At 40.2% G+C, this 102419-nt stretch overlaps 3 protein-coding genes across 4 annotated transcripts; 2 read left to right on the forward strand and 1 right to left on the reverse strand.

The window, feature by feature from the left end:
- Nucleotides 1-3841: 3841 nt before the first annotated feature.
- On the forward strand, nucleotides 3842-36910 carry ptpn3 (protein tyrosine phosphatase non-receptor type 3). The gene is made up of 26 exons (XM_066673709.1): nucleotides 3842-4314; nucleotides 13754-13919; nucleotides 16179-16286; nucleotides 16397-16439; nucleotides 19069-19147; nucleotides 19246-19290; nucleotides 21885-21937; nucleotides 22084-22201; nucleotides 23448-23535; nucleotides 23744-23832; nucleotides 26051-26114; nucleotides 26204-26334; nucleotides 26426-26551; nucleotides 26728-26841; nucleotides 26926-27022; nucleotides 27695-27772; nucleotides 27890-27946; nucleotides 28020-28176; nucleotides 29225-29388; nucleotides 29543-29633; nucleotides 30059-30123; nucleotides 31220-31360; nucleotides 31773-31901; nucleotides 36212-36357; nucleotides 36442-36577; nucleotides 36722-36910. The coding sequence occupies exons 2-26, from the start codon at nucleotides 13776-13778 to the stop codon at nucleotides 36800-36802; spliced, it is 2544 nt and encodes an 847-aa protein (XP_066529806.1). The 5' UTR covers nucleotides 3842-4314; nucleotides 13754-13775; the 3' UTR covers nucleotides 36803-36910.
- Nucleotides 36911-38665: 1755 nt separating this feature from the next.
- epb41l4b (erythrocyte membrane protein band 4.1 like 4B) lies at nucleotides 38666-75237 on the forward strand. Its single transcript, XM_066674094.1, has 23 exons — nucleotides 38666-39324; nucleotides 46616-46720; nucleotides 47236-47278; nucleotides 48391-48469; nucleotides 49285-49329; nucleotides 54392-54444; nucleotides 54617-54737; nucleotides 56206-56293; nucleotides 57224-57312; nucleotides 57406-57475; nucleotides 57693-57862; nucleotides 59525-59634; nucleotides 60624-60654; nucleotides 60746-60779; nucleotides 60892-61007; nucleotides 64959-65098; nucleotides 67006-67121; nucleotides 70086-70169; nucleotides 71922-71983; nucleotides 72077-72172; nucleotides 73288-73411; nucleotides 73599-73696; nucleotides 73917-75237. Exons 1-23 carry the CDS (start codon nucleotides 39088-39090, stop codon nucleotides 73978-73980), a joined length of 2175 nt encoding a protein of 724 aa, XP_066530191.1. The 5' UTR covers nucleotides 38666-39087; the 3' UTR covers nucleotides 73981-75237.
- A 1892-nt stretch (nucleotides 75238-77129) lies between these two features.
- Nucleotides 77130-100629, reverse strand: esrp1 (epithelial splicing regulatory protein 1). Of its 2 annotated transcripts, none has more exons than XM_066674809.1 (15): nucleotides 100306-100629; nucleotides 99294-99422; nucleotides 98612-98725; nucleotides 97393-97507; nucleotides 95930-96028; nucleotides 94131-94185; nucleotides 93922-94032; nucleotides 93645-93777; nucleotides 92743-92785; nucleotides 92342-92643; nucleotides 88630-88866; nucleotides 86653-86839; nucleotides 84790-84994; nucleotides 81669-81840; nucleotides 77130-80029 (listed from the first exon to the last, which is right to left on the reverse strand). In XM_066674809.1, the coding sequence occupies exons 1-15, from the start codon at nucleotides 100435-100437 to the stop codon at nucleotides 79919-79921; spliced, it is 2145 nt and encodes a 714-aa protein (XP_066530906.1). In that variant the 5' UTR covers nucleotides 100438-100629; the 3' UTR covers nucleotides 77130-79918. The 2 variants fall into 2 exon arrangements, with proteins under 2 accessions (XP_066530906.1, XP_066530822.1); XM_066674725.1 differs by having other exon boundaries at nucleotides 86641-86839.
- Between the last annotated feature and the right edge of the window lie 1790 nt (nucleotides 100630-102419).

Consider the following 102419-nt stretch of genomic DNA (forward strand, 5'->3'; position numbering starts at 1 on the left):
CTGTTTATATGACTTCAACTGGTTTATTACAGAAAATAATGTGCAAAACTGGTCCAATGCCTTCTACACCCCAAGTCCAAACCTCCCTGCCACATTAGGGTAACTCTCCTACAAAGTAACTTTATAGGTTACGTAACAAGCATGCTTACCTTTCAACACGCTCAAACACACACACACACACACACACACATACACACACACACACACAGTTTCTGTAGAGAACAGATAAGCTCTGTCTGTAAACATATTACACACAGTTTTACATACCCACACCAAATGCAGAAGAAGTGTAACACTGGTAGAAAAAAATTAACTGGATAAACCAACTGCAAGCTGTAAACAATTTAATATAACTTTAGACATTTAAGGCAAGATGCTACTGCTGCAGGCAAACCTCCTCTAATCAACAAGCAAGAAATGAGCCATTAAAATACCTCAACAATGACAACATTAACAATCCCAGGTTATACATCAAACAACATTTCTCTAATTTGTCTGGATTTATTAAACAGACTTACAGTGTACACCTGGCTGCACAGGGGATATTTGTGTATTTATATACATTTGGATATTTCTGTGAACTTTATTCTTGGGTAATATTTTATATATATATATATAATACTTTATATTTGGGTATACTTGGGGAAAAAGCATAAAGCCAAGCATAAAGTGTCCTATTTTAATTACGTTTGAGACGTCTTACACCATGGCATCAACCACTGGTTGTTTTTAAACCTCACTTAAATGGTAGCATTCATTCCTAGACTTTCAACGCCATGAATTGGACGTGTTTCTTTTGCCTTGGACTTTCATCTTTGGAGAGGAGCATGACCAGGGTACAGTGTTTTATAATAAGAGAAATCAAATAAATAGTATTTAAAAAATTGTGTACTCTGAGATATAAAAGAGACAGCAACAATAGCACACTGTCAGAAACACTCTCACTGTGGCGGTACCCTCAAGGGTATGTTCATTCATTTTGGGAACATTATCATATCATTTTCCATGTTAATTGTAGATTTTTTGTGTGTTGATTTCATACGCCCCATTCCATCTCCATCTCTATTTTGTTCTTTTATTTTACACAGTTCTCTCACAAAAGAGATATGGAATAGAGAATATAATGTAACTTTATCACCGTGACCCTGAATTGGATAAGCGGTTACAGATAATGAATGAATGAATGAATGAATGAAATTTTATGCAACAAAACTGGACTCTAAATGCACTGCTGTACCTTTAAAGGTACATTTACACTGTTTGCACATTTAGTGACAATAATGTACCTGTATGGATTCCCAGAGTTCAAGTTTCTTTATCTACAGTTTCTATACCCAATGTGATGTGTATCAGTTTTCTCTTTTAATAAATGTGCCTTTGCATGCATTCTCCTACAAATGAAAATCAAAGTTCTTTTTGTTATTTGATTTTCTTCCATCATTTAAACAAGCACAGAAATTCAAAAAGATGACCTTCTTTTGTTTGTAAACAGTATTAATCGTGACAGTCTTAGTTTCTCCTCAGCAGCTCATTTCGATATGACATTAAGGAAAGATGAAGAAGAACTGTCAGTCCTCCTCATGGAGATCAGTCGATGTGAAAAATGTAAACATTCAATAATTAAAGTGAGTCAACTTGAACATTTTAGGGGTTAATGCACCCCCTGCCCCATCAAATGTTGCCTATTCCTGTCTATAAAGCACTTATGACACTATTTACACCTTCTTCCAGGAAAACCAAGTCACTGATATCTTGATCAGACCCCATCCCAGAGTGAGATACAAGGTGACAGGGCAGTCTATATTTGACTGGAGGTTAAAGTACAGTCAATCCTGATTTGTGTCTAAATCAGAAAGATGACACCCGGTTACACTCACTCACACATACTCATCCGCTCGCATAAACTCTATTGGATTACACTATGGCTTATCATTGGATAGCTCAGCAACCAATCAAAATGACCTCTATCCTTTAGCCCTACCCTTGTTTACTCACCATATGCTGTAACTTTACCTAACACGGATGTACACCTATGGTATCTTGTTTTATTTTCCATTCTTTATTTAGCTAAATTCAAATTAAGTGAGATCCCTGGTTACAAAAATATAATTTAAAGACAAAAACCTCAAAAAAAACTGCCCATGTTATGGTTAAACTGAATTTTAGTCACTTTCCTAAAGTAAAAGATTTGTATTTGTTTGACAGAATTGGAGCCTGACCTGGTCGTCTGATGTTGTAGCCCATCCACCTCAAAGTTGTGCACACCAGTCTTTATCTGAGCTACTGTAGCCTTTCAGTCAGATTGAAATTCTCTGGATATTGTCTGTTGCGGTCTCTCATAAACAAGGCCATCCCATCCACAGAACTGTCACTCACTTGAGGATTTTTTTTTATACCATCATTCTGAGGAAATGCTAGAGAACATGAATGCATGAATGAGCAGGTATACAACGGTCGCCAATAAAGTGCTTATGAGCAGATAGTTGCCTGTTCGACCTACAACAGTTTAACATGCCCATTCATGCCGGACCTGTTCTTGTACATGATATCCAATCAGAACAGTGGTCATTTACATACAGTATAGTAGTTTTGATATATAAAACAGCCTATTCAGTACAGAGAAAGTGTGGCTGAAAGTGTGTTTTGGTGCATAATACAACAGTATTGTAAGTTGACCTGATTGATATCAATCAATTCCTCCCTTGGATCATTGTCAATGAGGAGTTGTGAAAGGTGTGTTCTCCCCTTGTCTACACAGGTTCCCTCTGGGTGCTCCTGACACTCCCCCTTCCCCCCCACACACACACATCCAGACAACACATGATATGTGAATTACCTGTGCAAATGTGTCCATAGGTGTGAATGTGTGTGATGCCCTGTGATGAACTTGTGTACCTTACAGGGTGAAACCCCCCCCCACACACACACACACACCTTGCGCCCAGTGATAGACTTCAGAGCCACCACAGCCCTGAACAGAATGAAACACTGAAGAGAAAATGCACTAATTCATAAAATATGAACTTCCCAGTTTGGTTTCTTTTTCAGAGGGACTACAGTACCACCTCTGACCTATAGGGGCGCTATCGGCTATATATATGCACACCTAGACAAATTACAAACTGTAAATCCAGCTCACAGCAAGGAAATAGTATTTCAGATATGGACATCTTAGCCCTGTCACTTTAAAGAAAACCCTTACTGTTAAGACTTGTGTGTCTTAAAATAGTGTTTATGTCAAATACCCATGAAATGGGTTGTTTCTATAACAAACTAGCAAAATCACTACTAGTTGCTTAGTTTGCCATTTTGGAGAGATATCATATTTTTGCACTGGATGCAGGACTGTGAGATATTATTCTCTTGAGTAATGCCAGCTTCTATCTAAAGTGTGATAATCCTGGAAAATGCAGGCTATTTGAGATGTATTCAGTGTTTATGTTGGTGTTTCTCACTGAATGTACAATCATGTCAACTTAGTGGTAGATGAGGTCAGAGAATTTGAATGTTGCTTGGAACATGTACCATATTTTAACACTTACTGGATATGTACTCCATACTGCAGCTACGTGTTTTAACAGGCAGGTTCTCTTTAATTTTAATGCTAGCTTCTGTCACGGTAGCTACACCCTCCCAGGTAAAGCCATGGAAATTTGGACGTATTGTTGAAAAACACATTTGGTATTTCAGCATGAGGAAATCTCTCTAGGTTAACTGCACGATGTCGCAAACAGATGTCATGTTGTTATGCTGCCTGCGTTATCTTCAGGAACATAGGGCTGTTTTTTATTGACTCAAGGGAGTGAAGGGAGCCAGCGCCCTCACTGACTAACAGAGTGCTCGTACCTGTGCGCGTCCCCGCGGACTGACACTCCTTCGTAATACCCTACAGCAACAGTGATTTTTTTCAAAGACCGTATTAAAGTCAACAGACCGAAGTTGAAGCGAAAACCTGAGGTAATTCGCGGTCATGTGCAGCATTAGCGGGCTAGGACATTGAGAGTAACGTTACACGGACCTCACACACAGACGTCATTAAAAAAAAGTAGTTTTAGAAGGACACTACAAGTAAGCGATGCAGGTCAGATGTGAATGAAGCGAGCTGCGGCGGTTAGTAACGAAGCTCCATTCCCGAACTCCCGAAGGAACCCGAAGGAGCAGGAACAAAAATAAATAATAAAAAACGCATTTTTCCGGAAGTTTACCGACACCTGCGACTGTGGTTGCTGTAACATGGAAACTTTTCACCACTCGACGGATATATCAACCTTAACACGGCAACAACAAGCGTGAAGAAGTGGACTTCAACCTCAGGTAGCTAACGATAACTGCTTTTAAACTTCTTTCACATCAAACCAAAAGAGCCCCTCTGTACGCCCACTGGAGTCTCAGCTTTACTGTAAATCCTCTCGCGAAAACTTCAGGAACTGCACGATGCCAAATGGCGTCTGAGTTGAGGAGTTTTTAATCTGGGTGAATGTATTTTTTTATGAACGTTTTTTATAACTTTACCACAGTCAGGGAGGGTAGTGACGAGATACACACACTTTTACTATTCCTGACTAGCTAGGTTTCTTGTTGGATTACTGGCGAAGAAGTGTCCTAAACACCCCTGTACAACTTTTTCCAGAAATGTTCTCGAACGAACAGCTGTTTTTAAACGCTTTAAACCACTTAACATACACTGAAAGGGTCTGAAGAACGTTAAAATAGGTTAATACATAAATGAGACCTCTCTAAAGGGGTTAACATGTTCTCTATGGCCAAAAGAATGCATATTTAGTCTCAAAACAATGCAAGTTTTTTATGTAATGGTTTCCTCCCTCTCCCTATTTCAACCTATTATACTTAGCTTCTCTCCTGCCTTTGATTAAACCTCTAAAAGTTCAGCTCAAAATGCTATATTTAATAGTTATTTCCAAGAAACAAAATCCCTTAATGCCTTTAAAGTTGCTTGAATTTGTCTCTACACTTTTGCCTTCTTTCAGGGAGTCTCCATGGATATGCAATTAATCCCACTCTCTATCTCAGCCCAACCCCTTTGCAGCTTGAAAGCACCACCCCACAAGTTGAGGGGACTGGTTCCTTAGGTTTATGATGTAAGAAACCCTGGCTGTCTGAATCCGCCCCTTTCAGACTGACTTTGGCACACTTCAGTTTCAAAGCAAAAATGCTTAGCCTTAGTGTGGACTGCTTATTTTGCTCATTCTATATCTTTAGATATCGATATTTGAATAAGCCTAGTCTTCTCTATAGTGTTTGAATTAAATTTGAATTCACAAGGTACTATTTGAGACTGAGCCACAATCATAGTATTACAACTGTCTAGTTGGAAGTTTCTATAGCTTAGTAGTTTTGACAATTGCTTTCGGTGTTAACTATTTCTTATCATTTTCAAATGTACATCATAATTTGGTCATTGACATGAGGTGTTGCCCTACAAAATGTTACTGATTTACATCTCTATTATTCATTATATTTTAGTTAGTTTCTTAGTGTTTAAATAAGTGAGCAAGGCAACAGAGTATATTACACAACCTCAGCGCCCTTAGCCCTATATCTGAATAGCTGTTAGATACGTAGGCCTGTTATTTTTAGTGACAGCTTAAATGATTTCATAATTTCATACAGATACTTCAAGTTCGGTTTTGAGACCAGTCATAGCCACAAAAGAATGGAGTTGACCAACCCCTACACTTTCTGCCTTTTACTTTCACTGTGAGTGTTTAACTACCTCTTTATTACAATGCCTACAATACTAAGGAATTGATGCCTGCATACAGTTATTTGAGCCTTGTGCTTATATAGGAGAGAAATGGCAAGGGAGGAAGGGAGAGGGGAAAGCTGCGGTTCATAGGAACGTATTTGTAGTAAAGCATCCCATAAGCACAGGAAATACAGAACTTCCTCAGCTTTGTAGGGGTGGATATAAAATGGACCTGAAAAAGAATATCACTGTTAGAATTGGGTGGCATGGCAGTAAGTAATGCAGTATGCAGTGGTATTGAATGAAATGTTTGATATCGGAAACGATGATGTTGTACAAAAGATAAAACGACTAATTTGTGTTTCACATCTATCTACTAAACTCCAAAGTGGGGTGTTTCCTTTAGACAAGAACATCTCTATGGAAATGCCCCCTATTTCTTATTGATTCATGGCAAGACTGGAACGCTCCCTCTCTATTTAGAGAAGCCCATAGCACAAAGGTTCTGTCTGCAGTGACTGGTGATGTTACGCACTGGGAGTGTGGGGGAAAAAAACAAATGGCGAACAAGGATTTGCAAGCAAATGTCATGTAATGAAAACTTGAAATGCCCACTCGGCAAGCTATTAAAGGGTGATTAAATCTCTCTTGGCCCACTGATTAAAACTTGCTCGGCCTACCCCGTGAGCTACCCAAGTGTACTAAAACTTGCTTGGCCTACCCCGTGAGCTACCCCAGTGTAATAAAACTTGCTGTGCCTACCCCGTGAGCTACCCCAGTGTAATAAAACTTGCTGTGCCTACCCCGTGAGCTACCCCAGTGTAATAAAACTTGCTCTGCCTACCCCGTGAGCTACCCCAGTGTAATAAAACTTGCTCTGCCTACTCGTAAGCTACCCCAGTGTAATAAAACTTGCTCTGCCTACCCCGTGAGCTACCCCAGTGTACTAAAACTTGCTCTGCCTACCCCGTGAGCTACCCCAGTGTAATAAAAATCGCTGTGCCTACCCCGTGAGCTACCCCAGTGTAATAAAACTTGCTCGGCCTACCCCGTGAGCTACCCCAGTGTGATTAAAACTTGCTCTGCCTACCCCATGAGCTACCCCAATGTAATAAAACTTGCTCTGCCTACTTCGTGAGCTACCCTAGTGTAATAAAATTTGCACTGTCTACTTCGTGAGCTACCCCAGTGTAATAAAACTTGCTCTGCCTACACTGTGAGCTACCTCAGTGTAATAAAACTTGCCCGGCCTATTTCGTGAGCTACCCCGGTGTAATAAAACTTGCTGTGCCTACTCCGTGAGCTACCCCAGTTTAATAAAACTTGCTCGGCCTACGCCGTGAGCTACCCCAGTGTCATAAAGCTTGCTCTGCCTACCCCGTGAGCTACCCCAGTGTACTAAAACTTGCTCTGCCTATACCGTGAGCTACCCCAGTGTAATAAAACGTGCTCGACCTACCCCGTGAGCTACCCCAGTGTAATAAAACTTGCTCTGCCTACTCCGTAAGCTACCCCAGTGTAATAAAACTTGCTCTGCCTACCACGTGAGCTACCCCAGTGTACTAAAACTTGCTCTGCCTACCCATTGAGCTACCCCAGTGTAATACAAATTGCTGTGCCTACCCCGTGAGCTACCCCAGTGTAAAAAAAAAATTGCAGTGCCTACCCCGTGAGCTACTCCAGTGTAAAAAAAATTGCTGTGCCTATCCGGTGAGCTACCCCAGTTTAATAAAACTTGCTCGGCCTACCTCATGAGCTACCCCAGTGTGATTAAAACTTGCTCTACCTACCCCATGAGCTACCCCAATGTAATAAAATTTGCTATACCTACTTCGTGAGCTACCCCAGTGTAATAAAATTTGCACTGTCTACTTCGTGAGCTACCTCAGTGTAATAAAACTTGCCCGGCCTACTTCATGAGCTACCCCAGTGTAATAAAACTTGCTGTGCCTACCCCGTGAGCTACCCCAGTTTAATAAAACTTGCTCAGCCTACGCCGTGAGCTACCCCAGTGTCATAAAGCTTGCTCTGCCTACCCCGTGAGCTACCCCAGTGTACTAAAACCTGCTCTGCCTACCCCGTGAGCAACCCCAGTGTAATAAAACTTGCTCTGCCTACTCCGTAAGCTACCCCAGTGTAATAAAACTTGCTGTGCCTACCCTGTGAGCTACCCCAGTGTAAAAAAAATTGCAGTGCCTACCCCGTGAGCTACCCCAGTGTAAAATAAATTGCAGTGCCTACCCCGTGAGCTACCCCAGTGTAAAAAAAAATTGCTGTGCCTACCCCGTGAGCTACCCCAGTGTAATAAAACTTGCTCGGCCTACCCCATGAGCTACCCCAGTGTGATTAAAACTTGCTCTACCTACCCCATGAGCTACCCCAATGTAATAAAATTTGCTATGCCTACTTCGTGAGCTACCTCAGTGTAATAAAACTTGCCCGGCCTACTTCATGAGCTACCCCAGTGTACTAAAACTTGCTGTGCCTACCCCGTGAGCTACCCCAGTTTAATAAAACTTGCTCAGCCTACGCCGTGAGCTACCCCAGTGTCATAAAGCTTGCTCTGCCTACCCCGTGAGCTACCCCAGTGTACTAAAACTTGCTTTAACTACCCCGTGAGCAACCCCAGTGTAATAAAACTTGCTCTGCCTACTCCGTAAGCTACCCCAGTGTAATAAAACTTGCTCTGCCTACCCCGTGAGCTACCCCAGTGTACTAAAACTTGCTGTGCCTACCCCGTGAGCTACCCCAGTGTAATAAAAATTGCTGTGCCTACCCCGTGAGCTACCCCAGTGTAAAAAAAATTGCTGTGCCTACCCCGTGAGCTACCCCAGTGTAATAAAACTTGCTCGGCCTACCCCGTGAGCTACCCCAGTGTGATTAAAACTTGCTCTGCCTACCCCATGAGCTATCCCAGTGTAATAAAACTTGCTCTGCCTATACTGTGAGCTACCTCAGTGTAATAAAACTTGCTCGGCCTACTTCGTGAGCTACCCCAGTGTAATAAAATTTGCTGTGCCTACCCCGTGAGCTACCCTAGTTTAATAAAACTTGCTTGGCCTACGCCGTGAGCTACCCCAGTATAATAAAACTTGCTCGGCCTACCTTGTGAGCTCCAGCGGTATAACCATCTGTTATGTTTGAAACAGTGTGACAGTAATATAAAATGCGATACCACCAAACCTTAACCATCCTTTCATCATAATTAAGGGGTTATTAAAGCTGTTTAAAGCCCTGAAGTTACATGTTAAGCACATTTCATACTCCTATCAACACACCCATCACCAAAAAATGTTTGTAAATGTTCTGGCATACTGAGGTACTGTTAAATTACCATCAGGGAAAAAGCATGTGTCACATGATTCAGGCCATAATTTCAGGCAAATCTTAACTTGAAATCTTGAAAGTCTGACAGTAGCCAAATTTTATTTCATTATACAGGCTTTGCGTGAATACGTTTATTAACAAGCACAGGGTATGTTTATAGAATAAATTGTGTTTTAATTTTACATGCTTGTTTTAAGTAAATCTGTAGCAGGATGTTCAGCAGTTTTTCTAAGTGTACGGTTAAATCCTTATAAGCACTATTGTAACATAGGGTTTTAGTGATTTTGTTAAAGGTATCTCTAGCTCTTTCTGAAAGTTTTCTTTCTGTGTGAACTGTAGAAGGTTGGGGATTAGTTTAGTATATTAAAATAAAGGCATAGAATGAAAACTATTATTTTGGTGACTCTTAAGCTAAAATGGTTTTCTTATCCAATTTTCCTATTTCGTTTTAAATGGTGCATAAGCCCTCTTCATTCTTCTCCATTTACTGATTCTTCTGTTGCTTCAGAATTGGCACCAGAATATTGTTTTTATGCGATTGAAGGTTACACTGTGCTTCTGTGGAAAGATAAGTCAGACACACATCATATGCCACTAGGTCATTTTGAGCTTTCATAGCTGTTTTGTTCATTTTACCTTCTGTTTACATAGACACTTCACTGCTGAACTGACTATTAAAGGCAACTTTCACAATTTTAATAATAATATAAAAACAACAACAATTTATTAAATTCTGAGGATGTTTCCTCACCATTTGCTAAATCTCCAGTCTGTTTGCAGAGTCCAAACTGTTCCAATGTATTTATGAAACCCCAGTGTAAATGGATAAAAAATAAACAGTGTCTCGGTCCAAATAAACTAATTTTATACTAAATTAAAACACCACGAAAGACCAAAAAATAATTTTTTTCACAAAGTCTTTATTTGTATTTATAGTACATTAGGGTGGTCTTACTTGCTGCTCATATAAACAAAAAATGTTTGGTCTCCACTCTGGTATAAAACTCCCATTTTAACCTCCTCTATCTTAAAACTTCCCTGTGAACCAAGACACAGCAGTGCTGCTGGAGTTTTTAAACCCCTCAATATCACTGCTGGATTGAGAACAGTCTACCGACCAAAAAGATTCAGCCGACAGCGTCCTGTGTCACTGATGAAGGACTAGAGGACGAGGGACACACACTGTGCAGCGACTTTACATCTACAAGGTGGACCAACGAGGGAGGAGTGTCTCACAGAGTGGACAGTGAGTGGACACAGGGTTTAAAAACTCCAGCAGCACTGCTGTGTCTGATCCACTCACACCAGCACAACACACACTAACACACCACCACCACGTCAGTGTCACTGCAGGGCTGAGAATCATCACACCTGCTCTGTGGGAGGTCCTGTGGGGTCCTGACCACTGTTTAACAGGCTGAAAGGGGGCTAACAAAGTATGCAGAGCAACAGATGGGATATTCTCTGTAATAATGTTATGTCAACTTTTGATCAGGGAGATCTGTGTGGTTTCAGTTATGATTATGATTATGATTGTTAGACAGTACTAAGAATTCTGTGATGATAAATGTCTTTATTTAACCAATATTGCTGAACTACAAGTAATGTTTAGCAGAATCACACGGTACACATCACATGGAAATGTATGAGCACAACCGTATGTATCATCGTCATTATGATAAATTGTCCCATGACACCAGTATGCTGAGAATAACACACTAAAACACTAACACACTCATATATGTTATGTCGCCTCTGATATCTATAAGTTTGTCAACAGATTCTGAGGTTGCCTTTGTTTTCACTGTTAAATTAATTATTGCATGTAGCCCTCTGAACTGTTTATTAATGATCATATCTATTTCTGTCAAATGATCTCCCTCTGATAGCTTCTTTCTGTGTGTCCTCCTCCATCTGGCTTTGTTGTGTGCTTGAGGAGGTTTGTTTATATGTTGATTAGCTGCTCCACTGACCTTTTTTCCCATCTTTCTGGACAGTAAAATGTTTCACATTCCTTAGCTGTGCCAGGTAGGGAGGGGAGAAGAGTGGAAAAACAATGTGAAGACATGTTAAGACTCAAAGCAGAGATGTGGGTGTTTGTGTTAGGGCCACGTTATGGACAGAAACATACACAGTCTAAGACTCATCAGTTTGGAGAGTTACACTCTTTATTTTGGCCCTGTAATACAGATTTATCTCATGATTCATATACAAGCGAATTGTTAATGCACTTATATGAGCCAAATGGATCACGCAGCTGTTTTATCAAGTCTATAGAGACTACAGAACATTTTGTATGCAGCTAATTTATGTCAGGTTACAGAAACATTACTGTCTAATAAAGTAGTTTCATATAAATAGTCATCTAGAACTGTGTTCGTACATTTGTAAAACATTTTTACTTTCTTGTCACCAAAACACACAGCTCTGTGTACTAAATAACTAAACTTGCTAATGAGTGGAGATGGAAGATGTTGCATAGATTGTTAGATGTGGCAATCTAAACATGATAATCACGCTGTGTAATAAAAAAAAAAAAAATAGTCAGGTTATTTTGTACATATTTCTTGTTTTAGAGAATGCTTCTCTGCATGTCATAGCGTGCACTGCATCCATATCTACTTTATGTACATACAAAGTCAGTGAAAATTGTGTTATTGACTTTTGACCATGGATTTTAGAGCTAGGCTTTCAGTTAAAGGTGACATACAGGATCGTAATCATCACTTTTTATTTTTTTTTTTATAAAATTCATAAGATGTTTCCTCACCTTTTGCAAGCTCTCCAGTCTGTTCATGCACTGGAAACTGGTCTAATGTGTTCACAAAGCGTAGTGTGTCTGTAAATGAGTCAAAAACAAAGTGGCTCGGTCAGACATGCTAGGCTTCCTCACGCTCTGCTCATGGCAGAAAATGGAAGATCATGAAAAAGAGATGAGCATATTGCTTGATTCCTGCTCCATAGGTGGATAATATTGAGTAATTTTTGCTTTTTCAGATTATTTAGGTAGAAACCCACTGTAAATTCAGGACTTCTAATTGCATGAAAGTAAACACAGAACGAAAGCGATACAAAACTAAAATGAGTTTTTGTGGTAATTCAAACAGTGAATTAAAAACTTGAAGAGAAGTTCAATTTCAGCCACATCGTTTTTCTCCTCAAATACATCGTTCCACCTTAAAAGATGTGGCGCTTCTGAACATAAACAAACCAGAGAGAGCTGTAGTTCCCCACAAATGTGCATTAAAAAAGAAAAACACAGTTGCTCTGATATGATAATTTCTCTGAAATGATAATTTCTCTTAGCAGGTCTTAGGAATGTCTAATAGAATGTCATAAGAATTTGACAATTAACATGGTCCAAATATATATATTTATCTTTTTATATATTTTTTAATATATATATATATATATTTCTGAAAGCCTCTGAATTAAAGCTGAAGATAGTAGTTTACTGTAGTTTACTCCTGTTGTATTTATGTATTATTGCCAATTAAAGGAACCAAAAATGTGGGTGATAGCTTACTTCTGTTTTGCGTAGTTAAAGTTAGTCATGTATGATGTTGACACAACTTTGTCAGTTACCGTGAATGCCTGTGACCTGGCACAGAGCTCAGAAATATCAGCCCTGGTTTAATATGTTTCCACAACATACAGCATTTACTAGTATTTACTAGCTTGATCATTTTCAGAACAACCACATTGGCACCCATTCCTAATTTGAGTGCCCCAGATTTTCTGCCCTTTCTGTGTTGTTGGTGACTCGTCAAGCTGTTTTTTTTCCTTCCCCACAACCTGCTTGTTATATAATTGCACTTTTCATCGGACACTGTTTGTTTTAGATGCCTCATTTTCCAAGTTAAATGACCAAAAACATCATGAGCTAAAAAAAGGACAAAACACATTCATTTAATGTGTGACCCTAAGCACAGCTTGAAGGAATTTCTCCACCAGTCTGCAAGGCTCTCTGTAGCATGCCCGGCTGGAATTAGGGCTTGGTGCTCACATGGAAGCGTTTGTTTGAGTCAAGAGATTATCTGCTTTTTCAGGACACACGAGGCACCTTAAAATAACATTTGGATAAATCATAAACATACACATTACTCCTGAAACAGACCAGACATAATAAGACATAATAATAATAATAATAATAATAATAATAATAATAATTAGCAAAAAAGACACTTTAGATCAGATTAGATTAGATTCAACTTTATTGTGCAGAGCACAGGTATAAAGCCAAAGAAATGCAGTTAGCATCGAACCAGAAATGAAATATACAGTGTTATTTACATAAAGTGCAGTAAGTAACTATGGCAAATGGTACAGTAGATTGTAAAGAATTAAATATAGCTACTGAGTAATTCTGTAATAGTTAAGTAAAAAATGTCACACTTGCAGGACTGTTAAAAAAGCCCCATGTTTTCTAAGTAATAATTATAATAAATTAAAGGTTGGTTATAGAAACATTTTGGTAAAATACCATTAACACATTTCCTTTTCAAATGTGACCTTTTGTGGTTTCTCAGACCCCAAACCTCTCCACAGATATTTGTCATGTTCCCATTTATACTGGATCTGATTAAAAAGAGAACTGTATTCTTGAACAAGGGAGATTACTTCCTCCTTGCCTCTTTTTTTACTGCAGCCAGTGAGCATGTGTTTATGTTATCGTGTATTTTGTAAATGCTGAACCTGTTTTGTTCTCTGTCCTGGCAGGCCCGTGCGTTGAGTGTGGAAGATGACGTCCCCATGGTGTGCACTTGGAAACAAAATCAGCTCTCTGGGTCTGTCAGATATTTCCAAGCACACACACAATTCCCGCTCTAGCGTGCTGTGTATTGTGCTCTTCCCTGACAGCACGACACACACTTTCACTGTCAGCGTGAGTACAAATGTGTGCATGTGCCTTGGTGTGTGTGCTGTGTTTGAGAGAGGAGTGTGCTTATGTATGTGCTGATTAAAGAGAGAGAAATATTTTCAGAGAAAGAGAGAAACATGGAGAGATAACGAGAGGGCGAATTGCATTTGAGTGAATTTTTAATCTACCTTCTAAAATTCAAAACTGCGATTTTATAATCTTGCCTTGATTTATCTAAAGGGCAACTACATTTTAAAGTAAATTTTAAAATGAGTGCTGATGACATCGCCCTCTAATGACCGTCAGTCAGTGACAGACTATATAATAATGTGTGTTGAAATATTGAATACATTTTATATTGCAATATTTCTTGATTTTGAATTATGGTCCAGCCGTACCTAAACATATTTGTAGTCATTAAGAAAGTTAGGGAACACTTTTGAAGTCAAGACAATACCTCATAAAGTGAATCTAAAAACACCTGAAAAAACCTGCTCTTAGGACAGTCAGCTTTGCAAAGAAAAACCCCAAAGTCACTGTGAAGGACCTGCATGACGATCTGTGTGACACAGGGGCAGAAATGCACTGGCCCACTGTGCAAAGTTGTTATACAAACATTGTCTTCATGGTAAGGTCATCAGAATGTAATCTAAACTGTGATCACTTCACAAAAGCCAGCATCTGAATGCAGAACAATATTAGCGCCAGCTATAAACTATAGCAATAAACTAGAGGCATACTGGAATCAGGGAAGACATTTTTTTAAATGGGGTTGAATCTGTTATGGTTTGGAGTTATGAAGAAGCCTGTGGCAAAGGCAGATTAAAACAGAGGTTATAAGGGACTGAAGAAAATATTTTACTAAATATGAGCAAATATTGTAAGCCAGTAAAAAACTAAAAAAAAATGTATATTACAATAAATAAGTCAATGATCGTAAGGAAGCAGCCGTGGGCTGGTGGGTAGGGAACTGGGCGTGTAACCGGAAGGTTGTTGGTTTGATCTCACTTCATAACTGAAGTGCCTTTGAGCAAGGCACTTAACCCCAGCTGCTCCGGGCATGTGTGCTCACTGCCCCCAAGTGTTCACTAGTGTGTGTGAGTAAACGTGTGTTTCACTACACGGATTGGGTTAAATGCGGAGAACAGCTTCCTCTGTATGCAGCACTGATTCAAATTCTAATTCATACAAAACTGATTGAATAATGTCTAGATATGAAAGTTTTAGAAGATTGTAAAATGGTCTAAACTGCCCCCAGACTTGAAAACATGTGTTAAGATATCAAGAACAAAGCTCCCACCGTACCATGTCCCACACAGACTCATCCTAGTTAGTATAGTGGACAGTGGAAAATGCAGAATTTATGGGCGGCACAGTGGTGCAGCAGGTAATGTCTCTGTCACAGCTCCAGGGACCTGGAGGTTGTGGGTTTGAGTCATGCTCTGAGTGACTGTCTGTGAGGAGTGTGGTGTGTTCTCTCTGTGTCTGCGTGGGTTTCCTCTGAGTGACTGTCTGTGAGGAGTGTGGTGTGTTCTCCGTGTCTGCGAGTGTTTCCTCCGAGTGACGGTCTGTGAGGAGTGTGGTGTGTTCTCTCTGTGTCTGCGTGGGTTTCCTCCGAGTGACGGTCTGTGAGGAGTGTGGTGTGTTCTCCCTGTGTCTGTGTGGGTTTCCTCCGGGTGACTGTCTGTGAGGAGTGTGGTGTGTTCTCTCTGTGTCTGTCTGGGTTTCCTCCGGGTGACTGTCTGTGAGGAGTGTGGTGTGTTCTCCCTGTGTCTGCGTGGGTTTCCTCCGGGTGACTGTCTGTGAGGAGTGTGGTGTGTTCTCTCTGTGTCTGTGTGGGTTTCCTCCGGGTGACTGTCTGTGAGGAGTGTGGTGTGTTCTCCCTGTGTCTGTGTGGGTTTCCTCCGGGTGACTGTCTGTGAGGAGCGTGGTGTGTTCTACCTGTGTCTGCGTGTGTTTCTTCTGAGTGACTGTCTGTGAGGAGTGTGGTGCATTCTCTCTGTATCTGCGTGGGTTTCCTCCGGGTGCTCCAGTTTGCTCCCACCCTCCAAAAACACACGTTGGTAGGTAGATTGGAGACTCAAAAGTGTCCGTAGGTGAGAGTGTGTGTTGCCATGTGAAGAACTGGTGCCCCTCCAAGGTGTGTTCTTGATATGCTCAGTGATTCTGGGAAGGCTCCGGACCCTCCACCACCCTGAACTGGATAAGTGGTTACAGACAATAAATTTATGAATTTTCTATTAAAACTTCACTAAAACAAAGCCTGTGTTTTTTTGTGTCCAGAAACATGATGCTGGGCATCTACTGTTTGACCAGGCATGTGAACACCTGGGCATAGTAGAGAAACACTACTTCAGCCTTCAGATCAGTGAGGATACCTCTAGTTCACCTGTGAGTATATGTGGGAATGTTATCTTTTTGAACTGTTGATCTTTTCCTTAGAGGCTCAGATTTATGGCATAATTGTAATTTGCGGTAACATTTAATGTCTTTCATTGCAGAGGTGGCTGGACCCCAACAAACCCTTCAAAAAGCAGCTCAAAGGTAAGAAAAAGGCAAACAGAGAAAAGCACTATTCGTTGTTATGTAATGTTCAAATCTGGGTAAAGAATGAGGTTTTCAGAAGTAGTTTTTTATAATATCACTTCATATAAACAAATCCAACAAGTCTAAAATAAATATCAAATATTCTATTTGTGTTTTTATTCATTGATGTAGTCACAAAACATTTTCTTTCTAATAATTATATTGAGTAAAAACCATATAAATTGTTGATGTATAAATTGGATTGTAAAAAATGTATGTCTAGCTAAAAAAGTAAATTTGCCCGTGTTTAATGTACTTTTTTAATTGAGTGAGTGAATGTATATTTTTTTATGTGTGACAAATTATATCTTGCAAATTTGTGAAATATTTCTTTGTTTCTTACTGTTTAATTAGCATTTTATCCTAATCTAGTTCTTATTCTCAATGTACAGTATTTAAAAAAATATAAATTATAATACTGTGCAAAAATTGTAGGCACCAGAGAAAATGAGATTTTAAAAGCTATTCATCTGAGTAGTTTTTATTTGCTAAAACAAACAAACAACAAACAACACTCCTCATTAGAATAAACCCAATCACATTATTCCAGTGTGATCCTCTGTGTGTGAATGTGTTGTTTAACTTTGTCCAAATCTCTCCTCGTGGAGTCTGTATTATTTGAGGTGATCATCCAGTACCTAGTTTTAGTGGTGAATAAATAATGATTTTAAATAATGTGTGCTGTGGATTTAACAAATTCATCCGAATCAAGGAGAATCTGAACACAACATTGTTCTTCAAACTCACCTACTGCTTTATAGAAAAACATTATCTTATATTTCTCATGTGTTTTATATTATTATTTGTTTGTGTTTACTGTGATTATATATAACTTTATACCAGCCCCACACTCACTGAGAAGGCATTAGTTTAAATATAGTTCATTATCTTAGGGGTCTCAGACTTCTGCACAGTGCTGTATGTTTTTTAATTTGTTTAAATAAATAACCCTTAAACATATTGGTCTTTTTTTGATATCAGACACTTCTGTTAGAACTTAACCAGTAGAACAGTTTATAACACACAGCTACCATTAGCACTAATTAACAAAATCCGTTAAAACAGTTCCGGTTGTGTGTCATATATTTTTGAAAATCCCCCAAAAAAAGAAAAAAACAAAAAACAAAAAAAACCATGGTCTGTAAAAGGAAATGCTAAAGGGGCTTAAATAAACACATCCAAAAGGAATGTGAGCTTGCCTGTGCAGGAACATAAGAAATTCCTACTATCTGGTTCATCACGTTTTGTATAATATTGGATATGACTCACGGTGGCACAACAGTGTCGCTGTCACAGAGCTCCAGGGTCCTGGGGTTGTGGGTTCAAATCCTGCCTCATGTCACTGTCTGTGAGGAGTTTGTTGTGTTCTCCCTGTGTCTTTATGGGTTTCTTCTGGGTACTTTGGTTTCCTCCCACAGTTCAAACACATGTTGTTAGGTGGATTGCTATCAAAAAATAGCTGTGTGTGTGACTGTTGTGTGTGTACTGACGTTCTGTCCAGGGTGTGTTCCTGCTTAGTCCCCAGTGATTCTGGGTTGTCTCCCGACACACCACGACCTTGTACAGCAGGGGTAATTAATTAAAATTCATCAAGGTCCAGTTAGAGAACATTTTCTAAAGCCAAGGTCCAGAACACATTGTATAACCTGTATATGATCAGTGCCACCTCCTGTACATTAAAGTAGCTTTGTAGTTATAGCAGCATTTTATGTCGTTAACAACTGAATTTCAACTCAATTTACACTTTCAGTTACATTTCAACTAGATTTATAAATAATTATAAGTAACTAATATTCTAAATAAAACATCCTTTTCTCATTTCAAGTAAAATTTACAAATAAAACAATGATTTAAAAAAAATGCAGATTTAAAAAACGTCACTAATGGCTTATTTTGTAATTGCAGTTGACTTTACTGCTTTTTCATAACCAGCGATCTGATTGGCTCTTATTGCTGGAGGGTGGGACCTTATCCATAAAGAGAATCCATGTTCAGCATTTATGAGAATCATTCTCTTCTTATTCACACAACACTGTTGTCCCGAAAGTGTCCCAAATGAGCTGGTCTGGACCCGGACCTCTGTCCACTTTGTGTGAAAGTCTTTTCAAACACAGATGAAGCAAGACTGCTTTAATTATTTTAAAGGCAGCTGAACACATGATTGAGCCACACTTTAACTACATGTGTCAAGAAGGTCTGGGAATGTGTGTCTAAATGTTTGGAAACAGACAAGACCTTTTGAAATATGACGACAAGGAGAACAGTCAAAAGCACATAGAGAACAAGCCTGCTGTTTGTCCTCATGAAACCAATTTAATTACTGATTTGGCTTGAGTCATCGAACGTGAGCAGCGTACAGTGAGGCTGGTATTTGCCCGTGTTTTTCACAGCAGGGTTGTTTTTCTGCTCTTAATCAGTTTGATTTGCTGCTGTCATACTATGCTGCATTTTCTGCTTCATTGGTCTGATGAATCACTCTGATCATGATGGATTTAATGTGTTGTTTTGGTGGGTAAATTACAGTTTGTTACAAATGCTGTGACAATTGAATTGTTGTCTTTACACTCTCTCTCTCTCTCTCACTCAGGTACTGATCCGTTCTATTTAATATTCAGAGTGAGGTTCTTCATCTCCGACCCCAATTCCCTTCAGCATGAGCAGACCAGGTGCATAACTTTAGGTGTATCTCTGTGTGACTGCTGGTGGATGTTGTTGGGCTCTTGCATGGAAACACACTAACTTTCACCTTGCCTTTTCTCTGCAGGCACTTTTATTTTTTGCAAATTAAGAAAGACATTCGCGAGGGCAGGTAAGACCCATGTGTGTAATCTCACTGCCATATCCATTAATCTGATTCATCCTGTAAAACCCCAATAAGCTGACTCATTCTAGTTGATCTAATTAAGCTAGCTTCTTCTATGCGACTCATTATTTCTGAATCATCTGATTCATTATGTCCAATTCACATTTTAATATTATTTGGGTGCGCTTTGTAAAATTGAACAATATTTCAATCGGTTTCAGCGTTGCCCCCTTTCCGAGCCTGTTCCCAGCAAGGCTGTAAATGCATGTGTCTTCTGTTCATATTGGCCATCCATCATCCATAAAGAACTGCCACAGTGTTGTTGGTTTACAGCTTGTGTCTCTTACAGTGTCTGCAATGCTTTTTTAGATATGTGTTTTAAACACAGTGACACATAAGGCAGGTGCAGACTTTGCAATAATTACCAGTATTTTAAATACACTGTAAGAGGTAGGGGGCGGCACAGTGGTGCAGCAGGTAGTGTCACACAGCTCCAGGGGCCTGGAGATTGTGGGTTCGATTCCTGCTCCAGGTTACTGTCTGTGAGGAGTTGGTGTGTTCTCCCCGTGTCTGCGTGGGTTTCCTCGGGGTGCTCCGGTTTCCTCCCACAGTCCAAAGACACACATTGGTAGGGTAGGTGGATTGGCGATGTCCATAAAAAATGTCCATAGGTGTGAGTGTGTGAGTGAATGTGTGTGTGTGTCTGTGTTGCCCTGTGAAGGACTGGCGCCCCCTCCAGGGTGTATTCCCGCCTTGCGCCGAATGATTCCAGGTAGGCTCTGGACCCACCGCGACCCTGAACTGGATAAGCGGTTACAGATAATGAATGAATGAATGAATGTAAGAGGTAGGACTGCAACATTTATTGAAACATGGAGTCCCTGGTAACTTACTTTAAAAACATTAAGACCTTACCTACAAACTAGTTTATCTACATGTGTATCAGTAATTCTGGGCCATGATTACAGGATCCAATGGGCATCCAACTTATGACAGTGAATATCTATGTAGATTTGTTTATAAATGTATTTATTTATTTATTTTCCCCCCTCTCATCTTTTTGTTTATTTATATATTTATTTATCCGGTTAATCTGTATGTTACTATTTTTTATTTGTGTACAATTCTATTACAAACCGGATTCCAAAAAGTTGGGACACTAAACAAATTGTGAATAAAAACTGAATGCAATGATGTGGAGGTGCCATCATCTAATATTTTATTCAGAATAGAACACAAATCAGAGATTCAGAAGTTTCAACTGAGAGAATGTTTCATTTTAAGGGAAAAATACGTTGTTTCAAAATTTCATGGTGTCAACAAATCCCAAAAAAGTTGGGACAAGGCCATTTTTTTACCACTGTGTGGCATCCCCCCTTCTTCTTACAACACTCAACAGACGTCTGGGGACAAAGGAGACGAGACTTTTTTGGGATTTGTTGACACTGTGAAATTTTGAATCAACATATTTTTCCTTTAAAATGTTACATTTACTCAGATTAAACTTTTGATCTGTCATCTATGTTCGATTACGTTTTTGGAATCCTGTTTGTAATATTGTCATCTGTTTATTAAAAGAAATTATAAATGAATACAAATATAATTTAAGCCCTGTGTAGAACTGGTGCCCCCTCCAGGGCGTGTTCCTGCTTGTGCCCAGTGATTCCGGGTAGGCTCCGGACCCACCGCTGCCCTGAACTGGATAAGGATTACAGACAATGAATGAATTAATTAATTAAATATAATTTTTAAAAAATCACCAGAGTATTGCTGTCATTAGAAGAAATTGGAATATGTTACAAAAATGATCATTTATAAATTAAAATCAGTGGTATATAAATGACATGCTTCACAGTGGGAGATGTGGTGCCTTTGCTATAAATTATACAATGATTTTCTGGCTATGTCCAAAATCTTGCAATGCAGTGCTGCTCTGATGCAGGTCTAAATGCAACCAGTTGTCTGCAGCTTTTATGAAGCACAGAATCTGCACTCTGACACACAGTAATCATATAAGACCACTATTATAACCCAGTGCATGTCAGGCTTGACTAGCTCAAAGTGCCATTTGGACAGGAATAGCTTTCCCCGGGGAGTGACGTGATGCAGTTTTACCAGAGGACGTCTGTATTGTTAATTAAATCCTAGCGTAAATACAGAGGAATACAATTCAATTTACACACTATTCATTACAAAATAACAGAAGAACATATGTCAAAAATGTAACTTAACAAGTATTTTCTCAACCCTTTAAACAGTTGTGAGTAAAAGGTGTGTGTCTTTAGTGCTGTCATTATTTTAGTAATTTACATCATTGTAGGACAATACATGTCTGCTAACGAGAACAGGGTATGTTCTATGTAGTAAATACACAATATTAAGGAAAAACATAAATAAAACAACAGAATGAATATAATCTGGGGATTTTATAGTTTGGAAAAATCTGAGAATTTCTGTTGGTACTAGGACTAAGCATTTTACGTCACCCTATGTCCCCGATCGGAACTTATCTACTCCAAATTGTACTTCAGCCTCTTCATAGTCTGTTAGCAAAACAAAGAGTGTTCTTACTTTTAATTTGAAATGTCTTTCACATGCAGGTTAAAGTGTCCCCTAAGCTCTGCTGTGGTGTTGGCATCATATGCTGTTCAGTGTAAGTTTTTGTTCTCAGACATTATTTAACATGATTTGTTGAAATTTTGAATTCACTGGTACATACTTATTATATTTTAAATCTAATCTCAGTGGAGGAACTGGCAAACCGTTGCGTTACTATCACTCTTACTGTTTCACTCACAGCTGAGTTTGGAGACTTTGTCCCTGAGACTCCTGCTGGATATGTTGGCAGTATCAATTTTATTCCCGATCAAGACAAAGACTTCCTTTTCAAAGTGGAGTCACTACATCCTCAACACAAGTGAGTACACATATGTACGTCCCTATACGTACACAAAACAGCCCCCGACATAAACAGTTGTGTATTCTTTGGAGCCCTGTTATTGACTGATTTATACAAAGTTTATAAATCAGTTTTAGGCCTATTCACACAGAGTATGTTGTTTTTGGCACTAAAAAACTGATGTGATTATAATTCAGGGGAACGTTCAGACCAAGTCAGACACTTTTTTGTGTAAACACTCTAAAACCGCTGGAAGAGTAAGAAGAATAAATGGATTCCTTGAGTAGGAGCGAAGATTAATTTATTTTTTTATTTTAAGCTCGGCAACTAAACATCACAAACAGAATTCACTCGTTCAGTATTTCTGTAAGGATGGTGGGGAGTTTGAGGCTCTGCTTCTGTGTGCTTTCCTCAGGTTGTTGTAGGGCTGAACAATAATTCAATATCAATAAATATCGTGATATAAAAAGTTTAAATAACGTGGGTTTCGAGTCCCGCTCCGGGTGATTGTCTGTGAGGAGTGTGGTGTGTTCTTCCTGTGTCTGCGTGGGTTTCCTCCGGGTGACTGTCTGTGAGGAGTGTGGTGTGTTCTCTCTGTGTCTGCGTGGGTTTCCTCTGGGTGACTGTCTGTGAGGGGTGTGGTGTGTTCTCTCTGTGTCTGCGTGGGTTTCCTCCGGGTAACTGTCTGTGAGGAGTGTGGTGTGTTATCTCTCATTGTCTGCGTGGGTTTCCTCCGGGTGACTGTCTGTGAGGAGTGTGGTGTGTTCTCCCTGTGTCTGCATGGTAGGTGGATTGGAGACTCAAAAGTGTCTGTAGGTGTGAGTGTGTGAGTGAATATGTGAGTGTGTGTCGCCCTGTGAAGGATTGGCGCCCCCTCCCGGTTATGTTCCCGCCTTGCACCCAGTGATTCTGGGTAGGCTCTGGACCCACCTCTGCCCTGATCTGGATGAAACAGTTTAAGAAAATTAATGAACTGAAGTTGGCTTAACAGAATTAACCCCCAAAAAAAAAAACATAAGCAGGTTTTCTGTTCCTAAATGAAATACTAAAGACTTACTCCAAACATTAAATCACTGTTTCAGTACAGTTAGGTTGTACAGATAAGGGAAAGATGAGATTATTGAATGCCAAGCAGATTGTACGTGACTTTGACGAACCAAGGCCAGTGTGTGTGACGTGTGTATGTGCATGTGCAGTATATTTATTCAGGCGAGTGAATGTGTGTGTGAGAGAGAATCTAAGAGTGTGCATTTTTGTCTTTCAGAGGCCTCTCCCAGAGTGAAGCCGAATTGTGTTATCTGAACACAGCTAGAACGTTAGACCTGTATGGAGTGGAGCTCCACAGTTCTCGGGTAACATCTCTCTCACCGTATCACCGCTTTTTCTTTTCTACTTTATAGCTTTAGTCAGTGAGAGTAAAGGCTTGTGATCCTTTCTGTGTTTTTGTGTTTACTTTTACGTGCTTTGCTTATCTCTACATACCATATGTTCATAGAGCGGTTATTTGTATACATGACTAATCATTTTTATAATTTAATTTTAATGACTTCTTCTCCCCAGGATGCTAATAACCCTTCTCTCTGGGTTGGAATTGCATCAGGAGGTGTGGCCATGTTCTGCAATTTGGTTTGTTCCAGTTTCTTCCCCTGGTGAGTTGTTGTATAATCAGCCAGGCTCTCCTCTGACCAGCCAGACACTAGAGTCACGAAGACTACCTGAAGGTTTTAATGTTTTGCAACATTAGTAAGGCTGCAAAGAAGCACATTTTGTTATCACGGGAGCCTCCTCTGTGATTTCCTGCTATTGGTCATAAGTGGTAAAGCTAATATCATAAAGAAATTGAGCATCAAATGCATTGTTTTTCCAAAACTTTGTGGATGCCCCCTTGTCCAACATTTCTTCTGAAATAAAGGATATTAACTCATCTCCCTTTGCTGCAGTAACAGCTTCTACTTCTCTGGAAAACTTTACCCTAGATGTTTGTATTCAGTGCTCTTGAAGCTTTCAGCCACAAGAACATTAGAGAAGTCAGTTATGGACGTACATGATTAGTTCTGAGTCACAGAAGCCCCACCAGATCACCCCCTTCACTCCAGAGAACACAGTTCCTCTGCGCCACAGCCCAGTGCTGGTGAGATTAACGCCCCTTTAGCTGATGCATAGCTTTGAGCAGTCGTGTCTTTAATCTCATGCGTCACTTTTTGTTTAATACTGATCTGTGGATATTATACACACAATGTGCACAATTATATACACCATCTGGTAACACCCTTAAAATGAATCATTAAGTGTTGTAGGTCTTATTTTGAAGTGGGTGATATCTTGAAACCATAACACACTTAGGCCCCAACACACAGCCCTTCGCTCCCTCTACAGTGAACTACATCAGTCATAAACTACACTGTACACACACAGCTCTTCGCTCCCTCTACAGTGAACTACATCAGTCATAAACTACACTGTACACACAACTCCTCACTCCCTCTACAGTGAACTACATCAGTCATAAACTACACTGTACACACAGCTCCTCGCTCCGTCTACAGTGAACTACATCAGTCATAAACTACACTCTACACACAGCTCCTCGCTCCCTCTACAGTGAACTACATCAGTCATAAACTACACTGTACACACAGCTCCTCACTGCCTCTACAGTGAACTACGTCATAAACTACACTCTACACACACAGCTCCTCGCTCCTTCTACAGTGAACTACATCAGTCATAAACTACACTGTACACAAAGAGCTTCTCACTGCCTCTACAGTGAACTACATCAGTCATAAACTACACTGTACACACACAGCTCCTCGCTCCTTCTACAGTGAACTACATCAGTCATAAACTACACTGTACACAAACAGCTCCTCACTGCCTCTACAGTGAACTACATTAGTCATAAACTACACTGTACACACACAGCTCCTCACTCCCTCTACAGTGAACTACATCAGTCATAAACTACACTGTACACAAAGAGCTTCTCACTGCCTCTACAGTGAACTACATCAGTCATAAACTACACTGTACACACACAGCTCCTCGTTCCCTCTACTGTGAACTACATCAGTCATAAACTACACTCTACACACACAGCTCCTCGCTCCCTCTACAGTGAACTACATCAGTCATAAACTACACTGTACACACACAGCTCCTCGCTCCCTTACAGTGAACTACATGAGTCATAAACTACACTGTACACACACAGCTCTTCACTGCCTCTACAGTGAACTACATGAGTCATAAACTACACTGTACACACACAGCTCCTCACTGCCTCTACAGTGAACTACATCAGTCATAAACTACACTGTACACACACAGACAGCACTAGAGTTCAGATTCACACAGATGAATAAATAGAAATGATGTGTGTTAGAAATATATACTGCACTGTTAAGATCTAGAGTCAGTCGTTTCAGAACGTGTGTAGTGCACAACAGAGGGAGCATGGAGTGATTTGGGATTAAACCTGTGTTTCTATCATGCGTCATGGTGTTTTGATGTCTCTCTGTAAGAGGTACTGTGGCCCCCTACTGGATTGGTGTGAGAATGAAGCAGTTTTTGTATTCGTCTGGACAGGGATATTTTCAAAACAGAGAGAGGAGAATCTCAGCTTTTAAATAAAAACGGATCCATGCGGATAATGAAATATCAGAAGCTATTTTGGCATGACTTGTAGAAGGAGGCAGAGAGCCAATCAGAACACAACAACCAGAATCCTAACAGTGAGGCCAAGTTAACGCATTGAAAGTATCACACCCTCCCTCAACCTGTGGGCTGAGCGTCTGTGGCAGAGACCAGTGCTTGGTAAACTCTGCTTTAATAATCACAGAATATACTCCATTTTTATTTCCTCAGGATCAACATCATCAAGATCTCATTCAAAAGAAAAAGATTCTATGTACACCTACGACGAAAACATGTAAGATCCTGCAACAGAGATCAAGCACTAAAGATATTTCATAAACCATGAATGGGAAGAGTTGTTAATGTGCATTTTCCATCATGTAGGGGGAGGTTGGGCAGCAAGTGGTTTCTGTTTCTATGCCAAGCTCTCGTGCGTGTAAGAACCTCTGGAGATCCTGCGTTGACCACCACACTTTCTACAACAGAAAAACTCTACACCCGGTCTCAAAACCTAGGTACACAGACATGCCACACGGTCTGGTTTTATTTCCCCATTGCATTTCCCCCTTATGTTTCACCAAATGTGTGTCTGGTTTTGTTTTAAAGGTCGGTCCCTCTGTATCGAAAACTGATAGGTGACGTGATGTTAAACCCTGTGAAGAAATCTCTTTCCACTGAACATCTGGAAACCAAAAGTCTCCCCTCAAGATCCCCACCCAGCACACCAAACTGGTACTACAGTTAGACACATTCTCTCATGTATCTTGGGTGGTACATGTGGTTAATCAATGTTTAATCTATGGCATTAAACACTAATATGATATAATAATAAAGTCAAATTTGATCTAAAATGTTTTGCTGAGAATAGTCAAGCTTAAGAGGAAATGATAAAATCTGTCATGTTTTAGGCGCAGTCCTCGAATGCGACATGATTTCCGTGAGCCGCGTCCGTCTTCTGTGGATAATCTCACCAACGAGATGAGTTATGTGACTGAAAGCGAGGATGTTTTCTATACGTACAGGTAAGCAACAGTCCACGTCTGCGTTCTCAGTACTCAAGTATAAATACATGAAATCATACTTTCCTACATTTACATTTAATAAAGGAAAGCTCAGGAAGATGACAAGCCCTGCAGTGTTACATCTCATCCTGATGAGCTCATCACAGGGGACGAGGAAGATTGGCAGTGTCTGTGGGATAAGGTGAGAGGAAACAATAGAGAGCGGGTAAGATCTGCTGTATTCACACCACGTCTCTGAACATTTAGTGGCAAACTGGGAACATTCAAAAGTGAATAACAAAAACCTTGTGAGATTTCAGCCTTTTCTGATAATGATTGCAGCCACAATGGGTGGAGTCATGGTAGAACTGGGTGAAACCAAAGTAGGTGTGGCAAAGTAGGTCTTTGAAATTGGGTTTAATGTTACTAATATTTGTTCCTTCCTTTTATCAGCTTGTTGCATCGTTCATTTTAAGCAGATGTTTAAGGAATGTTATAGACATCTGTTTGTTACTCACTCCATACAACTAATGCCGGCCTGCACCAAACGTCGCAGACTATTTTCCCAAGTCTGAGTTGTGTCGCGCTCCTGTTGTCTCAATCATTTGTTGTGAGGGGGTCAGGAGAGCATTTTAAAAGTCAGCTAAGTTAAGTCATCTCAGTAGGCAGCGTATTTAATCTGACATCAAATGCTCTTTATGTAGACAGCTCACTTGGTTTTAGGTTTTGGGACAGACCCATTGTCTCTGGAGGCCTCTGGAGTTAGTCTCATACTAATGCTGGCAGCTTACCACACTTTTTTGCATCTGTTATTTGTATTAATATCTTTTCCCCATCATTGCAGTTGTACTCACTCCGTTTTCTGTTTTTCCAGAATATGGTCACTGATGGGGAGCTTCTGCTAGTGAGAATCAATCCAGACCAAGAAGGAAAATTTGGCTTTAATGTCAAAGTGAGTGTGTTTGTATTTGTGTGAATGTGTAGGGGGTTATCTTTATCTGTCAGAGTGGACTGAATGTGTTTTAATAACTCACCTACATTGTGTGCGATATTCATTGGTTGTTTCTAGGGAGGTGTGGATCAGAAAATGCCGTTGGCTATTTCTCATGTAAACCCTAACTCACCGGTAAGGAGTTCTTAACAGGTTTGTCTTTTGTGTTTTTTGTGCTTGCTTGTGTAACACTGCCTCTTTGTTGCAGGCTGGTCGCTGTGTGCCTGCGTTGTTGGAGGGAGATCAAGTGTTGTTGATAAATGGGCGAGACATTTCAGAGCACACACATCAGCAGGTGGTTATGTTCATCAAAGCCAGCAGAGAGTCCCACAGCAAGGAACTTTCTCTGCTTGTACGGCGAAAAGGTAAGAATGTATGTGCTTCCTCACACACGGTCAGTGAATATCGGACCTTTTGTTTGATCAGCTCTTATCTTGGCCTTGTAGCCTGGAGGCTTCGGTGTACAATGAATTGTCAGTTTTTTAGGTACTACCTAGGAGATATTCACAGTTTTATCAAAAAAGCGCTGTTTATAAAATTCAGAGGATGTTTCTTCACCCTTTGATAGCTCTGTGACTCTAAATACAGGAGAGCGCTAACTGCATGAAAGTAAACACAGACTGAAACAGATACAAAACTCAACTAAACTCAAGTAACAAATGAGGTTCTGTGGTAATTCAAAAAATGACTTAAAAGTTTACAGACAAGTTACACTTCAGTCACGTACATACAACTTTCTGTGTTTTTTCCCCTCAAACATACCATTCCACCTTAAAAGACATGGAGTTTCTGAACGTAAACAAACCAGAGAGAACATCACTCGCCCACAACCATAGACGTTAATGGATTTGCACTCACTGGATAGGCAAAAAATAAAATCTATTGCTACTTATAACTCCCAAACAGTAATGGAATTACCCATTACGCCCTGTAACAGCTCCTTCCTTTATGTCAATTTTTCCATCAAACAAAATACAACAAAATCTAACAGTTAAATTCGATAATTTCCACAGAAACAAATGGCCAAACTCACTTTCTTTAAGACATAGCCTCTTACATCTTTAAAGTTATTCATGTGACAGCGTGGAAACTAGAAACACTTCAAAAGCTTCTCTAAAAGGCTGAAACCTTTATTAATGAAATGCAACTTGAGTCTGGCCTTTTTGTGTTTCCCTTGGTGTTGGCATGCAAAGCATTTTCTATTAGTTACATATTAAAACGTGTAGATTTTACAGTTTACAGCACCAATTGTGCTCTTTCTGCAAGTATCATATTCACTATGATGCATGCACAAATTATGTAAGAGGAAAAGAAAACATGGGTACAGCCAACATGGGCATATATTAAATTTATTTCCATTGTTACTGGAATGGATTGATTCCCCTTTGGATTGATTATGGCGTCTGTTGCCAGGTGTCTCTTTACGAGCTGAGACCTCCCTGCAGCTGGGTGGTGGGCTCATCCTTCAGGAAGAAATGCCCCCATCTCCCAGTCATCCGTCTGGAGAGACATTGGAAGAGTCCATGGCCCGTCTCGATAGGGGACTGACCTCGGGCACCTTGCTGCTGCAGTTTGAGGTTAGGATGTTCAAGCATGTGTGTGTAGGTGTGTGGATGCATGGCTGTTTGAAGCATGAGTATGTTGCCTGATAATGATTATCTATGCATGTGTGTTGTCTGTGTTCGTGTGTGTGTTGTCTCTGTGTGTGGGTGTGTGTTTTAACACTCATAGAAACTGTACAGGAAGAAAACTGGATTGGTAATGTCTTGTGCAAAGCAGTCTGAGAACATGGAGAAGAATCGATACAAAGATGTACTGCCTTGTAAGTTGCTTTCCAATGAGGTCATTGATGACTAAAGCCTCCTCCTTGACAACAAACACTATGTGGGCCTTAAGCTAGTCTAAAATGTGTTGCAATATTTTTTATTATATTTCCCAGTCAGTGTTTGTGTCGTTGGTGTTGCAGTTTAACATTCCTCTTGTTTCAGTCTGAGTATTTTTTTTTTGTTTAAATCTGGTCTGGGGTGCCTTCACTGTTTCCTGATTTTGAAACAGCTGTGTTATAGATTTGCTTCAGTGATCATCATTTATGAGTGGATTAAGGTTATGGTCGAATCTTATCATGTTATTTGATATCCAGGGTCAAATATAATGCTCTCTATAAAGTATTCACAAAAAGCTTTTTCAAATAATCTCTAAATCCCCGCTTCCTCATTCCTTGCTGGTCTCTCCCTCTGCTCTCTTTAGATGACCTCACCAGGGTGGTGTTGCAGGCGGAGGAGGATAATTACATCAATGCCAGTCATGTGAAGGCTAGTAGTCAACTCATTTTCACACACACACACACACATCCTTGTTGGTGACTCATAAAAAAAATGTTACCTAAAAAAGATGAAGTTCATACACATTTTCAGTCTGTTTTGACAGATTTGGACAAATATGTATATTGTTGGAACTGCAGAATATGACAAAAGGACAGCACATTTAAATATTTGGATCTTCTGGTAGTCCATTCAGCAAAATCTTACTACCAATGGTCATTAGTTAAGATATTTTAAACACAATGATTGGTAATCTCATATAAATACATACTGATAATTATATGTTCCATGATTATGGACAATGGGCGGCACGGTGGCGCTGCAGGGAGTATTGCAATCACACAGCTCCAGGGTCCTGGAGGTTGTGGGTTCGAGGTGGATTGGTGACTCAAAAGTGTCCGCAGGTGTGAGTGTGTGTGTGAATGTGTAAGTGTTTGTGTTGCCCTGTGAAGGACTGCCGCCCCCTCCAGGGTGTGTTTCTGCCTTGTGCCCAATGATTCCAGGTAGGCTCCGGACCCACCGCTGCCCTGAACTGGATAAGGGTTACAGACAATGAATGAATGAATGAATATTGATATAGGATTTATATTGTATCATCCGAAATTAAGAAATATATTGTGATATAAATTTTGGCTGTATCGTCGAGCTCTATGTGTGAGGTATTTGTCTTCTTAATCTTAATTTGCTTTTCCTCCATTTTAAGCAGCACCAAGTCCAATCATTTTTAAATGATTAGAAACTAATTAAAATAAAAATGGATATGCAACATGTTGTTATTGTGATATAAAATAGCTTTGAATTTTTTTAGGAAAGGGCGAACAAATCCTCAGTTTTAAAATCAGTATAAAATCTAAATTTATCATAGGGCTTATATCCTACATTTGTCTTATAATAGAAAATTTACATGATGAATGTGACAAGATTCAGGAAATGTGATATTTATAATGGTATCTTCTTTAAACAAAACATAACGATCAAATCTTTAAAATACATAAATATATTTAAAAAACACATGAAAACAAACATTTCTGAACTAATTCTGAAAGTGTGGTGTGCGTGTGTGTGTTTTTGTGTTTGTGTGATTTAGACGGAGCCAGCAGGTTGTGTGTTACAGTACATAGCAGCACAGGGGCCATTGCCTCAGACCTGTACCCACTTCTGGAGAAGTGTATGGGAACAAGGAGTCACTGTCATCGTCATGCTGACCACACTGACTGAAAGGGGACGGGTGGGTTCCACACACACACACACACACACGTACACTTTTTTCTTGATTCATTACTGAACTCAGGACTCAAGAACAGGGCATGTTCTTGATGTAGAAAACTATTTGTACAAACTATTTGTACTATTTGTGTTCTCCTCACCACAGTGATGTTCAGCTTAATTCCGATTTGGAACATGGTGAACTGTACCTGCTTGGTCACTGAAAAACCTAAACGCACACTACCCACTCAGATACCCATCACGAACACACAGCTTATTGTGACTGCTGTATTCTTGAGCTCAGCTTGACTGTTGCTTGGTAACCGTGTGGTCTGAATTCTTTCCTAAGGGTGATTTAATAGTGTGTGTGTGTGTGTGTGTGTGTGTGTGTGTGTGTGTGTGCGCTTTGCTTAATAATCTCTGCACCATTTTAGACCAAATGCCACCAGTACTGGCCTCATCCCCCTGAAGTGAAAGACTACGAGTATCTTCAGGTCTGCTGCCATTCAGAAGAGTGTAACCTGGCGTATGTCACCAGAGAGATAACCCTTACACACACTCAGGTATCTCACATTCTTGCAGTTACATGTAGATATGTTTCATTTTAACCAAGAAGCTGCGAACTAATGAAACTAACAGCATTGTGGAATTTATTCGATTTCGTGCATTTAGTCACTCTTTGTTGATGAAAACTGTAGATTTTTTTTTCATGCTCATGTTCATTGAACTCTGCACTCACACGATGAAAAGAAGGTTACTGAGTTACTAAAAGTAGTAAATGCATAGTGATGAGATATTAAATGGATAATTAAATTGTTCTTTTACCTGTGGTGTTTTTAAGGTGGTTTATAACGAGGTGCTATGAAGCAGAATGTTGTGTTTTTAAGGTGGCATGTTGTATATGTTTTTTTATACTGAGTAGACATACAACCTGAGAAAGGACTTCATTTAACTCCTGAGCTGAATTATACCTAAATAATATTGCTTAGGGTTCATTTTAGCCATTGCACTCTCAGCCTTGCAGTCTGTATAGGCAACGGGGTCTTTTAGTAAAGGTCTGTGCTGAATCAGACCCATCATATATCCACATACGTTTGTGCATCAGGATGACACAGGTATGTAGCTCCAAAAGTGGAGTCCAGAGGAAGTGTGGTGCATAGCAGGTACTGGGAAAGGAGGGAACTGGTCTCAAAGCAGGTGACTGCCTGCACGGGGGACAGTGCAGTTATGAGTATTGGCATAGTGAGTAAAGCCCATATGGAAGCAATGGTACTGGGCATGCATTAACGGTGCCAGAGGGGCTGAGTGCCACCTTAGTCACCAGGGAGGTCAGTTTGGCTGGTAGGTTTACGCTTAAAGATGTGTGGCTTGGATTAAAAGTGAGCTTGGAGAGGGGTGAGAATGGAACGCCAGACCCCACTGTTGAACCGTCTGGAGGTGTCACTAGCTTAACTCACAGATGAAGGTATGTACCTTCCTAATGTCCTCTGGAAATGGGAATGTCCTCACTATGTTGTAGTTGCAGGTAGGAAGAGAGTGTTGTGCCTTATCTAAAGCTCAAATGGACTGGCATTGGATATTTTACATCTAATCCTGTGTAGAATTACAACTCTAGCCACATTAAAGGTGGAAATAAATCTGAAATTAATGATCTTGGTCAGATATTTTTTTAACAGAGGTGTATCGGTCATTGACAGGTGACGTCACATGGACGCAGTCAGGTCAGCACTCAAGTTAAAATTTAGTTTAAAAATATTAATATATGTTCATGTTTGATGGTGTTGTCATGTTTCATCTTTGTTTTTCAGTCGATTTTATACTGTTCACATCAATATCAGAATTATATTGTATCCCACGATGAAAAATTAAAGACTTTACCACTAGGGAATGTTTTATATCTTTTAAAAACCTTTGTTAATTTCTGCTTCATCCTTAGGGCTGTAAAGAGCCAATATACAAAATAATACCATACACAATCTGGAATATTTTCTGGTTTACTGAAGTACTCTGCCAAACATTGAGTTGTTACATTAAGACACAATATTGTTTAATTTAAATCTATCTATCTATCTATCATTACACTTATATAGCGCCTTTCTAGACACCCAAGGACGCTTTACAATCCACACTTCTCAGAACACTCAGAACACTCAATCCACACACACTGGCGAGAAGTGGCAGCCAAACGCTCTCAGCGTACTTTCGACCAGGAACGACCGTCCACCTGGAGGACTGCATTAGGCACTAGGATTTCACCCAGGACCAATCCATATGTGGGCACACACACATTCACTCACACAAACATACATTCATTCACATACACACTCATTCACTAGGACAGTTATTAGAGAAGCCAATTCACATACCCTCCATGTTTTTGGACTGTGGGAGGAAACCGGAGACACCTGAGGAAACCCACACTGACACGGGGAGAACATGGAAACTCCACCCAGATGGGTCTTGAACCCAAAATCCCAGCGCTGAGAAGCGAACATGCTCACCACTAAGCAACTGTGCCGCCAAATATATATTTAGGTTGAACAGTGGCTATGTCGAGCTCTAACAATAAACACTATAACTGGACTTCACCGTCGTCATCACCACAGCCTACATTTGTAACATATTTATAAGGTTCTAGTTTAGTGCAGAGGTGTTCGCACTTGTCCGTAAAAGGACAGTGTAAGCGCAGGTTTCACGCCAAACGAGAGCACACCTGACGTCACTCGTTTAATCAGTCAGTCTCTGTTCTTAAACAAATGATGTCTTGCTGCAATGAAAACCTGCAACTCACCGGCCCTTTGAGGATTAATTAGGGCACCCCTACTTTAACGAGAGAATAACTCTCGATTACAGCAGCTTACCTTGGCAGTCACACTCCTTCAGGTGAAATGTAAACAAACGCTGCACCCAGCAGGTCGCTAATATCCAAGTATGAGGTCAGAGGAAGCAGAGCAAGTTCAGCACTCCAGCTTCATGGTCTGGTCACACGGAGCAATGTTGTAATTTAATAAATAAAAATAGTGATAATGTGCCTTTATTTGTCATTGTACAACATACAAAGAAATGTGTCTTTCTCATGTAACCCATCTGTGGCAGTGAACACACACACACACACACTCTCTAGTGCACTAGGGGTTGTGAACACACACCCAGAGCGGAGGGCATCATCCCTGGGTGTTGGGGGTTATGTGCCTTGCTCAACGACACTTCAGCCGTGGATGTTCCCACCGGTCCTGGGGATCGAACCGGCAACCTCCCGCTACCTAGCCTGGTCTCTAATCATTAGACCAAAGTTACTTGGATGAAAACGTATCCAAGTAACAGTCCCTGGTTTCTTTGCTGAGTTTGTCCTGGTGTGGAATCCTCTTACTTTGCTCATACTTCTCCAGTTTCAGTGCTCTCACTGCTGCCTGAGTATAAATATAATGTATGTTCTTCACTGTTTTCACTGAGACATCACAGGTGAAAATCACACATCATTGAGAGATTGACCTTTTATTTCCACTGTACAAAATAATGTAAACATGGCTTTCTACCTGTAAATGTTGTGTTTTTATTGCCATCTCACAGATAAACCAGTTGTTAAATAAAACCCAGTAATTTAGATCTCAGTCCAGAAAAAAGGAATGTGCGCGTGTGTATACCTGTTTGTACACATTTACGCTAGCATTTCTGTGCTGTGTGGGCACACAGGTCACACAATTACATGGACAGCGCAGCCACAGGACCACACACACACACACACATACAGTATCATTGCTGGGGAACAGAGACCCATCTGTTGTCTCGGTTGGTGGGAGTTAATCTCAGCACGGACAGCAGACGGAGGTTATATCACATGTTCATTGGCCATACACAGTGCATGTTTAGAGTGTGTATGTACGCCCACCCGAATGTGTGTGTAGATGATAGGAAACAAAAGAAAAGTGGATTTGTGCACCAAGGAGCGATTGATGACATGCTGCCCTTTAAATTGATTTGTCAGAGCTGATGAATTGAGTCTTCCTTCTCTGACCTTGTTGTTGAATTTATTCAGCACCTCACACTAAAGCAAAGCAAACACTGAACTTTTTGTTTTTTCCACTCTACCTGCAGCTTGTGGCAGATTTTACTAGGAATAGTGAAATCCTTATATCTACCATCTGTCATTCAGCAGACTGCTCTTGTTCTGTGGATTTACTGTGTGAATGGATGAAAATGTTGTAAGCAGGACAGTTTTTGGAACCGTTAAAAGGTCACATTTTTTCACAACCAAAAGATTATGGCTGTTGGGCAGCCGTGGCCTAATGGTTAGAGCAAAGGGCATAGGGCTGAAAGGTCATTGGTTCAATTCCCACAAGTGGCAGGAAAACTGGGGACTGGGGGCGGTGGGGGTGAAGGAACAGCACTGTCCTCCTCCTCCTCAATCCATGGCCGAGGGGCCCTTGAGCAAGGCACCGAACACACAACTGCTCCCTGGGTGCTGGGGATGGCTGCCCCCCCCCCCCCTTTCTCTGGGTGTGTGTTCACAGCCCCTAGTGCACTAGTGTGTGTGTTCTTCACTGCCACAGACAGGTCAAGCGGGGAAGACACATTTTGTTGTACAATAACAAATAATTGCATATTTCATTATAAGTGTAGTCTTATTGTAAATTGGTACAGAAATGGGATTAGATCAGTAACTGACTAAATGCACCTTGGGTAATGAATGAAAGTGAACAACTGCAAATGTCAGTTAATTTTTTTCAACTTCAGTACCTAGCAAGGAATAGGGGAACATGTCCAGACATGTTTTCTTTTCCCTTTCAGTAAACACATGTTCACACACAGGCAGTCTAACTCTCTCTCTCTCTCTCTCTCTCTCTCTCTCTCTCTCTCTCTCTCTCTCTCACAGCTGGGACAGCAGCGCTCCATCACCCATCTACAGTATGTTGCCTGGCCAGATCACGGGGTACCAGATGAATCTTCAGACTTTCTGGACTTTGTCCAAGCAATGAGAACCAAGAGAAGAGACACAGAACCACTTATGGTCCACTGCAGGTAATGCATTTACACAGACGCACCAAATTACACACGCACACTGAGATACGCACTGAAGTAACTGTGTAAGGACATTTCCTGCAGTGCTGGGATTGGGCGGACAGGTGTGCTGATCACCATGGAGACGGCCCTGATCCTGATGGAGAACGCACAGCCGGTGTATCCTCTTGAGATAGTCCCTTCACTGAGGGAGCAAAGAGCAATGATGGTCCAAACCTCGGTAAACAAACATACAAGTACCACCCCCCCCCCCACACACACACACACACTGCTCTGATTCTCAGCACAATAAAGTAACACATTCACACTGCATTCAGCGCTGCAGGGCATTTTTCATTGTTGCTGTCTCTGTTTCATATTTCAGTGCCAGTTCAGCTTTGTGTGTGAGGCCATCCTGCGCGTGTACAGAGAGAGATTCAAGCCCAGCCAAATACCAAGCAGCTGATGAGAGGAGGACAGGAGGGATGGATATGAATGCAGAAATGAAGAGAGAAAAACAAAAATGGGTGGTAGGATAATAGAAGCTACACTGAGAGAGAGAGAGAGAGAGGGAGATAACTAGATTGATATTCTCTGCACTGATGAGTAAGATTTGTGTAAAAGAATTAAAAAAGGAAGGAAAATGACACGTTGAAAAGAGTATTTTACTTAAAAATGGAGTGGAAAGAGGAAAAATGTATCATGCTCTTCTCCCTTTAGCTGTATTGCCCTAGCTTTGAATTCCAGGGCATGGTATCACCTGGATCTGTCACCTTACTGAGCTAGCATCATTTCTCCCGTGTTGGAGTAAGGGAGGGCTGTTTCTGGTTGATTTCATTGGGTGTCAGAACACAGCTGACAAGCGTTAGACATAACTAAAGATATAGTATCCATTTTTGCCAGAACCATAAACCTTCTCACTGAGTCAAACCAGTTTACTAACAGCTCTAGTCAGAGATGAATACGCAGCGGTACTAAGCTGAGGACTCGGCGAAGCACTGTTCTTTTTTAGATCCCGATGCACAGCCATGCTTCTCCAAACCAGACACAACTGCAGCTGACCCAGGTGGCTTTGAGGATGTCATGATCACTGGAATCAAGACTAAGCAGCGCCTTCACGTCTACCCGGATCAGGGGAGGGGACATAAAGCACTTTTCATTCATTCATTCATTCATTATCTGTAACCGCTTATCCAGTTCAGGGTTCTACCTGAAATCATTGGGCGGGAATACACCCTGGAGGGGGCACCAGTCCTTAACAGACACACACACTCACACATTCACTTTTGAGTCGCCAATCCACCTACCAACGTGTGTTTTTGGACTGTGGGAGGAAACCAGAGCACCCAGAGGAAACCCACACAGACACAGGGAGAACACACCACCTCCTCACAGACAGTCACCTGGAGCGGGAATCGAACCCACAACCTCCAGGTCCCTGGAGCTGTGTGACACTACCTGCTGCGCCACCGTGCCGCCATAAAGCACTTTATCACTTTTAAATAAGATTGTTAGCTCACACACAAATGTACAGTAGTCCTTCTGCAGAACAGGGTTACTACTAGAACCATCAACAGATCAACGTCACCTCTGCTAATAAAGTAATGCAATTATTGACTTGTGGTGTGGACTCATTGCTGAGTGGGGAGCAGATATGTGTCTCCTCTAAACAAACCAAACTGTAAAAGGTATTAAAACATGATCTCGTAATCAGTAAAGTGTGCAATTGATGTATTGATGTATCACTTGGTAAGACATCCAGCGTAGGAACATTTTTTTGGATGTTTTAGGTCTAAAATAAAATGCTAAATCACAGCTTTCAAAAGATAAGACCACAAAAGAGCAGTATATATTGTTATCTGTTTTTATTTTCTATTGTGTTTTACTAATTGTAAGTGTCTTTGGGTTCCTGTAAAGCACAAATTATTATTATTATTATTATTATTATTATTATTATTATTTAAAGAAAGCAATGAATGTGAATGGCTAAAATGTGAGTAAGAAGTAAGTAGTTGCTGTCTACCTGAATGTCTCTGATGATGTGACACAGTCATAAATCCATGGATATTTATTGCTTATGTGTGTGTGTTACGCACTTTCGTAAATGCCCTTGACACAGCACAGGGTTAAATCGATCCTTTGAGAGCACATATAAAAGCAACCGTGACTGTCAAGTCACCAGCAGATGGCGCTGTTCTGCGCACTCTGACCCACAGACTCTCTCTCTGTGTGTGTGTGTGTGTGTGTGTGTGTGTGTGTGTGTAAAAAAAAGTTTGAGCGCTGCTGTGATTTAGCGCATGCGCCGAGCAGCCCGCCTGGCCAGTTCCTCTGGATTTACTTTACCTGAAAGGTGCATCAGTTTCGGTCAGGAGGAAAGGGAAAGCGCAGGGGGGGAATCGGCGAGCAACGGGGGGAAGGGGTCGACCACCACCACCACCACCACCTCCCCGACCGCGCGGAGAAACTCAAGCTTCGTCAAGTGAGAGTTGGAACGGTTTTTAATCCTCTTTAGTGAAACAAAGATTGCGATACAGTGAAAGGTGGCGGAGAGGAAGAGAGCGGCGAAGGGCTTGAGAAAGTGGCGGGTGGCTACAGCAGGTGTGCGGGTTATTGTTTTTAATCAGAAGCGGCTCCTCGGAGGAGGTCGGCGTCCTCGCGGACTGTAGCCGGAGCAACGCGCTCCGCTCTCGTCCCCGCGGGTGGTGCTGGTCGGTCGTGGCCGTTGTTGGCTCCTGCTGGGGGAAAGGGGACATGATGATGGGCTTTCTGCGCAGGACGTTTAGCCTCCGCTCTCGGAGACGCTTCCGAGGCTCGGACGAGCTGGACAGCGGCGATGGGACCCCGCAGCAGCTGCAGGTGGTCCACTCCCCCGCCGCTGTGGTGGCTGGAGGAACCGTGGTCCATATCCCTGCAGCGGGCAACAGCAAAGCGGCCATCACCTGCAAAGTGCTGCTTCTCGACGGATCCGACGTGAGCGTGGAGTTACCGGTGAGCAGCGGGGGGCTTGTGGTGGTGGGGCTGGGGTCAGTAAACAGATGTGTACATGGCAGGTTTCTCAGTCACTCGAGGACAAACGTTTCGTGGACGTTGGGCTACCTTAAGAAACACGGAACTTGTTAATGATTAAAACCAGGGAAGCCACCTTAAAGTCGACATAGTTGTCAGTAACTCTTATTTACAACCAATACATAGCGATATTAACTTTTATTTCTCACTCGTTTTTGGGTCCTTTTTTAATAAAATAAAAAATATTCAAACACATTGGGCGACATGTTTTTCTGAGAACAATATGGGAGCCAACTAGAATTGAAGCTAAATGTGTAAACAGTTGTTTACCTGTGTTCTCCCACAGAACAGAGTCAGATTTTGGCTTAAAAAAAACAAAAAATGTTCTGTAACCTGATCAGTTGTCTGGGTTTCATTATTATTCAGCCTTTATAGGCCTCCTTCCCCCTGTTTACACAAGTCAATTCATAGCTAGGCACCTCATGCAATCATTTTTCTAAACCATTTAATAGTGAATTGTGTTGTTTTTTTTTATCTAGGGAAGCTGCACTGGGAGTGGAGACTATTAAACAACTTAAACCTAAAATTTAAGTTAACCCCCCCCCTCAGTTCTGACAATACACATGTATCTGAGCGTATCTGTTTAATGTGCAGGTGGCCATTGGTGTGTGGAACAGAGGTGAGTACAGGTCAGAAAGCAGCAGGAAGATCAGAGAGTGAAAGTTACCACTCAGTCATGAGCTCGTTCTCCTGGTCCCAGTGATGTGGCTCAGTTTAGTTAGTGTTTCACTTTCTGTCTGCTGTGACTCTGAGACAAGCCACTTTTGTTGTCTTATCCATTAAAAAAAACACACACACAATCGTACAAGATGTCATTTTGATATGTATTGGTTTATAAAGTCATAGTTTGGATATCCCAAGTCCTAAGGGATAATCTCAAAGTAAAATATGGCAACAATCTATTAGGGCTGGACGATACGGCCAAAGTTTATATCACGATATATTTCTACATTTCAGATACAATGTAATTCCAATTTGATATCAACATTATTAAAGCCACAAAGATGGAACATGACATCACCCTCAAATATAAACCTCTCAGCTGTGTCAGTATTAATATTTTTAGACTAAATTTTAAATTGGGTGCTGAACTGATGACAGCGCCCTCTAATGACTGTCAGTCAGTGACAGACGCTGTAAATAATGTGTACTGAAATATTGAATGTGTTTAAAAATCATATCATTAATGAAACATTTTATATTGCGATATTTATTGATATTGAGTTATTGTCCGGCCGTACATCCTCTACAGAGCACCAAATTATATATAACAAATCTAATGCACAGTTTTTTATTTATTGTTATTAACATATTGTATAATAAAGCAAAGTTCTTCTAATTTTATAGGCCACAATTTAGTTTTTACTTTCTCTAATATGTTAAATTCAATAAATTAATAGTGGCGGCACGGTGGCGCAGCAGGTAGTGTCGCAGTCACATAGCTCCAGGGACCCGGAGGTTGTGTGTTGGATTCCCGCTCTGGGTGACTGTCTGTGAGGAGTTGGTGTGTTATCCCCGTGTCTGCGTGGGTTTCCTCCGGGTGCTCCGGTTTCCTCCCACGGTCCAAAAACACACGTTGGTAGGTGGATTGGTGACTCCAAAGTGTCCGTAGGTTTGAGTGTGTGAGTGAATGTCTGTGTTGCCCTGTGAAGGACTGGCGTCCCCTCCAGGGTGTATTTCCCCGCCTTGTGCCCAAAACAGCACCCATACCACTGCTGAATTAATAAATAAACCATGTACCTCACCTTTTGGGAGAGACTTAAGGCATAAGGATTGACTTAAACATTACTAACAAATATATTAACAATATATAACAAATTAACACAGATATTTGTGTATTGTGAATTTGACCTTGGCGCATATTAAATAAAATATAATGTATCAGTGCCCTCTCCAGGGTGTTTTCCCGCCTTGCGCCCAATGATTCTGGGTAGGCTCTGGACCCACCGCCACCCTGAACTGGATAAGGGTTACAGACAATGAATGAATGAATAAAGTTTCAGTCAGAAATGAAAATAAGTAGCTTCACTTTGTCAAACACACAAACAGTAATCGATATATTGTATAGTAACATAGTAATCAAGATATCTGATCCTAATATCAAATCGGAGCACCCCTATAGGGAACCAGTCCCATCAACCTGCTGGGCAGGGCTTTCCAGCTGCAGGCCAGTAGTGGAGGGGTAAGTGGAGATGGAGGTGGGGACTAATAGCATATTCATGATCTTTGACAGTGGTTTCTACAAAGCGACCCCCCAGGCCCCACATAAAAGCTTTACAGGGATGTAGTTAAAATACACTGTTTGGAGTTTTAAATTAGCATTTTTTTGGCCTATTTATTTTACATTCACTTCAAAACATAAGATTATATAAATTCATGTTCAGCTGAATATCAATGAGTGATCAGCCAAGCGTATAAAACTAGTGTATTGTCCAAATAAGTGTTGCGACGGATGAGTGGATTTCCCCTGAGCCTGGAGGTCTGGGCTGGGACCTGTCCCAGGTTGACAGATGGTGCTTGTGCTTCCTTCCAAACAAACGCCCAAACCCATCACCTTTAGGCCCCACAGGGGTTTAGGAAAGTCTGTTTATTAACTATCGCTGGAGTAATTTAGATCAAAGATGGGCCAGTTAGGATTTTATAGCTGGAGATATTTGTCCAGGGAGGACAGTGAACGTGTAACTTAACAGGAACTAGCTTTACCTTTGACCTATAGTCAGAGCGTGCAGTGTGGAGCTGTTTGGTTGTGGACTCAACAGGCTGCTGTAGGACCCTTTGGAATCCGCTTTATTTTTCGGCCAATTCGGTTTTGTGTTTTTCTTTTTTTTTTCTGTTTTTCTTTTTTTTTTTTTTTTGATTTAATTAATTCAGGGCATGTATTCTGTAAATAAAGAAATTTGGAATAATCGACTAAAGGACAAACACCATCAGCCTTCCTTGGTATCAGCGCTGTATCACGTTGTTGAAAGGCTTAACCTTTGCACTTTACCTGGACTTCTATTGTACACCACCCATTTCTTACAGAACAGGTTGCTCCTAAACTAGAAGATTCAACAGTTATAGATCTGAATAGGCACATGGTCCAGCAGAAGGACATGATTTCACAAAGTATTAGTAAGGGGATTAAAACCTGACTTCAGTTTCAGCCTTCAGTTTACAGAGCTCTAAAACTTCATGTCTCTCTCACTCAGAGCTTTTTAACAACTTGTAGGGCTGGACGATACGATATATCACGATATTGTATATTACATGCATGGTAATGGGGTTTTAAGGAAATGTCTTATTTTTATTTATTAATTTATTTTATTTATTTATTATTATTTACATTAATGTGTAATTTGAGTAGTTTTTTAAATTAGTCTCTTAATTTGCTGAGTAAAAATTTCAGGGAGAGAGTTGATATCAAACACAATGAAGCTTTAATTGAGATCATTGCAGGGTGCAGGTCACAGCTCAGACAATACATCATCTCCATATTCCAGCTTCAACCGTTTTTATATGAGAGAGAGAGAGAGAGAGCGCATTAGTCATTAGATTTAATCTATATTTCAGCTAAATAAAAGGTAAATTACCTTCTGAACTCAACAGTAGTGACACTGTGTTTACATCTCCTAATAATACCAGTAATACCTACATTACTAGGTTTCGTAAAACGAGTGAATTCTGGGATGAAAAAGAATCATTTCCAGTGAATGTTTCCAGATTGATCACAAAGTTGAGAGCACAGAATAAAATCCTAAATACAGAATACTCTGAGTTCAGTTCAGTGACGTGATTAGATCCCTGCGTTATTGCTGGAGCTGCTGAAAACAACCGTTCACACACTAATAGAGTTTGTTCAAAAACAGTCATCCTACACTTTGGAATCGCCACGTTTGCTTGAAAAGATGGCAAACCGGGATAACTTTATAGCCCAGCATTTTATGAACATTGTCAATGCTAATAGCATTAGCAGACCTTTGGAAACCAGCATAATTACTATATTGAATACCTTTAATTTTGGCTTCTATTTCTAAGTAAATCTTACCACCGCGACCATTGAACGGTATGCACATCTGGAATGTTGTTGTGTCAGTGTCATGTATTTTTTTTTTCTTTGTCCTTGAGGACTGTGTCAGGCCATGAAATCTCTACACCACTGATCTGGACTTGTTTTGTGTTTTGTTTAGTGTTTTTTTGGTTGCATATTTCAGTCTCACGACTCAGTGGGTCATTGTGGAGGTGAACTTAAAAGGACTGTTTTACTTGGAGCATCGCTGGAACATGTCATGTCAGGGGTTGAAGGTCAAACGAGGCAGTGGCAAAGCAGAGAATAATAGCCACTCCCCTAGGGTGTGTCCCAAATCCAGTCACTGGGGTTATTTTTATATCAGCCTACATATAGTGTATGAACGACGCTTGTAGAGGATTTATATGAAGGGTGGTGATAAGTCCCCACTGTTTTTAGGCCTCGTCTGGAACTGAATGGATTTCCAGTAATGTTTTGAGATGACGTGAGGCCGTCTGTCCATGTGTCATTGGTGTAAACAGCATCTTATCGGACTGGACACATGAGAGTTCAACTTTGTATCTTGTTGGTATCTGATCTGATTGAGTGCAGGCTGTTCATGCCTGTCATAGCAAGAAGCTCCTGTCAACTCGTGCATGCCCTCTGTTTGCAGATCGACATGTCCTCAACTGAGCGACAAGGCAGGCATGACAAATAACAAGGATCAATACTCAGCTGCATGGACCGCTTCTTATTTATGCTTCTAATCCATGCGTATTGACATCCATTGACAGTGGCTGATCATAAGTAAAAGCTTTCCTTCAAGCTGAATAACAGAATCATCCTTGGCTTTGGCTTTTCAGTGTCATGAGGTCATTCATATCCAGGATGCCACTGTGCTTGGCGCATTAGCAGCTCGTTGCGCCATGGTGACTAAGAGCGCATGTCTCTTCTACGGGAATCAGGAAGTAGCTAGATAAATATATTTTATTGATCTGTAAGATGTTGCATGAGACAAGATTTATTAGATCAGTTCATGGGTTTTCTCAGCCTCATCATTCAATTATTAATATTATTTTTTTTTTCTTTTCAAATAAGAAGCAAACAAGGAAGGCAAGGCAAAATTCACATCAAACCCAATAAACCAGAGCATGTTGAGAGTTATTTAAATAATGTACACAGGAGTGTGGTGTGTTCTCCCTGTGTCCGTGTGGGTTGCCTCCGGGTGACTGTCTGTGAGGACTGTGGTGTGTTCTCCCTGTGTCTGCGTGGGTTTCCTCCGGGTGATTGTCTGTGAGGAGTGTGGTGTGTTCTCCCTGTGTCTGCGTAGGTTTCCTCCAGGTGACTGTCTGTGAGGAGTGTGGTGTGTTCTCCCTGTGTCTGCGTGGGTTTCCTCCGGGTGATTGTCTGTGAGGAGTGTGGTGTGTTCTCCCTGTGTCCGCGTGGGTTTCCTCCAGGTGACTGTCTGTGAGGAGTGTGGTGTGTTCTCCCTGTGTCCGCGTGGGTTTCCTCCGGGTGACTGTCTGTGAGGAGTGTGGTGTGTTCTCTCTGTCTGCGTGGGTTTCCTCCGGGTGACTGTCTGTGAGGGGTGTGGTGTGTTATCTCTGTGTCTGCGTGGGTTTCCTCCGGTGACTGTGAGGAGTGTGGTGTGTTCTCCCTGTGTCTGCGTGGGTTTCCTCCGGGGGACTGTGAGGAGTGTGGTGTGTTCTCCCTGTGTCTGCGTGGGTTTCATCCGGTTGACTGTGAGGAGTGTGGCGTGTTCACTCTGTGTCTGTGTGGGTTTCCTCCGGGTGACTGTCTGTGAGGAGTGTAGTGTGTTCTCCCTGTGTCTACGTGGGTTTCCTCCGAGTGACTGCCTGTGAGGAGTGTAGTGTGTTCTCCCTGTGTCCGCGTGGGTTTCCTCCGGGTGACTGTCTGTGAGGAGTGTGGTGTGTTCTCCCTGTGTCCGCGTGGGTTTCCTCCGGGTGACTGTCTGTGAGGAGTGTGGTGTGTTATCTCTGTGTCTGCGTGGGTTTCCTCCGGTTGACTGTGAGGAGTGTGGCGTGTTCACTCTGTGTCTGTGTGGGTTTCCTCCGAGTGACTGTCTGTGAGGAGTGTAGTGTGTTCTCCCTGTGTCTACGTGGGTTTCCTCCGAGTGACTGCCTGTGAGGAGTGTGGTGGGTTTCCTCCAGGTGACTGTCTGTGAGGAGTGTGGTGTGTTCTCCCTGTGTCAGTGTGGGTTTCCTCCGGGTGACTGTCTGTGAGGAGTGTGGTGTGTTCTCCCTGTGTCCGCGTGGGTTTCCTCCGGGTGACTGTCTGTGAGGAGTGTGGTGTGTTCTCCCTGTGTCCGCGTGGGTTTCCTCCGGGTGACTGTCTGTGAGGAGTGTGGTGTGTTCTCCCTGTGTCCGCATGGGTTTCCTCCGGATGACTGTCTGTGAAGAGTGTGGTGTGTTCTCCCTCTGTCTGAGTGGGTTTCCTTCGGGTGAGTCCAACGCTCCAACAAGAACTCGCCCTTCAACATCAGTAACTGACCTCACTATTTCTCTTGTAGCTGTATACAATCAAATTTTCACAGCAGTCTTGAAAAGTAGAGGCAGTGCTGCAGCAAAGGGGTACAACCTCCCCATTTACTCCCTTCAGTTCTGAAGAAAGGTTTGATTAGCAGGAGGTATCAGGCTTGAGGTCATTTTAACATGAAGTTCTTATTTACATTCACTATGCATTGAAATTGTTTAGAAAATTCACCCTTAGTTTCCCCCACCCGCTTTTAGCCCCAAATGCTTCATGGTTGTCCTCAGATATTCTTATCGCACGATCACGTCTGGCCCCTCGGGACTGTGAAACACGGATGATTAGTTCAGGGTCAGAAAGCCGCTCCAGCTCGTTCCGAAGGTATCGATTGGTACTTCATCACTCCAGAGAATGCTATACCACTGCTCCACAACTCAAAGTTTTGGTGATTTATACCTTCTTACCCAAAGCTTGGCATTGACAATGGTGACCTTGGTGTTGCTGTTCCCTAGCATCCTCTTCTGTCTGCGATGATGTTTTTTGGAGTTATATAAACTTTGTGCAGAGTTGAGCGGAACCAGACAGCAGTGTGTTCACTTAAAGAAGCAGAAATCTCTCAGGAAGATAACTTCACTTGGTCATGTTAAGAGATGTGGATGCTCTTGGCCTTGTAAAAAGGTTTGGCTCCAGTTCTTATGTGTGTGTGTGTGTGTGTGTGTGTGTGTGCGTGCGCAGAAACATTCGAAGGGACAGGACCTGTTTGATCAGATTATGTATCATCTGGACCTGGTGGAGGCGGATTATTTTGGGCTGCAGTTCATGGATCCAGAGCAAGTTATGGTGAGTGGCCTTTTATAAGTCTTTGTGTGTGTCTGTGTGAGAGGGAGAGAGAAGATGAGCTGCCTATGTGTGCACACGTACTTATTTGTGTGCAGTGCCTGCATGTGTGTATAAATCAGGTTTAACCCAGGTTCTCGGGACCAAAATCTGTTAACACACAGTGTAAAGGCTTGACTTCTTTGGATTCGTATAACATGGATTATACGATTTTAAAGTGGAGATATATTTTAATATTAGGGTAAAGTGTGTTAGTGCGAGGCAAGCTTTTGCATAGTTATGGGTCAGGCAATATTCAGTCTGCACAAAATGAGTGTAAGCCAATGTGATGTCCCCACAATGCATGGAAACAAAGTTTTTGATGTGTGAGGGAGAGAGAAAGGGCCACTCAAGATCAGAAAGAACAGCAGTGTTTTAATTTCCTCACCACTAATGGTCTCTCTCTCTCTCTCTGTCTCTCTCTTTCCCTCCTTTCCCTCCCTCTCTTTCCCTCCCTCTGTTTCTTTTCCCCCCTGCAGCACTGGCTTGATGCAACCAAACCCATAAAGAAGCAGATTAGATGTAAGTATTCAGCATGCTCACACACACACTCACACATGCACAGTTATTTTGGAGTTGTATGGTCGGGTCATAGCAGGTGGCTGATGACCTTGTACTTGTTATCTGCTGTTGCCATGGCAATGTGTGTTATAAGAGTCTGTAAGAGTATTTACTCAGTGGGTGTGGAAGGAGCCAATCCTAGAGCACCTTAAAAAGACACGCCCACGGTAGGTCAGCAGCTTAAATGCCAGCGTGAAAAGTAAAACTCTTGACACGTAAAACACCACGTTGCCTTTTCATCCTAATGTTGCAATCAGCACGATTTGGTACTTCTCAAGCTTTTCCAGCACAATAATCACTGTAACAGACAAGAGGGTGTTCAGGGCGACTTCCACTTCCCCTGGTAACAATGACACTTTTGATTAAGAAGCTGCAGACAGGAGGCTTTTGACGTTTCTTACAGAAACTGTCACCAACTCTTTGATTTGTTTGTGTCAGGAGTCTTTAGAAATAGTTCGTGCTCAGCCTAGATATTTAAAATATTGTGCTACATTCCCAAATTTAAATAACACAAATTGTGCTTTATCAGTGTCTAATTGTACAGCAGCAGAAAGTAGGGGGAGCTGCTAATGATTGTATTTTTAAATCAGAGTGAGGCCATTATGTGTTTCCATTTGATACTGAGCTGCTGTAGGCACCGACCTGCCAATAACAATTGTCCATGAATTCATTCCCAGAACCCACTCGTGCCGTTTCTTTCATGTACTCTTATATATTAGCAGATGTAATACTTCTTACAATGGTCTTTTCTATACAGCACTCAGTGCTTCTGAGTCATACTGAAAGTGTCAGCAGACTGACGCCAGTCTCTATGACAACTTAGTATGACCTTGGTTGTTAGGGGCTTTTTCTTTCCTGCCTTTTTGTGTCTTTTATCGCCTTTAGTTTCTGTATACATAGGCCTCTTTGAAACATATGATTTGGTGAAATCAAGAAATGGGTTCATAAATGTCATTTTGCACTGGGTTTCCTTTGCTTCTGTTTAGACGTGTGAAAATCTGTGTGAAATCTTGAGAAATCTATAATGTCTGTATTAATTAAAGAGTCTCTCTCTCTCTCTCTCTCTCTCTCAGATGGACCTCCTTATCGGTTATTTTTCAGAGTGAAGTTCTATTCCTCTGAACCAAATAACCTTCATGAGGAGTTCACCAGGTAAAAATCATGTAAAGATTGAGGAGATGCTATTAGGGCTGGACGATACGGCCAAAATTTATATCACGATATATTTCTTAATTTTGATTGATAGAACGATATAATCCTGATATCTATATGAACAGTAAAAAATACACTGAAAAACATCCGATAACAAGAAACATGACATCACCCTCAAATATAAATCTCTTGGCTTTGTCAATATCAGTATTTTTAAACAAAAATTTCAATTGAGTGCTGAACTGATGACAGCGCCCTCTAATGACTGTCAGTCAGTGACAGATACTGTAAATTATGTATATTGAAAATGTGTTTAAATATCATATTATCGCAGCAGGTAGTTTCGCTGTCACACAGCTTCAGGGACCTGTAGGTTGTGGGTTCAGGTCCCGTTCCAGGTGACTGTCTGTGAGGAGCTTGGTGTGTTCTCTCTGAACTGGATAAGGGTTACAGACAATGAATGAATGAATGTTGTTGAAACATTTTATATCACGATATATATTGATATTGAATTATCATTCAGCCCTAAATATAATCTGTGACTGTTAGTGTACCTCTTGATATAATTCAGAGTATTGACTGTGTGGGAAAGTTGCAGGTTCCAGCCCAGACTCTTTTGACTGTCAGTGGAATATTATACCAACAAAACAGTGACCTTGCTACTCGAATAGCTGTATAGAACTGGGCCTCTATACAGTCGCACTCAGTCTGTCTGATTTTCTGTAGACATCAGCATATGGCTCTCACTGTAACACAAGTACAACCTTTGTGATATGACATTTGTAATGTAATTTTTGGATTTGTATTTTTCCAAGGTACCTCTTTGTGCTGCAGCTCAGACAAGACATTCTGGCCGGCAAGTAAGAAATCACCTTTACACTCAATGAAACACCAACATGCACACAGAGAGGCATTCACCAACTCCTTTTCTGAGGCTTACTCCCTCCGTCTACCTCACTATTGTTTCTAGATATTGCTCATTCTAGGTCCAGGTACTTAGACTTGAATAACGCAAGGTTACTTACATAACCCTGCTTCTCTGAATGAGGAGTGAGGTATCTCTCATAGCAAGCGCCTGCTGTGTGACTGACCACAGAAGCACCAATGGCACAATGTCTGGCTGGTGACTGACACATCAATCACGACAGTGATTCAATAGAGCTTGCACTCTAACTGACGGCAGATCCCCTGCCAGTCATTCCTCCCCCTGTGAAATTGTAGGAACATATTGTGTTGCGAAACCCCACTCCTGAGTTAGAGAATCAGGGTTACTTAAGTAACCTTACTCTTCCTTCATTCTTTCTGTATCTCACGATTGGAAAGATATTGCTAACTTTCATAATGCCTAACCTTCAAACTGGCCAATGTGACAAACACAGTCCAGAAGTCACCGGGGCAACCAAGTCAGATGCAGTTGGGTGCGCATGAGCCCATTTCACATTTGAGCTCTTGAGTTTTCCTTTCACATGTAGCACACATTAGGAGATTTTCTGTGTCTGACGGGAAATGTGCCGCATGCTTTAGGCATGGGGCGACACATGCAGTGTGCAAGAGATACTCCGTATGCTTTCAATCTGATTTTTCTTGGACTTGTACTAGAGCGCTAGAGGGATAAACTCTTGGACAAATATTACAGGTGTTTGCGTTAAACACATGAACTGTCCTGTGCCACCTTATAGGCCTTAAGTCTCAAGCCCCATTCACACATGCACGGTAGCATAGAAATGTAGCCGGTGAAGCTGTATATGTGAACACAAACACCCACAAATGTCCATTTACACGTACACACACTTTTATCCCGCTAGAACCTAGTAAAGACTCCAGGTAAAGTGTGAGTCAGTGCCTGTGTCAGAGCTGGTCCAGACTTTCCTGGGGCCCTGAGCAAAATGTTTGATAAGGGGCCCTCCTGCCTGAACGCAGTGAGCCAAAATGTGACCATTTTTGGACAGTTGCACCTCACTCTCCACTAGTCCTCTCCCTCCTTTTTTGACTTAAGAATAAACAGCCACATACAGAACAAAATCTCTGCTGCGCGAACACAGCCACTAATGTTCAGGAGTATTTCCAGCATGCACTGCACCAGCACTGCCCCATGCCTAAAGCAAACTGAGCAAAGTTTCCTGCTGCAGGTATTTGTCTAACAGAAAACTCCCCCTGTGTGCTGCATGTGTGAAAGGACTATTCCGGACTATCCCCAGACCTGATACATCTGAGTTTCTCCAGAGGTCATGTGTAAAGGGGGTTCCGATGCTTTTCCATCCAGACTCTGAGAGGAGCCGATAGTCAGGGTCTGACATCAGGACCATGTGTTCAGCATGGAACAGCTCAGTGAGTCAAGACCGTTAAGGTTAGGAAAGGAACTGTTGCCTTTAAGGCTGAGAGGAGCTTGCACAAGGTCTACATGAGCCAGTGACTCCTCTGTCAGATAAAATCTGACAAATGTGTGCGGTGAAGCACACCTTAAAGAGGCCGTTCCTATAGTAGACTTTGTCTTGAGACATTTTGGGGGACGCTAATGCACTGCGGTAGAGACCAAACACTATATAAGATCAGGCCCTGAAATGGAACAGGTGACCGTCTGCAAGGGTAGGTCAAGGGTTTTTTCTTCAAAGTTCTGTGTAGGTTTAGTGCATGAGCTCCAAGCATGGACAGGACCCCCTGCGCAACCTCTGTTCCTCCTCAGATGAGAACAGGAAGAGTGTGAAAAGCCAGTAAAAGAGACCACTCCTTTGTTTTCACAGCACAACTCAAACACACGCCAACCTATTTCATGTGAGGACCTGGCACTTTGGATGGTTGCGGACAGCTCCAGTGGCAAATCCTTCGCAGACCCTCTCACTGGCCAGATGCATATGGCCGATCATTGGTCATGTCCCTGCCTATTGGATAGTGCCACAGCTCTTTAAATATTTTCTCTGAGCTGAGTGGATGCCTATGTTAAAGTAATGGTCCTTCAGACTGAGGTTCTGATGAGTCAGACTTCTTAATGTATAATGCCTCAAGTGTTTGTTTGAGAGCTTAAGCACCCAGAATGGGACATAGTCCCTTTGTCTTTTCTTAGAATGAGAAGGTACCTTTAAATAAGAGTCACTTTGGCTTTGTATAAATATAACCATCAAAAAGGATATTTCTATTAACCACAGAGGCTACGATGCCCTTAAATGAGGGGTGAAATGGCAGTCACCGATGCCTGTGACTCTGTGTGAGAGTGGACAGGACAGAGGGATGAACTGAAGGTGGGCGGAGCCTCTGCATGAACTTGGCCATGTCACTGAGTTGATATGCCTTTCCTCAAGTAAAGAATTAAAAACTCTTGCTCTAGAGCAAGTCGGATCACCCTGAAAAAAGACTTCATCATCAAAAATCCTGTTTTCTAACAATGGAAAGAGAAAGGTGCAAACATTCACCTCAATTAATGAGTGCCATCGGCCCTCGTCCTTTACCTGACATGCACTGATCAGCCATAGCATGAAAAATGGCCTCCTTGATTCTCCCCACACTTTCCTTTTGGGTTCCACTTTCCCTGTAGGTTCACTTTGTAGCTTTGCAGCTTTCTAGCTCTTCTCTGTGTGTAAAATCAGAGAGAGTAGCTCATCTGTTGCTGCAAAGTTTGTTGTGCATTTTCTATTTTTAAGGCCTACTGCTTTGAGTTTCCTGCCCTGACTCTTTGACATCTACCTGTATGTTTTCCTTTTATAACTTTCCTGTTTTTATTTTTTTAAAACTTGCATCAGATGTTAAACACAGCTGATGTAGAACAACCGACATTCTTTGGCACGTGCTAAATGCTAATATAAGAATCAGCCTTTAGCACAATCATCACGTCCATGGAGCCACACTCGCAGGAAAGTGTGCAGAGCAGTCAGAAAGGAGAGTGTGTCCGTGAATGTGTATTCGCCTGATGGGAATTAGCTCTGACCGACTGGGTGGGCCTTTGGTAGGTACAGGCCCGTCCAGACCCACCTGTGGCTACCCTTGAAGAACCACGCCCCAAATTCGGTAGGGGAATGTGATTGGACAGTGATTGCTTTTCAGTGCGACACGAATACAGCAAATGCTCTCAGCTGAAATGCAATCCATTGTTTTGTGTTTTGTTTGGCGCCACACAGTGGAATACAATACATTTGAGCTGTTCACATCTTTATGTGGTTTGTGATCAATTCTGACACGAATTCAGCATTTTACTCTTTAAATGAAAATCGACATTAAATCAGTGTAATGAATATTTGCTTTTCATTTGGGCACTTTTCCCGCACTTCTGTGTTTTAAAAGTAATCTCATGCGTATTGCATTTCAGTTTTTGAACTGAACACGATGTAAAGCCACATAGTTGTGCACTGATTTCGAGGGGATTGTATTCAATTCTGACACTAATTAAGCATGTAATTTTTTAAACGCAAACCCTCGTGTATTGTTTTTCAGTAAAGAGGTCAAGTGACGTGAAAACGACGTAATAGTGGGTTTGCTTTTCATTTTGGCATGTTTTTCGCATTAGTGTGAAAAAGCCATGACGTGTGTGGATTGCATTTCATTGTCCTATGGCAGTGATTGTTTTTCAGTCTGGCACTAATTCCTTTCCATAATCTGTGGCAGTAAGGTGGTGTGGGGAATGATGTTTGTTTGTCCATGTCACAAGGCATTTATAAACAAACAACATATTGAGCAGCACAGTGAGGTTTTTATTGCTTCAGTTGTATACATTTTGGCTGGATCTCATCCCTGTTGGATGCCTTTGCAATGAGGCAGAAAAAAAATAGTAGCAACAGTGCGATTACTGCACAAAGGAGACTTTACACACTACTAAACACTGTACTGTAAAGAGGTCAGGAATCACCCTCTGGTTTTTAAATAACAGATTAGCCAAGATAATCCACCTCTTTAAGGGAAGGCCAAAGCAATATTACTGAAAGTGAAAGTAAATGAGTGGAAAAAAAAAAGTCCAAACACAGGAAATGGGACAGTTTGAGACCTGATCCCCAAACTATCACTATCATATAAACAGTATGTCAAGCCCCACTGTGAATTCAGAGCTTAAAAAAACCCACAGATATTTCCATACCACTGTCAAATGATGAAAAATAAAACTGCAGACTGTGAGAAACAGACTGGGACATGTTTATTTGTGAATAGTGAAAAGTATTTGTGATTTGCGCCTTAATGGTGGAATAAGATTTATACATTTGTCAGTGTTTGGAGACTCCCCTCTCTCACTAAATGAAGGCTGGCCTCTGGTGTATGAATAATACTGTACACAAACTTAAAAAATTGACTCCTTTTAGGAAGGGCACCAGAAAACGGTTCCCCCTGAGACCACACTAAAGAAGCCCAAATAGTTTTTCTTTTGTTTAGGAGAACACGCTCTCTTATACACACACACACACACACACGTGCACACTCACACACATGCGCCCCAAGGCCTTGCTTTCTGCTAGAGTCCAGTGTAATCTCTGTTTCTGTGTCTAATGTGGGTCTGCTCCCTGGGGGTCTGCTCTGCTCTTTTAATAAAGGAAACTCTGATGAAAGCAACGCATAGCTTCTAAATTAAGAGCATCGACACACTTTCCCACACAGGGGCCTACACTTTCTTACAGTCTTTCTTACACTACACACACTTTCTATCTCACCACTCTCATACTAATGGTTCTCTGTGGCTTGCTCCTTCTTCATTTTGCGCTCACTCAACCCCCCCCCCCCCTCCCCCCCTCCTCCACACACACACACACACACACGCACAGAGAGACAGAAGAGATACACTGGGCCTTATACGCTCAAAGAAAGTAGCAATGAATTTTGTCTTTATGTTAAAAGTCATTAGAAATTAACTGAGTGCCCCGTATTGGGTAAAGTCTATGATCTGGTTTAAGAACACATTTATAAGCTGATTTAATGCATCAATAAGCCTTTCCCTTTTCCCCTGAGCAGGTTAAAGTGTCCATATGATGTATCTGTGGAGCTTGGGGCTTATTGCCTACAGAGTGAGTTCTTATATGTGTGTTTGTGTGTGTATATGTGTGTGTGGATACTATGTATTTGTGCTCTCTCTGTTTTGTAATTGTTTTACATAAACCTAGTGTTTTCTGAACTGTAACAAACAGTTGTCTTCCATTCCGTGTGTGTGTGTGTGTGTGTGTGTGTGTGTGTGTGTAGGTGAACTGGGTGACTGTGACACTCTGGAGCACTCCCCTCTGTTGGTGTCAGAGTTTCGTTTCTCTCCCAAACAGACTGAGATGATGGAGGCAGATATTTACCACAAGTGGGTAGAATGCAGGTAAGCTGAAATGTGAGAGAGTCCTCCAATCACTGCCTTCTCTTTATCAGCTACCGCATCTTTAGAGCCGTGGGGATCTGGACTGTATCTTTTACGACGTGTGTAGCTCTGTGTTTGTCGCTTTGTGTTAGTCTGTGTGCGTGGGTCGTCCCTGGCACTGATTACAGCTTTGCAGAGTCATTCTCACTGCGTCAGATTAGAACACACTCATTGACCAGTGATAATCCTACTGACACACACACAACCCAAAGGCTTATCCCACATTTTCTGTGTTGTTTTGATCCAAACTCTGGCTGCAGATTTGATTACATGTATATCTCTGAGCTGGTCCGTCTGCGTGAGAGGAGACGCAACTAAGCCGAGGGGGGAATAAAACTTCAGGGAAATGGTGTGTATGTGTTGGCAAGCCCTTTAGAGTGGCTTTTGTGATCCAGAACTAATCCTCTGATACCAGCACTTGACCTCACTGATGATCTTGTCTCCAACTGCTATCAGATTCTAACAGAAATGTTCCGACATAATGTTCCAGAGGACAAACTATATGTAAAAAAATAAAAAAGCCCTTTCATTTCTAAAGATATAATGCAGGTGCCTACAATCCCCGTGTCTGTGTGGATTGAAGACTCAAAAGTGTCTGTAGGTGTGAATGTGTGAGTGTGTGTCGCCCTGTGAAGGACTGGCGCCCCCTCCAGAGTGTGTTCCCACCTTGCGCCCAGTGATTCTGGGTAGGCTCCTGACCCACCATGATCCTGAACTGGATAAGAGCAGTTGCAGACATTGAATGAATGAATGTTTTGTGTTTTTTCTTATTATTTTTTAAATAATTGCTGGTTAACTGAGTAAATGGTGCTTTTTAGTGTTCAACTGCATCTTTTAGTTTGGTATTCAATAATCTTTGGACCAATATGGAGCACACAATGAGTTTTATGTAAAGGTCAGACCAAAAGGAGAACAGGTAATTGTTCTATTACTCAAAGCTTTTAGGGTCAGCGTCTCTAAAAATAAACATCAACAGCTGATTCCTTTTTGAAAATTGAGAGTTATTTACGGTTGTGTCCGGTTTCTCCTAACATCAGCTGAAGTGCTGCAAAACTGCAAGACTGTGCAGTGTTGTGTAAAGTCAAATGTAGTGTTCAAAGATAAGACAAATGGTTGTACTGTGTAGAGCTGTTTCATAATCTGCCCAGTCGCTTCCAGTTATCTAACAATCTGCAGCATCAAGAAATGGTTAATGCCACGCTATTCTGTGGAGCACTTAACCTTTGATTGAAAAACAGAGGGTGAGAAATACCTCTCAGTTTTAAATACCAAAGTTAATTTGTTTCTCATCTGTGAGGCATTGTCTAAAGTGCTGAGCTGCACCTTGGAGTTGCCGTGTTCAAAACACTCATTCTCTCAACAGACGTTTCTGGGATTAATTTGCCCTTTTTTGTTTTATTCATCAAGTCCCTACTGATGTTCTTCTCAGGGGGATGAGTCCGTCGCAAGCCGAGCTGAATTTTCTCAACAAGTGTAAGTGGCTGGAGATGTATGGAGTGGACATGCATTTTGTGAAGGTAAAAATATTCTATCACAACATACCTACCATGGGTCATTTGGAAATCTTATTACACCTGAATGTATTTAAAAATGTACTAATCGATATTAGATACAGTTAGATGTAGTTACAGTTAGATACGCCATATACACATATAACACATGCACTATATAATGCCTCCTTCACTTATGAACTCTGGAGAATCTCCAGAGAAACTCCGGCTTGTCGGGTCCAGAGATGTCCAGGAGCAGCCGTTTACACATGCAGGGCACAGCGGGAGGTTTTCTGCGTGAGACGCGCTCTCGCAGAGGGGAATCAAACATGTGTTTTAGGTGTGGGGGCGGAGCCTGTGCAGGAGGAACTCCAGAACATTTACTGTGCCTTTCTCATGCAATGTGTGGGAATAATGTTCTTCGCACACACAACTTCTCCCGGGAAAACTCTGGAATATTTCTGGTTTCCCCACTCAGGTGTAAAAGGGGCATAAAAAACTATTTTTAATAAAACAACAATTTGACAGAACACTCTTCACCAGTGACAGTTGGTTTGTTTTCCTTTGTGTATTTGTATTTTGTTCCAAAATTAATTTACCTTTTATTTGACATTGAAACATGGTTTTACTCTGACAGACGCAATGCTTCATTGGTCCCTGCTATGTATCTTTTAAAACTCATCAAGACAAACTGAAATAAGGCCTGTATAAAGGACATTTAATCTACCCTTTATCATCAGACCTATCCTGCACATTTGTACTTGCTGCATGTAGCGGTGTAGTCATTTATAGGCTTCTTTTTGTCTTTTAAACCATTTCTTAATCAGTGAAAAACACACTTTTGTCTCGCATCCCTGTTACAGCAGTGCTTTTAAGGGTGGCTATTATTCTATTAACAGTTAACACAGCGGGAATGTGTTTCTGTGTGGCACACATGCTGTGTGTGTGTGTTTTCAGGGTCGTGACGGAGGAGAATACGCTCTAGGTCTTACTCCAACTGGAATTCTGGTGTTTGAAAAGAACAACAAAATTGGCCTTTTCTTTTGGTAAGGGACACCGATGATAGAGTAGCATCTGTTTACAGCTATTTTTCCCCCTTTAAAACTGTAACTGTGGGTTTTTGTTTTGTTTCCTTAAAGGCCCAAAATCACACGTCTTGACTTCAAGAGGAACAGATTGACACTTGTGGTGGTTGAAGATGATGCACAGGTTCGTATGTGTTCTTGTGGTGTGTTTCTGAGAAATGCTGTAAGGGGGATTGTGGAATTGGATTTTATTTTTTTATATTTTTTCATAGCAAATAAAAGAATTGTTTTCCAACTGTTGTTGTTTTTTAATCATCTTTGAAACATGTAGTAGACAAAGCACTGCCGCCATATATCACTGTAAGTTACTGAACATTCTCTGTGTGGATGTATGTGCGCAGGGTCGTGAGCAGGAGCACACATTCGTATTTCAGCTCTCCAGCTCACGGGTGTGTAAGCAGCTGTGGAAGTGTGCTGTTGAGAGCCATGCGTTTTTCCGCCTCAGACAACCCACACAGAGCAAGACCAACAGCAACGACTTCACACGCCTGGGCTCACGCTTCCGCTTCAGGTACACACACACACACACACACACACACAAAGACTCACACACACACACACACAAAGACTCTCAATGTCTTCCCACGTCATTAAATGTTTAAGATGTAAACAAAGTCATTCAGAGTGGTTTAATGTAAATTGCATCATTCCAGAGAAGTCAGAATTGTTCACAGAGGTGACGCCCACAGTGTCTAATGCCTCCAACAGCTCCCTCCTAAAGCTATTTTGTGAAAAGATTATGAATACATTAACTAAGGCCTAAGAAGTTTTACCAAAGGTTTTTTAAAAACTATTTTAATCCAGTTTTCCAGAGTTACATTCAAGGTTTGTAAGGTAAAGCAATACTTAGGGGAAAAAAATAATTCAGATTTGCCTATAGTTTACGTTATATATAAATAACCGTACAGTTATATATTATGCAAAATTTTGCAAACTCTGATAATTTAGGTGGCTACAATCTTCTAATGCAGTGGTTCTCAAACGTTTTAGACCAAGTACCACCTATGAATCTTACCACAGAAACATGTGTGCCCTGGTTCTTCCTCTGTTACAGGGCCATGAGGCAAGATTTTGCTTGAATTTTTGCATGTTTTTTTTTTAAAACTTAAAATTCACATGCTTTACACAAAATTATTCTAAAATTATAGAGAGAATACAAATAACTATAGTGCTAAAGTGAATGTTTTAAACACAGTTATACATTTATAAGAACATATAAACTTTATGGGAAATATCAGTTATGTGCTTTAACAGGCTGCAAGTGAAAACAGTGCGGCGCTGGGAGCAGGTCACAGCGGCTCTCTGTGCTTGTAGTAGTAGATGAAGGAGGCGCTGTGTTAAACAGAGTTTTAGGGCTCTAATGATGCAAAGAACAGTCACATTTTTTTCCTTCCGCTGAGTGCTTTCTTCTGTTTGGTCGTCACGTGTACAAAATTCTCACTTTGTTTCTCTCTGTTTTTGTCTCTGGATTTAGTCCTCCTGGGCTCCAGAATATTTCTCAGGCTTGGTCTCGGCTGTTGTTTTCGTTTCCAATTAGCCCTTGGAAAAAAGTCCAAAGTCTGTCTCTTGTCTTTACTTACATGGATTTCTCAAAATAAAACGGGAACTGCGTTCTCTCCCTGGAAAAAAGCAGGGGAACCTTACCTTCCCTGTCCCCTTAAAAACGCAATCAACTTCGGTGTACACACCAAATTTTATTGAGGTGTAATTATCAAAAATGTGTATAATTTACACAAACTTTAAATTTTCAGGTTTGAATATATTCCTTAAGTATGTACTATATTTTTCAAGGTCATTTGTCGTACCACTTCTTGCTGCTTCACGTACCGCAGTTTGAGAACCACTGCTCTAATGCAAGTCTAATTATGAATGAATGTTTTACTGTGTGCTGTTGAAATTTTCACTAATCACAGTTGTCTGTGATGAATCATCAAAGCATTCACATGATCCAAATTTGAAAAAACTATGCAGGCTTTTCTTTAACCATGATGCACTCTGGGGTTAGAAGTGTGGTTTCAGTGCTCTGCCGAATAGCAGTGTGCTCTGCGTTAGTTACAGATGGAATATTGAGCAGTGGCAGTAAAGACTAATATATTCACTTCTATAAGTATATTACTTACACGTGTAGTGAGTTTGTATAAATAAGACTGAATTAATTTCTGCTTGGTTTCAGTGGAAGGACAGAGTACCAGGCGACCCACTCGGGCCGAGTGAGGAGGGCAAGCACTTTTGAAAGACGACCAAGCAAGAGATATCCCTCCAGAACACAGTCACTTGGCAAGGGTGAGTTCAAACGTTTTATTCACACAGAACATAAACTTTAAAGTTTAGTGCCTTCTACTGCTCTGCCTCATTTTTATTTCTTTATCATTAGTTATGGTTTCGTTATTTTTAAATAAATGAGAATAAACTTTTAATAATTTTAAATTATTATTAAATAAAGCTTTGCCTATTTAATGTTTGGACAGTTCTTCACCAAACTGTTGATAAAAGCGTATTGAAAACCTTTTGCCCCATAGTTTTTTTTGGCATATGCTCACTTTACATTAAAAAGCATGGCTGTCTGTTACAGTTCTGTATTATTAATCAAATTTGTATTATTTTTATTTCTGTCTCCTTTTACTAAATTTCTCGATCATTTATACATTTATCATTGCAGTTGTTGTTTTTTTTTTTAATTTTATCTTTGTTTTTAATTTTTAAAATTTGATTTAATCATTTACATTTTTTGATTTATTAACATTTATTGTTTGCAATTTATATATTAGTTTTTAAAATAAAAAATTCTGAATATGGCATTGTCTTTGCTAAACATATTCACAAATTATTTGTTATATTAAGATGTATTTGTTTGTTTGTTTGTTTGTAAAATGCTCAGCTACATTGCAAAAGTGTCACCATAAAATTACTCTAAAAATTTAAATAAAATTTGCCTCAGGCATCTGACAGAGAGTCCTTTTGGAGCAAATGGCCTCGCTGTCAGCACTGGGTCAGTATTAGATGTCTGTTTGCTGGAATAACAGATCTGGACAGTTTGAATTGTCTTCCAAGATCCCCTCGGCATTCTGAAACTGTCCAGTTTTGTTGTTTTTGCAGCCTTTCCAAAGAGGTGGTAGTTGGTTCACACATCTCAGAGGAAACATGTGCTTGTCGGTACCCTCCCAGCTTGGTGGGATTAAAGGCAGTTGTAGTAGTAAAGTCCTGAAGATTCATAACTGCAGGGTCATCAAATGTAGGAGAGCTTACTGTGTTTTTGATTCTGTTTCTTACAGTCATCACTCCAACAGCACATCAGCGTCTAAGGTAAGTGTCGATATTTGCTGAACGGTTGGCTACAATACCATCTTACAGCTGAAACAGACATTTCTTAGTGTTTTCTATTTCTTTTCCCCAGTGCCCAGCCTAGTCCTGACCCCACCCTAAAACCGGTACATTTTAAACTCCTCCTTTACACTCATTAACAAACATAGAGTTCAAAGACTATCAGAATGGATTTGTTAAAATAGATTTTGTTTTTTGTTTGTTTTTTTAAAAACCCAGTATCAACGCAACATTCCGATTGGCCAGGAGCCTTGGGTCAGGACACAGCCCCCTAGTGTGACCCCACCCCTCTACATACAGCCTGCTGATCTAGGACACCCCCCACCACCTCACAGGTACACATACACACACAAACCTGGGGGCTATTTCGCAAAGCAGGGTTTCTCAGTTAGCCAGATAACTTAAGCCCAAAGTTAAGGACCATCCAGCAGGAATCACCCTCAGCTCTGTTCCTGTAGCTTGAATTTGGGCTTAAGTTAGCTGGCTAACTTTGAGAAAGTACTCATCCTTTCACTTAATTGTATCATCACTGCAGTTTTCGCCTCCATTTTGGATTCAGGGGACATGTGGTGTAAGAATTTTTGCTGAACTGCCACTTTCAGTTTGATTGTTTGTTACATGCACATATTCCATATGTATCTGGTCTAGACCGCCTTACGCAGACAGATCCTCCGTGAGCAAAGCCATGCCGGACCCCGGGTTTGTCCCCCAGCACACGGTCTCAAACTGGAAATACAATGACAACATCATGACCGAACTCTGAGAGTGTGTGTGTGTGTTTGAGGATGCATGGTACATGCCCCAATGAAAAGGACAGCACTAAACGGCGCCCTACACAGAGCCCTCTTCACCCCATCCCAGTCCAACATCCACCATCTTTCATCATGCAGCATCATCCTACCTACTGGGTCCTACCATATGTCATCATTCATCCATCCACTGCACGCAATCTTTCATAATGTGACTGGACTTATCAAATACTCTTTTTGGACTAAGGTGTAGTTAACTTGCTATAGATGTGTGTGTGCGTTTTCTTTTCTTAATTATTATTTTAGCATTCTGCTGCTTCATTGTCTCAAGAGTTCTTTACAGTGATTGTTAGGAACCATCTTTGAAGCAATGTGAAAGTTTGGATCAGTTACTTCTCTGGATCGTAAAAGCAGTGGTTGTTTTAATGTTTTAAGTGCATTAGTGTTATGTTGTTGTTTTGAGGGGGGAGGGGATATAGCTTATGGAATGAACTGTAAGTCTGTGTGAATGACTCTAACCCTAACACCACCAGCGTTTACTCGGCTTTAGAATCATCAGTATGACATTTATACAGTAGGGGTACCCTTAATTGTTTACAAACACTTCATTTACTGCATGCCAAGACCTCCAGTCGTTTTAATTCCAAGTTCTCTATCCACACTTTATACTGAAGCAATTCACAGCGTGTCTTTAATGTTGCCTTAACAGACATATGCAATAATGACCATTTCTGCTGCTGCACTTTCCTTCAGTGCCTTTTTTTTGACAGCAAAGCCCTTAAAAGGTGAGAAGTTCATAGCTGCCAATGATTAGGAATTGTTGCAATGGAAACTGCCTTAATGAATAAATGCACAGTTTACACTGATTGATGCTCTTGTTAATATTATTACAGTGATGGACATTGTTGCTTTATTTTCGTAGAAAGGTGTGTAATTAATTCTTATAGTGCTTTCTAGTATTTTCTCAAAGGGAGCAATGCTCTGCACGACTGACCTTCCCCAGAGGAAATGCTTTTAGACTCAATTAGATAAATTGTGTGTGTGTGTGTGTGTGTGTGTGTGTGTGTGTGTGTGTGTGTGTGTGTGTGTGTGTGTGTGTGTGTGTGTGTGTGTGTGTGTGTGTGTGTGTGTGTGTGTGTGTGTGTGTGTGTGTGTGTGTGTGTGTGTGTGTGTGTGTGTGTGTGTGTGTGTGTGTGTGTGTGTGTGTGTGTGTGTGTGTGTGTGTGTGTGTGTGTGTGTGTGTGGGTGGTCGGTCGGTCCATGGACAAAACCCCATTCGAATATATTGCCATATGACACACATGCACAGTGGGGCTGTGTACAACCCAAATGCCACTTACCTAAATGATTATTCTGACTCTGGGTACTTACCTTTTCCAAACTACTTCGCCGGTCAATGTCTGGGTTTTGGGACTCACTAGGGGCACTCTCGCTCCATCCAGACCATCACCATGTTGAAGCCCACTGATCTGGATACAGTTTATAGGGATCTAATGCAGTCGTAATGGACAATGGCTTCACAATCCCAATTCCAATATACCCAATGGTGTCGTATCTATTACAAGCGGGATGGGTTTTCCTTTGACCGCCCTAAAGCCCATCCCTCACCATGTGGGTGGTCCAACCTTCCAGAAGAAGTGTAAACACCAATCACATATTCCTGACATTCCTGTGTGTTATGTCATTTAACAGTTAGGTTTGCTGGGTTCTTTTTTTTCTTTACACAAAAATGTTTGATATCCCATTCAGAGCATATATACAGTACATCAGTGTCCAAACACTGCCCATAAGAAACATATTAAATTTAATTATTTTTCAGATGTTTACATCCCACTCCCAATATATTTGAATTGCACTTAGTACACTGCAATGGGGCAATGTCAGATCTCAGCTTTGGAACAAGGTAGGAAGATTTTACAAGCACAAGTCAAAAATTTCACCCAAAAAATTCTCCAAGGGGTACCCCTTTGTGTTTTTTTTTTTTTTTTTTTTAGCTAAATTTTTGACTTTCTCCAATCTTCTCCAAACTCACACCCTGAGTAAATGAGACTCAGACTTAGAGATAGCTGGTCTTACTTTCAATATCTCTCACTCCAAAGCCAAGTATTGGACCATGGAAATTCACAACTAAAGACAGATGAGATCAGGGGGAAATGGGATGCATGGATAAATGTTTTCTTTTAGCATAAAAATGTTTTCCTAAAAAGTATCTACAGATCCCAGCTTTGCTTTTGCACTTTAAAGTTGCATTACCAGAAAGTTCACACAGCAAGTAAAGTTGGCCCATGATCAAATCAAATTATTTTGTTCTGCTTTTCCCACTATGTATTTTATGCATATCTCGTACAATGGTATAAATGTATAATTGATATCTGACATTAGTCTCTGTATCCCACAAAGAACACGTTATGTAAAAAGTTCTTAAGCGTGCTTCGGGATCTATATAGAACCATATCCTTTACTAAAGAACCGTGCTAGAACATTTTTCAGTGGGTATCATTTAACTGTGTTTTCACATTAGCATGCTTTATTGATATTAAATCCATTTTTTATGAACTCATAAATGTTTTACATTTCCCTTCTATTAAAAGTCCTGTAGTACAAATAAAGACAAGAGGCAGAGTCATTGTACCACTGACCTATTTGGGGTGGGGGTGGGGGGGGGATGTCTGCCATGTAAACTGTAGAAATGTTTCCTTGCCCTGGAAGCCTCTTCCAAGTTTGTTTGAAGAATTGCTATGTACTTAAAAAAATTACGGATTTCTGAGATTTAAGTGAGAGCTGCAGGTAGTGTCACTAAGACAGATCCAGGGTTTTGGGATTGTGGGTTCGCCCTGCTCTGGGTCTTTGACTTTCCTCCTGGTGCTTTTATTTCCTCCCTCAGTGCAAAAACACAAGTTGGTAGGTGGATTGTTGACTCAGAGGTGTCCGTAGATGTGAGTTGGTGTGTATGAATGTGTGTCGCTCTGTAAAGGACGAGTGCCCCCTTCAGGATGTGTTCCCACTTGAGCCTAGTGATTCAGGGTTGGCTCTGGGACCCTGAACACCGTGCCGTCTTAATTAGTCTGAGTCAAAATTTAGCCAACATTTAATCAACACAGGTAACATTTTTAGCGGCTGCAGCCCTGCCTTCTCATCCAAATAATAGATGATGCATCATGATATTTATTATATTAGATTTGTAAATGTGTTTCACATCTTTCAATACCTTTACAGGTCAAACTGAGTATGGTTTTATAAATATATTTGTATTATGTAACTAGTTAATTACGATGCATCTATTGTTTAAAATGGCAAACTCATTATCATCTAAGTAGCCAAGTTTGTGCTATATTTTTATGCTGCTGTTGCAAACGTTATTAGCGAAGGTTTCATTGTCAGGTTTGGCATGGCCTGGGGTGGTGCGGGCCCAATATAATATCTGTTCATGGGGCCCAAAATCCTTGGCAGAGCCCTTGTGTGTACTTATGTATTTTCTTGTGGATTATGAGGCATTTTATAGTTCTCTGCAGTGCACTGTGTGATGTCATTTTATAGTTTCCCACTGAGCAGTGCAGACATTCAGAGGTTCAGTTTGGAGGAGAATGAAGCCCCGCATTCTGGGAAGGCCCATCGGTGCTACCATCACCATGGATACGAGAAACAAGAAGCCCCATGTGTTTCTTTAACAAAACCAAGTGAGTCTCAAAATCAAGCATCATTATTACAATTTGAAGTGTTCTAATTGCTTTTATACCACAGTTTTGCAAAGTAAACAAACAGAATTTAAAGATAATTTAGGAGCAGACAAGCCATGATTTACTGGCCTGCTATTGTCCACAAAGCAGTCGCACAAGTGTTGCTGAAATTTTATTAATAAGCAATCAGTCATTATTTCTGACCAATGACATACAAACCGGATTCCAAAAAAGTTGGGACACTAAACAAATTGTGAATAAAAACTGAATGCAATGATGTGGAGATGACAAATGTCAATATTTTATTCGTAATAGAACATAGATGACAGATCAAAAGTTTAATCTGAGTAAATGTAACATTTTAAAGGAAAAATATGTTGATTCAAATTTCACAGTGTCAACAAATCCCCAAAAAGTTGGGACAAGTAGCAATAAGTGGCTGGAAAAAGGAAATTGAGCATATAACGAACAGCTGGAAGACCAATTAACACTAATTAGGTCAATTGACAACATGATTGGGTATAAAAAGAGCTTCTCAGAGTGTCAGTGTCTCTCTGAAGACAAGATGTTAAGAGGATCACCAATTCCATCATTGTTGCGCATAAAAATCATGCAGCAATACCAGAATGGTGTTACCCAGCGTAAAATAGCAAAGATTATCATCATCAACCGTTCATAACATCATCAAACGATTCAGAGAATCTGGAACAATTGCTGTGCGTAAGGATCAATGTCAATGACATGGCTTGCATGTCTGGAAAGGCATCATTAATGCAGAGAACTATGTTCAGGTTCTAGAACAACATATGCTCCCATCTAGACGTCATCTCTTTCAGGGAAGACCCTGCATTTTTCAACAAGATAATGCCAGACCACATTCTGCAGCAGTCACAACACCATGGCTACGTAGGAGAAGGATCCGGGTGCTGAAATGACCAGCCTGCAGTCCAGATCTTTCACATATAGAGAACATTTGGCGCATCATAAAGAGGAAGGTGCGACAAAGAAGGCCCAAGACGATTGAACAGTTAGAGGCCTGTATTAGACATGAATGGGAGAGCATTCCTATTTCTAAACTTGAGAAACTGGTCTCCTCTGTCCCCAGACGTCTGTTGAGTGTTGTAAGAAGAAGGGGGATGCCAAACAGTGGTAAAAAATGGCCTTGTCCCAACTTTTTGGGGATTTGTTGATGCCATGAAATTTTGAAACAACATATTTTCCCCTTAAAATGATGCATTCTCTCAGTTTAAACTATTGATCTGTGATTTGTGTTCTATTCTGAATAAAATATTAGATGTTGGCACCTCCACATCATTGCATTCAGTTTTTATTCACAATTTGTTTAGTGTCCCAACTCTTTTGGAATCCGGTTTGCAAATCCTTCTTAGAAATCATTGAGAATTTTTTGTCCTGTGTTTGGAACGACAGACTTCACTGTTTAATTTCTGGAGATGCCAGGGGCTTAATTCGGTGCAACACAAACAAGGCGAGATGCGTACCTGATGACCCCGTTGCAGTGGGTGGTTTGGGTACTCGTGCTGGGCTCAGTGAGTAACTGTAGTTGTTATTGGTAGCTGGTTGCTGATCGGATCGTAAGTGTCCACAGCAACCTTAGTGTTGAGGTGTACGATTCAAACAGCAGAAATTGTGTGGCTGCAGGTAAGAAGAGAGTGGGGTGGGCCCTATGTGAAACTCTAATGTATTTGCATTGGATATTTTACATCTCATCCTGTGTATGATCATAATTACTTCCAAAACAATAATAAAACCATGGCTGAGGTATTTGTAATCATTGCATATACCACCTATATTTGATAAGTTATTATTGCACTAGTTGTCTAAAGGTTAAGCTCGTGTAACAAAACTAAGTACTGCACAATTGTAGCTTTATGTGTTTTATGTTTCAGAGCAATGGATGATTCCTGCTGGACACCCAGAAGAGTTTGACCGACCTTTGCCAAGTCCGAATCATCTGGACCTGGATTCCAAACCCTGGCCAGCCCTTCACATCAATATCGACACAGTCAGTGAAAGATAGGCTGAAAGATAAAAAGAGATCTGGTCTTACTTATCCAATAGCCAAATATCCTCCTCAGCTAATCATAAGTGTTTCAAAGTGATACTTTCTCATTTCATAAAAAGAAACACCAACCTGCAATTAAGATTAGAGTATCAGTATGTTATTCTGGATCCTTATAATTGTAAATAGGATTTGCCAAAAACAGTAAACGGTATTGCCAAAAAATTACGTTAAGTAAATGTTAAGATCAGGAAGCTAATGTAGCTTTTGAGAGTGAGCTTTGATAGATGAAATCAGACAGTTTTGTGCTCACATTAAAAACATTCTATTTAATATTTTTTGAATATTAAAGGAAATGTCTATGATTGTGGCTAAGGGCAGGTCTCTCTGGTTGTTTACATTCTGAGGTTAAGGTTTAAGGTGGAACGATGTGTTTAAGGGAAAATAACTACTGTTATTAAAGAATCTGAAGCAACTAGAGTTCAGTCACAAATGTGGTATACCACTACAATTCCGATGACAGGACATATAGCAATTGGAAGCGTCTCATATTAGGTTTCTAATACGTTCAGTGCCATGATCACTATGTGCAATGCCAAGTATCAGCTAGCTGGGTGTATAGCACACTGGCGTTAGGCTCTGCAGAAGTGGAAATGCACACTTTGGAGTGATGAATCACGCGTCACCGTCTGGCAGTCTGACAGACCAATCTGGGTTTGGCGAATGCCAGGAGATTGCACACTGCCAACTGTTGGAGGATGAATAATGGTCTGGGGCTGTTTTACATAATTTGGGCCAGGTTCCTTAGTTCCAAGAACACTTTTAACGCTGCAATGTACAATGACATTCTTGGACAATAGTGTGCTTTCATCATTTTGATGAATATTGGAGGAAGTCCTGTTTCTTGTAGCAACAGTATAAATCCCCCATGCACATAGCAGGCTCCAGAAGGAAGCAGTTTGTAGAGTTTGCTGTGGAAGACTTTCCCTGAACTCAACCTCCATTTAAATGTCTTTGGTGTGAAGTGTAACACCCAACACTACTGAAAGCCAGAACATATCAACCAACATCAGTATCAGACTTCACTAATGTTGTTGTGGCTGGATGGAAGTAAATCCCTCCAGACGTATTCCAAAATCTAGTAGATAGCATTTTCAGAGACGTGTTTGCTGCTATATTGGCAAACAATAACTCATAGTCATGGGCATGACTTTGGAATTTGTTCAAAATAATCAGGTGTCATCAATTCAGCAGCATCAATTTGGAGAAGGGTGTGTAAATCTATTGCAGCACACGAGGTATCTTATATAAACATTGTGTATGTATGTACACCGATCATTTTCCCCATTTCCCCCTGTTCTTAAGCGCTCAGGACCCCCACAGAGCATGTGTGATGTGGTGGTGGATCATTCTCAGCGCTGCAGTGACACTGACGTGGTGGTGGTGTGTTAGTGTGTGTTGTGCTGGTGCGAGTGGATCAGACACAGCAGTGCTGCTAGAGTTTTTAAACCCTGTGTCCCCTCATTGTCCACTCTGTGAGACACTCCTCGTTGGTCCACCTTGTAGATATAAAGTCAGAGACAGTAGCTCATCTGTCGCTGCACAGTGTGTGTTGCTCGTCCTCTAGTCCTTCATCAGTGACACAGGACGCTGTCGGCTGGATGTTTTTGGTCGGTGGACTGTTCTCAATCCAGACACTGAGGGGTTTAGAAACTACAGCAGCACTGCTGTGTCTGATCCACTCGCACCAGCACAACACACACTAACACACTACAACCACGTCAGTGCAACAGATGGACTCCGGTCTGTAATTGTAGAGGACAGTTGAGCTGAGAGAATGGTCAGTGAGTGCAGAAACACAGAGGTGGTCATAATGTTATGGTTGATCGGTTTGCTGTGTGTTTATATATATATATATATATAAACATATATATATACAAACCGGATTCCAAAAAGGTTGAGACACTAAACAAATTGTGAATAAAAACTGAATGCAATGATGTGGAGATGACAAATGGTCAAGGCCGTAAAACTCTACTGGATGCTTGTGATCTCCGGGCCCTTAAACGTCACTGCACCTCAAACAGGAATGGGCTCAGGAATACTTCCAGAAAGCATTGTCAGTGAACACCGTGCCATCCACCGTTGCCAGCTGAAACTCTACAGTGCAAAGAGGAAGCCATTTCTAAGCAAGCTCCACAAGCTCAGAAGTTTGCACTGGGCCAGGGGTCTTTTAAAATGGAGTGTGGCAAAATGGAAGACTGTTCTGTGGTCAGATGAGTCATGGTTTTAAGTTCTTTATGGAACACTGGGACGCCATGTCATCCGGACCAGAGAGGACAAGGATAACCCAAGTTGTTATCAACGCTCCGTTCAGAAGCCTGCATCACTGCCACACAACACCATGGCTACGCAGGAGAAGGATCGGGTACTGAAATGACCAACCTGCAGTCCAGATCTTTCACATATAGAGAACATTTGGCGCATCATAAAGAGGAAGGTGCGACAAAGAAGGCCCAAGACGATTGAACAGTTAGAGGCCTGTATTAGACATGAATGGGAGAGCATTCCTATTTCTAAACTTGAGAAACTGGTCTCCTCTGTCCCCAGACGTCTGTTGAATGTTGTAAGAAGAAGGTGGGATGCCACACAGTGGTAAAAAATGGCCTTGTCCCAACTTTTTGGGGATTTGTTGACACTGTGAAATTTTGAATCAACATATTTTTCCTTTAAAATGTTACATTTACTCAGATTAAACTATTGATCTCTCATCTATGTTCTATTACGACTAAAATATTGACATTTGCCATCTCCACATCATTACATTCAGTTTTTATTCGCAATTTGTTTAGTGTCCCAACTTTTTTGGAATCTGGTTTGTATTTGAATTAAGAAAAATATTTTAAAACTCTTTGTGTTCCCAAATATTTGAAGAGGAATGAGTGCCTTGTGTTTTGTTGTGCACAGGCGGAAGAAAAGCCATTATCGGAGAAAAGCCTCCCCTCGTCTCCCTCTGGCTTCCAAGATCAACTCAAAAGCAATATTCTGAGAGTGAGTGATCCATAACACCCTCTCTTCTGCACGGAAGCTGCTTAGGGATCAATAAGAATATACATAAGGGAAATTTGTAAGGCTTGTTATGTTGGCGTCAAATTTCTACCACCATTGATTCTTTAGGATGACAGTTTTTTAAGGCCTTGTTTCAAAAATGATTTCACATCATGAGCCAATGCTGGGATTTGACTATTCACAACATTATTTATACACTGTGTATCAGTCAAAAACGATTATGTCCACAGTGATTGCTTTAGATGAACAAGTGCAATGACTTTATTTGCTGTTTTGTTTCTTTTGACTCCCACATTTATGTTTTTACTTTCGGTTTTTAGTTATAAACTTAAGACATATAAAGGACAACAATGGGCTACAATCTAGAAACATATAACTGTTTATGCTTTTAACTGTAAGAACAGTGTCTTTAATGCAAGGCACTGAATTGCACACCCTGGTGGTGGGATTGTTAACAGTGCAGTGAGTTAATGAGTGAGTAAGTGTATTTGTATGAGTGGGATCATATGTGAGTGGGTGAGCTTGTGAATAAGTGGGTGGGTTTGTATGGCAGTGAATTGTTAAGAGTGAGTGTGAGTGGGTGAGCTTGTGTGAATGAGTGTGTGTGGTAGTTAGTTCTATGAAGGGTGTAGTGTCTAAAATGACTGAAGTCTGAACGTCAGGGATGAAGACTCACAGACAGTGGGCTTATGAAAAACGAAGCAGTAATCCATTAAGTCGCATGTGTTTATGTAAGCAATCATTAGCTTTGGGGGAAAAAAGAAAAGAAAATCCAACATTAAGGGATTTTCAGTCAAAAGCTTAAATAAAGACTGTCTCCTTTAGTTACCATCGTAGAATACTGCACCAAATGTCCACATGTTTGTAGACATTATACCCATCTAGCTCCAGCACTGGACTGTGGAGCAGTGTAAATATGTGGAACGTTCCTGGAGTGAAAGAGTTCAATCAAGTCCGGATTCTGGATGAGTTGGAATAGCATTGTGATACAGAACCAGATATTTATGTTGTTGATTGCACTCAAATCCACAAAACAACGTTTCAATGTTTGGTATAAAGCCGACACTGGCGCTGACTCTGTGGAAAATTAATACCATTAAGTGAACAAACAAAGTGATTTCAAACAACGATTTGTCAGTAATTATTCTTAACAGGTGAATTTCTGTGCTTCCTGTAATTGTAGAGGACAGTTGAGCTGAGAGAATGGTCAGTGAGTGCAGAAACACAGAGGTGGTCATAATGTTATGGTTGATTGGTTTGCTGTGTGTTTATATATATATATATATATATATATATATATATATATATATACAAACCGGATTCCAAAAAGGTTGGGACACTAAACAAATTGTGAATAAAAACTGAATGCAATGATGTGGAGATGACAAATGGTCAAGGCCGTAAAACTCTACAGGATGCTTGTGATCTCCGGGCCCTTAAACGTCACTGCACCTCAAACAGGGAATACTTCCAGAAAGCATTGTCAGTGAACGACACTGTCTAAAGCCGACACTGGCACTGACTCTGTGGAAAATTAATACCATTAAGTGAACAAACAAAGTGATTTCAAACAACAATTTGTCAGTAATTATTCTTAACAGGTGAATTTCTGTGCTTCCTGTTCACACACACAGCACTGATTCACATTAGTGAATAGCCCATTGGTGTTCAAACCTTTGCACATGATTGTGGACTGAGTTCATTAAAATTAAAATGGCGGTGTCTTTTCCACAGTATGGAGTGCACAGTGAGAGTGGAAGTTCTAAGGGGAACTCCAGCGTTGACCAGAATAACAGGTGAGTGTTTGCCTAGGAGCAGTTTGTTCTTTTCTTTCCTTAGAACTGTGTGCTCTTCTGTGTAACAGACAGTATCTGGACTCATTTTCCCAGACTACTCAGCTCCTCCCAAGACTCAGCCTCCAGCAGCATGAACATGGAGAGGCCGAGGGTGGAACGACGCAAACGCCTTGTCAGACAATACAGCTTGTGAGCTACACACACACACATACACACTCTCCACATCTCTGTTTCTCTCATGGAAGGCAACTAATAATCAGAGGTGGTTTGAAGCCTAATCTGAGGGGCTTTTTCATTCAAAAGGTTTAAACACTAGAATGACTAAAGCTACGTTTTTTTTCGTGAGGGAAAATGTTCTCTTAACCCCCTGCTCTGAGACACTTAGCACCCGTTGTTATGCTAATGACCCACAGCATCTAAACACGGACCAATAACACCCACCCTCCTCTACCCAAACACTAGGGACAGATATCAACTTGGCAGCTCATGTAAACTCTGCTCTGTCCCAAACACCGCACTACTCCCTAAATAGTGCACTTTAAAAAGTTACAAAAGTGATTCTACTGCACCACTACAGTGGGTACCTCATAACAAAAATTAATAATAAAAATAAAAATAAACTTACGGACTTGTCTCTCAGCGTCATATTTTCCGTCCCAAACCCAGATAAAGGAGGACAGTGGAACGTAGAGTTAATAATTCCACCCCACATAAGTCTTTTGATTAAATTTGATACTCTAACATTCAACAATACAGGACAAACCCGATTATGTAAAGTGGGTTTAGACAAAGCATTAGTTATAAAGCTATTTTGAGAAGTGTGGCCTATTTCAATGGAAAAAAAAGAAAAAAGTCTATCACAACTTTGCCAACTTTGCCTAAAGCGAGGGCTCTGCGTCAAGTCAACGCTGAAGTATGAAGGCCTTAAGAGTTACTAAATTTGGTACAAACTAAACAGCATTCCACAGAACTCACTCCCTCACTCGTTCATTTCCTGAATCCCTCACTCCCTCACTCACAATTCCTCATTCTCTCTCTCTCTCTCGCTATCTAACACACATCTGCTAACCACAGTACCCAGTCGCTAGTTTGTGTCCTCCTACAAGCATGTTGAGCTGCCTGATAGCGTTTCCTTAACAGCACTTCAACATCTGTGCACTGGCACGTCACATATCCATCTGGAAGCTCATGCTAGCCATCACTCTTTCAGCTTGGTGATAGTGGGTCCTGGGAGAGGGGGACTTTGCTGCCTAAAAACCATAGTGGGATTTTCCGTAACAAACACACTGCTTTGTGTCCGATAGCAATCACAGTGATGAAGATGACCTTCCAGAGGCGCTTGCAGCTATTTCTTCTGAGAGCAGCATGGGCAGATCCACGTCTAATAGCTCGCTGGACAAACAAGTCCAGCCTCCAATCTACCCACCGGTAACTTGGCTTTTGACATTTCTTTGGGTGTCTTCATATGGCAATTGTTTTTTTTTTTAACATTTAGTTAAATAGATGTAGATGATGGTGATAAAGATAATATATATTTTAAATTATTATGAAACAGCTTATTCCTCTTTAGTAAAGAAGAATTTTTGTTTTATATATATTTATATATTTTTTTTAGCAAAAATGTGTCCCACCACTGGAGCACTGTGACAAATCTCCTCTGTTCTACCCAAGGCCAGTCCCGCACCTGCTCCCGTTTAGTCCTCACTCAGACAGGTATCTCTCTCTCTCTCTCTCTCTCACACACACATACACACACACACACACACACACACACACACACACACACATACATACATACATACATACATACAAAAAAGAAAAAAAAAAGAAAATCATATCTGGAATGTGTCCTTGTGGGGAATTCTCTCTAACATTTGTCCTTGGGTTGCCTCTCCATCTGATGTTTGCTCTGTGTTTGTGCCTGTGCTTTCAGCAACGAAGAGCTAAGGATGGACCGAGAAAAACTGATGAGAGCGTTACTAATGACAGAACTCTGAACACACACATATATATATATATATGTTCCTCAAGATTAATTATTCAACCAAACTTACATTAATTTGTTGCAGTGTAAGTAATTTTTATACATACACACAAACATAGGTCTATTTTAAATGATAAAAGCTGATTGACCTGCAAAATTGTTTATAGACCCCCTGAATATTGTATAAAATGTAAAAAAAAAAAATCATATATTTTTTTGTTTTTGTTTTTCATGGCTTTGAAATTCTCCCTCTAGCGCTTTTCCACCAATGTGGAGTGGGCTCCATTCCAGTTCGTGAACCTAATTTTGAACGGTTTGACGCATTTCCTCAAACAAAAATAGTTTGTTCCCAGCGGGAACCAAAGAATAGTAGGTATTTCCAAAATAGTTTTTCAGCACGAACGTGAGGACGTCTGTGGGCGTGGCTAGTTAAAGGAGAAAGGAGCAATGGCGACACCCACGAGGAGCATAGAGTGTAGTTTTCTACGTTTTCTCATCACCTTCCCGCCGCTGTGTAGCGCCCCCTGTTGATGACGTACCATGTGACGTATCCTCGGTTCCATTGAACTGATGTAAACGTGGATGGTTCTCTGAAAAACACCAAGGTTCTTATGAACCCAGACGGAATCAGTTCAAGAGACCATAGTTCTTTTGGTGGAAAAGGGCTATTAGTCCATAATATGACATAATGAATTCTCTTGTTCTTTGTTCAGTTGTGAAGCTACTGTGTTGTTTATTTTCATTGGAGTACACTGTGTATAAATTCATGCGATTATGGTTTGTACGAAGTAAACCTGAATCATGTAAATACTGTCTATAATGTAAAAAGCAGACCATTGTCACTGGTTTTCATGGAAGATTTCTAACATTTTGAAGAAAACTTTTGCAAATGTTGAATCATGCATAAGTTAATTTTATATGCTTAGTAACTGTACACCCCAAATATATAAACACTGAATAAATGGTTGCACCTGTTAACCACAACCAGGTGGGAAAGATTTCTTTAGCCTGTGCCTCACAGATCTGATCTAAAGCCTGTGAGAGTATTAGATCATATTGATTATATTGGGACTGCACCTATGGACACTGTAAAGTTTGTGGACACATGATTATCCAACATTTCATCCAAAATCAAAGGCAGGTAAAAAGGGAGTTAGCCCCCTTTGCTGACGTAAAGGCTTTAGATTAGTTGTTGAAAACTTGCTGTGATGCTCTTGTAGCCCATGCTTGCCATTGGGCTTATGGACTCTATGCTTCGAAGCATTAATTCATTAATTAATTGCCTTTAACTGTTTATTTGGGTAGCTTTTGATAATTCCATTTAATTTAATATCTATTATATAATTACATAAGTGGTTTGTGTATTACAAATACTAATCTCTGTATCTGTCTATAAATCTGTCTCTATCAAGTTTGGTTTCCCACACCTCTAAGATCAGTGGGTGCACTAGAATATTTATTTATTCATTCATTCATTCATTCATTGTCTGTAACAGTTCAGGGCAAAGCCTACCCAGAATCACTGGGCACAAGGTGGGTGTTTCCTGGAGGGGGCACCAGTTCTTCACAGAGCGACAAACACTCACACATTCACACACCACAGACACAGGCAGAACACACCACACTCCTCACAGACAGTCACCCGGAGGAAACCCACGCAGACACAGGGAGAACACACCACACTCCTCACAGACAGTCACCCGGAGGAAACCCATGCAGACACAGGGAGAACACACCACACTCCTCACAGACAGTCACCCGGAGGAAACCCACACAGACACAGGGAGAACACACCACACTCCTCACAGACAGTCACCCGGAGGAAACCCATGTAGACACAGGGAGAACACACCACACTCCTCACAGACTTTCACCCGGAGGAAACCCATGTAGACACAGGGAGAACACACCACACTCCTCACACACAGTCACCGGAGGAAACCCACGCAGACACAGGGAGAACACACCACACTCCTCACAGACAGTCACCCAGAGGAAACCCACGTGGACACAGGGAGAACACACCACACTCCTCACAGACAGTCACCCAGAGGAAACCCACGTGGACACGGGGTGAACACACCACACTCCTCACACACAGTCACCCGGAGAAAACCCACGCAGACACAGGGAGAACACACCACACTCCTCACACACAGTCACCCGAAGGAAACCCACACCTGAGGTGTGTGTGTGTGTCGCCCTGTGAAAGACTGGCAGCCCCTCCAAGGCAATGATTCCGGGTAGGCTCCAGACCCACCTCTGCTTACCGACTGAATGAGTTTACTTTACATTATAATCAAGTTATAAAATACATCAATCCCCATAAGGGGTGCCCCTTAATACACAAAGATGAAAACAGGGATCTGTAATCTGAAGAAATTCAGGGTTATCACATATTGAAATGAAAATAGTAGACAACTTGAATATTCCTTCGATTCATAATGAATCCCCAAACTTTTATAGTGATTATTGATCCTTAATTATCCCAATTCACTAACTATAATGGATTGTGAGGGGTGTCTAATAAACCTTTGCACATGTGTATATCAGTAACCTCATAAACTCATGTTCTGTGAAGAACTGATTATTTCCATATTTTCACTTGTCAAAAGGCCCAGGGACACACTGGGAGCTGGGAGTAGTTTTTGTGGCCCACTAGATGGCATCAATCAGGCATTTGAATGAGAAACTGTACTACAGCAGAGGCCTTTGGCAGCATGGGAATCTAAATAAGTTTTAGCTTGTTCTATTTACAAAAATACAATTGTGAGAGAGAAAGCAAAAATGTACCTTCACTGTCCCAAACCCCCATTTCTCCATTCTGTCCCCAAAGATGTCCTTTACACCGTGTGAAAACTCACGATGAATAGAAATACTCCTAATTTACTTGGAAAACAATCTTTTAACATTGACTTCCATTGAGTTGAAGGGTTTTGGTACAATACAGTGATTATAAGTGATGATTATAACACAGACTATACTCTTAAACAGGTTCTGTTAAAGCATCCACAACTGCTTCTCCAATGTTTCTGAATGTGCAGAAAATGTAAATAAATGTAAATGTAAAATCATCCAGTCATGCAGTTTCAGAAAGTTTGTTACTTTGCTTTATTATTTTTAAGTTAACACAGAATATTAAAATAAAATAACACTTTCTCCTTAAGTATAAACAGCCAAATTATCTTTTTACAGTAACACTCAAAAATCTGGACTCATTTTATAGTTGTGTTATCTTTTAATAAACTTATACAGTGTGGATTTTTTTAAAAAATAATATAAATTAGTGATGTTTTATGTTGCTAAAGGTCATTTTGGAGTTATGAAAATATTCGTAATATTTTCCTAATATATTTATTCCTAATAATTTATAACATCCAACTCTGTCATATATATATATATATACGAGAGAGAGACAGCAATAAATATGGTTCCAAACATTTGAGCATTAGTGTACATTATTATCTGTAAAAGTCATGTTTAGAATCAGTAGTGCTGTTGTACTACTTCCTGTTGGCACATATGGGAAGGAACTAAATACAGGTAAAATGCTGTATAATTGACTGAAATTAATTTTAATCCTACATTTTACAAAAGCTTAAGCATGCATGAAAGTCATTACTAAAAAGCAATGAATACAAGAAGTCAAGAATATGGCCATAAAGAGCCACGAGGGCAGGCGTTCAATCCGGGTTCAACAGGTCGACGCATCAGATCATGTTCATCAACACGCTCTCACACACTAGTTAACAGACATCGATTTGAAATACAAAGATGTGTGGGTGTGTTACAGCAGGTCCAAACACTCGCTGAGTGCAACAGGTACATGCACCGAACACACATACACACACACACTCAAAAACATACATGAGAAATTTTACAACTCTGAAGACTGAAAATGCACAATTAATTCAGTTGTTCAACATTTCAGCTGGTCAAGGGTGACACACAAACATCTACAATGTTAAGGCATATTCACAGCCACACACACACACACACACACACACACACACACACACACACACACACACACACACACACACACAGTACGTTAAGTACCACTTGTTCCTGATTCTGACCCTGAAAGAGTTTTGGCGAAATGATTACTGCAGATAATAATGTTTTTTGCAGACTTCTACAACTGAGGACACTGGCACACATGCCCCACTCTGCATTTCACCACGTGAGGATTTGGTGAACCTTGTAAACATTTTGTGTCAGTAGCTCTTTGTACTTCATTGTGGAAGCTTTAAAAGAAAGAGAATCAAGCATGTTTATATGTGTATATATTGTACATAAGCTCCCTGGTGAAAAAAACTATTAAATTAGGTTTGATTAAGGATCTGGTTTTTTCATCACAGCAACAATCCTCTCAGGTCAAGAGCTCCTGTGCTTTTTATCCCATTATTCCTCATAGGATAGGGCAGGACATTTTACATCCTACACTGTGTACACTTACAGTTACACCCGCTTTGTGTCTCACGTCAAAGCAGAACACACTGACATTCCTGTAAAGCAAAGTGAGAACTTTACAGTGTCTGTATGTGACTGTGGCAGTGAGAGAGTGGGGAGCCGTCTCAATAGACAAAGCAAAGGGACACGTAAAGATTTTTTTTTTTTTGCCAGTGAGCTTATATATGTACAGCACTGAGCAGATGTCAGAGAACACCCTGTACAGGTTTTAGTCTGAGATTACATGTGATATACTCTCTCTGTCCAATGAAAGCATGTATCTTTGAGAACAGTAAACTACAGGAGAAAGAAAAAACAAAACTTAACATTGACTTCCATTGAAAGTTAAAGATTTCAAATCATTTTGAAGTCTTTCTATTGGTCCATTCATTGTGACATTTCTACACAGTGCTGCTGGCGTCAAGTTATGTAGTAAAAGTAAAATTCACAAAAAGGAGATTCATATTTATCATTGGACAATATTGAACTTGCTTTGAAACGGTAGTTAAGTGCCCCTTTCACATCCAGAAATGTTCCGGAGTTTTCCTGGAGGAGCTGTGTTTGAGAAAGCGATCACCAGCAACGTTCGTCCCAGACTTTACCCTCCTCACGCCCAGGTAAAGACTCCGGGTGAGGTCAGAGTCGGCACATGTGAAAATGGAGCTGGAAACGTTTTGGAATTCCTCCTGCACGTGTTGCACAGGCTCAGCCCCCCACGCCGGAAATGTGTTTAATTTCCCAACGCCAGAGCGCATCTCATGCTGAAAATCTCCTGCTGTTCACTGCATGTGCGACCCGACACTCCAGAGTTCGTGTGTGAAAGAGGCAAAAGTAAAGTGGTTCCCAGTATTGGACGAAAAATTGAGAGCTATAAGTCGGCAAAGAAGATAGTACCCAGGAAAGGAAATGCTGAAAAACAGCTTGTACCATTTCGACTGGAGAAAATATTAGAGAGGGTGGTCTCTGAATTCTGCACAGTGCTGTGTGTATATTTATATTAATAGGCACATACTTATAGTACAGTCACATCAGCTGGGATACAAGGCACACTTGTACATGCAGGCATAGACACACACACACACACACACACACACACACACACAGATGCACTTAATCCTTTGGCTTAAACTGATAATAAACTGACAAAGTAAAGCAAAAAGAGTCTTGAGACATAATGCAGAAACAAAGCAAAAGTCTGCTGATCTATGGATTTCCTGAGTGACTGAATTAATCTTCCTAACATACACACATGCGTACACACACACACACACACACATATATAAAACAAAACAAATCTCCAGTACTTGTCTGTGTACAATGTTATCTACTGCATATACTAAAGCTTTAAAACAAAGTGTGCAATATATAAAAAGCTAAAATTTCAAATACATAATATCTCATAGGCTTCACATAAATAGCTTAAAGGATATAACTTGCTATGTTTCTGGGGGCCAAACTAAAAATTTTACAGTAAAGTGGTGTGGCCTCATGACTATGGCTTATAGCAGCTGTAAGTCCAGATAGGGTCCGCCTCCCAGACTCTGGTCTGCAATTGGCTGTTTCGCTGACAGTAGGGAGGGGAGTGTAACGAAGGCATCACTGTTGCTGGGCTGAGAGAGAGACAGACAGAGAGAGAGTGTTAAATAGTAAGGAACACTGGAACACCTTTGAATAATATGCAACCAAACACGTGTTTTTATGAAAGAATGTATTAATAAAGCACATTCCACACACAGTCAGTTCACTCAGTGCTTTGTATAAAAAACATACAATGTGTTAGAAAATAATGGGAAACAAATATTAATTCATCTTTGGAGTTAACCAGTGATAAATCGTATACATTTCTGATTTTATGCGTCTAGTTCTGTTGATTTCAAAGTGTGAAATTCTGCCGGTCATTCCTTCAGTCTTCACAAATGTATTGAACATGTTTTTTCTTCTCTCCTCACTGCAGTTACACGCAAGTCTAATCAAAGACCCTTAACTGCACCTCAAACTAACACTTTGCAACAATGTCTCACTCTTTTGCACGAGTGTAAATCTATTTAGAAGACTGGTCCAGTTCCCTTGCGTCTGAACGCGTTTCATTTCTGTAAGACAAGCTGTTATAAGCAATCTGCAAAAGAGGAGACTGCAGTTACAGAAATGAGCGGGACACACGTCAAAATACAGCTTTTAATTCCTGAACACACTGACACCTAATTAACTTTGGTGTAATGCAACAAACCTTGACTCTCTGTAAAAAGTGCCAATTTTCAATAGTGAAACATGCGGCGTCAGAAACATGTGCCAGTTCACGTATTTACAAATACATTCACTGATCCTTAACTGAGAAATGAGAAAACCCTTAGTAGGAACACAGATAAAAAAGCGGGTGAATCAAGTTACAGCAAGCGAACGTACCACACCCAGTATATGTGAGGAAATCCAGACCCGATGAACCTGTTTGACTTTGTGAAAAGGAGGTGACAATGCAGCGCTCACTTAGACACACTGAAGTGTCTAAATCTCTAATGAGCAGCACCACAGGACACAGAACACACCTTAATATCCTCTACATCCCCGCCCTAAACACACCACACCCATACACAGACACACACTTCTTAATGTTCATGGGCTTTAGGACAGAAAGCACAAACACGGAAGGCTTTAGAAATTGGGGTCAGTGCTGAGGAACGGGTGAAACTGGTGAAACTGAAATGTTCTAAATGAACAAAGTAAAAGAAAATGTATTTGAAATGTGGCCTCAGAAAAAAAACTTTTTTAAAACCAGTTAATGATTAACTGTTAATCAGTGTTAATTGCTGATTAATAACGGTGGCTTATCAGTACATTTGCCTAAATGTGTCTGTTTTCTCTGTAGTGCAATATGAAAGAAAATAATAAAAATACATAAATTCAGAAGAGAGAAGTGCAGGCGTAGGACAGGACACAATCATTGGACAATACTAGACTGCAGTACAATCAAAACAGCAGCCCAAACTGTGCTAAATCACACGTGTATTTCTATAAATCATGGACATTATAATGGCTGAATGTTTCTGGACATTTGCTCATTCAACATTTAAGAGAATTAACTTGGAATTTGTCTCATTTTTGTTGCAGTAACAGCCTCTACCCACTGAGTAATCTTTAGTCTAGATGTTGAAACACAGCTCTGTGTGTGTATGTGTGTGTGTGTCCACACTGGGTGAACATTAAGGTGGTGTGCACAAACTCTTGGTATTGATACCGTCGTGATACACCTACCTGATAACCCTGAACCATGCTGAGGATTTCTTTGACTCCGCTGGCGTAGGCATGAGTAGAGGTGTGGCTCTGCATCCTGATCATTGCTGTGGGCATGTTGGGGAGAACAGAGCCTGCTGAAGGGGCGTGACTTGTAGGGAAGTAGCCCATGTTGGGTGGGGAGCCTGGGGGGCTGAAGTCAACACAACAACTTTAAAGAACTAAGAGATTAGCAAGTGCTACCGCTTTGTGTAACATTAATTATAACTTTATTTGAAGATGTTATGCGCATGCCAATGTAAGCTGTCATTTAACTGTAGATTTTCATGAGTCAGTACTCACAATTTAATCACAAAGCACTGGTTCCAAACACAAGTGATCATACTGTCTTTTTTATTTGTTAAAGATTTGTCCCACCATGTTCTCACTTTATTTGGTTTCTACACCAAATAAATAACAAGCAGCAGTTAAACTGTCCAGTTCTCCGTCACAGACGAAGTCAGTAGGTCCAGCGGTATGTTATAGGAGCTGGGTGTGAAACAAATACACTTACACACACTGTTAGACGAGTACAACACACCCATCTAATGCATGCTGTTCTGGTTGCGTAAGTTTTCTCGAAGCAGGGTTATTATGTTCAGACATCTCAGAGCTCCTTTTAAACAGATCTGTGAAGTTGCCTTGGGGCAAAACCTCATTCACAATCAGTAAAAGTGCTCCAAGTCTTTAAGTTAAAGAAGAGTTATTACTGAGAATACAACAGCAAATGAACCTCCAACTTTATTTAAAAATACTTTCAAAGTGGCTTAAGATTGCAAAGCCAAAGTAAACAGGATTATCAGTGGGTAATCATTTAAAATGATGAATTTAACTTGTAAATCATTCATAATCTGCAGACCAAGCTGTTACAGTGCAAGTATTTTGTCTGTTTGGACACCTGATGGGGAACATTTACCCGAGGGTGACCTGCACACTGTTGGTGTTTACCAAAGCTGCAATCTCTATTCAGTCTTCACTTCAATAGCTGCAGTGTTTCTCTTCTGAAAGTGTTTTTAAACGATTTAGCTGTTTCCTGTAATAAACGGGTGGTTAACCTGCTTGGATTTTGTTACATTTAAAGAGGCAATGTACGAAAATAAAAGAATACGTTTAGTAAAGCAGTGCAGTATTAACATGTCTACAGCCGAGAGGTCCCACTGTCACTTTAACTGCCAAACCTGTATTCTTTCAAGCTCAACCAGTGGGATTTACAAGGAAAGACACACACCATCATTGACAAGGAAGTACAAACAAATGGGAGAAAGGTGACTGCAAATAAAAAAAGGCTCGTACCAAGGGGAATCTGAGGAGGTAATGTGTAAAACATAGGCGTCACAAACCCTGTTCTAAACCTTTCCTTAAAGCCCATGTTCCTGATCTGAAGCCCATATTATAGAAATATTACTATTTCTAGCTCTCCTGTCTGTTTGCGAGATGGAAAAAGGTTAGGTGTTTATACAAACCCCTGGCTGGGTAAATGGGCAAAACACTAATGGTTCAGATGTAATGGTTCCATATAGATTTCAGCATCTGGTCTGTTACTGCTAGACCACTGAGGTCAAGTTGGGTTGATTTAGGGCCGATATTTAAATGGAGCACTACTTACAAACGGTTGAAGGCATTACCAAGTAAACCATAATATTTTAACAGCTATGTTAAAATGTTAAAACTGTAAGAGAAGCTAACTTTTTAACACATTTTTATTAGTCCAACTACAGTAAACCTGGGCCAGTGACTAAGAACTCACTTAAAAACACATTACTTAGTAATTTCATCCAAATAATAATAGGAGAGACACTCACATTCCCATAAATAAACATAACTCACATGTTAATTGGGGTTAGGGCTGGATGATACGACCAATATCACAATATATTTCTTAATTTTGGTCGATGAACAGTGTAAAATCCACTGAAAAACTTCCAAAAAAACAAACAATGAACATGACCTCACCCTCAAACATAAACTTCTCGGCTTTGTCAATATTAATATTTTTGAACGACATTTTAAATTGGGTGCTGAACTGATGACAGCGCCCCCTAATGACCGTCAGTCAGTGACAGACGCTGTAAATAATGTGCACTGAAATATTGAAAATGTGTTTAAAAATCATATTATTGTTATTAAAACTTTATTTTATTGCGATATTTCTTGATTTACTGAATTATTGTCCAGCCCTATTTTGGGTAAAGTGATGTCCTACATTATGTACTTTGCTTATAATATTGTATGAGTTGAATTGTTCGCTTTTTAGCAAGAAGAACACTAAAAGTGAAAAGTGAAAACCCCTGCTGTTAAGCTGCACAGGTTGAGTATTCTCAGGGGAGGCACTGTGTACCGATGTGGTAGGCATTTATTATGTACAAATAACTGTCTAAATTACTGTGTTCACTTCATAACATTAAGAACACAGCATCAGATTTTGAGAAAAACAGTGACGTCTAAGTTCTCCTACACATCATATAACACTCAGATTGGCCAATATTACCAGTTTTGACTGAAATATAATTATTTCTATAAAATAAGTTCCTAGGGCTGTCCCGAATGCCACTTTTAGGGCTTCGGAGCTTCAATCTCACAATTCTGCAAATATTCGAATATTGTGTGCGCGTGTGTTTTGGAGGGTAATTGTCGTTCAGAAAATATGCATCCGATGCCTGTTTTAAAATACAGAGTTTGTGCTGCAGCTCCCACTAATTCACACATATAGAGTGCGGCTAAGAGCACAGAGTACACGAGTTAACCAGAGATTCGTGGAGGTGGTCTGGTGTAATTCGATGTATAAAGCTGACAAAATCTTAAATCTATATATATATAATATTAAATCAAGCTTAAATTAAGCTTATTGATATAAAGCGTGTTTGTGATATGAACAACCCGCTCAGATCTCTCCCTCGTTTCGATGCCGTCCCTGATCACGGAGCCGACGTCATCTGGAGTTTATTCACAAAAGTGCAGTGGATGGAAGCACAAATCATTTTCCTTTTTTCTGCCGATATTTCTTTATTACGTAAAACATTTGTGAAGGTTTTGGATGGAAACCCAGGTTATGACTAAGCGTGTTTATGTGCTCTTATGTGTGGCTGTAAGAAATTGCCCTTACCTTGGATAATAGGCAGAGTAGTTCATATACATTTGACTGTTAGTTGGGTAGAAAGCAGTGGGTGCCATGGGACGAGGACTCAGTATATACTGGGAGGGGTAGAGAGCTGCTGCTTCCATGGGAAGAACTGCCCCAGCAGGTAGTACTGCTCCAGCTGGAATTATAGCCCCTCCAGGAGGAAAGGTGTAAGATGCAGGGGAGAGACCTGAAATGGGATGAATGAGGCAAAAAGAATTAATAGTGAATTGTGAAAATATAAACTCGTACCTCACCTGTTTAATGGAAGCCTGACTGACTGTCTCTCGAGTATCTAGAACCCATTTACCTGACCACATTAAACCACGGCCATAAACTCTTAACATCATGTTTTTAAAGGGTTTGAAAAAAGTAGTGGCCTGGGGCAACTGGACTTCATACTAGGTTCTTCATATCACAGCATGTTTTCTCTATCTCTATTTCTCTAATGAATACCATTTTGAAAATTGCTACCGTTGTATCCTGTGTTAAACTAAAATGTTCCAAACCTGACACATTTTGTCTCGTGCACATTTGCTCCACACGTGTCACTGGATCCTTTGGATTAGGAGGTTAAAATATAAAACGATAACAAAACGATATACGGTATAATATAACAAAACGGTATAATAAAACGATAACAAAACCTAAATAAATCCTCATATCGGCAAACGGTCGAGGGAATATCGCTTTAGAACATTTTAGTTTACCCCAGGGCCCAATAGCAGTGAATATGACCCAAATTTAGTTTTTCAAGTGGCTTCAGACGACTTCTTTTGAGAAAAGCCATATAAAAAACTTTGCCAGGGCATGATAACGGTTTTCTGTCTGATAAGTTTGCTCAGTTGATTCCCTGTTTCCTCGCTTAAACTTCTAATGCCTGCTTTTTTTTCCGGAGTAGGTCCACGACCCATTGTTTGTTCATTGTTTGTTATCAGAAACTCATGCAGTCACCCATGCACACAAACAATGAACTACCCTCTTCAAAACAACACTGTCCCTAATTTGTACCTCTAAACTAATACACTGGGCTGTAACAATCAAACTAGGTGTGTCATGTTTTCAAATGCGTCTTATTTTCTTCAGTTACAAACTGTTTTATTTAAATAATCAAAGAAGAATCATCCGCTATTACTCTAGTGTTGTCTCTTCTTAAAGTATACACACATAGAGCAGCATGCAGTCTGATTTCCCTTAACCATCCGTTCTGCCACCGTAATTCAGCAACGAGTAAGATATAAAACCCCTCTCACCAACAACATCCACTACAAGACCTTCGTTTCTAAGTAAAGTTGATGTCTGAGGGGCTTTCCAGTGGCTTTCCAATTACATGGCCTTTCTGGGTCCTGTGAGTGTTGGTTGAAGGTTGTTTGGGGTTGAAAGGTAAGCAACGTAATCATCTATTCTAGATAAGATCGCAGGGAGAGAGAAATCTACACCAAAAGGAAGCACACCAGTCAAACCTGGTGCTTGAGAGATTGTATATTGTGCTAATATTTGTGCAATAATTATTGGGCTTTTGCAAAAAGAACAGTGAATCTTAATCACAAGCTTCACTCAGAATAAACCCAAATTAAAGCGCCCACGTGGGCCCCCACCAGTTGGAAAGTGCCTGAGTAACGTGGAATTGGTCACCACAATCATCAGAGAAAAAAAAATAAAAATTCACCCAGAAGATTCCTACTACTCCTGCTGCTCTCCTGGGACATGGACCAGAGACCTCTGAACAAGCCGGACCAGTGAGATGGAAAGAGGAAAGGAGGAAAAAGGGTGTGAAGCACAACCTACCCGCACACACAGCTGAGAGAAGCAGCCCCGCAGCCCAGAAACACTTACGTCGTAACTTACATGGCGGTGGCGAGAGGCCACTCCTGGTGAGTGAGCCTCCCATCAGCACGATGTTCATCTCCTGTGCTGAGCAGGGGAATACCTCCACGTAGCGTTCCTTCATCGTCCGCTTGTGACAGCGCTGCGCTGCCAGGTACGCCCTATCCGCTGACCGCATCTGGATGAATGCATCACCTGATGGACGGCCCTGAAGGTGTACACACACACACACACACACACACACACACACACAGAGTGGTAGAAGCACATTTGAGTTAAAGCCATTTAGAAGTACGTTTGACTTATTATTATCATCATTTCTATACTGAGATATTGGAGTGAGAGCTGTACTTTTGCCTTCAAACATCAATCTTTACCTCTGAAGTAGAACAGTCAGGGGCACAAATGTTCTTCTTGTTTCAGCAGAAATACAATAAAAGTTTGCAGCCACTGTTGAGCCAATTTAAACTGAGGGGAGATGCCATAGACCTTCATTAAACCTTTAACTCTGTAGTTTTACAGTGACATTTTCAGTAAAGTTTTTATCTCATAAGTGTTCCCATTAAACAACACCAAAATGTGACTGGTTTTTTTTTTGTCAACTTCATACAACGTCGGTGATTTATTTCATTTACAAAGACTCCCAGGGTCAGAATAGATAACACAGAGGGATCCTGATTGGATCATTTTAAGACTTTACACCTATTGTCTTTAGTAGGTCAAAGTGAAGACCTTTTTATCTTAGAGGTGAGGTTTTGAGGAGCGCATCTGTCTGTCGGTGTGAGATGGGAACGTGTGTGGTGTGTATTCTGGGCGGATGGTGTAGTGTGGGGACTCATTTTAAGTTTAGGTGTGTGGCGTCTCATGTTTTCAACATCGGTTAGGATTTTTAAACCCTGTAGTGTGAGCCAGGCTTTGGGAAGTAGAGAAAGGGCTGATTTATTCTGTTTGAATGGATTGTTGATATTAGGTGGCAATAGAAAAAATAAGTTCTGTTTGTAATTAACGTCACCTCACACAAATGCATTGGACTCAGAAACAAAATTTACAAAAGGTCCAGCCCACACCAACACCACAACATGAGTCCATAGGTGCTCAAGACATGAGACAAAACTGAGACTTCTCACGTGTGGTCTCAATTCCCAAGTACTACTGCACTACAAAAAGAACAGGACACTGGTGCATTCCATGGCTGACAGAAAGAGATGACCAACTAAACTGATGCATTTATGTCCAGGGATATTATTACAGAAATACCTGAATAAATAAATAAATCAGGATCCTATAAAACACAAAGTACTAAAAATTACACGCAGGAGTTTTTCATTCCCACAGATCATTGGGAATATTTATTGATATATCTCTACAAACTTTATAAGGGTTTATAAAATGTGTATTTTTGTGCATAGTGTTTTCTGAATTGTTTGGGAATGCTTGCACTTTAGATTTTTTGTCTTTCCAAGTGAAATTTTCCATTTGTACAAAAATCAGGATAATTTTGTCTCAGAAAAACAGCTGAAGAACTCAGGTCTTAATTTTGGACTTCTTGCAAATTTTTCTTCAAGGGTTTCATTGGCCTTGAATAAATGCTATGAATCTTTTAAGCCTTCTTGATGATTCATGTTTGGGTGATTCAAAATGTGCTCAAGATCGACTGTAAGTTCCCTATGAGCTGTGCTTCATGTGTTCCAGTGCAACCCATATGTATCTTATTTACAAAACACAAAGCTCCAAATTAATGTCAAAGGTGGGCTGTGATCAGGTTCTGAGATATAAGCTTTGGAAATATGTTCCCCTCATTTTCTGAACTTCAAACTCCCAGTCTGTGTTTGTGAAAATGTTTCAGTATCAAGCCTGTATGCTTAGACATCGTCCTGAAAAGAATTCTAAGGTACAAATGATCCGTCTTTAAACTACACACTCTGAAAAGAGGAATGAAAACCAGTTATGTGCAAAAAAACACTGATGTAGGCAGAATATTTTCAGGGCAGTATTTACCTGCTGGTTGAGAACCATGTGTACTCCATGCGGTCTGATGTCAGCAGTGTATTCCCCCAGGAAGAGCAGTATGTCCTGAACTGAGGCATCATACGGCAGGCCCCTCAGTCTTAAACAGTCCCTTGTTCCAACTACAGCAGCAACTGTCGATGGCACAAATGTTGGTTGTGGCACAACTGGCAGGATAGGGGCAGGTGCGATGGGGATCAGTGGAGCTGATGAGTACTTATTCAACACCTGAAATGTAGATGCAGACACTGAGTCGGAATATTTTAGAACATCTATACTGACAAAGAAAGAGTTAAATTTAAAGTGTAAATTGTCTGTAAGCGTTTATTCACTGTTTGAATTCCCACAGAAACTCATGTGTAACTCGAGTTGTTTAGTTTTGTAGCCCTGTCGCTAATGCAGTTAGCCAAGTTTGGAGACATTTCCACCTTAAGTGTTGCGAAACAGCAAAAATAAGTCAATATTAACCACCTATGGAGCAGGAATAGGGCAATATCCTCATTTCAGTTTGTGCTTTTCAGTGTTTAAAGTCTCTCCGTTGTCTAAAACAACTCTAGATGCCTCTGCCATGAGCAGAGAGAGCGAGAGAGAGAAACACAAAGTAACACTAGCATACCGGACTGAGACAGTTTGTTTTTTTCATTCATTTACAGACACTGGGGCTTCGTAAACACATTAGACCGGTTTCAAGGGCATACACACACACCGGAGAGCTAGTGAATGGTGATGAAACATCTTCTGAGTTTTATAAAAAGTGTTTTTGACTACAATCGTGAACTATACCTTTAATGTGTTTTCATTTAAATTCTACGCCCTCATATGAATTTGCTTTCTTCCACACCCTTTCTCAAAGATGGAACTGTACCTAACAGCACTAACCCTACCTGTTCCTCATAGACTAAATAAGGGGGAAAGAAAAATCTTCACTGTGGAGCTTTCAAGCACGCTTGTGAGTATTTTTAGCTGTGATTGCTGGAGTACTGTACATAATTTCTTCAGCACCTTTGAATGTAACCTGTTAAACAGCAGACAGATGGGTTCAGGTTTGAAATAGAGCAGAAACAATCAGGTGTAGTCAAGTCATATTTTAAAGTGGCAGGTACGGTATGCTTAAATCTAGCTGTGACTAATACTGGCACAAGTACCTTATTCAAATTTAATATGTTTCAGATTATTGCAAACCAACAAATAAAACATATCGTTGATAAAAACCATTGAAATAATCATGTGCCCCCAAACTTTTGATTTGCGGTGGAAGAGCTCTGCAGGAGTCCACACTAACTGAAGTTCATGGACTGGTGCCAATAGGATACTTCTATTTGCTTTCTTACAAGGCAGTAATAAAATTACTTTACTCTCTGCCCCTTTTACACAATCAGATACACACCCTGCTTTAGCTTGATTAATACAACTCAGCTTAACCATGCAGAAGTGTCTTTAAGTGCACATGTTCTTGTTACAGCAGAAAAACCTGAAAATATATATACATTTATGGCTCTTCAACAGAATTTCTATCATATTAATTAATTACAATTCATTAAGGTCCAGTTAGAGAATATTTTCTCAAGCCAAGGTCCGGAACACAATGTATATCCTGTATATGATCAGTGCCACATCCTGTACATTATAGTAGCTTTGTAAATATAGCAGCATTTTATGTCGTTAACAACTGAATGTGAAATCAATTTACAATTTCAGTTACATTTCAACTAGATTTATAAATAATTATAAATAACTAATATTCTAAATAAAATGTCATTTTCTCGTTTCAAGAAAAATTTACAAATAAAATAATGATTTTCAGGGAAAAAAAGCATATGTAAATACAGTCCCTAATGACTTTTGTAGTTGCAGTTGACTTTACCATCGATCTGATTGGCTCTTATTGCTGGGGGCGGGACTTTATCCTTAAACAGAATCCATGTTCAGCGTTTATGAGAATTTCAACCCGTAATCATTCCCTTCTTATTAAAGTTTCTGGCTTTAACTTACACAACACTGTCGTCCTGAAAGTGTCCCAAAAGTGCTTTTATCTCGTCCCTTGGGCTGCTTTTACTGGCCCCAGAACAGCGGCGTCTGGACCCTGCCCTGTGTGTATCACTCAGAGGAGTCACAGCGCTCATCATAATGCACAGATCTGATTGGCTGAGGAGCCTCACGTGTGATATGCAGAAACACATGTGATAGGTCCGTGAGTTTCCTGGAGTGCTAAACCTGAACCGTAACGACTAGAAGAGTCACACCACTTCAAACACACACTGTTCAAAATTAAACAGCCCTTAATAGTTTATCAGTTATAGGTCCAGGTCTGGACCGGGACTGCACTTTCTGACCCCTGGTCACAGCAGTTTTCTCATATTATATTATGCCGTATTACACTGGTAATAATAAACAAATAAAACCATGCTTCCTGTAAGGATCTCTGTTCTTGATTGGAGACCCCTTGTAGCAGTCACTCATTCCATGTTAGACCATGTTAGAGTTTTATGAGTGCAAAGACGGCTAATCTTTTACAGACTGCTGTGCAGCATGTTTGCTCAGTATGTAAAGCTATTCTGTTGGAGAACAAAACAAACATACATACAGGCTTTCATACCAATATCCTACGCATCATTTATCATGTGCACATGCTGATAATCTCACAGTCTGCTTCTCTGTATGTTAACTATCTCTCTTATTTCTCTCCTCAACACACAGCCTAATGAAAGGCAATAAGATCATCAAAAATTAAAAACAAAATTCACAGTATCTGTAAAATCAGCTGCATTTTAGTGTGTGTATCCAACGACAGTTTAATGCAGACATTTTGGTGTCAAATTATTTTTCTGTGCATTTAGTAACTAATAATAAATGAACACAGTCAAATAACACTCACTAAACACACATACAAGCAAATATATCATCACTACGATAAAAAAAAAAAACAACAAAAAAAAAGCCATATATATTTCCCCTGTACAAGTCATGATAAACTTATATAAAATTAGAAAATCAAAAAACAAATACGTAAATGTAAGCATGGGTGCCCACATATTTACCATCGTTATATTACCATTGATAATCATTTATTAATTAGGGGAGTTCTAAACAGACCTTTCTATTTAAAAAAATGTTTTTGAGAACGTTCTCTCAGAAACATTCTCAGTACACGGCCGATGTGCATATAGCATTACCAGTTTTGACTTATTTGAATCACCAGATGGCAAAGAAGGGATGTTGACTTAGTACAGGGCTGTCAGAAAGTCCTGGAGTGCCATGAACAATATTGACTTTTCTGTTCCAAAACACTTCATTCTTCCAATTAAAAGGACTGATATGTATTAATAAAATTATTTTTTCCACTTTCTCTTCCCATTGTTATAATGCAAAAAAAGAAAGATATTTTTATCTGCTGTAAAATTAATAAAAATTCTGAAGAATTAAGGACTTTAATTAATAAAACTAAACTGGAGCTTTACAAACGGAATATTTCTTATTTATTAAAGTCTAAATCTGAAGATTGCTGAAAGATTAGCCCATATTTTGATCTCTAGAAGTCAACATTGTCACTAATAATAAGAGTTATTAATAATAATAATAATTATAATATGTATAATTTATTTTAAAATATATTAACAATAAACTTGATTACTATCCCATATTTGCACCTGCAAGCTGATGAACAGCTGTTGTATTATTATAATGCACTCATGTGTTTACTAACCTGCTGGACCTCTGCTGCAGTGCTTCTGAACAGTTCAATGTATCTCTTGCCTAAGATCTCCTTGTGCTTCTTCAGAGCATTCTCAGCTTGCTCCTCACAAGAGAACAGGACAAAGGCGTCCCCCGTGGGCCTGCCATCAGGGAAACGCACAAACAGAATACCCTCGTGGCCATCCGTCACAGGACATGACGGAGAGAAGAACTGCAGCACCTGCTCTGCTGTTGCAGTAAATGGTAATCCACGCATGCGAATGATCACCTGATTCTCCCGGGACAGGAAGTTAGCTACTTCGTTAGACGTACCTGTCATTTAAAAAGAAACAACATTTGAATGACCACGTTTTATTGATTAATTATTACATAACATATGAATAACTAACTGAAATAAAGAGGTTCCTTTACCTCCTGCTATCTTTAAGAAGTCTTCACCGGTTGCTTTATAAACCTGCAACACAAAAACATAACCACTGTCTGTGTGTTTGTACTATGAACAACGAAGGGAATTGAAAGAATCAACTGTGTGTAACAGCCTTTTTCACACTGAGTCCGGTTTTTACGCCCGTAAAGTTTTGAAACAAACACACGAAACTGATGGACTGCGACGCTGCGTCAGATTTTGAATTAGAACTTGTTCTATTTTCTGCATCTTATGGATACGTTAAACTCAGGCCGACCAATCAGAGTACCGTTGTCATGGTTACAGACCAAACAAATGCGTAGGAAGACTGTGGCTGAACAGCTCGTCTTGTTTGCAGTGGAACACAAAAGCTTAAAGTACAATAACACATTGATGAGTACTGATGAGTACTGAACTGCGGAGGTTAAAGAAAATATAAACTCTTTCACTGAGAGAAGCAACACGCAGAAGCATAGCCTCACACTCCCACAGTGAGCTTCAGAAACACTGCTGAACTCCCGTGTCGTTCTGGAGGCTGGGGGCAGGTTCAGTGTGGCTTTTAGTCGCAGTGTTTACAGTAAAATGACAAATTCATCATTGTTCCGAATCAATTTCTTCTTCCTTTTCCAACATCTTCCCATGATTTCAGAGCTGAGACAAAAATGTGTTGGACTTGGTGTGAAGTTTCCACATCCTTTTATTTCATGTGAAATAAACGTACTAAGCGAGAAAAGGCTTTAATCGGTACGAGGCCAAATGCACACAAAAGGATTTCATAATGTCTCTCATCACTACACTAGAGTGACATAACAAAATTATATAATTCATAACACAGCTCAACGTGGTGTCTTTAACATGTTAAATGTGAGTTAATGAAGTCTCTGGAATGCACAAACAGGGTTCATACCTCTATGTATCTGGAGCCCATGTGATGTTTATGTCTCTGCAGGGCCAAATCTCTGTGTTCTTCACTCTCAAACCGGACGAGTGCCTCACCGTTCCTCCTGCCTTGGGCATTCAGACACAGAGCAGCACCTCCCCTTTACACATAACAAACGCAAGTAAGACATTAATATGACCATGTTTTCCCCTCTGGTTGATTAACAGGGCAAAATTTATGTCAACTCTATCAGAAATAGATGATGATTAACGCTCTCTTTGCTTTTTGGGTTAAATATACATACTTAGCAATGTTCAGTCCCCGGAAAAAGCGTGCAACATCCTGGTCTGAGGACTGCCAGGGAAGACCTCGTGCCCTGATCACAGTATTGTCATCTATCCGCTCCATTTTGCTGCTACACATTCAAACATATCCAATAATGTGTGACAGTGGAACCTAATCAACAGTGGGACAAACATATATGTGCTAACTTTGTTTCAAACAGCCCCTTACCAGGTACCAGTCTCAAATTTCTCATTGATTTTCTCAGGGCAAGAGAATGTATGACCTGTAAAGAGAAGTCAAAGCTTAATTTCAGATAATTTTTATTACTAAACTTTTAAACCCTTTTAAAACCCCTATATCGTGACTAGTCTTGGGCCAATAAATGATACTATCAAATATCGCGATAATTGAAACCAGTATATTAGGTAAATTACCGTTCTATTTATATTTATCATGTACCATTGCTGTTTATGATTGATACGATTGATATTTTTTCTTTAAGAGTTTATTTATCCAATGACTTCATACAAACATTACACTTATATATCAGAAAGACTTATATATCAGAAAAGATGGCGTTTAAGTATATACCACATAATCATCACATCAACTAATTTGCTACAAATCTAAAATCTTTCCTTTTCCACTTGGAAAAATTATAATGCAGAGTTTCAGTCCGGATACAAGCAAATGAAACAAACTCCAGTACATGTGAGTTATTCTCCAATAGATGGTAAAAAATGGACGCACTGGTACAGGAGAATGGTGTCACTGTAGGTCCATGTACATTTTATTGGTTTGATTCTACTGCACGTAGAATGAGAGAAATGAAAAAACGATTGGTAAGTGTGGGCGGGCTTAAAGCACTACTCTCACTTCATTGGTCTGTCTGAGTGATGACCTGTTCTTTAGCGGCTCTCCGCAGTTAAAATAAAAATCCCAAACTCTTCAACATCACTGGGTGCTGTGTTGAGTGGCTCTCCGCAGTTAAAATAAAAGTCCCAAACCCCTTAGACATCAGGGTCTCTGTGAACAGGCACACGTGTTATATATTTGTAAACATATGCGTATTCCATAAAACATAATTGTTATTTACTTATTTATTTATTTTTGTCTTATCATTTTTTTCTTGTATATGTTTTTATTAAAAGTGTTTTTTTTAATTTAGGGACTTTTATTTTAACTGCGGAGAGCCGCTAAAGACCAGGTCATCACTCAGATGGACCAATGAAGTGAGAGTAGTGCTTTAAGCCCGCCCACACTTCCCAATCAAAATAATGAACCATATATTCGTTTTGGAGACAGAAACAAGAAAACAAAAACTTGGACTGAATTCTCATTTCTGTATTCGTTTGTTCAAAGGGAAAACCAATAAACGAGCCGTTCAAGAATCAAACTAATAAAATGTACACAGACCACTGTGCCAGTGAAAGCATATATTGGTTTCCAACCAAATGAACACGGAGAACCGTTAGATGTTAACAGTGTTAGAGGCCGTCTATGCAGAAAACAGATCACTGCAAAAGGTGGCAATACTACCAGTTTGCAAACACATCTCAGGATACATCATCCATCTCAGTACGGCCCACAGAGGAGCCAGTTCATCCAGTCAGTCAACAATTACAACTGCTTTTGCAAAATGTACAAAGTAGAACTTGCTACAACTATTGGAGTAATATACATGCATTCAAAACATATTATTATTATACACATATTATTAGTATTATTATTTCTTATTCACTCTCATGGGTTACTTCATAAATGAAGTGTTAACACGATAATATTGTTTATCAGGATAGTTCTTGAGGCAATAATTGTAGTTCTAAATCCTAAGCCTAAATGGGACCCCTTTAAAAAGCACTCTGGGCTGAAATGTGCATTAATATTCCTCATCACATACATACATACATATATATATATATATATATATATATATATATATATATATATATATATATATATATATACACACATGTGATGAACACTTTATGTTGTATATGTATGTGCATACACTGTGTATCACTTACAGACGGGCTCGGAGATAAGTGCTTGAGCGATGCTGGACATCTGGTGAATTTTTAGTGCAGTAAAGACATGATCAGACGAATCCATGCTCAAATTCAGGTCTGACCAGCGTCGCAGTTAAAGAATGCAACGTTACATTTTCTCCAACCTGTTAAGTACCCTAATTATTGTTAATAACATACTAAATAGACCAGAATGGCTGCTTAAAACTCGGCATAACTACTGAACGATTACAGAATGTAAACATGGCTTACAAAGGTGAAGAGTTTACCGTTCTCCTCTCTATGTATATGACTGTCTTTTCTATATTGAGAGATGTCATTAGGTAGGTGTGGCAGGTTAAGCTTGTTGACTAAACATTCTTTTGCTTTCTCGTGCAGGCTCAGTGGGCCCGCTCTATTGTCTCTGTATTTGCATTTCAAAACTTTAGGCTTCTCCAGCCAACCACCAGAGCAGCACACACACACACACACACACACACACACACACACACACATGCACAGTCTTACACAAGCTGTCGGATAGCCTTAGTGAAGATGTATACATACACACATTTTTCAAAATATTCTCCACTGACTTACATTTCATCACAATAGCTTTTATCACAATATTAACCCACTGGAGGAGGTACAACATAAACATTATGCTCTACAAATAACTTTTCAGTTCTTTCAAATTGTATTGAAATTACTGAAAATAGTAATCTAATTACTTATTTTTTGGCTTAAATGTTTGTTACACTATAATCCTTACAGTTCTGTACAGTACAAGAGAAATTTGTATTTAATTTCATATATAAAATTAAACAGTCAATCACAGTGAACATGAAAACTGAGTGAAAAAACAGTAAGGCCTATGTTTGTGAGGTTCAGCCCTTCTCTAATAGAGCTATCAGCTACATACTAATGTGTTCAGATGCTTAAACCAGTTACGTTCGGAGTTTACAACACTTCATGCCAAATTTAGCACACCTGCACCCAAATTATGTCATATATGAAAAATATATTTATATTAAGGTCATGATTTACATGCACTGACCGTCAGTTACAATTCCAAAGCTGCAGTGTGTTATGCGTCCTTGCCTGCACTTCTAGGAAAAAGTAATCACATGACTATTACATTCTATTTGTATTGCATAACTCACAACACTGTATATTAACAACAGCAAAGACATATACCTGTTTCTCTGGTTTGGAATAGCACTAGAGAGTGCCTTAAACTATACAGGACTGGATCAAAAGGACAAGACTCTAGTGTGCACTAGAACAGCAGATATGGTAAGACACCTTCTCTAAATATCCCCATAATTTGCATAGAGCTTTCACTTAGTCTACTACAGACATATCTTGGCTTGAGATTACATCTCTACAGCTCAGTTATTTAAATGACTTAGCAGACCTGACTTGCTCTCCATATTTCTAGCAATGTCTGTAATAAATAAGAAAATAATCAGGCAAAAGGATACAATCTGACATGACCTGAAGGTCCAGATCCTTTCGGTCCGCTTCAGTTGGAAAGCATTTCTTGAACTCCTTCCGCAGGTCAAAAAAGGAATAGAAGCATTCTGACAAAAGGATGTTCTGAAATCAAACAGCACACTGAGTTAGTGGAAAACGAGATAACACAGCAATAAATATATAAATAAATATAAAATACAATACAAATAAAATAAATAAAAGAAATGCTTTATGCCCACAGTCACTGACAGAAATCTAACATGTGGAATACGTTTCTACGAACCAGGCATGACTCAGGATCAAACCTCATGGCTGGTTCAAGAGGAGACGCATGAAAACAAAGTCACGCTGAGCACTGTTGTTTATTTTATCAAAAGTCCAGGCCTGGTGCTCTATGTTTTTGTTTTATGTGGATAGACAAAGTAAAACAAAAACTGAGATATAATCATTTAAATGTGATTTTAATGAATTATGCTCATGTGCGAGGAACAGTGGGATGGAACGGGCGGTGCATTTATTTTAATATCTGTGTTCATTTTCATCTTATAAAGAATCTGAATAAAGGTGGGTATCTACTAAAAGCCCACTAGAAGCTAGAGGCAAACTTGCTGAGAGAGAGAGAAAGAGAGAGAGAGAGAGAGAGAGAGAGAGAGAGAGAGAGATAGAGATAGAAAAAGCAAAGAAGAGATGGCAAAAAAAATATGTATATATAGGGCTGGACATTGTGGCCAAAATTTATATCACGATATATATCAAAATTTCAGTCAGTACGATATAATTCAGATATCAATATAAATAATATAAAATCCACAGAAAAACTGCCCAGAACAAACAAGAAACATGACATCACCATCAAACATAAGCATATTGGCTTTGACAGTATTAATATTTTAAAGCTAAATGTAAAATTGAGGGAAATGAACTGACGGCAGCGCCTCAGTCAGTGACAGATGCTGTAAATAATGTAAATTGAAATATTTAAAATGTGTTTAAAAATTACATTATTGTTATTGAAACACTTTATATTGCAATATATATTAATATTGAATTATTATCCAGCCCTAAATATACATATAGTAAACATTGTTTAATGTGGCATATAAAGACAAAATACGAATTATACAAGCCAAGCCTCCAAGACACCTAGGGCTGTGTTAGCTTTACTGAAACCAATGGATGTACAGCAGTGGAGTGGAATACACATTACAAAGCTTTGGGATTCCATACCTTGCTGGAGGCTTCTGGATGCAAAACCTGACGCAGATGTAGCTGGCCATCCGTACAGAGACAGAAAGAGCTTCCTGAACCTGTGTTTATTTCTGAGCAGAGCCTTTCATTGAACTGCACACACACACACACATACACACAAATTAAGCAAATCTGTTTCCAAATTCATCACTTGAACTTGAACCCCTTCACCTCTAAGGAGTCACATGCATGTGCACTGAATAATTGTATGTAGTTACTAGATAGTTCATAGTAATTACTAAATAAAAACCATCCACATTAATAACGGAATAATGAGCTTAAGATTTACAGGAACCAGGTGAGTACTGTGTCAATGTTTTTATTGTCTCTATAATGTCTTGCACTAAGGGGTTTTGGGAAGATGGTGATGTGCTCAGGGCCCTGACATCATCACCGTTAGCTAAACATATTTTCCTATTTTTTCATTGTTTTTTACCTTTAACAAAAAACTTATATTTTTTGCTACTCTTGTGGTAGACTTCTAATGACAATTCATCATGAATCCCAAATCACAAAGAATTCAAATGACTCCGTGACCCAGCTGTAAAATCTGATTTAAATCTGATCTCTTGTTTAAAACAGTGTCCCACATCAGTAGACAAATGTCTCACCTGATGGATATTTTGGTTTAAACCATATGTAAACTTTATTTTGGTCTTACCTGGTTGAGTGCCTCCTCCAGCGATGCAGCTGAACAGAGGGCCTCAGCACTAACCCCACTCACCTCCACACACTCCTCAGACAAACCCAGAGTCTCTGACTTCACCAGCACTTCATTCACCGGTCCAGGCTTCAGGCAAAAGGAGGGTGCGGTTACAATCAATTCACTTTTTCAAAACATTTTCCAGAATTCACTCATTGACATGTGGGCTAAATGATCATTCAGGAAAATGAAATGTTAAGGTGCAGCGGTTTTGACTGGAATAAGGGGACACTAAATATTTAGTTATTTGTACAAAAAATACCTACATATGCCTTCTGAGGTTTTGTATATCAAGACATCATTTGAACACAGCAGCTGTCCTTCACATTGATTTGAAAAAAACATTTGTACATTGACTTCTATTGAAAGTTAATAAGGGTTTATTGACAGTGACAATATAATGTTATAAAAAAATAAACAGGCTGATGAATCTAAAAATAAATGATAATTAATTATAAAATGATCCTGGGTGTAATTGTGCTACTTGGCTAAAACATGCTTTACCTCTTCACATTTATTTATTTATTTATTTATTGGCTGATTAAACCTACCTCACTGCAAAACTACCCAAAACATCAGAGAACTATTCCAAAGTTTACTGAAAAACTTTAAATGATAAACCTTTTACACAAATTCAACTCAAAAATGACAAGTCAGAACTTATTTATTTATACAATTTAAACAGTGAAGCTGTAAAAAGTGGAGGTCTCCAGTATGTAGTTATACCCTACAATAAATAAAAACTGACCAGGAATGGCCTCTCCTCAGATAAAGCTTTTTGATTGTTGTGTTTCTGTTGACAGACTTTAGCCCAGCATGCTACGAGATGGTCGCCGTGTTTTTAGTGAAATAAATGTTATAAATGTTGAAAAAAAGACTCAGAGTTCATCTATTCTAACTTAATTTCTTTCTCTCTGTCATTCTCACCACACACAAAAACGAAAAACACGAGAATAATATCTTAAATTACCTTTTTAGAGACTAAATCCAGGACCTGCCAGGCTAGCTGCACTGTTTCTTTTTCGTCTGAACCGAGCAGCTCTCCGTTCGCGCCGCACGTTGTGGTGAAGAAGAGAACCAGGTTATCCGGCTTAAGCGTCATTTTAGTAAGTAAAAATACAAATAAATATAACAAAAACGAAACACAGGAACGGAAAGAAATCCCCAGGCACTGACTCCAGGTGACAGATGTGAGGGCTCTCAGTCCCCCCTCACCTACGGCCAGGTAAGCGCAGCCTCCTGTTTTAGTTTAACTCTTATTTTTTTCAGCTGTTGTGGCCCTTCCGATACTGCAGTGTCCGGGACTGGGAAAGTAATGGCTGCTCGCTTGTGCTCGGTTTTGTGCGCTGCCCTACCTGGCCACAGCCCACGTGACACAGGTAAGAGACACCTGGGCAGGTTGAGCGCCCTCTTATTGGTGCGAGGAACCAGGGACGTGGCATAGCACCAGAAAAAAAAAGAGTTTGAAAATAAGTCTGAACATAAAGTGGATTCAAAGCTGGCCTACTACCAACTTGAAATGGGGTACACAACAATACAAACCATTCCCTAGATTCAACACTGTTGAAATGTTCCACTAATAATCAATTTATTAATAAAGAGATATACAAAGTAAAGTAAGTAACATTTTAAAGGTAAAAATATAAATTGCTTCACACACAATAAAAAGAAATATAATAAATATGTAAATAGAAAATAAAACATCCAAAACAACATAAATAGGATTGCTATCTGTGTCAAACCTCAAAATTAAGCTATAAGGCATACAAATGTGTCTTAAGCCTAAAGAACTTCCAGGCCACTAGCACAGCAATAAACAAACAAACAAACAAATACATAAATACATACATAAAGAAAATTCCCTTTTCCTGAAATTCAAACATGGCAAAAATATTAATTAATTAATTAATCATGGGGTGGCACGGTGGTGCAGCAGGTAGTGTCGGAGTCACACAGCTCCAGGGTCCTGGAGGTTGTAGGTTCAAGCCCTGCTCCGGGTGACTGTCTGTGAGGAGTGTGGTGTGTTCTCCCTGTGTCTGTGTGGGTTTCCTCCGGGTGACTGTCTGTGAGGAGTGTGGTGTGTTCTCCCTGTGTCTGCGTGGGTTTCCTCCGGGTGACTGTCTATGAGGAGTGTGGTGTGTTCTCTCTGTGTCTGCATGAGTTTCCATGGGTCAGTTCAGCATGCCAAAATGTGTTGTTTGTGTTGTATCACTTAAAGTGAATATATTAATAATATACATTACAAATTATGTGGTAAAACACTGTTGTTTTAGCATAAGATTATATATACTGTATATAAAAAGTAAAAATATACCACTTATTTACATATCTGTAAGTTAACAGTTGAAGGCTATAGGGTAAACAGGCAGACTATAGTAATTCAACAGTGTATGAGTTTACTTTGATCCTCAAGGGCTTTTATAATTTTTGGAATGCTGTTATACATGTTTTGTACATTATCTAGTGGGAAATTCAGTCATTCTTCCAGAGCTAACTGTCATACTGAACATAGCAGCAGTGAATGAGGACTGAAGGCTTAATAATTTTCTTTAACAGAATAATAGTATTTTCAGTTTTAATTGTATTTTCAGTATTTTGTAGCAATTTTTCCTACACATTAATAATAATAATAAGTTTTCTAAATATCTGCACAAATGTTGTGAACGAGGCCTTAGGTGGGCTGTATGTGCTTTTTGATGTGGGTGTTTGTTGATGTCACTTATACTATGCCTCTCATTGATATAGAATGACAATAGTAATACTTCTGCTATGTTTATATTTCAATAATTATTGCATAAACGTAAGTATGTATTTAATTATTTTGGATATTTTAAAGGACTTTAAGGTACTGAGAAATGCAGTTAAACTGGTATTTATTTATTGTAAACCGGCTGATCCCTAACACCAGCCTCAAGTTTATAAATAACTGAATATTTCTCAGAATCAATAACATAGAAATGTTATGATGTACAGGACCATAAACAATTACACAAACACAAAACAGGCGTTGCTTTAATCTGGGAATCCTCATGAAGTCATGTTAAACCTCACAAAAATCTGCTATTGGGACATGCCTTTGCTTGT

The sequence above is a fragment of the Hoplias malabaricus genome, chromosome 1 (assembly GCF_029633855.1).
Source record: "Hoplias malabaricus isolate fHopMal1 chromosome 1, fHopMal1.hap1, whole genome shotgun sequence".
Taxonomy (NCBI): domain Eukaryota; kingdom Metazoa; phylum Chordata; class Actinopteri; order Characiformes; family Erythrinidae; genus Hoplias; species Hoplias malabaricus.

Excerpts from the sequence above, each read along its gene's own strand:
- ptpn3 (XM_066673709.1), top strand. The coding sequence starts at position 13,776 with ATGACGTCCCCATGGTGTGCACTTGGAAACAAAATCAGCTCTCTGGGT. Across the intron at positions 19,291-21,884 it reads AAAGACATTCGCGAGGGCAG|GTTAAAGTGTCCCCTAAGCT; the intron begins GTAAGACCCATG and ends TTTCACATGCAG. Across the intron at positions 29,389-29,542 it reads CCTTGCTGCTGCAGTTTGAG|AAACTGTACAGGAAGAAAAC; the intron begins GTTAGGATGTTC and ends TAACACTCATAG.
- epb41l4b (XM_066674094.1), top strand. The coding sequence starts at position 39,088 with ATGATGATGGGCTTTCTGCGCAGGACGTTTAGCCTCCGCTCTCGGAGA. Across the intron at positions 70,170-71,921 it reads TCAAAAGCAATATTCTGAGA|TATGGAGTGCACAGTGAGAG; the intron begins GTGAGTGATCCA and ends TCTTTTCCACAG. Across the intron at positions 73,412-73,598 it reads AGCCTCCAATCTACCCACCG|CAAAAATGTGTCCCACCACT; the intron begins GTAACTTGGCTT and ends TATTTTTTTTAG.
- esrp1 (XM_066674725.1), bottom strand. The coding sequence starts at position 100,437 with ATGACGCTTAAGCCGGATAACCTGGTTCTCTTCTTCACCACAACGTGC. Across the intron at positions 92,786-93,644 it reads TGGGCTCCAGATACATAGAG|GTTTATAAAGCAACCGGTGA; the intron begins GTATGAACCCTG and ends TTTGTGTTGCAG. Across the intron at positions 92,644-92,742 it reads CTTCTTAAAGATAGCAGGAG|GTACGTCTAACGAAGTAGCT; the intron begins GTAAAGGAACCT and ends TTTAAATGACAG.